Consider the following 144,179-nt stretch of genomic DNA (forward strand, 5'->3'; position numbering starts at 1 on the left):
TGTAAAAGTCTAGCTCTTTGTTAGTTGTTGCCATTTTACAACTTCTTTTTGTACGTTGGGTCAACGATCTTGGCATTTTCTAATGATTTATTTTCATTTTATTTGAAAGGCAGAAACAGAGACCTTCCGTCCACTGGTGCACTGCCCAAATGCCCCCAGCAGAGGGCTGAGCCAAGAGCTGAGACCCCAGTCCAGGTTTCCCACAATGCTGGCAGGGACCCAGCTCCTTTCACACTAGTTGTCTACTCCTTTGCTTTGCCATGGTAAAAGTGACTGTAGTTCCACTGTGTTTTGCATCTATAATTTCAGTTTTCATGGTTCATATCAATGCTGGCTTTTTTGCCCCTAATCTTTTAATAGTTTTCACATATAAGGCAAACTCGAAATCATTTTGTAGTTAAAATCCATGTATCTGTCTCCTTGCTTATGCCGTTCATGTTCTTATAACATGAGCTCAATCAGACTTGCTCCACCCTGCCAATCCTGTCTGCTTTTCACAACGTGTGTGAGCTCAGTGTCACTCCTTCTTCGCAAGGTCACACACTCACTTCTGTAATCTCTCATCTCTGTGACAAAGCACGTGAGTGTTGCGATTCGGGGACCGGGAACATCTGTGGTTCTGCATTTTTAGAAAGCAGCTGCTGTAATGGAGTAAGTCAAGCTAGATGGAGTCACTTTTCATCCTGTGAAACTCGGCCCGTGGTGTGAACTTTGATTTTATTCCTCTCCAGCTGTTCTCTGTCACATGAATCTTCCGAAAGCATGAATGAAGACAGGGATGCCGTGCAGGCTTCCTTAGATGGGAAGGCAGCACGGAGAAGACGCTGAGGGGCCCTGGCCACTTCCTTTATGCTGCACTGATGTGGCCTGGGTGTGCAGCTAAGCAGTTTCTGTTCTAGCTCCTAAACTCGTAAAACTTTGGATCAGGAATCTTCACTGTTACCTTGAGACTGATGACTTTCTGTATTTCTTTCCAGATTACTAAAGAGACATGAAAACAACCTGTCAGTACTTGCTATAAGTAACATGGAAGCTTCCTCCACCCTTGCCAAATGCCTTTATGAACTGAACTTCACAGTTCAGAGCAAAGAACAAGAACAAGACTCAGAAATGCTGCAGTGAAACAGAATTCCACTTCGAGTGGGGACTGCAAGTCAGATACATTTCACACACTGTTACTGAAGAAAGCACCAAGTCTTAATGGAACAGAGACCATGGAATGAATTATTTTATCTCCTCCCTTGATGTTGAGAGGAAGTTCGTATTCTGATCTTTGAGCGAATCCCTTTTGTTCTCTGTTTGAAAAAAATCTAAAAAGAAAAAAACTGCTGTGGGATTGTCAATCAGCTCATCTGCAGGATGCCTCTCAGACCTGAAGTCCTGATGGGAACCGGTATGATCAGAATTCAGTACCATCCACATTGGAGTAGACATGGGATCTTGTAAAATCTTCACGAGCAGATGAAATAGAAGCATTAAATATTTTTATCTATATCCAAAAAGGAGCACATTTTTATATTTACTAAACAGTTTAAGCTGGTTTGAATAATTAAAAAGTTTCAGCACACTTATACCCCCTGGTCTCAGAGGGGGCCACCAATATCTAGCTATGGATTGTGTGTTTTGTTTAGAAATCAGTAGCTTGGTTTTCTTACTTGAGCCAATATATTTTCACTTATTTATTATCATAAAAATTTACCAGTCTGAATAGATCTTGTAAATATTTGTGAATAGAAGGAACACCTTTCATGCCGCTGCAGCCACTGGAGATACATTCTGTGGTGTCCTAGAAGCATTACCGATAGGTTCTCACGTTTTCTAGACTTCTGTCAATTGTAAGTAATTGTGATATATTCTGCGCAGTGGACGAATGTTCTTCAATCTTTGTAAATACTTCTGCAAGGTACTGATGCTGTAAAGTCAGACAGTTTTGTGGGACTGTGATTTTTTTTTCTTTTTGTATTATACACCTTGTAGAACTCATTTTGCTGGCTGAAAAGAGTATGGAGTAATATATCTCATGTCATTTTTGTAGAAGAAAAACTCTTTGAAGGTATTTTTTGGTTTTTCCCTAACATGTATCCACTGTAAGCGTTTGTCATGTTTAAGCTCAGAGCTTGGACAGAAATTTTTGTATTTGTAAATTGGTTTGAATACATGGGATTTTATACAGGCGCTCTCCTGTGCTGTAAATGCATTCTGTGCAGTACACTTTCTCCACTCCTTTTCTATCTTCCTAGAGGTGGGGTTTATTGTCTAATTCTCCATTCTTAATACTGTACCACATTCCTGCTCAGATACTGCTCACTTCCCCAAATTGTCTTTCTCCCTCCCAGCGTGAAATGTACCCATTTATAACTGCCTATTGCCTGTTCTATTAGCATCCAAAAATGTGGAAGGCCTCCCAACCACGATTTCTGCTGTGTCCTTAGGATGTGCAGTTAAAAAAAATATAGACCTAACAGTTTCTGTTATAGAATGGCTTTATTTACTTTGGTGACTGTTTATAGTTTTTAAATAAAAGACTGAACATTTTCTTGAGTCCTTCATTTCTGAGTATGCTAAGCTATTTTTTAAAAACCTATAAAGAATCCTAAGTTGAGCTGAAGGCGAGGCCCAAACGGTCACCTACCTATTGTTTCTGTTGAGTGTTAGGGAGCAGAGGAGGGAGGTCCTCTACATGACACATTTGCATGAAATACATGGGAGATGGCCCTGAGGTTGATTTCTGTGTCCTGTAATGCAAAGCAAACCCAAATAATAGCCTGAGTGGTGCCGTTAGTGCTGAATATGCGCTTTTTATAAATTATTGGATACTGCACACTTGCCTGAAATCTTATTGATACTGTGTTTCTTCAGAACCACAGTATAAAACAAATCTTCAAACTGAGTATGGGGGCAGATTCTTTGAGTGAAAGGACATGCAAATTTTTAAATTTTGGATTCGATTGATATCGAATACTCTGATTTCTCCCTGAAGGGGGTTCCTGGCACTGCACCCTGCCAGTTCTAAAATGATCGCTTTGAGAAACCTCACATCAGTCAGGATTATCTCCCGGCACTGTGAGGCTTGCACTGACATCAGGTGGGGGGTGGGGTGGGGGGGCTTCCTAGTCACTTACTATCCAAAAATTCTTGATTTTTCTGAAGTAATTTTGTGTCCTATCAATGTTTGTCTCTTTATTTCCAAAATAAGAAACTGCAACCGTAGTTAAATCAGCAAAGAGCAAAGGCTCCTCCAAGCTTAGACAAAATGATTTTCATAGTCACCATCTTCCACCTCACTGAACTGCACGCTGTAGCTCCAGCTTTTGTGCTGTAATGTGTAAATTACATCTGTAGTCCCTTGAAGCGTTGGTCTCAGCAGAGAACTTTCTAAATGTATTTTGACCGAATGAAACCGATTTACGGCTTCCCTCTCGAGTGTCTCCTCTCACGGCGGAGAGAACCATCCAGAGAGAGAACGCGGACTGCCTGGGGACGGGACGGAAGTGCTCTTGCGCAGTGAGTGCGGCACGACCCTCACTCATGAAAAGGTGCTCCTCGCTACACAGAAACTTGCTGATTTCCAGTATTGTTATTTTTGTCTAAAATTCTGTAAATACACGCTTTAATGTTATCTTTGAAAAATCTATGTAAATAATATAGTCTACAACATAGAGACTGTACAATTCTGTGTTATATATGTGCCTAGTGCTCTGTTGGCACTCAATAAATTTTAAGTAACAAAATTGATAATCATATAGCAAAAGGCATATTTTTCTTCCAGGCTTGAGACAGGATGTGACTATATACTAATGAGACTCGGTGATCCAAGCCACACATGAAAATTCGTCTCATTACTTTATAGTCATGCTGTGTATGTTTTTTTAACCATAAGATGACAATAAAAATGATTTTTTAAACGAGTGTTTTGGATAATGACTTCTGTCCTGACCTCGGCCACTGTGACTGACTAAGCACTCACCACCACACGGGGAGCGCGCAAGCTGCCCAGGGCTGGGAGCAGAGCCGCGGCCCAGCCACAGGCACTGGACTCTACCAAACGCGAAGTGAAAAGCAAACATTCGGCCATCTATTCCAAGGGAATTTAGCTCATCCACGTCGTGCACAGCAGACAGGTGCCCCACCCAGTGACAGCCCGGCTAGGGCGAACGCCCTCTGCTACGCGGAGCCCTGTACCTCTCACTGTGCTGTGTCCTCTCTTGGCCCAGGCCTGCACTGCGTAGGAACACGAAGTTTGGAGGCACCGCGTCACCCGCTTAGGTAGCAGATCTGAGGTGGCACTTAAACAGTTAAGAGACGGTCACTGTTCGTTCACATCCTGGCTCCTATGGATTTACAATCCACAGTGGATGTTTATTCAAAAAAATGCCCAGCCTTTAAACTTTAGTGTGTGGTTACGACGACCTTGCTGTACTCGCCTCGTAGTCCTTACGAGGTACTCGAGGAGCTAAGCCTCCCTGGCATCTGCTGCATCTCACCCACCCCAACCCTGCGGTCACTGGTCGCTTTCTTGATTCCCCCTCCGGTGCTAGTGACAGATTTGAATATTTTCTTTTTCCGCAAGTATTTGACGTGCTACACAATTCAGGATTTTGTGCAGCTCTGGGCGTGTGGCTGTCTCAGGAGGTCCCTTACTGAGGGCCACTGGGCCATTCCCACACTTCAGATCCCATGTCCCACTGGTGGTTAGTGTCTGCCTCACTCCTCACAGTAGCAGCGCCACAGCGGACGGTCTGGCCGGCACGTGCGTCCTCACTAGAAGGGACTGGAGCGCATGCCTTCCTTGGGAGTGCACACACAGCCCTGGGGTTGAGGGCCCACATCCCTGTCCGCCACACTGCTAGTATGTGCCGCTTTTGCTTTTCGTCCTTACCAAGGTTTTCCCTAATTTCTCAGGTTTCCCAAATATTTCGTTAATTTGGCATCCCTTAAGTTCTGAGAGCACAAAAAACTTCTGGGAATCCCTTTAACAGATATGAAGAGCAGAGTTTGTTTACAGTAAGTTGCCACCAGTTGCTATCATCTGGGTGTACCGTTGGAACAAGCACCTGCCAACTGGGGCCAGTCAGAGAAGGAAGAGTGCCTTTGGTGAGAATGACACAGCGGCTAGGAACCTCTACGCCCCTACGGCCAGCAGTCCAGGCTGGAGCTGGAGTTGACCACGTGCGAGGTGAAGGCTCTGAACACTCCACTCCCACACAGCACACGGAATGCACAAAAACAAGACTTGTCAGGATTCCCAGGTGTAGAACGAGACAGATGTGGGTGGAGACGGCCCAGGCACCAGGTAAGGCAGACGTAAGACAGTGCTTCGCCCCACTGGGACTGCTGACGTGCGGACAAGGAGTGGGAGGTCTGCCTTTCACTCAGCAGTGACCGTCTGAACTAGAACGCACATACCAGAGTGCATAATGCAGAGATTATGATAGCAAAACCCCATGCTCTGCTCCAACCACAAACCAGGAGGCCCCTGGACTCTCGCCCCAGCCACCCTCCCCACATCGATGCCCGCTGTCTTGCTTTGCACAAGAGCCACCTCCTTCCCAGCTTCTCTATTTTTACCGAGGTAGCCCTCTACACACTCTAGTTCTATTACTCGGCTGTATTTTGCCTGTTACTTTTCACTTAGCTGGCCTGAAATTCACCTGCGTCGTCAGCAGGAGCAGTGTTTCCCTTGTTTTCACTGACACGTTGTTCCTCATGGAGGCTGGAGCGCGCTCGCCCTCATCTCCTAGGGCACACGGCCTTGTGCTCCTGTCAGGCACTCATGTACAGCTAAGGACAGTGTCTCACAGCCGACCGCGACAATGTGAACACCGTGACTAGTCCGTTCATGCTGGCTGCCAGGGGCACCCAGGGCAGCAGTGGGGGGCGGGCAGAGGAGTGGCTCACCTTCAGCCCGGCACAGCCGGTGATCCTGCAGCAGCTGTGTGGTCAGGACGCCGTACGTCTGCTCACAACATGGCTAGCAGGAATTGGTGCAATGCTTGGAGGAAGGTCTTAGCTGATAGCAGTTAACTTCAGTGGCCAATTCACAAGTAGTCTGAGGATGAACTAACGGAGATGGGACAGTTCGCGGCATGACTGCTACGTCTTGACAGGTGCTCACACTGCCAGAGGCTGAGTGAGTTGGGTACTTGCTGGGGCCCGGGTGCTTCCACCACACAGGGAAATCCAGAGGGGCACACCACGTGATGAGGGGGGAGAGCAGTGACGCGGCCGAGGGCCTGGCTCTGCCGCAGCCCGAGTGACCTAACTACCCCGTGCTCGTGTTTCCAGGTGTGGAAGTTAGTAAGAGGCCCTACCTCTCAGGTGGACAGAAATGTGAAGACAACAGAGTAAATTCTGGGCACAGTCCTCAGCAGAGCTGCAGAAACCACGCTGCCAGCTATCAGCTGGGACGGAAGTGGCAGTGCTGTGTGCTAGCCCATCAGGTACACCCGCCTTCCCCACAGCTGGTACCTCGAGGGCAGCAGTCAGAATCCAGACGAAGCCAGAGCAGGCAGAGCGCCCGCGTGTTCTGGGGCCAGCTGTGACGAGCCGTGTCACACACAGAGGATCTAAAACAGTCACAGCGGTTTGCTCCTTGGCTGCACATTACAGTCCACCTGGAGAGATTTAAAATATCCCACCCCCAGGGACATTATCTGGTGGGGGTAGAGGGGCTGTGCACTGCCTTTCTGACACTTCTCTGACCTTAACGAGGCAGCTAGACTGGAAACCATGCAGCTGCGTCATCCTTGTCCACGGAGACAGGAAGCAAAGCAAGTCCCTCCCTCCCCGGGGAGGGGTTCCAAAACATTCACAACTCAGAGCAGCCCGGAGCACAGGTAGCTCAAGTTCACAGGAAACATACTCAAGGTCACAAAGCTGGGCCTCTTCCAGACCCTGCTGACCACGGGAGGCCAATGATCACAGAAGGACTGGGGAGTGTGTCCAGCTCGCTGAGGTTAGGGACGCCCACTTTCTTCTCAGCCCATGAGGCCAGTGGAGAGACCAGCACCAGCACGGCAGGACAGTGCCGACAACTGCCAGGACCTGAAAGGGGCCACCAGACTCTAGCGTCAGACGAGCGCTCAGGACAACTCAGGCCTGCCCTCCCAAGCCCTTAAAAAGTTATCAGTTCAATAAAATTTAAGACATTGATGTTTAGCATGTAGGGTAACTACAAGTCAAACGCCTGCTCAGCAGCTGCTCTGCACACACACTGGAACCCCAACCCCCTCCCCTGCTTAGGGCCTTGTCCCACGAGGCACGCCCGCCTCCCCACAGGCTCTCCGCGACCATCCCCTGGTCCTGCTGACACAGCTGCGTCCTGCAGCACCTGGAGCTCTGCCCCTGTGCACTCTACAGCTCCTGGGAGGTGGAACAGCACGGCTGCTCCTCTCTGAAGAGCGTGACCCCAGCTGTGTACTCCAGAGTCTGACATGGATGTATGTGGGCAGAACTTGCCAGCTGAAACCACTGAGAGGCTAAGTGCTAACACAGCTGGGAACTGAAGGAGCCGCATCTCCCTGCAGAGCAAGACTTGGTAAAGAGGAAAGGTGAAGGTTGGAGAGAAGTGAGAACAAAGAACTCATTAAACATGTGTCACGAAAAACACAGGAAGCACCAATGAGAAGTCAAAGACGAGGGGGCCCAGTTAGACACAGTAACCAACACCCCTTCCTCATGCCACTCCTTGGCCAGAAAATCAATTTGCACATCAAACTTGAGGCACCCTGGTAAGCCAGGAGTCACCTTATGAACACGGAACCCAGCAAGGAGGCCACAACCACGCAGGGTATAGAGGCCCAGCAACCCCCAGATCTGCATTTGGACTCACTGAGTAGCTATGTAGACAGCTGTCTCCTTTATGCTCAGCTGCATCATCAGCCAAGACAATTACTAAATTCAGTTTATCAATTAAATGAGGTAATAGAAAGAAAGTCTAAGACAGTGAGACAAATGTGTTTTGAGAATTCTGAGATTAACCCGACACTCCCTGAAGACCTGAAATTCCTCACAGACAGTAGGTACGCACTGTTTGATGAACTCCATCAGAACGTCGCACAGGTGACCAGACTTACGCACAGGCAGGCAGTACACCCACGTGTTACAACAGAGAGCAATTCAGTCATAGTTATCCAACGTTAAAACACTCATATCCTGAAATTCAAAGTAACCTGATACACAAAAATGGAGGTTTAGAGACACAAAGGGCGTTCCAAAAAGCAGTGTTCCTACCACCTGCAGCCTGTATCAACAAACACAACTCAGCCTCCTCCAGAACATGGCACGCACACGGCTGCCATTCTAGCGGCCTCAGCTTCCTGCGGGCTGGAGAGGCACAGCACCTACGAGCACAAACCGCGTGACTGGGAGGACGGGCTGCTCTCCCGCAGCCGTAGACCTGCTCCCGTGAGCACAGAGCGCCTGGAAGGACACACCGGCTGCCTTTCAAGTAGTAGAACCAGCTCAAGAAAACAAAGATGTTCTATGCCACACATCAAACTTTTCAAAAGTACACACCAAATGGCTGAATAATTATTTTAGACATTTTATGATAAAATAAATGATTGACCAGGATATCCCACTTCTAGGAATTAATTCCCAAAAAACATCCTGAAATGTGTACAAAGACTTAACATGTAAAAATCTCTGTATCAGTCTTACTTGTTAGTCAAATCCAGAATTTGCCAACTTTACATTAAAAAAACGACTTAGTACCTAGTGAGCCGTAAGGAGTGGGATCCTGCACAGTCATTAAAACTGGCGCATCTAACACTCTACGAGAAGCAGAAAACGCTCAGCACGTCATTCTGTGGGAACAGGTTACCGCCCTGGAGCGTGCCCTGGGCTGGCACTAGCAGTCGCCTCCTTGGCGAGGCAGGGTGATAGCTGGTCCCCTCCTTCTGTGTTTCAGTCTCTTCTCTTCCACACGTTTTATTTACTAAGGTTTTTCTAGTTCCCTGCAATCATTATTTAATTAGGTACAGATCCTGCCGAAATACATGCTTAAAGCTCCCCTAAGCTGCTGCAGAATACAGGCATCGACGGACATGGACACCAGTGGCTCTGTCACAAATCCAAGAAATAACTTCAACATGTTTGGAAGGGGTCACTACAGAAGTGATAGTCTCCACTCCCCAGGAACCTTAACAAGAAAATGTTAAAGACACTACTTTGTTTATCAAAAGAATTTATTAGAAAATAGGACACACGACATCTGTTTAAGAGAATTGTTTCAGTAGACAGCACTCCAACCTCATCCCACGAACAAGTCTCAGAGCCCTGGGCCACCGCTGAGTGCCTAAAGCTGCAGCTCCTGGGGGTAGCGCGGTGGGACGCACTGCACTGGAAGGAAGATGACGGGCAAAGTTGGTCATGGCGACAAAAGCAAGCACAAAACTTCTGGAATGATAAGTAAGGGCAACTACTCTTAAGTCTCAAAATTCTAGGCCTCTCTCAAGCCTAAAGTATGTCAATGTGACCAAGTTAAAGGAATGAGGGTTTCGAGGATGAAGTCAATACTGAATCCTGGTAAAGAACAAGTGAAATCTGTAGGCCCACAAAATGTTTTTTGATTAATATTGTGCACATTAATTAATATTAATGTACGTTTCTGGAGGAAAAAAGAATGGCAAAGTTAAAGAAATGTAATTAACATAAAGCATGCATTTTCTACTTCATTCTTACATATGACCAGGTTTAAAAAATTTGAGTTCTAATCCAACAACATTTTTAATTATCCATTTTAGATGCATTTGAATCAATGACCAATCAGCTACAGAACACATATTTGATATTTTCAAGAATGGTGGAAATAACTGCAAGGGATGTTAGCGGAGACCTGAGGCTTTAACTAGTGACCACACCACCTAATTTTCCATCAAGACTAAAACATGCTTGCAACACTAAGTGGCATAAAGCAAATTTTAAAACATTACACAATTCTCAAATGTTTCAAATGTAAAGAAAAAGCAGCTAAGTACGCACTGTGTGACTACTCAGCCTAGGCAGAGCAGTGTGCTACAAAATCCTCAAAGTGTGAACCAGCCAAGTCTACAACTGATATGTAGAGTTCTAAACTTAAACAACTGAGGAGTGTGCACTGGTACTTGAAACAATGTCTTCATATTCTTTTAGAAGAAATATACTTCTAAACTTCTTTCCCCATCATAATCTAAACACAAACTTTTATTAAAAAATATATATGTCAGTAGAATATCTTATTATAAATGCCCAGAAACACAGGAGGACCATAAGAAACAACTTAGAAACTTGTACAGGCTTACACTGGTAACTAAGAAAGGAAATGGACACCTACAACCTCCACGGAGGCCACCATTTAAAAATATCTTGACTATCACAGCCAGCGCCAGAAATGTACCACGCAAATAAAATGGACTTCAGACAAAGCCAATCCTGCAGGGCAATGCTCCAACAGCTGGGCTGTCATGGGTCAGTCTGTCTCAGTGGGCACACCTGTGTCTGCCTGTACTTCCTCTCCCTCCAGTTACTTCCTATCTACTCAAAGTTTTATTGGAATCAGAGAGAATCTATTTTCCTTTTAAGATGCCAATCAAAAAATGGTGTTATTTTTAAACTTAACTTTTATAAAAATTAACCACATCATTACACCCTGAAAGTCTAACCAAAACTCTACAATACCCTTTCCCCCTTTGCAAAACACTCATTATATTGTCCAGAATTTTACAGTATGACTAATGGCCACTACCAGGTCACCAAACTAAGACTTTCCTCACAGTAAAGCATCTGAGGATTTCTCAACAAAACCACAATTTCATCAGTGACCACACAGATGGACAACAACTGAAACCAGGGACCTGAGTATGGAATCCACCTTAGTGCCAAGAAGGAAGGGTTACCACTCAGCAGTTCCTCAGTTGGCACAACTGATGGTCCTAATGGGCAGACGGTACTAGGAAAGAATGTAATTTCTACAAAGTCAACACTTTCCCCAAACTGGTCTTCTAAATCAACAGACTTCGAACTTCCCATGTTGTAATCTAGCAAATCAGACTGGTTCCTCTCAGACTGGGGGGAATGAAGGCACAGAAGAAAAACAAGCAGCACAGTCTTTATTTGGTGACACAGCAGGTGAGGAGCCTCTCGGAGTCCCCAACACTGAACTTCACCACTTGGGACCGATCCTCTTTTTCTGTCGCATTTATTCAGAAATGTACTTCAAAAATACACATTAGGAACCCTGCAACTGGTATGTTCTACTTCATATTCGAAATATTTCTTGTGGTAATACATTATTTAACTATCTATAATTAGAAAGGAAAATCATAAAGACCATATTTGTTTTTTAGCCTGATAGAATAAATGTATTATATATATTTCTCTTCCAAAGCCAGTGCACTTGGAAATTCCCAATTTATGAATTCCACTGTTCCAAGCAAAGAGCTGCACGTCCTCTGGCACCCACACCTCACACAGTCCTAGCAAACACACACATGGTTTTAAATTCTTGAATTCCCTGGACTTTGCCATTATACTGGAGCTGGGTGGGAGGGGGAGATAGAAACTGCAGTGCAGAACTATATTTATTTAGAACAAAACATGATCTCCTACATTTAAAAAATAATAATTTTATAAAAACCGGATTTCAGTCAGTCACATCTGCTTCTCAGTGAATGGTGCAAGTTGCAACTGCACTTGGCAGAAATCTTGACAATGTCCTCTACTGCGCTCCTCACTTCAGCCTATGTTTTTCTCGGTAGACACAGGTTCTTCCAGAGTTTTCTTTTGGCTCCCCTTCCGTGAATATTTGTATTTGTCTACATAGGCTTTTACCAGATTTGCCACTTTCGTAGAGTTTACTTCTCCACTCTTACTATGACAAACCTAGGAAAAAGGGGGGAAAACTGTTTTCATGCATAAAAGAATAAAAGCAAAATGAAAAGCTCTGGGAAAAATCACTCAGAGATCAAAAGACATATTTTCATATTTCATGTCTTTTACGAACTAACTAAAAAGGGAAAAAGCAGACAAAAGTGAGTGAGAGCTAACTTCTATTATTTTAATTAAACCCATGCATCCCTTGGTGAAGTCAGAGGTGGTTCAAAACAACACGCACTTCATGTACTAAAGCCACAACTTACTTTATCCACTGCTTTCCGCACTATCTCCTTATATTCTTCCTTGGTGATATCTTTATTTTGATAAAATGGCTTAATGGCCAATTTTACTTCCTGTGCTGCTTTCTCTTGAATTTGCAATTTCTGATGAGAAGAAAATATGTAATTATTATTTGCCAACCACATATCTTGAAAAATTTCTTTAAAAGTATCAAACTGCAAACAGTGCATAATGACATTATAAAGCCCTCTACAAATATTAGTGTGACAAATACAGTATTTCTTCATACATATCAAACATTTCTAAAAATAATTACGTACTATTACCAGTAATTCACTGGGTAGCAATTTAGACAGAATTTTTCAAATGAATATTAGAATTCAAGATTATCAACAATAAAATTCCCTTCATGACTCATACAACAGAAAGCCGACTTTTTCATCTTTACCAGATATAGAATTATGTAGGTTGCTCTCAACCTGGAACTTGCCTTGTCTGTCTTCGAGCTATCTGCGCTGGCTTCCACTGTGACACTTACTTTGCTTTCTGCCAATTTCACAGCAGCATTAGAGGCCCTGCCGTGACTTGATGACGAAGTGTTACCAGCACTTGGTCCCTGAACTGTTCCCACATTTGCAGGGGCTGCTGGCGGAGCAGGCAGGACTGGTGTGCTCATGTTATTACTTACATGAGAAGCATTGGGAATACCCTGTTTTAAAGAGTTACCATCAGTTAATGCATGGCTTATACTCCATACAAGTCTTTTAGTTACATAATTAGAAAACATTTAAAAAAAAAGTGATTTGACTCCAATGCATAAGAGACAGGCATATTCGAGGACATCTGTGTCAAAACAGCTCTTTGAAGAAATTGAGTAAAATTTAAAAAAAAATGTATGCATTTATTTGAAAGGCACACTGACAGAGAGAGAGGAAGAATGAGTGACAGAGAGAAAGATAGATCTTCAATCTGTTGGTTCATGCCCCAAATGGCTGCTATAGCAGGGGCTGTGCCAGGCTGAAGCTGGGAGCTAAGAGCTTTTTCTGGGTCTCCCATGTGGGTGAAGGGGCCCAGGTACTTGGGCCATCACCCACTGCCTTCTCGGGGGCATTAGCAGGAAGCTGGATCAGAAACAGAGCCTCAATATTGGATGCCGCCTCCACAGGCAGCTTATTAACCTGCTGTGCCACAACATTCTCAAATAGAACTTTACCTAAGTATGTTAAGACCACTTTAATATTCAATGTATAAAGTTATACTCTCAGGGCAACACTGAGGAGAACAGCATTTGGAGCACTGTATCTTCCATACAAGGCTCCTCAGGAAAATAAATTTAAGTGCCCACACTTTAAAGAATGGAGAAAACGCGGCAGTTGAAGTCAAACAGCTGCGTCTGGGATTCCAGAATTCCTGAAAGCCAGCCGCACGACAACCAGAAGAGTGTCTGCAATTCCTGAGTTACCTGATTCAGAGAACTCTCCCTGCTTTTGCAGCCGAGCAGATTCACGGAAAGGAAACCCAGTCAGTAACAGGCACTGAACAGCTTCCCCGGGAGCTGCCCCAAGAAGGCAGCACCGCTCCTGCACTGCAGCGGACCACTAGTTCCCAAAGGCCAGGATGGGAGGTGGGGGAGGACACTGAATTCTAGTTGGATTCCTTCTGCAGTGTTCTTGGACTGACAAGACCCTGTTCAACAGCTTGGATTTGATAGTATGTTGTTGTTTTCTGGAGGGGTTGGAGGACCGCGAGGTGAATGTCATCAAACAACTGCTGGATGCAAGGAAGCCCTTTCTTGAGCATTTGTCCCCCAAAGCTAAATGTTTACACTGGCTATGATGAAGAAACAGAGTTGCTAGGAACATACCTGCAGTTGCTTTCCCTCTGGCTGTGAAGCCATGTAGCTCATCTGCTGGGTGGGAGGAGGCGGGGGTGGGGGTGGGGGTGGTCCCTGAGATCCGGCTGCAGGAGCAGCCACCTGCAACAGAGGCACTCCTGTGTGGAGGTGCACAGGCAGCTGCGGGTGGATGGGGAAGGGGCTGCGCTGCACACTCATCAGAGGAGCAGGAACCCCCACTGGGTAGGGGAACATGTTCACAGGCGGGGGCTGCATGCCCATAGGAGGCTGCACCACACCCATCTGTGGCGGCATCGGTGTCTGCATCGGTGTCTGCATCGGTGGTTGCATTGTGGTCATTGACAGCTGGGAACCGTCAACTTGTTGGCCTGTTTGGTCTTTTAGGTTAGAATCTAGCAAAAGAAGAAAGGCTTGTGAAAAAATCGTATTATAAATCTCTTTAGACAGAGAAGCAAAGAACCACTGATTACATTAAATAAAACAGAAAATACTGTACTCAGTATGGTAAAACCAATCGGCAATGTTTTAGTTTATTCCTATTATTTCTAAATAATATGAAATGATTTTCTAACTAAAACATCCAACTAAAACTATTCCTAAAAATGAGCATGTATCAACATGAGTAAAGCATCAGGTGAAATGGTCACCTAACACTAATCCTGCACAGAAGCATCCAGAGCTCGTCTGCTACAACAAACACAACACGGGGCACTTAAGTTGACAAAGAGAAGGACTGGGGTTAAGAAAAATCACAAATACTGTGCGGGTGTCTGCATTTACCTACACAATACACTATGACATACTCAACAGGGGGTTAGGATTAGGTTAATTAACTTGTTTTTCTTTTTAAATTTTTATTTATTTATTTTCATTTTATTTGAAAGGCAGAGAGAGAGAGGAGAGGTAGAGAGATCTTCCATCCACTGGTTCACTCCCTAACCCCCACAACAGCCAGTGATGGACAGGATGAAGACAGGAGAGCAGGACTCAATTCAGATCTCCTAGGTGGGAGGCAAGGACCCAAGTACTTGAGCCATCATTTCCTGCCTCCCAGGGAGCACATCAGCAGGGAACTAAATCAGAAGGAACCACACTAGAACCAAGTTCTCCAAAACAGAGTGACAGCACCCCAAGCAGTGACTTAACTGCTGTGCCAAATGCCTGCCCCCTTCCAAGTTTTCTGGCTTTTTTAATTTAAGAAGCAGTGAGACAGACAGCGCTCCCATTCACTGGTTCACTCCTCAAATGCCTGCAACATCTGGGACTAGGGGGGTGGGGGCACAGCTGGGAACTGGCAACTCAATCCAGGTCTCTGATGAGGGTGGTAGGAATCCAGTTATTTAAGTCATCAAAGCTGCCTGCCAGGAAGTACAAACATGGAGTCAGGAGCCAGTCAAGAATCCAGCTCAGGTACTCTAATGAGGGACACAGGAGTCTTAACCACTGGGCCAAATGCCCACTTTTCTCCCTGGGTTCAACTTCACGTTACAAACACTACAAATAGGGATCAGCTCAATTCATACAAGGTATTAAATGCATAACCTTTTCTCTCCAACAGAAGGGCACCATAAACAGAGAATAGGTTACCCTGGTCAGGTGCTTCCTCTTCCTGTCTTATCCATGCAGACTGTGGGCCTGAAGAATTCCTGCCACGCCGTGAGTAATAGTTCTGCACATCTGCAGGCAGCGTCTTTCTCACAGCCCAGCTGGATGCGGATGTCCACCCAGACCTGTCTGCCGGCGTATCAAATGAGAACTCTTGTTCGCTTTTCCGCTTATAGGACTGCTGTTCTGCAAACTTGAAAGACTCGTTTCCTGAACTATTTGAATTCCCTGAGAGGGGTTTCCGGTTCTGCCACCTGTTTTCACTCTGATCTGCGTAAGCAAAACCACCTCGGAAAGTGCCTCTACCCCGGTGACCCCTACCACGGTTTGGCATCCAACCAGAACCAAAGTTTCTGTTCCACGAACTCCCTGAATTTTCATTTCTACTTTCTTCCCAGTGAGAATCTTTTAACTTTTCTGGATTTCTGGTCCTTGGGTCAGGCCTAGAGTTTATTTTTTCTGTTACCCAGTTTGGACAGTCGTTTCTATGTTTGTCAGTACAACTTGGATCAACAACATCTGGATTGAGGTCGTTTCTTTCCTTCCTGGTATTTTCACTCTGTTTCTCGGGGTCACTCTTCCTGTACCAACCACTTCCTCGTGGACATCTCCAACCATCATTGGTCCATCTTTCTTTCCACCGGGGAGAGTAATCATCTCTGTCATTTCTCCCAAATGATGAGCTCTTACTCTTTGTTCTAGATCTTGATGGTGACCTAGAACGAGATCTGGACCCAGACCACCTTCTGCTTCTCCTTTCTCTATCTCGGTCTCTCCTCTGCCCATCTCTATCGCTCTCTCTCTCTCTGCTTCGGGACCTTGACTTTTCTCTTGGAGAGGAATCTTTTGCTCTGGATCGAGACCGCCTGTTCTCTCTGCAAGCATCTCTCCTAGGGGACAGTGACTCAGATGTTTTGACTTCCTTGGTACTATCTCTTTTTGGAGACCGAGACTGAGACTGCCTCCTTTCTCTCGAGTTGTCCTTTTTTGGGGAATGAGACCGAGATTTCCTCCGTCCTCTGGCAGATTCTTTCTTAGGAGATGGTGACTGAGATGTTCTGTTCTCTTTTCCAGTTTCTCTCTTGGGAGAAGGAGACTGAGACCGCTTCTTTTCTTGTGCAGAGTCTTTGCTGGGAGACCAAGTTGTAGATGGGGAGTGAAACCTAGATCTTCGAGTACGAGGCTTTCTGGCCTTCTCTGTTGCATCTACTGAGCTCTCAGATGGTTGAGGTACCATGTCAACCTTTCCATCTGCAGCATCAGCAGAAGGCACGTTACTTTCAGAACTGTGTGCCAGAGAATTCTCATCCAACTGTCTGGAATCAACATTTACCGAAGGTTCAATTTCAGGTTCATTCTGGTCGCTGCAGAATGAATCACACTCCATAGGTATCATTTCGTTATTGTCCTCACTAAAATGCTTCTCAATCTTTTCTATTTGTGTGTCAGGCAACTCCACAGGTGTGGGATGTTCAACCAGAGATTCAGTTTTTTCTTTTAAAGATTTGTCCAATTCAGTGTTGAGATTATTCTGTAATAAATTATTTTCAGAGTCTTGCAGGCTACCAAAACCTTCGTTCTCTGCAGTGTCACACGCTGCAGTTCTTTCTGCATCTGCATCTCCTGTGCACTCCAGCTCACTAATGAGTGCGCTCTCAATAGACTTCTTGTCCCCTGCTGGCATTATTTCATCCACTGAAGACTCTAATGTGGGGTTCTCCATGAGCTCTTCTTGTTTTACTGGGGAATCTTTTTGATCAACAGTATCTCCGAAAGCATTCTGTATCACTTTTTCATTAACCACAGCCTCTGCATTCTTAGATAACTCACCCAGGGGACTAAACACAGGCTGGTGTACTTCAACTTTAGATCCTGAGCATTCACAGTTATCTGCACATGCACCTGCCTTGACCTCTGGTGCAGACGGTCCAGATGTCTGGTCTGGATTTTCTAATCCATCACCTCCTTTTCCAGATGTATGTTCAGAAACCTCACTTTCTACACAGAGGACATTAGCTTCTGCACCTGCATCCTCAAGTTTTTTCATTTCCTTCTCCTCCTCTCCTACCAGCACAGCAGGGTCTTGAGTACAAGACTCGGAATGTGGAGATTCCACTTTTTCCTCTGTGTCATGATCCTCAGTATGTTCCTTGTCTTCTATTTGCTCGCTGCGGCTTTCCAAGAACACAGCAGACTGGCTTTCTGTGTTTGTCTGCACAGTGCATGCACTCTTTTCCGTATCTGATTGGTGTTCCTTCTCCAACACAGGTGGTGTGTCTGATTCTGCAGCTTCTTCATCCACTGAATCACCTGAGGATGCTTTTTCAGGAGGAGGTATGGAACTCCGAAGTTTCTTTTTTGATAAAGGTGGCTTTCGTCCTCTTCTGACAGGCTTACGTTTTGGAGCCTGTCTTGTTGGCTTTTCAGGCTCAGCTGAAGAAGAAGCACTTACAGATGCATTACTGCTCCCTGGGGCATCACACCCAGAATTAACGGACACAGGAGACTTCTGAGACTGACTGACTGCGTCAACCCTTGTGTTACGCGTAGATCTCCTCGTAGGAGCTACTGCCGCAGGTTTTCGTCTTGATCCTCTGGTGTTTGATGTACCAGAAGCTTGCTTCTTTTCTTCTCCTCCCTGAGTATGTGCTAATGCATATTCCTTCCAAGAAGAACCTAATAATATGAAAAAAAAAATTTTAATGTCCTCTATATAATTTATAATTAATAGTTTGAGATTAGCTAATAGTTTTGTTAATTTTAGCATAAAATAGTGTCTGTCACAGAAAAGTGAAAGAAAATATTTATGATTCAAACTATGAAGAAATGCAGAGCTACTAGCATGTGAGTCTCAGGAAGTTTCATGAACTTTTAAAAACACTATGGAAGTAAATCATAAACAGGCTTGGATCAATGGAGCCAATTTTATAGGGGATATAAATGACAATATGTTTGATCTAATAACTGCTATCTGTTTTATGAACTGTTATTTTCAAGGCAAAAGGAAAGAGAAAACTGTAAAGTTTATCCATGAAAAAAACTTAAACTATTTGCTCGTAATTCATTAACAGATGTTACTTCTAAAAAGAGTTATGGCTTGGATCCTCAAATCTTCAACAGAAAAAAGTACAGTACAGTTAGTTTCTGAAAGCCTTACATTGTCATTTAAGACTGAAAAACAGATTTTCTAGTTGGAATGACTTTTTAATTTTTTTAATCAACACACAAAATTGTCATTTGCTGGGTACATTATGTTGTTTTGAAGTACATACAGATCATAGAATAACTAAATCTAGGTCACTGACATGTGTTACCTCACACACTTATCATTTGTATGATAAGAAATCTACCAATCACTTTCCTAGCACTGATCAAGAACACAACATGTTCTTAAGGACAGTTTCCATGCTTACAACTTACTTCTGTCTGACTGAGATTCTGTATCCTTTGACCAACATCTCCCACCGCCAGTCACCCCAGCTCCTAGGAGCTGGCAACCACCATTCTACTCTGTCGTTCTATGAGATCAAGTCTGTGATATTCCACACCAGAGAGAAAACACACTTTTTGTTTTCCTGTGCCTGGCTCGCTTCATTTAGCATGTCTTCCAGGTTCATCAGTGTTAATGCAAATGACACGATTTCCTTCTTTTGATGACTGAACAGTATTCCAGTGTGCAAATATACTTGGAACAACTTTAAAATCAAGTCATTGTACAAATATTTACAGAAATATCTAGGAGTTACTATACCTTAGTTAAAGTTGTTCTATGTCATCAATATTCACATTTTTTAGAAATCAGAAGCAATAATAATAAAATAAACATTTCATAAACTTTACCAAAATTTTCTAAACATATGGTACTTGTTGGAAAAATAGTTCTGGGCAACATGGAAGAAATGAGAGGAAGGACTTCTGTTTCAGTATTCCAAGGTATAAAACCAATTCTGAAAATTCAAAACAAAATAAAGATATTTCTGTTTAAATGGTTTAAAAATTTAAATCAGCAATTCAAAACCATCAATATCCCAAATTAGATTAAAAATATTAAAGCAGAGTGCTTAAACTTATTTTGCCCAAATATCTGAAAATGTTAATTCAGGGATGCTCATTATCCAAAGATGGCTACCAAATGGTTGCAAAAAAAAAAAACCTTTTAATAACCAAAACTATGTATTTGTTTATTTATGAGAGGCAAGGAGACAGACATATACACACACAAACACAGAAGCAGACAGAGAGAGAGCTCCCATCTGCTTTGCTCCTCAACTGGCCATAATAGCTAGGGCAAGAGCCAAGAGCAGTACACTGAATCCAGGTCTCCCACATGGTGACAGGAACTCAATTACTTAAGCAAGCCATCATCACTTCTGCCAGGTTCTGTATTAGCAGGAAACTGGAGTTGAGAGCCAAAGCTGGGAACGGAACCCAGGCACTCCAATGTGGGACATGGGTGTCAAGCTGCTATGCTAGGGACTGGCACTGTGGCATAGTGGGCTAAGCCTCCACCCGCAGTGCCAGCACCATATACAGGTGCTGGTTCTAGTCCCAGCCTCCTCTTCTGATTCAGGTCTCTGCTAATGACCTAGGAAAGCAGTATAAGATGGCCCAAGTGCTTGCACCCACGTGGGAGACCCAAAGGAAGCTCCTGAATCTTGGCTTCAGATGGGCCCAGCTCCAGCAGTTGCAGCCCTTTGGGGAGTGAACCAGCGGATGGAAGACCTTTCTCTCTCCCTCCTTCTCTAACTCTACCTCTCAAATAAACAAAATAAAAAAAATCAATCAACAGCTATGAAAAATACCAACCCTGAAAAAAAATCTTTAAAAGTATGTTTTCCTGATAAATTATTGGCAAAGAGAGATGAAGGTAACTTAACACACACAGGTGCTTCTCTTTTAAACAATTTAATGTAATTTTTGGTATTAAGAATTTCATTTTTTTTTTTAATTTAAAAGGCAGAGACAGACAGAGATCTTCCATCCCTTAGTTCACTTCGCAAATGCCCACAATAGGTAGAACTGGACTAGGCCAAAGGCAGAAGCCTAGAACTCAATCTGGGTCTGCCACATGGGTGGCAAGGACTCAAGGCCTTGAGCCATCATCTGCTGCCTCCCAGCATAACGAGGAGCTGGGATCAAAAGCAGAGCCAGGGCCTGAACACAGGCACTCTGAGGCATGTGGCCAACTCCAGCGGTATCCTAACGGCTGCACCAAACAACAGCCCCTGTTTCAGTTTTCATTCTTTCTTCAGCACTACTGAAGAAAATCAGTGTGCTTAAGGTAACAACACAGTCTGTGCGTACATTTCTGTGTAACTACAGCCCAGTCTAGAAAGTTGGCATTCTCGCCTGTCTAGAAGACACCTCACACGCTTCTACCCTACTTCCTCCTCCCCAGGCAACCAGTGAGTGCTGTACTATCAGTGTCATGGTAAAATTCCTCACTCTGAGGACAATGGCTCTTTAATGCACCCAATGTGTGGACAGACCTGTTACAACCCTCCACAACTGTCTGCATTCCAGCCCAAGGCCCTTGTCAGCTCCTGTTTGTACTCCTCCTTGTTCAGCTGAGTTCTCCTAACAACCATTACTTCATTCAGAATAGTGAGATTCTAGAGTAGAAGAGAAGCTTGAAAAACAGTGTGTAACTTGTACAAAAATATGTAACTGTAAGGAAAGTTTTGTTATGTACATACCTGGACTTCCTAATTTTATTTCTATTTAGGCTCTGTTCTTATTCTGAGAGGGTAAATGCAGAACCACATTCTAGTGACATAAAAGATAAAATACTACTGTTCTCCAGGAATGAGCTTTACAGAGCAGTCTGATTTAAGTACAAATTATGGACAGGGCATTTGGCTACGAGCTTCAGGACCTACATCCAGAAGTACCAGAGGACACACAGTCACAAATGCCAAGGCAGAGAAGACACATGACTGACTACCCATTCAGAAGGACATTTTGGAGAAGGGGACTATAGTAACAGAGCTTCAGCGCAAGGTACCAGGAAGGGCACAGAGCAGAGGAAGCGTAACGGTGGGAATGCTCGCAAGAAACAAACGTTCTGTAGATGCTCTCACACCCCACCCATCTTTTTTCTTTCTGTAAGATTTATTTTATTTATTTGAAAGACAGAGTTTCAGGGAGAGGTGGAGACAGAGAGAGAGGTCTTCCTCTCTGCTTTCCCAGGCCATCGCAGAGAGCTGGATCTGAAGAGGAGCAGCCAGGCCTAGAACCGGTGCCCACGTGGGATGTTGGCGCTTCAAGCCAGGGCGTTAACCCTCTACGCCACAGCGCCAGCCCCTCCATGTCTCTTTTTTCAAATGAAGAGACAGAGAGAGGGAGGAGACAGATCTTCCATCCTTTGGCTCACTCCTCTCTTGGCCTTTTTAAGGCTGAATAATATTTCTGGGTGTGTACATGCCACATTTTTCCTGAAAGGCAGAGTTACACACACATACACACATACACACACACACACCAGGGGTGGGGGTCTTCCATCTGATGGTTCGCTCCCCAAATGGCCACAATGGCCAGGGCTGGACCAGGCCAAAGCCAGGAGATTCACCAAGTCTCCCACCTGGGTGCAAGGGCCCAAGTACTTGGGCCATCTTCTGATGCTTTCCCAGTACCTTAGCAGGGAGAGATGGATTGGAAATAGAGGAGCCAGGACTGAAACTGGTGCCTCTTTCGGACACCAGCGCAGAAGAGGGAGGCTTAACCTGTTGTGCCACAGTATCAGGCCCAGGTGCTCTCCCTTGTAAATTACTCTAGCACAGAAATGCTTACACTAGAAAACCAACACTAAGGAGACACTTCCAAGGGCATTTGAAACACCAAAGCTTTGTAGGACAATTCCTTAGGAAGATTCTTATTGAATAATGTGCCCCTGTACCAAAGAAGTATTAATGCTATTCTGTGTTCATGACAGCATATAAACACTTTAGTAATCTTTTTTTTTTACCTTCCAATTCCAGGTAACGTATCAGGAAACCATGACAATTCCAGTTCTCGCCTCTTCTGCCTAATCAATTCACTGATTTCATTGACTTCTATAAATTCTGTACTGAAAGATAAATTTTGGAGGGTCATGGGAACGCCAAATATTTAATTTTTGATTTAAATAGGCTTACATCAAGAACAGCAGCAGTTTTCCTGCCTAATAATATGAAGCATATGTTTTTCTATTTGAACATTTTCAAAATAAACTCATTCCTAAAATAAGCAAAAATTTTATATTAACATTAATCATCCAATTTTTTTAAAAAGTTAATTCAGACTAATAGCTTCATACTTAGGATAAATTGTGGGTGTAATATTTTCCCACTCTAAGAGGAAAAGACAAAAAAAAATAAAGCACACTTACTGCAACCAAAAACTGGATCTAGTTTAACTTTTTAAAAGGCTACTTAGCTGTGATGGGTTCTTTGGTACCTTGCTAAGTTCTAACATTAAATTACACACTCTTACTCTGTCTGGTTTGTTCAACTAATTGTGATTTTTGAAACCTCAATTTAATCTTTAAATTCCACAAATATCTACCTAGTTTCCAGATGGCTGTCACTTTGAGGTGAAAGGTGACACCTGTTCTAACAGGGCTCTGCTTTATTAAGTACTACTTCTACAGCTTAACAAATTCTCTCTTTCTGTCTCATGCACAAGCTTGTTCAGAACTTACCCAACTTATGAAAAGAAAATAATAGGCAGTCACTGCATAAGAGAGATACTCACAAAACAGATGCTTCTTTGCTAGAATCTGTTTATTTTTTAAAAAATCTAAAAACAAAGTGAGACTTTTACAACTTTGAGGCCCAAATTTTATTCCCATCAAACTATAATTAAAACACTGAAAATATCATGTATAAATTGCAAAAATTAATAAAAGAAAATACTAACCAATAAGATTGACAGATAAGAGAAGATTCTCCAGTGTAACAATTAGAAGAAAAGATATTGGAGAAAAAATTTCTGAAGCACCGACTTCCATGTTGATTTGCTCGTCGAGGCTAGAAAAATAAGATACCATTAATCAAAGACAAATACCTCAATATAGGTACATAATAGTTACATGAAAACATTTTTATATACTTGAGGCACTAGAACCATGTACTAAATAAGCATGAAGTGTTATTACCTACAAATTTTTTATTTCAACAAACCTTATTTATCTTTATTACTGCATTTTTCTTTCCTCCTGTTTCTCTGTGTGAAGAGTTTCCTATATAAAGACACAGAAGGATTTGGTTACCTTGTCTTAATTTTTATTTTAAAAAGCTGTAAAGCAATACTGATAATAGCTGTAAACCAGTACTGACACTGGCAAGAGAAAGTTAATACAAAAGCTGCATTTCAAATAATTTCCATATATAAGGTTTATAAACATTATGTTTATAAAACTCTCCCATCCTATGTTGTTAAGCCAAAGATATGAGAAAATATAAAAGGCCACAACAGAGAAGACCGATGTGCAAAACTGCAATGCTCAGACACCAGAATACCAAAATTCTAGTTAACATTTTTTGCCACACCATTCAAACTTCAGCCACCTTGTCACAAAAAGTATACACAAGGAGTCAACCTAATAGTTCTTTCCTAGCTTTTCTCTTAGGAAGAGGTACTGTTAACTCATCTCAAGAAGAAGCTGAGGCTGGCGCCGCGGCTCACTAGGCTAATCCTCCACCTAGTGGCGCCGGCACACCGGGTTCTAGTCCCGGTTGCCCCTCTTCCAGGCCAGCTCTCTGCTGTGGCCAGGGAGTGCAGTGGAGGATGGCCCAGGTGCTTGGGCCCTGCACCCCATGGGAGACCAGGAAAAGCACCTGGCTCCTGGCTCCTGCCATCGGATCAGCGCGGTGCGCCGGCCGCAGTGCGCCGGCCACAGCGGCCATTGGAGGGTGAACCAACAGCAAAGGAAGACCTTTCTCTCTGTCTCTCTCTCTCACTGTCCACTCTGCCTGTCAAAAATTAAAAAAAAAAAAAAAAAAAAGAGAAGAAGAAGAAGAAGCTGACCAGGAACCTGGGGCCATCGGCACTCTCAACCATAAATTACCATTTGGCCACTGACATCCACTTCCAGCTGATCTGAAGCCAGGAGCCAGGAGCTTCTTCTGGATCTCCTATGCAGGGGACCAAGGGCTTGGGCCATCTTCCATTGCTTTCCCAGGCCATAGCAGAGAACTGGATAAGAAGTGGAGCATCCAGGACTCAAAATGGCGCCCGGAGGCCAGCACTGCAGGTGGCGGCTTTACCTGCTATGCCACAGTGCTGGCCCCCTGGATAAGTTTCTGACTTCAGCCTGGCCCAGCTCCACTTGTTGCAGTCATTTGGGGAGTTAATCAGCAGATGGAAGATCTGTGTGTGTGTGTGCGTGTGTGTGTGTGTGTGTGTGTGTGTGTAAAATTCTTTCAAATAAATAAAATAAATATTTTTAAAAATGGGCTCATCATTATTCATCAAATAAGGGACACGTTTAATAAGCTGTAAAGACAAAAAGGCAACCTAACATCAGAGGACAGAAATAGCTTACTAACTTCTCATTTTCTTTTTCTTTTGAAGATTTTATTTATTTATTTGAGAGGCACAGTTAAAGACAAAAAGAGGGAGAGACAGAGAAAGAGGTCTTCTATCTGCAGGCTCACTCCCCAGATGACAGCAATGGCCAGAGCTGGAATGACTCAAAGCCAAGAGCTTCTTCCTGGTTTCCAATGCAGGTGCACAGGCTCAAGCACTTGGGTCACCTTTCATTGCTTTCCAGGCCCTCAGCTGAGAGCTGGATTAGAAGAGGAGCAGCTGGGACATGAACTGGTGCCCATAGGGGATGCCACAGGCAGAGGCTTAGCCCACTATGCCACAGCGCCGGCTCCACTGCCTCCTCTTTTGACAGCTTTAGAAACTTTCTAAGAGGCTACCTGACTTCCCATCTTTTTGAAATGCCTGTATCACATTAGTTTTCTTAAACTGGTTTCACCACTTCATGGCACAAGAAAAAGGGGGGGGGGGGGAACAGAACAAAACAAAATTTTTTAATGTTGTCTATGAGGAGGCTTCAAAATGTTCAAAACCATAAATTAAAAATAGCATCTTTATTTCTCACCAGAAGTTCCATCAAATTCAAAACACTTTCTGAACAATGATATCAATTATTTAGTCTATGTAACTGAGGGTTCTAAGAATTTACCACACCACCATTGTGGTACAGCAGGTTAAAGCTCTGCCTGCTCCACTTCTGATCCAGGTCCCTGCTATGGCCTGGGAAAGCAGCAGAAGAGGGTCCAAGTCGTCGGGCCCCTGTACCCACGTGGGAGATCCAGAAGAAGCTCTTGGCTACCAGCTTTGGATCGGCTCAGCTCTAGCCTTTGCAGCCATTTAGGGAGTGAACCATCAGATGGAAGACTCTCTCTCTCTCTCTTTCTCTACTTCTCTTTGTAGCTCTTTCAAATTAAAAAAAAAAAAAAGACTAGGAATGTAAATCAAGGGCATTTTTTTTTCTTAGAAGAGAATTTATGGCATTGTTACTTATTTTTAAAACATTTATTTTTAATTTTTTTTGAAAGGCAGGGTGACAGAGAGAGAGAGATCATCCATCTACTTGTTCACTCCCCAAACACACAGAACAGCTGGAGCTGGGCCAGCCCAAAGCCAAGAGCCAGGAATTCTAATCAAGTCTCCCACAAAGTAGGCAGGAGCTCAAGCACTTGATCCACCATCTGCTGCCTCCCAGAAGGCATGAACAGAAAGCCATACTGGAAGAAGAGCAGCCAGGACTCGAACCAGCATTCCCACATAGTGACTTACCCTGCTGTGTCACAATGACTGCCTCTGGAGAGTTTTTAAATATTAACTAAAGGAAAATGGGTACCCTTTGATGTTTTTTAAGATTAGGAAAGAAAGAATGAAGAAGAAACCAATCAGGACTTTTAAGATGGATATAAAATGGAGATCTGATGATTTTGCATCAAGACTTTTACAAAGTTGCCCTTTACTTGATGTCAGAGTTCTATAGTGGTGAAGGATTCTCTGGGAAACTCTCTTGGGCGTTTTTCTACTGAAGTTTTGGCCACTTTTCTCAACACATTCTCAGAACAAACAAATGCTATCATTCTTTAGCCCTCCAGAATATGAACCAGCAAAATGCCTTGAGTAACACAAGAAACTGTTGCCATGACCTTTGCTCCTGACCAGTCTGCTCTGGCTTTGACTGATCCACTTCCACCACTTAGTAGCCATTGCTTTGTTTCTGGTTTACCTCCAGGATTGTACTGACAAAGCAATGTTTCATCTCCTGTTACAATTCTTGGAAGAAATGCTTTAGGATCTTTCTTAAAAAAAAAAAGAGAGAGAGAGAGATTTATTTACTTGAAAGGAAGAGTTACAGAGAGGCAGAGGCAATGGCAAAGGCAGAGAGAGAAGTATCTCATCCACTGCTTCACTCCCCAAATGGCCGCAACAGATGGAGCTGTGCCAATCCAAAGATAGGAGCCACAAGCTTCTTCTGTGTCTTCCACGAGGTGCAGGGGCCCAAGCACTTTGGGCCATCTCCTAGTGCTTTTCCAGGCAGAAAGCTGGATCAGAAGTGGAGCAGCCAAGACTCGAACCAGAGCCTATATGAGAAGCCGGCACTACAGGCGGGGTCTTTACCCACTACACTACAGCACCGGCCCCATTTGTTTAACATATCCACTGGGAGCCAGCATTGCAGCACAGTGAGTTCAGCCACTGCTTGTGATGCAGACATACTGTGTCAGAGTGCCAGTTCAAGTCCTGGATGCTCTGTTTTTATTCTATCTTCCTACTAATGAGCCTGGGAAGGCAGCAGAGATGGTCCAAGAACTTGAGCCACCCATGTGGGAAACCAGGCTACAGTTCCTGGCTGTTATAGCCATTTAAGGAGTGAACAAGCAGATGGAAGCTCTCTCTCTCTTGATCTTGATCTCTCACTTTCTCTCTCTCTCTCTCCCTCCCTCCCTCCCTCTCTGTTGCTCTGCCTCTCAAATAAATAAATAAAACTTAGCTCCACTTTTTCAGTCAGAAATATATAAACTGAGCCAACTAAAACGTCTATGTTGCTAGCTATCATTTATTGTTAACTGTTGTTCCTCTTCAGTAAGGGTGCTAGCAAGATGAATTTTTTTCCTCACAAACTAATGGTGGCTTCATCTTCAACACTCTTATCCTCTCTTAAAATAAGTTACCCGGCCGGCGCTGCAGCTCACTAGGCTAATCCTCCACCTTATAGCGCCGGCACACCGGGTTCTAGTCCCGGTCGGGGTGCCAGATTCTGTCCCAGTTGCCCTTCTTCCAGGCCAGCTCTCTGCTGTGGCCCGGGAGTGCAGTGGAGGATGGCCCAGGTGCTTGGGCCCTGCACCCCATGGGAGACCAGGAGAAGCACCTGGCTCCTGCCTTCGGATCAGCGCGGAGCGCCGGCCACAGCGGCCATTGGAGGGTGAACCAACGGCAAAGGAAGACCTTTCTCTCTGTCTCTCTCTCTCACTGTCCACTCTGCCTGTCAAAGAAAAAAAAAAAAAAGTTACCCAATTGTAAATTGCTGATTTCTTTAGATTAATATATGAAAGGTTTATGGGGATAATATAAATGATTTTATCATTCTTCTATACAATATTCATAATGTGAATGTTTGTTTTTGTTTCAATTGTAGCAAAACACATGCTGCTCTGATAGGAACTCTTTTCAAACTGACGTCTTATTCTTCTCAGTTTCTCAAATCAGAATCTGCTCATGTTCCATAAGTTAGTGAGAGTTCACTTGGGTGCAAAAATTTTCTTAGAACCCATGCATAGTTTTTCAGAGTTCACTGTCCATGAACTTTTTGAAGAACCCAAATATTTGCATAGCATTACTGCTTATGATACTGTATACATAAATTTTAGCTTTGCTGATCAAAATTCTCTATGATCTCATTCTTCTTTTCAATCATCATGGTCTTAGTCATTTTTTCCTGAACTCGAGAGTGAGGAAAGATATGATAAGCCAGAAGAAATCACCAGTTTCACATAGGAACAAAGTACAGATACACATGTATCAACAGAAACTGATCACCACTAAATAAGACAAAGGTGAATAGTTCTTATTTATACATAATATACAAACACACATATTTCTTGAGAGTATCTCTATTTGGATATATGCTAGATATTCTACATATTCAAAACATAATTTCCCCCATCTTTACCAAGGTATAATTGACAAAACTGCAAATACTTAAGGTATACTACTTAACATTCTGATACATAAACACACTGTGAATAATTACCATCACCAAGCTAATTAACATAACTACCATCTCACATTAATTTTATAGTAAGAACACTTGATATCTGCCCAGTGATCAAATCTCAACACAATACCATTACTACATTTCCACTGTTGACTTCAGGTTTTCAGAACTTACTCATCATGCATAAATAAATCTCTGGACCCCTTGACTAGCACCTCTCCATTTCCTCCTTCCCCCAGCAACTACCATTCTTCTCTCAAATGACAGTTTTTGACTTAACCCTCCCACACATTCTCTTCCCCACCTCCCTTTCTCCGTAACCTCAGAGTCAACCTTTAACTTCCTTCTTTCTTGTATCTTACAACCAATCCACCCACCTATCTGGCAGGCTCACCTTTGAAATACCACCTATACAGAACTGAAGTCTTCTCATCACGTCTACTGGCCTAAGCCACAGTAATCTGCAGCGAGGAAAGCTGTCACCTAACCAGTCAATCTTGGCTTCTACTCCTACCCTCCTGCGATTTTCTTCCCTCTGCCAGAGTGAGCCTTTAAAAATTTGTCAGATCTGGGGCCGGCGCTGTGGTGCAGAGGGTTAACACCCTGGCCTGCAGTGCCAGCATCCCATATGGACACCAGTTTGAGACCCGGCTGCTCCACTTCCAGTCCAGCTCTCTGCTATGGTCCGGGAAAGCAGTAGAAGATGGCCCAAGTCCTTGGGTCCCTGCACCCACGTGGGAGACCCGGAAGAAGCTTCTGGCTCCTGGCTTCGGATCGGCGCAGCTTCGGCTGTTGCGGCCAATTGGGGAGTGAACCATTAGATGGATGACCCCCCCCCCATGTAACTCTTTCAAATAAATAAATAAATCTTTAACAGCAACAACAACAAAAGTGTCAGATCATGATACCCTGATAATGTTTCCAATCTCACAGAGGGCCTGAATGACCTACCCCAACAATGTGACTCTTCCTCCTCCATCTGCCTCAGTCTTTCTAGCTACAATGGCCTCTCTGCTGTTCCTTGAACATACCAAGAATACTACCATAGGGCTTTTATTTACGCTTGCTAAGTTCCTCAGATGTCATTATGCTTAATTCCTTATTTCTCTAAGATCACTGCTCAAACACATCTTTACAAGGCTTTCCCTGACCCTTCATATAAAAATATCTCCACAATACCATAATCCTAAAATACTTTACTGAGTTTTTTCTTTAAAGCACCTATTACTACTAGTCTTACATCTTTTTAATGCCCACAAGAGGACACACTACTGACATTTTTTCTCTTTTGATCACTACTGCCACAGTAAGTCTTTGTTGAATGAAAAAGAGCTCTCATTTCCTTTTGCCTCCCTGAAAATAAACATCTTACTCTGGATATGTGTTAACTATGAAGCAGAATTTAAACCAAAGTAGTTTTTAAGTTAACTAATGTCTCAATATGTGAAGAAAAACCAGACCTGTCACTTACCAAATTCTCATATATCAAAGAAAAATGAACTAAATGGTTAATCAATATGTACTTAGTTCCCTTCAAATCAGTCCAGACTGGCTCATTAGTATACTTGCTCATAACTACCTAGCAGATACTCATATTATTTACTCATAAGTGTAATGTGTATTCCTGCCTATCCTAAACCAAATAAATGACTTTAGGCATTTTAAATACACAGAACATTAGGTTGCAAATCTTACACAATGTTAACCTGAGAGGAAAATTTTTTTCTAAAAATTTTAAGTTAGCTATGCAACCTTAAATTGGCTTAAGAAGTCCACTAAGATGTCTTAAACTGGATTATGATGTCCATTTACTATTCTAAACAGAAAAAGAAAATCTCAGATCAGAATGAATCTTACATTCTTATAAATGGCCTCTACTGATCTGTTGATGTTTCTAAAAACTCCAAGCAGTGGCTGGCACCGCAGCTCACTTGGCTAATCCTCTGCCTGCAGCGCCAGCATCCCATATGGGTGGCCGGTTCTAGTTCTGGTTTCCTGGTTGCTCCTCTTCCAGTCCAGCTCTCTGCTGTGGCCAGGGAGTACAGTGGAGGATGGCCCAAGTGCTTGGGCACCTGCAGCCGCGTGGGAGACCAGGAGGAGGCACCTGGTTCCTGGCTTCAGATTGGCGTAACTCCAGCCATAGTGGCCATTTGGGGACGGGGGAGGGTGAACCAACGAAGGAAGACCTTTCTCTTTCTCTCACTGTCTAACTCTACCTGTCAAATAAATTAAAAAAAAAAAAAAAAAAAAAAAAAAAAAAAACTCCAGGCAGGAGATACATATTTAAAAGAAAATTACTGTGGTGGTAAAACTCAGATTAAGATAATGAGATTAGGCCAAACTCTCCACAGAAAATTTTAAAAATCATTTCACCTTCTACAATTCAATTTTGCAACCTAAATTACCAAGCAGCTCACAGTAAGAAAAGATGTCAATCTACAGCAGTCTCACAATAAAACAAACTCATATTCATAGCCAGAGGTCAATCAACAAATGAAAAGTTCTTTTAACCACTGAAGTCCAGAGATCACAACAAACTTTTAATGCAATTTCACTTTAATAGAAAATCATCAAAGGTAGAACACTTATTAATCTACAAATCTAACCTGAGATCATGTAAATTCCAATCAGAAAAACAAAACAAACAACCAAATTTGGTATTCAAAATGCATTAAAAAGTTATTTATTTTTAAATAAAATAAGTGCATTCATTGCTTTCTACCTCACTGATTAACCAATTAGTTCTATCTATTACTTGAAAATCGCTTTAACATGCCTAGAAAGCAAACGCCCACCTCCTGGCTTACAAACAGCTCCAAGTTACAGGCTACTAAAGCAGAGCCAACAGCAGGCACTGCAAGGACGACCGCGGCATCCTTGGGGGGGCTCGTTTGCTCAGGCCTCGCTACAAAGCCTACCTGGATTAACAGAATCACACATTGCACAGGTGAAAGACAGGAATATTTATCTGCTCATGAGGTGTATGTATTAGCGGTGCTCCATTTCCAGACAAAACTTCAAACTGAACGTCTGGCTGTAGGTCAAATCACAGCTGCCTCTGGAACTGTGATTTAGTGTCTTGCTGTCACAGATTTCCTTTGCTGCTGACACAGCCACTGGCCTACAGGTATTTTAGCTCTTCTTCCCTAAGGTGGTCTGCACTACTAAGGGACGTAAAACCACAGTTCAGGATGCTAAACACCGAGCAGCTGGGAAATACTCTTTGCTATCAACACTACCCCTCCCCTGCTTCCCACACACACATACACCCTTCCTCCAAGCTGAGCAAAAAGAAAAAGTAGAAAGAGAACAGCACCAATGATCCCAGGAAAGTAAAGTTTATGTGCAACTGAATACAGTTTACAGAGCTCTATGCTCTACTATTCTCAAAACCAGTAATGAGAATTCTGGTACAACCATTAAACTAAAAAACAAGAAAAGGTAGAACACATGAACAAAACATACCATGTATGATCCTCAAATCATGAACTCTTGCACTTAGATCTTCTCTTCCAGTAATTTTTCTTCTGTAAACATCAAAAAAATTTGAAAGAATTAAACGAAAATCCTCATTCTGCTCACTTGCTTTGAACTAATTATCCATTCAAACAAAATCTAATATAAATGCATTTTATTAACTATCTTGAAAGTCTGATAAATGGCTTAAATAACACTCTCACAAACTCCTATGAGATACTGGAATGTCAGTCAGAATTTTATATGAGTTGTACCATCTCAATCTTTAGACAATAATGTCTTTATTTTTTTCCCCTGATATCTGCTAATTCTGCTTTCTTTAACTCCTTTTGCTATGCATTTTCTTTGAAACTATACATCTGTTTAAAACACCTGGGCCATCTTCTGCTGCTTTTGCAAGTACATTAGCAGGAAGTACATCAGAAATGGAGCAGCCAGGACACAAACAGGATCTCCAAACATGGGATGTAGGTATTCCAAGCGGTAGGTTAAGCCCACTGACCCACATCTGAGTCTTAAAACAACACTGGTTGGTCATGGCTGGCTGACTACTGAGCCATGCAGATCTGAAGTAAACATAAACTACTAAAAGGGCCATTAGAAAATTTCAGCCAAGAGGGCTGGGAGTTGTTGCATAGTAGGTTAAGTCGCCAGCTGTGATGTCCACATCCCAAATCAGAGTTCAATTTTGACTCCCAGCTAAACCACTTCCAATCCAGCTTCCCACTAATGTGGTGGGAAGCAGTGGGTGACGAGTGGAAGTACATGGGTCCCTGCCACCTGCTTGGGAGACTAAGATGAATTTCTGGTTTCCAACTTTGGCCTAGCCCAACCCTAGCCATTGTGGCCATCTGGGAGTAAATCAGGGATGTAGGATCTCTCTCTTTCCCTCCCTCCTTCCCTCCCTCTCTCCCTTTTTTCTCTCTGCCTTTCAACTAACTAAACAGATCTTACCCCCCCAAAAAAAAATCTAGCAAAGTCTGATTGGTTGCTACTCCATACCCAGCTGCTATTCTCCACTCCAGGTCACCACCAAGAAAAAAAACACCTCTTCAATTCCTTATTTGAAACTCGCAGGGAGTATCAGAGAGACAAGGTTGTTACGGTTTTACTTAGAAGGGAGAGATAAAACTGCATGTATCGTTTCTGTGTGGTATGCTCAGCAACAGAAGGCTAAAAGGCAGGCATGCTATAAACACCCAAAGGACTCCAAAACCTCCGAATATACTGGAAATAGCCAAACGGTGACCAAGATTTTCTCCCCGGAATAAATCATTAAGGATATGATGTGGTGAACGAAAGAAACTACTGCGTTGTATCTGTCATATCCCTACCCCAACCTCTTAGAACAAAGCTCTGAGAGAAAGCTTTTCATAAACACATTGACCACCTCAGCTGTGTTAGACCCAAATAAAAGACATGAGGCTTACACCTCACTCAGTAATGACAATCTGCACTTTCAGAAAGAACTGGGTATTTCCAAGGGAGCAAAAATTGCACAGCTGTGATGTCACAGGCAGTGATTAGAGTTGTATCAAGAACAAAGATGCCAAAAGGTTATTTCTTCACTGTAACTTAGAAAAGTGTATTAATACCTACTATGCAAAAATAAATGCAAAAATCAAAATTGACTCAAGAATACTTAAGAAAATTTGGGGCTCCTGGCCAGGCTCTTGAGATGCATATTCATTAAAACCATACATGAAGTGTTGTAGCTAAAAAGTATGTTTTTCTGGCAGAAGACATTGTATCTTTATTCACAAGAATGTAATTTCTCAAAAGTTCAGATCTTAGGAGCTACAATGTTATAAATTAGTGGTGGGCTCAATAATTCTCAGAGATTACTGCCAACTGTTTTAGTAACTAAATAAATTTATTCTCTTAAAACATTTGCATTCTAGGACAGGCATTGTGCAGGTGTGGTTCAAGTCCCAGCTCCTCTGTTTCTGATTCAGCTTCTCTGTAATGCTGCCTAGCAGATAATGGCCCAAATACATGAGTCTCTGCCACTCACATGCCAGGCTTCAAGCTGGCCCAGACCTGGCTGTTGAGGGCATTTAAGGAGTGAGACAATAAATGAAAGATCTCTCTCTCTCTCTCTCTGTTGCTTTCTCTTCCAAATAAATATTTTCAAAAAAAGAAATTGGTATGCTAAATAAACAATTATAGATTTAATTATGACAATTGTATATCTTAAAATTACAACTTTTAGACATTTCTAAATACATATAGATGAAAAAAGATAAGTTTTAAGTATATTAAATAAGTTAAGCATTAATATATCAAATTCCAGTATACTATTTGTATTCCACTCAGTTCCAAACACTATGCTAAGTACCTGTGTATTAAACACAAGTATTAAGCACTATATTCTAAACAACTGCGCTAAAGTAAGGTAAGGATTTGAACAACAGAAATTAAAGAAACCAATCCAAATACATTACCAAGTTTTTAAACATAAACACTTAACTACAGGAGGTAGCAAGAGCCTGCTACAACCCAAGTCAGAAAACTGTGAAAGGTAATAAGCAGTTCCAGTTGTAACTGCCTCGGGAAGAACACACCGCAGGATATCACCAGTTACTCCCTGCTGTTTTGTCAGGATACTTAGATCAGTGCTGCTCTAGGTATGGCCTAAGCACCAGCACCATTGTTACAGTTCTGTGGTAAGTACTAAAAACAAAGGTAAGCATTTACAATTTACAAAAGTTTTAACTTAAAACATTAGGAAAAAAAGAGATAAAAACTCTGACTTTACAAAACATAGAACAGGGCTGGCGCCGCGGCTCACTAGGCTAATCCTCCGCCTAGCAGCGCCGGCACACCGGGTTCTAGTCCCAGTTGGGGTGTCGGATTCTGTCCTGGTTGCCCCTCTTCCAGGCCAGCTCTCTGCTGTGGCCAGGGAGTGCAGTGAAGGATGGCCCAGGTGCTTGGGCCCTGCACCCCATGGGAGACCAGGAAAAGCACCTGGCTCCTGGCTCCTGCCATCGGATCAGCGCGGTGCGCTGGCCGCAGCACGCCGGCCGCAGCGGCCATTGGAGGGTGAACCAATGACAAAGGAAGACCTTTCTCTCTGTCTCTCTCTCTCTCACTGTCCACTCTGCCTGTCAAAAAAACAAACAAACAAACAAACAAAAAAACGTAGAACAGAGCTCACGTTAAAATCCAAGATTTTAGTTGATGCTACCAATTATACGCTTTCAAAGAAGCAATAAATACATTTAAGCCCATTTGGCTTTTTCTGAAGAGCTCTCTGGTGCACTAGTTAGCTCCTGGTATACCTACCTGGATTCCACTTCTAAAGGTCATCACTAACCTTACAGAGCCTTTACAACTTTCGTAACAGGAAAGCTGTTTCGTTAAAAAGCCTTCATTTTTCTTGTCTTTCGTTTCTCTCAACTGTCTTTTAACTTGAACCTATGAGGAAAACAAAATTATCGATTTAAAGCAGTTATCCAACATCAAAAATTTTCAATTTTCCTTTGAAATGCTGAAAAGAAAAACAAAGAAGAGAAACAAAATTGTCTGAATGAAAAGTATAATCAAAAAACATATGCTGGGGTTGGCGCTGTGGTGCAGTGGGTTAAAGCCCTGGCCTGAAGTGCCAGCATCCCATATGGACACCAGTTCTAATCCCACCTGCTCCTCTTTTATCCAGCTCTCTGCTATGGTCTGGGAAAGCAGCAGAAAATGGCCCAAGTCCTTGGGCCCCTGCCCCCACATGGGAAACCCAAAAGAAGTTCCTGGCTCCTGACTTCGGATTGGCTCAGCTCCGGCCGTTGCAGCCATTTCAGGAGTGAACCAGCAGATAGAAGACCTCTCTCTCTCTGTCTCTACATCTCTCTGTAACTCTGTCTTTCAAATAAATAAAATAAATCTTAAAAAACAAAAAAAACATATGCTTATTTATTCAAGCATGCCAAACCACAGGCTTAGTGTGTGCTAAGTTCTGGGGAACTGAAACAAAGAGAGAGGCTATAAAGAGATGCTCCTAACAGAGAGGAGCGTAGATTTGTGTACACAAATGGAACTGAGAAATTAACTCATCTGAGGATGTCAGAGAAAAAAATTTTTTAATTAATTTATTTATTTGAAAGGCAGAGTTACAGAGAAGCAGAAACAGAGAGAGAAGTCTTCCATCCACTGGTTCACTCCCCAAATGGCCGCAACGGCCGGAGCTGGGCCTATCCAAAACCAGGAGCCAGGAGCTTCCTCCAGGTCTCTCACATGAGTACAGGGGTCCAAGCATTTGGGCCATCTTCTACTGGTTTCCCAGGCCACAGCAAAGAGCTGGATGAGAAGTGGAGCAGCTGGGACTCGAACCAACATCCATATAGGACGCTAGCTCCGCAGGCAGAGGCTTAGCCTACTACACCACAGCGCCAGCCCCCAGAGAAGATTTTAATGAGTAAATGATTCAAGAGTTGCTCTTAAACAATGAAAGGGAATTTGTCTAAGGTAAAAATATTCAGGATGGAGAAAAGAACACAGAGTTACAAAGCATTTGAGAGGCCAGTGTGAACAGAGAAGAGAAGCAAGGCAGGATGTGAAGTTGGTCAAACTGTTAAGACCAGAATGTAACAGTCCTGGAATAAACGACTTATTCTATGAGTATCAGAGAGTAAGTGGAGTTTGTAAAGCAAGTGAATGAGATAATCAACTTATTATTTAGGAACATAACTTTGGCAGTCATGTGGACAACGAATCAGTTAAAGAGAGACTATACCCAAGAAACAAGATCCCAAAAACAAAAACAACCCTTACATAATTGTCTACATCTACACTGTCCAGGACAACAGTCACTGGCCACATGTGGCAACTAAGCACTTCTGATGTGCTTTGTCTGAATCCAAATGTGCTGTATCATACACAACAGGATTTTACAAACGGTACAACTTTAAAAAAAAAAGGAACATAAAATCTCCCAGTTGTAATTTTTAAAAAGTTTATTTACTTATTTGAAAGGCAGAGCTACAGAGACAGAAGTAGAGACAGAAAAAGATCTTCCATCTACTTGTTCACTCCCCAAATGGCCCCAATGGCTGTGGGTAGGCCAGGCCAAAGCCAGGAGCTTCTTCCAGGTTTCCTTTCCAGGTGGGTGGCAGGGGCTCAAGTACTTGGGCCGTCTTCTGCTGCTTTTCCGAGGCCATTAGTAGGGAGCTGAATCAGACATAGTGCAGCAAAAAAAAAAAAAAAAAAAAGAGAGAGAGAGAAAGGAAACAGAACAGCTTTGCACGTGAACCAGCACCCACACGGGATGAAGCAGTGCAGGAGGCAGCTTAACTCGCTGTACCAGAGTGCCAGCACCTCAGCAAAAATTCTTTAAAAGCATCACATGTTGAAATGCTGTATTAGACATGCTGGACTAGATATATCACTAAAACTCACTTCATCTGTCTCATCTCACTCTTTTAATGTGCCTACTAAACATTTTAAATCACAGCGTGGTTTGCAGCACACTTACACTGGACAACCCTGGACTAGATGACAGCACGAGGGCCTACAAAGAGACACCAGCACTGGAATGAAGACGGAACAAATTTAAGACACTGAGCAGAAGAAATCACAAAAACAAGAGAAAGCAAAGCGGAAAATTCCCAGAAATTTCTGAAGCAGATGACTGGCAACGTGACATCATTAACAGGGCTAGGGCAGGACAGGGTATGATATTGAGGTTACGGTTTGTTAAGGTTTAGATTCCTGTTGTATTCTAGATGGAGATGTACAGCAGAGGGGCTACCAACACAGAGCATGATCTCGGGGAAGATGTCTTGGCTAGTGATAAATGTTAGTAGCCATGCAAACACAGGTAGTACTTAAAGGGACCAAAGTACTTGAGAAGACTTAATGAAAGACAGAAGATCAGAGAAATCAAAAGAAGATCCTATAAGGATCCCAATGATTAAGAAAAGAATAAGAGCAGAGAGATGACAAACAAGATTATGAACAGTCAAGTTAGAAAAACAAGCATATATACACATATCAGACACACACACACACACACACACACACACACGCCACAAGAGAAGGATGTCCTAGAAATCAAAGGAAATAGAAAATAGTCAACATCGGTATGCACAGAAAACTAACCATGGTATCTAGAAGTCAGAAAATTATTCTAAACCTTAGGGAGAATAATTTAGTAAAATAAGATGATAGAGGTGAATGCTCAATGGGAACTGCAAACAGAGGTACCTTAAAGGAGTTCAAATGTAAAAGGAAAAGGTAACATGAAGATTAAAAAGACGTCCCAAGTCCCACATCAGAATGCGTGGGCTTGAGTTCCAGCTCCACTCCTGATTCTAGCTTTCTGCTAATGCAGACCCTGAGAGAAATCAGTGATGGTTAGAGTAATTGGATTCCTGCCACCCGCTAAGATTGAGGTCCTGGCTCCCAGCTTTTGCCCCAACCTCATCCCAACCTAGCACTGGCCAATGCAGGATTTTAGGGAGTGAACTAGGGAATGGGAGCTCTCTGTCCCTCTGCCTGTCAAATAAATAAATAAGGAATTTTTTAAAAGATTTGTTCATTTATTTGAAATGAAGAGTTACAGAGAAACACAGAGAAAGAATGAGAGAAGGAGAGAGATCTCCCTTCTGCTGGTTCACTCTCGAAACGACCACAACAGCCAGGGCTGGGCCAGGCAGAAGCCAAGAACCCAGATCTCCTTCTTGGTCTCCCATGCAGGCGCAGGGGCTCAAACAGCTGGGCCACCTTCCACTGCTTTCATGCACATTAGCAGGGGCCTGGACTGGAAATGGAGCAGCCAACACTCAAACAGGCACTCATACAGGATGTCAGCATCACCAGCAGTGGCTTAATTCACTGTGCCACAATGCTGACTTCAATAAATAATTTTTAAAAAGAAAATGTAGAAGATATTTCATGACAACAAATATCTAAGACAAAACTGGATTAGCACTGTATCAAACCTTTAAGTAAAATACAAACTCTATTAAGTAAAAGCAAATTCTTATTCCAAGTGACAGAACAAAATTTCACATAGAAGTATCTTTGAAGATAGTTCATGCTAATGAATCTGTAGAAACACAATTAGAAGATTCGGAGGTGGAGGAATAGAGAATCTGTCTTCCAGAGAAGCCATAATATATTTTTTTATTATCTTACACATATATCTTTTCTCCAAGATACATACTAATTTGTACAAATAACAGTTACACACCTACAACAAGCAAATTTTTTATACATGTCAGTTTATTTGAATTGCAATCTTGTTTGTACCTTACATAAAGACTCAACTAGTAAAAATGTGTCAAAAGAAACTATAAATACCTACACTGACAACAACTAATGCTTCAATAACATGTGTTACTTACACCCTCTTTCCTACTTATACAGACAGAATCAAGCTGTCACTGACTAACAACAGTGCTATCTGGAAGCAGTTTGTTTTTCCTTTTGACAGCATCACATATGTGTATATTGAGTATTCTCATTTTTAGGCATTTATCAGTCAGGATTTACAGTGATATGTCAAGAAATTCCTTCCTCACACATTTTAATTAACTTCTATTCTCCTTTATTCTACATTTACTCATTAACTCAGAAATAACACTATTTTTTTTCTTGTAAGTCAACAATGTTAATATAATTCAAAATCATAACAGGCAATATCAATGAGGTAATTATAGTACATAAAAATAAAGACACTATTTTATATATAATTTCATTGGCTCATCTCCTCAAAATTATAGTATTTTTCATGAAAAAATAATTTTGGGGAGATGCCTTTAGATCTATTATTCTAACATTTTTTACAATGGAAAAAATGTGATCAAAGTGCTATGCAATTATTAAAAATTTGTGAAATACAGGAATTCTTAGACTTAAGATTAAGTGCTGGGTAATTAGTCTGAAACGTCTTTTAGAGCAGTCTCAGAGATCTAAAACACTGTGATGAATACCTTACTGACCACTGAGTCTATGCTCTCTCTAGGGAGTAAAGAAAAAGAGGTTCAGAATTTCAGTATCTTTCAAGTCTAGACTTGTCACCCTGGGTAATGATACCACATTATTAGACCTACAGTGTAACCATCTTCAAATATACACAAACTAGAAAATCTATCCAAACAAAACAGCCTTAATTAACTTTATATCATGCTACAAAATAAAATCTAAGACTTACCTTAACACAACCTTCCAATGCACTGAATTTTAACACTGCCTGAAAAGGTTTTCGGTCAATAGGACACGAAGCCAAAGTCTGAAAAAATGAATGACAAATTATATCTTTATAAAAGTTTATTTAGAATAAATCAAAATTAAACTATACTACATATATTTCTAAGATTTCCAGTGTAACCAGAATCAACAGAAAAATATTTTTCTTCTTTCGAAGACAAAGTAAAATACTCTCAGCCTATATTACACTGTAGAGCAGTAAAAACCTCAGATCTGTTTCATTCTTGCAAACACCTATTGAGTACCTACTGTATGGTAACTGGAATACACTGATGAGCAAAAATGCTAAAATCTCCATTAATCAGATCCCATTAAGTATCTACTGGTGTTACGAAAGGTGGGAGGGCACCAGCAGCTCTGTGATATGCAGCTGCCCACTACGCAGAACTTGAGCAAATCTGCCAGATAAAAAGGTAATGTCCCTTGCAGACAGTAACAATTAGTCTTTATCTCAAATTAATTATTTTGAATAGGCAGCTTTGCCACCACTAGACGTATGTAAAAGAAGAAAATGAAGTGTCTTCCTCCACCTCAGTTTCATACAATGTATGTTTTTGTAGACATACACACAAGTCTTTTTAATATACAGGATAAATTCATATCAACTGAATTTTGCCTTTTTTCTCTTAATGATATATCGCAGATTGGTTCATATTAAGTCAAAGTTGCCCTGTCCTTATCAGCATGGTATGCCATAATATATTAGATTATATTTCCTTTTATGTGAGTAAGGTTGAATATATTATCATATTTTTAAGGGCTAGCCAAAACTCTTTTTTCTTAAACTGTCTATTCATGTTCTTTGCCTAACATGTGACTAGGTTGCTGGTCTTTTTCAAAGCGAATTGTAAGTGTTCTCTATTTATTAAGGAAATTGGTCCTTTAGTTACTTTATGACTAAAAGTCAATTTTATTTAATTTGATGTAAATACTTTCAAAATTCATGTACATCAACCATAATTAAGATTTGCTCTGATAATACCATTAAGTATTATATAAGAATGAGCTTATCTCATTCAAATAACTTAGGACAGAGCAAGTTTTCTACTAGGGCAGGCAGCCTATGAACAAAATAACAAAAGGTAACATTATTAATAGCTATAGTTAAAAAAGTAAAGCGGCAGTTTAGCTTAATATCAAAGACAATAGAATCTAGATAAACTATATTTTTCCTTGGTGAGAAATATAATCTTTGCCTTTCTGGGCTTTTGCACTTATCAAGATATGCAGACACAGTACAGGAAGAAAGAGAAGTGTGGGGTCCCTGATCTTAGAACCCATCTTCACAAAGTTCCTGAGTCACTTGGGTTAGCTAAAATACAAACTGAGGCACTTTCTACCACTCCATATAAGTGATTTTTTCTTCCCAGTTAAGTGGGTGCACTTTGAAAAGAAAATGCTTCACTACATCTGAATTAAGAAATGAACCCTAACTTACATGAAGTGTTTCAAAAAATCCGTAGAAAATTATTTTTTTATTTTGGTGCAAAAAAATTCTGAAAGCCATGGATATGAAAGCTCATCAGAAAGTTCACAGAAAATACTTATTATCAAAAAACTATGTGCATATCAAATTTTTACACCAAAACTGTTCATTTTTAATTACATTTTCTATGAACTTTTTGCAGTAGCCTCATTTTAAGTCAGCTCACATTTGCTTAAGCCAGCCCAGCTTATCTTCAAGTACTATGACGAACATAAAATACTACTCCTTCCCCTTCAGAAACTCTGGTCTTAAGAAGCTTTGCCGGGCCGGCGCCGCGGCTCACTAGGCTAATCCTCCGCCTAGCGGCGCCGGCACACCGGGTTCTAGTCCCGGTCGGGGCGCCGGATTCTGTCCCGGTTGCCCCTCTTCCAGGCCAGCCCTCTGCTGTGGCCAGGGAGTGCAGTGGAGGATGGCCCAGGTGCTTGGGCCCTGCACCCCATGGGAGACCAGGAAAAGCACCTGGCTCCTGGCTCCTGCCATCGGATCAGCGCGGTGCGCTGGCCGCAGCGCGCCTGCCGCGGCGGCCATTGGAGGGTGAACCAACGGCAAAAGGAAGACCTTTCTCTCTGTCTCTCTCTCTCACTGTCCACTCTGCCTGTCAAAAAAAAAAAAAAAAAAAAAAAAAAGAAGCTTTGCCACAAGCAGCAACAAAGCGGTCTGTATCTTTTCAGCAGGGAACTGCTAACAGTAATTCTAGTTCAAAGAATTTAATACCCTAATTGCAATGTTTAGCACATTGGCATATACTATATGCAAGTTTTTAGGTTAGAAGTTACCGTAATACTACATCTATAATTTAAAAGAATATTTAAAAGTAAAATCTGTCAAATGCTTTCTACTTTTACCAAAGTTTCAAAATGTAGTTCTTTTTATCTCTATTTTAAAGACAAAATTAGATATATATCCATAAAAATAAACAACAATCAATGAAAATTTATTTCCTTACTTTTTTAAAAATCTATTTAAGATATTTGTGTAGTGGTTCTACCTACTTTCCTATTTTCTGTGTAAACTGGAGCCAGTGACTCAGCGTCTCTGTGCCACAGCTACCCTAGCATGTGCAAATCGGAGTAACAGAATTCACTTCTAAGATGGTTATGGGAAGTTACTGAACTCTCAGAAGAACACATGGAATACACTAAATATCATGTAAGGGTCTGTAAACTCCAAGTAGCTTAACTACCCTAATGGAAGTCTTAGTTCATTAGCAAAAAGACAACCTACAATATGATGGGACCTTCATGACTTCTTATTGGAATTTTCAACCTTCATGGCAGGCACAGAAATTAAAGCATGTAACTATTTAGATATTTCAATGTTGTCATTGCTAAGATACAAAGAAAGCCACTGTTCTAGAATTTACTCTGTATCAGATGCATCAGGCTTTCAAAGACTGAAATTACATAATCTCATTTCTTTCTTTATTCTCTGTTGACACCAGCAAAATTATACATTCATCTTTAAAATTTTCAGTCTGACATACTTTTAATGTAAGCACTTTATTTTGATACAGAGTTCTGGGTAAAGTTTTCATTCCTTTTTCCATAAGCATATTTGCCTTGGATTTGTCTATGGCTTCATTTCAAGCAAGGGTTCAAAAGAAAACAGAAAGCAAAGTGGTAGAGCTGAAAAACTGCTATGGATTATCACAATCTGTAAATACTTAAAATTTCCAAAAGATAATTTCATGAACACTAGAAAACAAAATAACTTACTGTGGGTCAGGCTGAGTAATCAAAATCTTTTAAAGGCGAGTTACCTCTCACAGTCTCTCTCCTCATAAGGAGAAAATAAGTCAGAAAACTAGTCACCTAGGGTACACAGTTAAGATACAATGCCACCTATTCTGACCCTAGGAAGAACACTGTGGCAAATTATTTACAAGAGCAAACAGAAGAGAAACTCAGTTATTCTGAATTAAGTCCTCACAGCACACTTGAATAAATTAAGAATAACTAAAAAAGAAGTGAATGAGAAATCAAAACAGGTTTAAAAAACGTAAGCGTATTTTTTTCTTAACATATACTACAAGGAAATTATAAGGCTACTTTAACATATAGCAAATTTCACTAACAGATACAAAGCATTAAATTATCTACAATGTGATAATCAAACAGCTTTAACAGGAAAATGTTACAAGTAAGTTTTTATAGAAATCATTTGGATTCATCTAATTTTAAAGCACTCCCATGAGAACCCTAACCTCATATCCAATAGAGTATCTATCCAGAAAATTCCAAAGATATTTTGAGCTTTCAAAGTCAAGCTTTTATCACTAGAATAACTGATTAAATTTTGAAGGTGTGAGGTTTTTAGAGTTCACATTTAAAATTAATGTAGAAAATTTTTAATGTGTTCATTGATTTAAAACCACGATTAATTTCAAGAAAATTAATACAACTTTTTTCGTTGTACACCAACAAAAATATTCGATTACTCATCATTGTGATTCCTTAAATATAGCAAAATATCTTTCATTCTTTACCAGCTTGAATCATTATAAATTTCATTCCAATAGCTTCTAAAGTATATAATTATTTCCAAAATCAAAGCAGTTTAAAAACACCATTCAACTTGATGATACAGCTACAAAATTAGTAGAATTTACCCACTGCTTTACAGTGCAGTATGTATTACACAGAACACGCACTTCTACCATGAATGCTCTGTAGTTAAGTTTTTATCAATTAAAGAGGCAATTGTGATAGAAAAAAAAATCTTCCTAATGATTTCAGTAAAAACATACCCTAGTGTTCTGAAGCGTTGTAAATTCCCAGCTCAGACAAACCCACATTTAAATGTAAGAACAGGAAACCTTCCTTATTTGGATTTCAGGATTCTTGATTTCTAATATTTCTTGCTTCCTGCTGCTGCTCTATCCTCAATCACATAGGCTACCTATAGATAGCCCCTCCTAGAGAGAGAGAAGCAAGTGTTAAAGGTAAGTGCTTATCGGTAGGTTTGCCTGCTGATGGGACTCTCTGGAGCATTTATCTCTCCTACTAACAATTAGAGTATATTCTATAAAATTGCAGTTTAAAATCAAATAAATATGATTTAGAAATACATACCATTAAAGGCTGATGGTTATTTTAAAGCTGTTCACCAAGACCTATCTTTCTCACTGATGGTTTCAAGACACAGCGCCTGGCCCTTCCATGTAGGTGCTCACTTGAGTCGGCCTACACCTTCCCTGTGGCACTGTTACCATTCTTGCCAGACACTGCCTTTTTACTCTGTTATTAGTAAAACGGGTTCTTTACACCAGCTTTCAGAAATGTGCTCCTAAAGTACAAGTGGCTGTCAGTGATGACAAGAACAGCAAGTAACGATGCATTTCATCTTGCCACTCAAAGGAAGCCTCATGTCCTGCTGGATGTGTAAGAGCTGGCAGAATTACTTTTTTTTTCAATTTCCAGGGCTGGCACTGTGGTGTGGTGGGTTAAGCCATTAAGCCACCACCAGTAATGCCAGCTTCACTTCTGTTTTTTTTCTTTCTTTCTTTCTTTTTAAGATTTATTTATTTATTTGAAACTCAGAGTTACACCAAGAGAGCGGTCTTCCACCCAGCGGTTCACTCCCCAGTTGGTTGCGACAGCCGGAACTGTGCTGATCCAAAGCTAGGAGCCAGGAGCTTCCTCTGAGTCTGAGTCTCCCACATGGGGACAGGGTCCCGAGGACTTGGGCCATCTTCTGCTTACCCAGACCATGCTGGATCAGAAGCGAGCAGCAGAGACTTGAATCCATGCCCACGTGGGATGCTGCCACTGCAGATGGCAGCCTTCCCAACTACGCCACAGCGCCAGCCCCCAGAATTACAAGTAATCTTAATTTTCTCTGACATTTAACACTTATGACTTCTTTTTCTAGTATAAAAATAGAAAATTCAGTAAACTATCTGTATAAATAAGTTTATATATTCTGAACACTTAAAAAGAATCTACAAAATATATATGAATCTGTAAGAGTAGTAAAGCAGTATTAAACCAAAATCTTTACACATACACTCTATGTAATAAGTGTTCACAATGTAAACCATGTTTTGTCCTATCAAAGAATTTTCCAAAGGTCTCGTTCACAGAGTATACACAGCAGTGGATCTGGAAAAATTGGCTTCAAGTTTTGAAAGAGTCAGAACCAGCAATCTCTCTAAACCACTCTAAGAATGAAGGTAGACAGCAAGCCCTTCTGCCTCCCACAAGGGTGTCAATAATCAAATGAAATAATATATGACAATATTTTGTAAAAAGCTATTATTAATGGTATCCCATATATATATTTAAATCCTTGTTCACAGAGAACTATGTACAGGTCTAGGTTAGTTAAGGAACAGAAAAGAAAGGAAATTAAAAGTTGAGGAAAAACTAAGAGAAAAACTCCACATACTGAAGCTTTGCTGAATCACTATATTACTGAAAAGTTCACTACTCAGTAGAATGATGTGAGAATTTCTGTTTACTTTACAAAACAACATGTACATATAAATTACACCAACATGTTTTTTCCTATTATTATTCAAAAACACATGCCTCACCTGTCTGCACTAACACTGTGGCCTGACTTCTTCCAGAAGTCTAAGTCCATATTTAAAAAAAAAAAAAACTATAGGCTGTTTTCATTCACAGTATGGGTAAAACAGTATACCAATCAAATGTCTGATAAATGTTAAATTATTTTCTTTATAAATATTTTATCACTTAATAGGCCTTCTTTTGTTCAATTACAAATTCTCAGCTCAAACAGTGATGGTTTAAATTCTAAAATTTCACCTTTCCTTAAATATCAGTTACACGTTGTCTCTTTGCTCAATATTCAACAGGGTTTACCATTTATGAACTCCTTCCAACTAAATACAGTCATACTAGACACACTTAATTTAAATTTATTTTAGTAGACCAAAGGCCATTTAGGCTATGGGCCTCGGTTCCACAGGTTCCATTACCCTGGATCTTTTCACTCTAAATAAAGTGAATTCTCTGATAAGCTTAGAGACTACAAAAGGTCAGTTACTCACTCACTTTAGACTACCCCCAGCTCTTGTTTAAACAACCACAGAATCAAAATTTTAGAGCTTAAAACTAACTTTGATTTTGGAGACAGATATTTTAAGAGCAGGGAAGATCTCAGGGCTGTGTCTGAAATAAATACACTAAATATACACATGAATTTTTCTAAATGCTGGTTTTGTACAAAGCAGAATTTCTTCAATGTCTAAAACAGGAAGTTCAAAGTAAATGAGTCTTTTTCTGGTGACTGCTATCCCACTCTATTAAGTTTTTTTTGTTTGTTTTTTGTTTTTTTTTTTAAACTGAAAGGTTGACTGAGAGGGGCAGACAGAGACAGAAGATGGTGAGAGAAAGGTCTTCAATCTCCAGTTCACATCCCATATGTCCACACAGCAGGGGCTGGGCAAGGCCAAAGCCAGGAGCCAGGAACTCTGTGGACTCTTCCATTTGTGGGAAACCAAGCATTTGGGCCATCAGCTGCTGCCTTCCTGGATGTACCGGCAGGAACGCTGGATCAGAAGCAGAGGAGCCAGGACTAGAACCAACAAACTCATATGGAATGGAGGAATCCCAAGCCAGACTTAAACTCACTGTGCCCCTAAGTCTGCCTCTGATATTCACTTTTTTTTAAAAAAAAAGATTTTATTTATTTGAGAGGTAAAATTACAGACAGAGAGAGGGAGAGACAGAAAGAAAGGTCTTCCACCCGCTGGTTCACCCTAGATGGCCACAACTGCCAGGCTGCAAGGCCAAATCGAAGCCAGGAGCCAGATGCTACTTCTGGGTCTCCCACACAAGTGCAGTGACCCAATTACCTGGGCCATCTTCCAATGCTTTCCTAGGCCATTAGCAGAGAGATGATTCAAAGTGGAGCAGTTGAGACACAAATTGGTACCCATGTGGGATGCTGGCATTGCAGGTAGCAGCTTTATCTACTATACCACAATGCCGGCCCCTGAAAAATGATTTTAACTTTGGGCTCTTCCTTGAGGTATTTGAAGTAGATTATTACTCGAGCTCTGAATCCTTCCCTTGTATAGCAAATAAGCACTAACAAAGTGAACTAAATGAAATTAAACAGAAGAACATGTAAGAAAGTCTTCACATACAGCATTAGGAGACTGAACACAGACATTTATTCCTACTCCCGAAATCTGAGTAAATTTCCAATCTCCCTTTTAAACAGAAAGAGGCTGAAGAATAAAATGAGAGAGCTCAATTAATGAAAATGAAAAAACAAACAAAAAAACCACTGGTGAATTTGAAATGTAATTCAAATAATTATATAAGTGTCAAAGCACTTATATAATTCAAAACACATCTAATTTTTATCACAGCAATAAAAGATCCAACCTGAAATTTTAAAGACTAAGTGATTTTCTCAACCAGCATTCATTTATAATTTCTAATGAGCAATTTATTAGTAAATCATTAGCTTATTACTGTTCAACTTAATGGTCCGTAACTGATGGCTGCTAGCCCAATAGTACAATGGCATAATTGGTACTATTCTGCTTATTCTCCCCTATATAGGTAAATTACTTTGTTTAAACAATGTCACAACGTTTCCCCATCCTGCCCTGTCCAGCATCACAACTTATAATCAGGACTTTCTTGGGAAAAGCAATTTCTCTTCAATGAAGCTTTATATGCATAGGAATAACACAACAGAAGGAAAATACTACATGTAAGAAAGGTACTGGGGGCAGGCATCGGTTTGGGTGCTAGACCACAAGTTAGGGTACCACATCCCATCTCACAGTGCCTTAATTCTGAGTCCCAGCTTCACTCCCAATTCCTGCTTCCTGACAAGGCACACCCTGGGAGGCAGCAGTGATGGCTCAAGTGACTGGGCCTCTGCCATCCATGTGGGAGACTTGGACTGAGTTCCCCAGTCCTGGCTCCTACCCAAGCCCAGCTCTGGCTGCTGTGGGTGTCTGGGGAATGAACCAGCAGATTGGAAGTGTCTTTCAAATAAATGAAATGCTTAATGTTTAAAAATGTTTACTGCAAACACTATGTTGTCAAATTATCTGCAACTTAAAAGGTCAACAAGGGTTAAAAATATAGATCTAAGCTTACCAACATCTAGAAGTGAACATGTGCGTAGTCTACAATCTAGCAATTCCTCTTCTAGATATATACCCCAGAGAAATAGACTATGATGAAAAGCTTCTGGTTGTGTGAAAGATGCACTATGGAGGAGTACGGAGAGATGGGAACTGTGTCTATGTTATACATATTATTGTGTGTAATAGTATTATTATATGTCTGTAATTTTCTTAGACAATGTTATTGAAGTTCAGAATTACGTGGTCACTGAAGAGAATACTGTAAGTACTAAACTGAAATCTTCCACCCATCCATCAAAACTACTCTCTGCCTGAAGCAAAAATCCCTTTTTTAAAAAAAATTCAAATGAAGGTATACTAAATTCAACACATATGAACTCTTTAACTGGGTGAAAAATTTTTTCTTATTTCATTAATCAATGTTCCTGCAAACATACAGATATCTAACCTACTATATTAACTCAGCAAAAGTCAAAACACTTTTCCCAAAAATACATTTTCATCTACCCTTAATCCCTCCTTACCCAAGACCACTTTAAGTTGAAACAAATCTTTTCCTCCCTATTGCAGAAAATTGGCCAGAGTCATTACAGAAACCTATAGTCACCCTTCCACACTGTTAAGGAAAATTAAGTAAAACATGGAAATATGAAGATGACAATTATGTAATAAACAATTAATTTCAATGCACTAGGGAAAACAGATCATTTGAAAGCACCTAACGTCAAAATATTTTTGAGATTTATCTCCTTTACTAATTTTCACACACTGACAAAATACTAACTTGGAAAACATACCACGATTAATATTAAGAACAACAACTTTCGGCCAGCGCCGCAGCTCACTGGGCTAATCCTCCGCCTGCGGCGCTGGCACCCCAGGTTCTAGTCCTGGTTGGGGCGCCGGATTCTGTCCCGGTTGCTCCTCTTCCATTCCAGCTCTCTGCTGTGGCCCGGGAAGGCAGTGGAGGATGGCCCAAGTGCTTGGGCCCTGTACCTGCATGGGAACCCAGGAGGAAGCACCTGGCTCCTGGCTTCGGATCGGCGCAGTGCGCCGGCCGTAGCAGCCATTTGGGAGGGGAACCAACAGAAATGAAGACCTTTCTCTCTGTCTCTCTCTGTCTCTCTCTCTCTCTAACTCTGCCTGTCAAAAAAAAAAAAAAAAAAAAAAAGGAACTTTCATTAAAAATTTATAATAATGGGATTATACATTAAAATTTAGTCAAAGTATTTGGCTTCAAACTGGTCAACACAATATATTAAATGTCCAAAATGTCCTATTTCTTAATCATTTACTATCTATGAACAATCAGTAGAAATTAGTTCATCCTAAATTAAAAATAGGAGTTACAAACTAGAGTTGTAAATTCATTTTTGCCACGTAAGCTATGAGATCCTCGCCAAGTCACGGAACATAAAACCCAAGTTTCCTCATCTGTAAAACCACAGGACACTACTACATCTGCTCTGGTGTTATTCCACAAGGCTGATATAAAGAAGAAATCAAATAACCTGTGTAAAAATTCTCTGAAAAATATAAAACAAACAGCAGACAGAAGACGTTATTAGTAGTGAATAGACATCCTACGAGGGTCAAGTACACTGAAGACACTGAATTAATACAAACTACCAGGAAAAAAATAGTTGGATCAGTTCTTCCTGTATGGTTTAGTTGTTTTAAAGATGGTGTGCAATGCATTATGAGAATAAATGGTTGAATAAAAGAAAATAAGAAGGAAATAATGTGATAGCATTTGAATAATACCTGTCCACTAAAACCTGTCCAAAGTAGGGGAGAATTACACTGTAATGTGAAATAATTTATGAAAGGCAGTATCAACTCTAAATTCAGATGAGATGGCATGAAATTATGCTAGGTATTTAAAATACAGTATTATTTGTGGTTCATACTTACCTCTGCCCATTTAAGAATACAGGCCATACAGAAGACATGATTACAGCTTTCTGGAAAACCAACCTCCTTCTCTAATAGGCAATTAAGACATATTGGACATCTTTCAGTCTCATCATACAATAGACTGGTGGTGGCAGTGTTATCTCCATTTTCTTCACCTGTAAAGGAAAACAGCCACGTATGCTTTCAAGGCTCCCAGAATCAAACTTGACTTACATTTCTAGCGTTGTGGTAGACTACATTTTGTCTAAAGGGTCTACTGCTACAAACCAAGTATATCTCAAATTATAGCAAACACACCAATATCCCCTACATTCAATTCTCTACATTTTTAATGAGGACGTAAAATGAGCTTTTCATTTGTTTAATTTTAAAACATTAATATAGTTCAAAATGTAAAAGAAAAAAAGGCTGTAGTAACAAATGATATACTCAACTTGACCCCATTCGTCCAGTACCACTCAATCCAACAAGTAACAACTGAAGTCTTTTCTGTGTTTTTGCAAAGATTTTGTTATTTAGTACACATAAGAGCAAATGCTCTTACACATTCTTCCACATCTCCTTCTTCATACAAATGCTAGCACACGGAACACATTAATTAGTCTGCCCTTTTTTTTCCTGTATTTTCTATTCAATTGATGGACACTCATTTTCAACCTTGGCTGTAGCAGTTAATATTGCAATGAAAATCTTTTTGTTATGACATTTTTAGAAGTGTATCTATGGAACAAATTCCTAAAATGGAATTGGTTAGATCACCAGGTAGGCACATTTGTAAAAGGAATAGATATTGCCAAACTCTCCTCCTTAGGATCTGCATTAATTTCAACACCCAACTCATAAAAAATGCTAACTTGTAAGCAAATAAATAAACTCTAAACCTCAACAAAAAAATAAAAATAAAGGAACAGTTAGAATGTGAACAGTACACAGCAAGCAATGGAAAGCTGGGACTGTCCTGAGTGCAAGTGTCCATACTACGAATCATTTCTGGAGACTTAGCTTCATCCAGAAACGCTTTGTGAAGTCAAAGCTCTCAAACAGAGTTAAAGTGTTCCCAGGATGAGTTCAGAGAGAAGCAAAAATAAATCCTCTAGAGGAAAGAATCTCTAAATTAGGCCTTCAGGATTCCACAGATCAAATTTATCAAATTTGAGCTCTCATTCAGACATCACCAAATCTAAGGAAATACACTGACTTGAGTGAAAATCAGTAGCAATCAATTTAGAAACCCACTGGCTTCAAGTATGACACAGAACCATTAATAACAGATTAATTAGACCCGGAACAAAGAGTACCGGTAAACCAAAAGAAAAATTTGAGGAAATTACCTAGCTTCCAGAAGACAAAAAAGTCAGATATAACCTGTGAAAGAGAGGCTCCACCATGAGGTCAGAGTAAGAGCTAGCATACTACCTGAAATTCAGAAGAGAATAAAGCAGATGCAGTAAAGAGGTAATGACTGGGATACAAATAAGAAACAAGAACCAGCCAGTTAAAGGACACAAAATACATGCTAATCCAGGGAAGTGAAAATAATCCATGTCTGGAGACAATGGACCAAAATCATACTACACCAAAGATGAAAAAAATAAGGGAAAAAGATCATCTACAAGAAAATGTTAACTAGACCAGTAAAGAATTTATGGATAAGAAGAAAAAAAACAACAATACGGCTAAGCAGTATCTTCAAAATGTTAACACAGAAAAAAAATCTTTCAACCCAGATTTATTTCTGTTTCCCTGCAGGAGTAAAAAAAAAAAAAAAAAAACTTTCCTTTGAAAGTAAAACTATCTTTGAATAGGTTTGAGAAGGTTAAACAGAAAAATTTAGAGTTTACCACCAACAGACTGTCATTAAGGAAATTTCTTAAGGTCTTTTTAAGGAAGAAGAAAAGAAATGGGGAGGAAGAATACCCAATCAAACAACGTTTCAAACAGAATCTAATTTGTGGTGCTTGATAAAACAGCCAAAAAAAACCCAAATGAATATTGCCTATATATAAATTGAGGGTAGGACAATAAGAGCTAAAGTGCTCCAAGGTTTCTCTTCTATGGGCAATGACCATCAGCTTTTTAGAAGCAGAGGAAAATATCAGCACTAACTTTTTCTTAAGACAACAACAATAACAACAAAAAATTAAGTCTTAAACCACTAGAGAGCAAAACTTTAAGAAAAATAAAAGTTCCATCAACAAAAATTCTTGATCAATCAAAAATAAGAAAAAAATATGTATATACTTCTCAGGCAGCTTATTTTGGAATTCAAGAACACAAGTAAGTAAAATAAAAATAAGCAAAAAAAAAAAAAAACCCTTGTGTATTATAAAAGCTATACAGTTGAACAGTTTGGAAACACTTAGTTGTTTTCAACACACAAGCTTTATAAAAATTCAAAGTTACCTTCCATATCTTCATATTCCTGATCTCCCGCATTTAGGGTATACGCAGTTTTCTTCTTCATTTCTCCTTGGCGTAGGGTTTCCTATAGGATGAATCAAAACAGAGAAATTTTATGATTGCCTTTTCCCAGTAATATAAAAATTCAAAAAGAACTCTTGAATTGTAAAAAATTATTTTATATAATACAAGCCAAGCCAATCACTTTGTGGATAATCCAGTACTTGTATTTGCTGCCACCAAGAAGCCTTATATAACTAAAATGAAAAGCCTTATGTAACTATTAACTAGTAAAGACCAAATGGGAAATCTTTGTGGCACAGTCCCAACCCCAATCTGAGCATAGGGAAAACAGATCTGAGTCTTCCCAGAAGGCTGTGCATGCTGAGAATCTTAAGGCTCTCAGGAACACAGATGAACAGATGCAAAATGCCATTTGGTTAGGCCAACCTGACTAGAACAAGAGTGAGCAAAAGCATGTGCAAGTATGGATGTGTGAGTGTGTATGCAAGCCATGAACTTCATCTCAAAGATCACAGTGCAGAGCAGTAAGTGAAATAAGCAGAGCAACGCAATTCCAGTAGGACTCATTACAGATCTCTAGTGATGAGAAAATCTGACTCAATGTTACCAATTCCTCTGAAGAGTGACAAGATAAAACACTGTACTTTTTTTAAAGATGTATTTTATCTATTTGAAAGACAGAGTTACAGAGAGAAGTGAAAACAGAGAGAGAGAGAGAGTCTTCCATCTGCTGGTTCACTCTCCAAATGGCTACAACAGCCAGAGCTGAGCCGATCCAAAGCCAGGAGCCAGGAGCTTCTACCAGGTCTTCCACAAGAGTGTAGGGGCCCAAGCACTTGGGGCATCCTCCACTGCTTTCCCAGGCCCATCAGCAGGAAGCTGGATCAGAAGTGGAGCAGCAGGACTCAAACCAGCACCCATATGGGATGCCAGTGCTGCAGGCCAGGGCTTTAACCAAACCCTGTGCCACAGTGCCAGACCCTGTAAGTATTTTTTTAAAGACTGGTATGCCAGCAAAGTACAGAACGGACTGCAGAGAGGAGAGTTCTGCATAGCCGAGGAACAAGCCATGAAGTTAACCAGAAAATTAAGAATGTAAAGAGCTAAAGAATTTCTAAGAATTGGTGAGCAAATACAGAAAAGGAGTCAAAGATTTTTCTGGCTTAAAGGTCCAGTAAAATGGTGATATAAGGAAAAAATGAACTATGGGAATGGAAGTTAATTTGGAAGTCAGGGAAAATAAAATTATTTTTTCAATCAATTCTTAATATTCCATTTTTTAAAAAAGAATTTGTAGCCATTTTTAAAAACTTGTTTATTGGCCGGCGCCGTGGCTCACCAGGCTAACCTTCCACCTTGCGGCGCTGGCACACCGGGTTCTAGTCCCGGTCAGGGTGCCGGATTCTGTTCCGGTTGCCCCTCTTCCAGGCCAGCTCTCTGATATGGCCCGGGAGTGCAGTGGAGGATGGCCCAAGTCCTTGGGCCCTGCACCCGCATGGCAGACCAGGAGAAGCACCTGGCTCCCGGCTTCGGACCAGCGTGATGCGCCGGCCGCGGCAGTGGCCATTGGAGGGTGAACCAACGGCAAAAGGAAGACCTTTCTCTCTGTCTCTCTCACTGTCCACTCTGCCCAAAAAAAAAAAACAAAAACAAAACAAAACAAAACAAAAAAAACAAAAACAAAAAACCTTGTTTATTATTTATTTGAGAGCGAGCGAGCAAGATCTTCCATCCACTGGTTCACTCCCAGATGGCCCCAATAGCCGGGGTTGGGCCAGGACAAAACCAGGAATTTCTTCCTATTCTCTCTTGTGGGTGCAGGGGCACAAGCACTTGGGCCATCTTCTGCTGCTTTCCCAGGCGCATTGACAGGGAGCTGGATGATGTGAAGGAGTGGGGTCTTGAACTGGAGTACATATGGGATACTGGCATCGCAGGCGGCAACTTTACCTACTATGCCACAACACTAGCCCCTTAGTAACCCTTCCTGAAGAGATGCAAGCACGTAACTTCAGTGAAACGTCCAGACACACTTACGGAGATCAAGACACACTCAAGTCCCAACTTCCTCAGCTGTGATCCTCATACATATAAAGTAATGTTTCTTTTTCTTAGTTTTTAATATAACTTACACATACTAGTTTCTACATTAAAGGTATGAATCTCCCAAGAAAACTCCTTCTTTGGTAAAATAAGGAGAAATGCAAAGTCCCAAATTTTGGTTCAAAAAACAGAGCAAAATCAGAAGATAAGAATCTTAGGAACACACAGAAGAATGATTTAAGGTTGTAGTGGACTAAAGCTCAGTGCCAGTCACTCCTAAAATTTTACACTGAATCAACAAACCTTCATAAACACAGGATGTCAAAACAAGAAGAAAATTTTCCACTCAGTCTACACTTGCAACATTTGTTTTAGTTCTGGTGTTTTTTTGTTTTGTTTTTGTTTTGTTTTGTTTTGTTTTGTTTTTAAGACTTATTTATTTATTTGAAAGGCAGAGGCAGAGAGAGAGAGAGAAAGATAGGTCTTTCATTTGCTGGTTCACTCCCTAAATGGTCACAATGGCCAAAGCTGGTCCGATCCAAAGCCAGTAACCTGGAGCTTCTTCTGGGTCTCCCACGTGGGTGCAGGGACCTAAGCACTTGGGCCATCTTCTACTGCTTTCCCAGCCCATAGCAGAGAGCTGGATCAAAAGTAGAGCAGCTGGGACTCAAACCAGTGTCCATATGGAATGCCAGCACTGCAGGCAGCAGCTTTATCAGCTACGCCACAGCTCCAGCCTCTGGACACACAATATAATGATAAAACAGTGACAGCCCTGGAAACCAAACCACATGCAGAAAGGTAAAGTGGGAAAAAAATGTTTAGCCTGGAAGAACAGAAAACTTAAGATGAATGTTAGCAGCTATCTTCAGATGAATGGACTGTTCTAAAAGAGGCAGAACAATCTACCAATTAAGTATTCAAAGGCCCAATGACTTCTGAATCTTTTTTTATTTTAAGGCAAAGGTCTATTTAATGCTACAGGTAGTTAATCATTAGGCAATTCCTTAAGTACAACACTGAACAAGACAAATCCCTGGTGGGAAGACAAAATAAATGAGTAAACTATGTTAGACGTTGAGAAATGCCCTAGAAACAAATTAAACAGTATGGCTAATAGAGTGAGAAAATGGAAGCTGTTACTTCACACAGAGTGGTTATGGAAAACCTCTCTGACAGAGCAGCATTTGAATCAGCATCCACAAGGCAAGAGAAGGCAATGTGGACACCCAGCACTCCAGGCCTAAGCACTATAGGCAAAGGGAGTAGCAAATACCAAAGTCCCAAGGGAGAGCAGCACATCTGGTAGAGTGCAATCAAGGAAAAACTGTAGATAAGGACAGAATAGAAAACAAAATCACACAGCACCTCTGGCTTCTCTTGAGTGAGATGGGCCACTCGCAGCAATCTACGGTGGACACAGTGGTGGCTTGTCCACAGTGGTAGCAAAGGTGATGGGAAGCACTCAGACTTGAGATGTGGTTTGAAAACACAGCCATCAGATCTGCTAGTGGATGGAATGTGCAGTATTGTCAGAGAGCAAGAAGGCAGCACACCTCAAACTGCACTGAGCAACCAGGGGGCAGAGTCGGCTTAGAAGATTACTGCTGGAGAGTAAATACATCAAGCTACGCAGAGGTTCCGCTCCTTGCTACCCATGCAGAAAGGCAGCATCAGTGTCACCTGGGAACGTGCGACCCACACAGGGCACCTCATGGGCTATCCCACACCAGTCAGTCAGAATCTAGATCTGATTAAATCTGCACGCAATGAACGAGAGAGGTGCTGCTGTCAAATACCCTCCCAACCTAGTTGATTTCAGTCATACTGTGCTCCTCTATGACCCAACTAGGATTTTTCACTTGAATAAAATCATACCTTGGTATCTCTCCCATGATCCTAAACACCTGATAATACAAAGATATTTCAGTTAGAGTTAATTCAATGGGGGAAGTCAATTTAAAAATTAACACGGAGTGGGCATCTGGCTTAGCACTGAAGATGCGCACCAGGCTGTCCACATCCCATACTGGCGTGTCTGAATTTAATACCTGATTCTGGTTCCTGAGTCCAGCTTCCTGCTAACGCGTATTCTGGAAGGCAGAGGTGATGGCTCAATTACTTGGGTCTCTACCACCCACGTGGGAGACCTGGGCTGCGTGTCTGCCTACTGCACGTATCTGGGGACTAAATTACCAGACAGGAGCTCCTGCTTGCTTACTACCTGTCCATCTCTTTCTGCCTTTCACCAAAATAAATAAATAAATAAATAAATAAAAATCAAAACACAGCATTTTTAAATCCTAGGCTTTCAGGTATAATATACTTACACAGTATACTCAATCCCTTTACACAGCTCAATAATTTATTTCTCCTACTTGAGAGTCTAATCTATGTTACTTGAACAGTTATCTGCCACTCCCCAGGGTGTGCATTACCAGGAAGCTATAACTGGAAGTGAATCCAGGACAAAAACTCCAGGCACTCCAATATGGGATGCAGACGTCTTAACTGCTGCGTGAAATGCTTACCCCCAGCTGCCTGGTTTTGCTGAAGGGCAGCTATGCTCGTTTCTTCTCACATTTTGATGTCTAGAAACTGTTTCAATTTTACCCCAACCTTATAACTACGAACCACAATTAGTAAAACTGAGGTGGATATAAAACTCAGAAAACTTTTAATCAGTGTTTGTTTTAATGGATTCGTTTACATGCTTTCAGTTACTAGTTCAAATCAATTCCTGATAATACTTCCTAACTCAGTTCCTGAAAAGATTCTCAGTGATTGGGTTGCAATTCCTAGGACTCTTACATTCGATTCCTCTATTCTGGATCTATCTTCAGCAAAGGGCATGTTGTCTGAGCACCATTCACCGATTAACAAACAATCCTATATGCTGTTGTTTATCAGATAAACTGGAAATGAAGAAGTTCAAGTCAACGACACTTACAAGTCTCACAATGAAATGAGTTTCATGTTCAATCCAGGATATGAAGCTATGCTTCATAAAGACTCCAAAATTCTTACACAGTCTGCAATAGCAGTTGAGAGTCAAAATATGAAGCACATCATCTCACACTGTGGTTTGTGACGACCAATAACATAATTACTGAAGCAAGCCATCTTCAGAAGATTAAAATGAATAAACAATAAAACATTTTCAAAGTGAAAAGCAAGCCAAAAAATCTCAGGCAGAAGACAGACTGACTTGAAAACAGAACAAGTGTTTATTAAAAATGAGAGTTCGTGACAATTATTCTAAAAGACTAATTCTCTACATCTTTCTTCACTTAATGTAACATCATCTCCTCAAGAGGTGAGACAGGCACTGTTGCACACTGCAGGATCACACATATATTACAAATATTATATATTTTTGTTATACAATAAAAGATAAAACATAATTGACAAATGGTATTTAACTATAAGCATAAGGAGATTCAAGCTGCCGTTACACACTGAAGTACATAAAAAGGGAGATCAGGAAGTACCGGTTCCAGGTGAAATGGAATAAATCCATGCTGCCTTGTTAATTTCACTGAATTAAAACTACTGAAGAACAGAGCAATTATCTGAAGACACAGAAGCAAATAAGGTCAAGAGGACTGGGGAAGAAACTAGAACCAGAGTCTCCGTGTAAGTTTACAACTTTTCCTCATGCATAATGTCCTGACCTGGGCTTGAGGAACTCTGAACCCTAGCCAGTAAACATTGGTAGCAACAGAGAAGGCTCAATCAGTCTCTCCAGTTCTGTCTGAGGACTGAGATGGGCCTCCTAGTGCTCACAAAGAGGGAGGGAAATTGCTGCCTCCTCTCTGCCTGCCCCTTATTCCTAGTCACAGCTCTCAAGCAATCCTGTGTCAGTGGTGGCTGCAACAGTTGCAGAAGAGGAACCCAAAACTGAGAGGCACCATCCTCAGCGACAGCACAAACTGTAGCCAGTTCCTGGATTTCTCCTCTGCCTTCCTGTCCTTGGATACAGAAAACAACATGGGAAGAAAGGAAGGACCCAGAAGTCTAAAAATATCACAGATATAACAGAAATGAAAAAGCTTGAGAACGTCAGAGTATTGTTCTTGAATTCCTAGTTCACCCCTGAGCTGCACATATATAGAGCTGACCCAAAGGAGCATTCCATAGACTCTGAAAACTAAAATACCAGCTAATCCCCAGGCAGATCTGAGTAGCAGTGGCTGGTGTACACAATGCAAACTACAAATAGTACTGTGAAAGTTTTGAAAACAGAACTGAAATTAAAACTACAATCTAAAAAAAAACTGGTTGGAACTTGTTATCTGAACTCAACAGGTTCAACATCCAGTCAAAAAGAGAAAAAATAAAAATTTTACAACATAGTATTGAAACAAGATACAAACTTTGTAATATAATGTTCAAAATGCTCAGGGGGTGGCTCTGTGGCACAGTAGGTTAATCCTCCACCTGCAGTGCTGGCATCCCATATGGGTGCTGGTTCTAGTCCGGGCTCCTCCTCTTCCAATCTAGCTCTCTGCTGTGGCCTGGGGAAGCAGTGGAGGATGGCCCAAGTGCTGGGGCCCCTGTATCCACGTGGGAGACTGGGAGGAAGTTCCTGGCTCCTGGCTTCAGATCAGCGCAACTCCGCCGGCTATTTGGAGAGTGAACCAACGGAATAAAGACCTTTCTCTCTGTCTCTCTGTCTATAACTCTCTCTCAAATAAATAAATAAAATCTTTAAAAAAAAAAATGCTCAGGGACCGGTGCCATGGCTCACTAGGCTAATCCTCCACCTGCGGCACTGGCACCCCGGGTTCTAGTCCCAGTTGGGGTGCCGGGTACTAGTCCCGGTTGCTCCTCTTCCAGTCCAGCTCTCTCCTGTGGCTCAGGAGGACAGTGGAGGATGGCCCAAGTGTTTCGGTCCCTGAACCCACATGGGAGACCGGGAAGAAGTGCCCGGCTCCTAGCTTCGGATTGGCACAGCACCGGCCGTAGTAGCCATTAGGGGAGTGAACCAACAGAAGGAAGACCTTTTTCTCTGTCTCTCTCTCTCTCACTGTCTATAATTCTCTCTCTCTCTCTCTCTCTCTCTCTCACTAACTCTGCCTGGCAAAAAATGAAAAAAATAATTTAAAGAATGCTCAGAACACAATCCAAAATAACCTGGCATACGGAGAACCAGAGTAACTTCAAACACTCATGGGAAAAGACAATCAACCGAAGCAAACACCAAGAAAATGGAAATGCCAGAAGTATATACTTGAATTACCTAAAGGCAGTACAAAAACACTTAAAAGCAAGCACTCCTAAAGCAAATAGAAAGCTAAAATCACAGCAAAGAAATAGATGATATAAAGAGCCACCAAATGTAAATTTTAGAAGAAACGTCACTAACTGAAAATTAAAAATATACTAGATTCAATAGAACAGAAACAAAAGAATAGTCAGCAAACTTGAAAGCAGACCAACAGAAACCATCCAATCTGGAAAACAGAGATACAATATTGAAAAGTAATCACTAGAGCCACAGAAATGTATAAGGCAATACTACAACTCTGAGATTCATGTCAAGAGGCTAAGGAGAGGAAACCAAATGCAGTGAGAGAGGAGAGGACAACACAAAAGGACAGGAAGAGGAAATATGACTGGACACTGCAAAACGTAGTGAAAAACACAAACATCTACCTTAAGAAGCTCACAAACTCCAGACAGCAGTTTCAATGATATCCATGACTGGACATATCATAGTCAAACTGCTAAATAGTATGAATGAAGAGGAGTGAAAGCAGCCAGATAAAAACAATGTAATATTATTACTTATGAGAGAAAGAAGAGTTAATGATTTGCACAACTGGTGGTTTCTCATCAGAACCCAGACAGACCAGAGGACGTAAAAAAAAGAAAACACATGTAAACCTAAAATCCTATCTCTAGTGAAAATATCCTTCAGGAAACGATGTGAATCAAAGCACATTATCAATCTGCCAGTTCTGAAAGAGCAGTTAAACACGGTCTTCAGTAACAGGAAGCAGATCATGAGGAATAATGGAAGAGCAACAGAAATGGTAACTCTCTCAGTAAATATGATTAAATGTTCTGATTTTGAACTCTTAAAAAATATGTGACAATTGAAAGCAAATATTTATTATACTTTCTGGTAAGATTTCCAATACATTTTGAAGTAATACAGACAAAAAAATGTAAAGAGAGGGATGTGCATTTTCAAAAAAAATTTATTAAAATGCAGCATACATACAAAGAAATGCACTTGTACAGATCAGTGAATTTTTTGTCATCCAGTATCAAGAAGGATGTGCATCTGGTCTACTGGTTAAGATGACCATGTCATACATCAGAGTGCTTGGATTTGATACCTGGCTCCAGCTCCTGACTCCAAATTCCTACTAAATGCAGACCCCAAGAGGCAGCAAGAGTGACTCAAGTAGGTGAGTCACTGTCACCCTGGATAGACTTCCAGGCTCCTGGTTTGGGTCCAGGTTGGGGACTGCTGCAGGCACTTGGGGTGGGGGACAGCAGATGAGAGGTCTTTCTCTTTCTCTGTATCTATTTAGAGTCACTGGGCCTCTGAAATAAATCAACCTTTAAAAAAACAACATACATAAAAAGTGAGAAGGGTAAAGAGACATACATAGTGCTAAGATTTCTTCTACATTTCATCTGAAGTGATAAAACACTCGCTGGCATTGTGGTATAGCCACCACCTGTGACACAGCATCCAAAATGGGCACCAATTTGTCCCAGCTGCTCCACTTCCCATCCAACTCCCTGTTAATGGCCTGGGAAAAAGAGTAGAAGATGGCTCAAGCACTTGGGCCTCTGCCATCCACTTGGGAGACCTTGAAAAAGCTCCTGGTTCCTGGTTTTACCCTGGATCAGCTCAAGACATTGTGGACACCTAAGGAGTGAACCAGAGGATGGAAGGTATCTTTCTCTCTCCCCTTCTCCCTCTCTTTCTGTGACCTTTCTCTCTCTCTCTCTCACTGTCCACTCTGTCAAAAAAAAATTTTTTTTTTAAATTAAAAATAAATAAATAAATACTGGGGCTGGCGCTGTGGCATAGCAGGTAAAGCTGTGCCTGCAGTGCTGGCAACCTATATGGGTGCTACTTCAAGTCCCGACTGTTCTATTTCCAATCCAGCTCCCTGCAAATGCACCTGGGAAAGCAGCAGATGGTCCAAGTCCTTGTGCCCTGCAACCACATGGGAGACAGCGAAGAAGCTTCTAGATACTGGCTTCGGCTTGGCCTAGCTCCAACCACTGTAGCCATCTGAGGAGTGAACCAGCTGATGGAAAATCTCTCTCTGTGCCTCTGCCTCTTTGTAACTCTGCCTTTCAAATAAATAAATAAATCTTTAAAAAATAAGTGGAATGAAACCTAAATGTGTACATTATAATCCCTATAGATGTATTTTTAAAAATTAGTAAAAAGCACAATAAATTAAAATGGAATACTAAAAAGTGTTTAAAAACTCAAAAGAGGCTACAGAGGAACAAAAGCAGATGAAACAAGCAAAACAAAATGGCACACCTAATCTAGACACATCGACAAAACAGTGAGATGGGGCCAGCAACGCGGCATAGCAGGTAAAGCTGCCGACTACAGTGCAGCATCCCATATGGGCACTGGTTCAAATCCCGGCTGCTCCACTTCAGATCCCACTCTCTTGCTATGGCCTGGGAAAGCAGAAGAAGATGCCCCAAGTCCTTGGGACCCTGCACTCACGTGGGAAACCCAAAAGAAGCTCCTGGCTCCTGGCTTCAGATTGGCCCAGCTCTGGCCAATGCGGCCATGTGTGGAGTGAATCAGCGGAAGGAAGACCTCTCTCTCTCTGCCTCTGTCTCTGCCTCTCTGTAACCCTGCCTTTCAAATAAATAAATATTTTAAAAATAAGATAAAAGCAGAATAGAAAAATCAATGACAACAAAAGCTCATTCTTAGAAAAAATAAAAATTAAACCTGCAGCACAACTGATAAAGTAGATAACCTGAGTAGCCCTAGATTTACTTTTTAAAATACTGAATCTGTAGTCAAACCTTCCAAAAAAGAAACCTCCTGACCCAGATAATTTCCCTAGTGAATTCTACTAAGAAATAAATCCAAATCAATACATTCTCTTTCAGAAAATGGAAGATGAGCATTTCCCAACTCATTTTTTTACTTTAGCATCACTATACTTCAAAAACCAAAGGAAATAACAAATTTATACACAGGACTTCATCAAAATAAACAAACTATGGTACATTCAACCAGGCAGTGGAAAACTACTCGGCAATATAAAGGAATGGACTACTATTTCATTCAACAACTTACATGAACCTTAAAAGTAGTATACTGGTGGCTGGCACTGTAACATAGTGGGTAAAGCCACTGCCTGTAGTGCCAGCATCCATATGGGCAACAGTTCAAATCCTGGCTGCTCCACTTCTATCCAGCTCTCTGCTATAGCCTGGGAAAGCAGTAAAAGAAGGCCCAAGTCCTTGGCCCCTGCACCTGCATGGGAGAGCCAGAAGAAGCTCCAAGCTCTTGGCTTCAGATCAGCCCAGGTCCAGCTGTTACAGCCATTTGGGGAATGAACCAGCGGATGGAAGACTTCTCTCTCTCTGCCTCTGCCTCTGGGTAATTCTGCCTTTGAAATAAAGTTAAAAATTTTTTTAAAAAAAGTATTATACTGAGTGAAATAAGCCATTCTCAAAAGGTTACATACAACTACATTTATTCATTTTTTAGAATATGAAAATTTTTAATAATATATTTCTGCCATCAGTTTATGACATTGCTCTGTCTGTCTTGCCTTTGTATAAGGCCAAAAGAGATACACTAGCTACTATGACAACCTTAAAGCAGACTCCAGAATGTCACCAACAGCATGACCCTTTCAACCAAATCCAGCAACCAGAACTTCATCGTTTTCCTCAATGAAGTTCAAGCACCCATCATTGGGAACAAAGGCTGTTTCTTGCCATTCTTGATCAGCTGGATCCTGACACAATTCCTGATGGCAGAGTTTGGCTGTTTGGCCCCAACCCCTACTTTCTCCAGCACAATTCCCTTGGCGTGAAAAGCACCTTGAAAAGGGGGTTGGCCTTCAGAGCCATGCGCAGGTGGGCTTTCTTGTACTGCTTGTCATGCACTCTGGTCCTGTCAGTAACTGTGGAGCTTCCTGGCAGTGTGAAGACCACGGCTGGCACTTGCCCATCTTGCTGGCATGAGGGCCTGAGCAAATAGAGAGGCCGCTCCAGGAACCCACAAGCCACCTATAGGACATTCTTGAAAGGTCCAAATTATAGTGATTTAAAATTTGTTTGGGGTTCTTTTCCTACCTCAGGGAAGGTATGACTACAAAGATAGCACAAGGAGAAATTTTGGGGTGACAGCACCATTCTGAATCCTGTAGTAGTGGTAATAAAAATTTACATATGTGTTACAATTCACAGAACTATGGAGAAGACTGCTGTGGCACGGCAGGTCAAGATGGCTCTTGGGACGACCACATTCCCAACTAGAGCGCCAGTTCAAGTCCTGACTACTCATTTCCAATCCAGCTCCCTGATAATGTGCTTGGGGGACAGCAGGTGATGGCTCAAGTACTTAAATTCCTGCCATCTATGTGGAGGACTTGGATAAAATTACTCCTGGCTTCAGGCTGGCCCAGCTCCAGCTGTTATAGCCATCAGAAGAGTAAACGAGTGGACAGAAGATTCTCTCTCTTTCCCCCACCACAGGTCTTTCAAATAAATACATCTTTTTAAAAATCTACAGAACTCTATACCCAAAAAATGTCAATTTTCCTATATATTAGTAATATTTAAAAATTTTTAAAGTAAGCTAACATGAAGGAGCAACTACAGATTGGAATTTAAATTGTTAACATTTTCAATAAGGTACTTTCTCATTGACAGCTTCACAGTCTATCTTTCCAACTGGTTTACCACCAATGAGGGCCACCCAAATCACACTATCACTTGAAATGAGTTGTCTGAATTTTCTACCTCTGGTTCCCACATTTTTTAACAGTTCTGAAAAGTCAGAGAAACAACATATATCTATAACTGTAGAGATACATACATTAAAATAACAGGCACAATTTAACAATCCCACTAAATTCTAAGACAGAGTTAATGAGATAAGTCAGCACCAGGCCTCCATCGATAATGTGCCAAGGCCAGTTTCTCCACTACCTGGGGAAAGGTGTCCACTGCAGCTGGCTCATAGGTAGGTCACACTCACACGTGACAACTGGCCTCTCAATAGGAAGAATACATCTACAATGCAGTACTTTATTTAAAGAAAGAAAATGGATACCTTTCATTTGCCTGGATAGATTACCATAAAAGATTTTGATAACGAACTTACAACAGGCTTCCATTACAACTACAAATGATAAGCAATTGAAGTATAGCATGTTCCGTGCCCTTCAATAATTTTAATATATTTATGCAATTCTTCTCTAATTCCCCCGTTAAGAGATGGAGGAGTAAAACAGAGCTGATTACTTAACCCCCACTTACCTTGAGATTTCCATCCCCAATCCTAAAGAACAATGACACAACTCAAGTGGTGAAGTAAACCTGCAGCTCTTACAGTTTTTGATTTTGTTCCATCAGCAGTTACTCAATGCCTATTGTGGGTTCTTTGAAGAAGAGTTTTATGTGAAGGAAAGTAGGGTTTATATTTAGAAGAATAAGTCTCATGTTTATCTAGCAAGTCAGACTCATTTTACAACCAAATCCCCCAAGAACACCATAAAAGCATTAGGGTCAGTAAGACAGCACTTTCAGATCTGACCAGCAGAACAGCAAAGAGAAGAAAACATCCTCGAAGCAAGGATGGAATGGCAGGAATGGGAAATGTCCAGCCCATGAGCCACGTAAGACCCACAAAATCACTTGGTCTGGCCCTGCCAATGGAACAAGAGGCAGGACTCAAAATTCAGTAAATCTATAGCAGGCTAATTTTTAATTTGGTAATTTTGCACAGCCCATGAATGATAAATATACACAAATGGGGCCGGCACTGTAGCGTAGAAGATTAAGGTTCTGCCTGTGACACCAGCATTCCCTATGGGCACCAGTTCGGCTCCATTTCTGATCCAGCTCTCTGCTAATGTGTCTGGGAAAGTAGTGGAAGATGGCCCAAGTGCGTGGGCCCCTGCACCCACATGGGAAACCCAGAAGAAACTCTTGGCTTTGACCTTGCCTTGCCCTGGCTGTTGTGGCCATTTCGATAGTGAACCAACAGATAGAAGGTATCCCTAGCTCTGTTTCTCTCTTTCTCTCTATCTCTGCCTTTCAAGTAAATAAACAAACCTTTTTTAAAAAGTAAAAACTAAGAAAACATACCCAATGGCCCTTGGCAGAAATAAGACTCTCCCCAGTGCAATAAAGAAAAGGTGAATTTATATCCTCTTCTTCTACCCAAAACCGGAAAAGTGTCAACTATAATATAACCCGTAGTCTACCCTGGAGACACTTTCTAAGTCAAAATGGTTATCCCTGTGCATCCATCCACCTCCCCAAACAGAAAACACCCATAAACAAACAAATTTGTCTTCCTTTGTGCTGCTGTAACAAAGTATCCGTGACTGGGTAATCCATAAGTTACAGAATTTGTTTCTCACAGTTCTGGTGGCTGAGTACCAGGTTTGGTGTGTAGTGTTCAGTCTCTGCTTCCACGATGGCATCTTGCTGCGTCCTCCCTCGCATGCCACAGATTCAGAAAGGGGGAAAGGCCCAGCTAGCTCCCTCTAGCCCATTTAGAAGTAACTAATCCCAACCATGAGGGTAAGGGCCCTCATGACCTAACCACCTCCTAAAGATCCCACCTGTTAATACTGTTGCATTGGGGATTAAAATGCAACATGTGGGCAAGTGCTGTGGCGTAGCAGGTAAAGCTGCCACCTGCAGTGCCAGCATCCCATGTGGGCACGGGTTCGAGTCTTGGCTGCTCCACTTCTGATCCAGCTCTCTGCTGTGGTCTGGGAAAGCAGTAGAGGATAGCCCAGGTCCTTAGGACCCTGCACCCACGTGGGAGACCTGGAGGAGGCTACTGGCTCCTGGCTTTGGATCGCTTTGGATCGCCGCAGTTCCAGTCATTACAGCCAGTTGGGGAGTGAACTAGCAGATGGAAGACCTTTCTCTCTCTCTCTCGCTCACTCTCCCCCCCCAACCTCTCCTCTCTGTGTAACTCTTTCAAATAAATCTTTTTTAAAAATGCAACATGGGCCAGCGCCGTGGCTCACTAGGCTAATCCTCCGCCTAGCGGCGCCGGCACACCGGGTTCTAGTCCCGGTAGGGGCGCCGGATTCTGTCCCGGTTGCCCCTCTTCCAGGCCAGCTCTCTGCTGTGGCCAGGGAGTGCAGTGGAGGATGGCCCAGGTGCTTGGGCCCTGCACCCCATGGGAGACCAGGAAAAGCACCTGGCTCCTGGCTCCTGCCACCGGATCAGTGCGGTGCGCCGGCCGCAGCGCGCCGGCCGCGGCGGCCATTGGAGGGTGAACCAACGGCAAAGGAAGACCTTTCTCTCTGTCTCTCTCTCTCACTGTCCACTCTGCCTGTCAAAAAAAAAAAAAAAAAAAAATTGCAACATGAATTTTGGAGAAGAATTAATTAAAATAAATGACACATGCAAATACTATCACAGAGGAATGGGACTGGATTTCATCTATAACGATAAGGAAAAAAGGGACAATGCTCAAAACATTGCTTCTGAAATTTTACTCTGTTCTATTCAAACAAGATTTTTTTAAATCTTAGAATAGTTTCAACTCTAAAAAAGTCTGCTGCTTTTGCACAAATGCTAACTGTTACTGATACTGGTTCCTTAAGAAATTCCCATTTTCACACTAATTCCTTAAAAATGGATACAATGTTCTATAATGAAACTGAGATTGAAAAAGAACAATTATTTTCCATAGTTTAAAAAAGGCTCTTAATTCCAGCTAAGCTTATAATCTAAATTTCTTAAACACAGAATCATTCTCCTATGTAATGACCTTAAAGACAGATATTTTATTGTCACATAAGTTTGTGTGTGCATAGATATCACTGTGTCCCTCAATTCTACTTCTATGAAATATTACTATCCTAACCCAAATACATACATTATATACTATACATACAACCTTTAAAAAGTTCTCGCCTGTGTTAGCATCAGACATGGAAAGACACTGGGATTCACTCCTAAATGTAATTTTTTTCAAAGATTTATTTATTTGAAAGCCAGAACAACAAAGAGAGGAAGAGACAGAGAGAGATGTCTTCCATCTGCTGGTTCACTCCCCAAATGGCCACAACCACCAGGTCTCAGGCCAAACTCAAGAGCCAAGAAGGCTGTCCTGCCCTCCCACATGGGTGGCACGAGCCCAGGTACTTAGACCAACTTCTACTGCCTTCTCAGGAGCACTAGCTAGGAGCTAGACTGGAAGCTTAAGAGCTAGGACTCAAAACCAGCACTCCAATATGGGATCCTGGCATCACACACAGCAACTTAATCCACTGTGGTACAACACCAGCTCCCTAAATGTAATCTTATGACAAATGCTACAATAATCCATGACTGGGACTTTGGGATAACATTTTCATACTAATTTTAACTACTGCTTTCTGACAGGTCATAAATTAGCTCATTTATCTCTTATAGTAAACACATGAAACAGATACCTCCATTTATATATACAATGAAGTTAAGTAACTTGCCCAAGGTCACAAAGACAAGGTAAATAGGATTGAGACCCACCAAGCTTTTTACTGGAAATAACACAAATATTAACCCAAGTCACTAGAAACAGAAGTAGTCAAGCAACAGGAAGTGGTAATATTCCTGATGATTCATATGACTGCAAAACTGTTGTTCACCACTCCATCAGCAGGATTCAACAGCACACCTCCAAGAGAGTGCCCAATAAACAACTTCAAGTCAATTATTTATGTACATGTTTAATGAGCACGGCACAAATCAAGTTCTAAGTTCTCCCTCTCTCTCTTCATATATATATACATATATATAAAAATATACGTACACACACATCACATATACGGAAGAGATTAACTTTAGTTCACAGTGATACTTTCATTATCTTCATTTTTATAGTAGATGCTCGATTTATAGTGGAGCCAGGAATGACATCCAGGCAATCTAGCTCTACTGTACATTATTATTATCATTTATTTATTTGAAAAGTGGAATTACAGAGGGGCAGAGGCAGAGAGAAAAAGAGGTCTTCCATCTGCTGGTTCATTCCCCAAATGGCTGCAATAGCCAAAGCACTGGATGATCCAAAGCCAGGAGCCTAGAGTTTCCTCTGGGTCTCCCATGTGGGTGCAGGGGCCCAAGAACTTGGGCCATCTTCCACTGCTTTCCCAGGATATAGCAGAGAGCTGGATCGAAAGTGGAGCAGCCGGACTTGAACTGGCACCTCTATGGGATGCCGGTGCTGCAGGTGGCGGCTTTACCGGCGGCCCTTTTGCTGTGCTCTTAACTGTGTAACTAAACCATCCAATACAGACACAAAAACCTCTGTTTCAGGTTATAAGTCATCCAGTATCTCAGCTGAACACCAAATCCTTATGGTATTTAAGTGACACTGACCTAAGTACAATAGTAATTGTGGCTAATTCCATCTCTATGGTTCATTCCCTTAAATTAATTTATTTAGTGAGTGTTTTTTCCAAGACCTTTTAGGGCAAAGAACATGGAAGTAGAGTAAGTCACTGCATCAGGAAGTCCTGTTCCACCAGCTTTTAACGTACTACCAATATTCTCTTTCCGCAAAGTACTCTAAATAGGAGAAACTACACTGATAGTGAGCAAATATTGTTGCGAGGGTAGGCATATGGTGCAGTGGTTATGATGCCTGGGATGCCTGCATCCCAAATATTAATACCTGGGTTCAAGAGCTGGTGCCATGGCCCACTCCAGGTGCAAATGTGTACCCTGGGAGGAAGCAAATGAGGGCTTAAGTACTTGAGTCCCTGCCACCCATGCAGGAGACCCATACTGAAATCTCAGCTTCTAACCCTGGATGTTGCTGGAATTTGGAAAGTGAACTAGCAGAAGAAAGATCTGTTTCTGTCCATTTGTCTCTTCTATCTTTCAACTAAATGAAAATAATTAATAAAAGCTGTCAATGTCTTTGATTTAAAAATATATGATTTATAATTATTGAAATAAAGAAATATTGTCAGACTATCCAAAGATATTTCAAAAAAGTTTGTGGAAAATGAAATTAAAAGATGTTTATTTTGCAAAAAAAATTGAAATCCATGCATGCTTTTTTTAATAATATACATTTTCTATGAACTTCTTGAAGACTTCTCATATACCCATAGATAATTTTTGGAAAAGACCAACTCAGACCATAAAGATTTTAGAGTTGAAGTGATAGTGCAATTTTCTCCAAAAAAATAATCTTACTACAGAAGGTTACAAACTGCAAACTACCTTTTCAAGTGAAATACCTAGCTGGTTAGTTGAACGTGATTATTTTCAATATGACTATGATGCCACAAGCAGACATTTCTGCACATGACCTCATGTGATGGGTTGCAGTCAAAACCTCAGTGCACTAAAAATACTTTGTAAAATTACTTGTGGGCTACGTACATAAGGTACACATAACACACAAATGATTTTCATCTTAAGACTTAGATCCCATCCTCCAAGACATTTCATTGCAGACCTCTCAAATATTACAAAATCAAAAACAGGAATAAAATCTGAAATCTGAAAACACCTCTGGGCCCAAGTATTTTGGGAAATGGAGGCTCAATCTAGCATAATTGTGTTCCATGGACAGGAAAATGAATGCTTCCAGGGCCAGCACTAGTTAAGCAGCTACAAACAATGCCAGCATCCCACACCAGAGCATGAGTTCAAGCACCAGGTGCTCTGCTTCCAATCCAGCTTCCTGCTAATGCTCCTGGAAAAACAGCATTAGACGGCTCAGGCACTTGGGTCCTGCCATCCATGTAGGAGACCACGATGGAGTTCCAGGCTAACGGCTCTGACCTGGCCCATACCCCACTGTTATAGCCACTTGGGAAGTGAACCAACGATGGAAGACCTCTTTTTTCTGTTTTTCCCTCTCTCTGTTGCCATTTTTTTTTTTTAAGATTGATTTATTTATTCAAAAGTCAGAGTTACACAGAGAGAGGAGAGGCAGAGAAAGAGAGTTCTTCCATCCGATGGCTCCTTCCCCAATTGGCCGCAACGGCCAGAGCTGTGCTGATCTGAAGCCATAAGCCAGGAGCCAGGAGCTTCTTCTAGGTCTCCCACACCAGTGCAGGGGCTCAAGCACTTGGGCCATCCTCCACTGCTTTCTCAGGCCACAACAGAGAGCTGGATCACAAGAGGAGCAGCTGAGACTAGAACCGGCGCTCATATGGGATGCCGGTGCCTCAAGCCAGGGCATTAACCCGCTGTGCCACAAAGCCGGCCCCATGTTCTTTCTTTCAAATAAATAAGTCTTTAAAAAAAAAGAAAAAGAAATGACTTCTGAAATGAAGTCAGAAGTTATCATCAGAGAAATAATAACTATAAAAAAGAAACAAAAATTTTAGAATTGAAATAAGGGCACAATAGAAATGAAATGCAAAGGAATTGATTAGTAACTTAAAATTGAATCACCAGAAATAACCTAATCTGAAGGACACAGAAATAAAAGACTGAAAATACGATGAAGAGAGAGTTTCAAGGTCCTGTGGACAACAGCAAAATATACTTATGTCACTGAGTTTCAGAAACAGGGAAAAGAAACTGGTATAGGAAAACATTTGATGAAATAATGTCCAGGGGTGGGTGTTATGGTGCAAGTGTCCCATATGGACACCAATTAACATCCCACCTGTCCCAATTCCAATCCAGCTCCGTGTTAATGGCCTGGAAAAAGCAGTAGAGGATGTCCCACATACTCAGGCCCCTGCCACCAACACGGGAGACCCAGGGGAAGCTCCTGGCTCTGGTCTGGCCCATTCCTCCCCAATGCAGCCATCTGAGGAGTAAACCAATGGATATTAGATCGATTGATCTCTCTCTAACTCTGACTTTGAAACACATAAGAATCGTTAACCCATAATTCTAAGTCCAGGGAAGGATTTCACCAGAAATCCAAGTGTTTTAAAAAGACATTTCCAGCCAAGAAGCACTAAGGATTTATTACCATATGGCTTGCTTTAAAAGATGTGCAAAAGGGGGCTAGCACTGTGGCAAAGCGGGTTAAAGCCCTGGCCTGAAGCACTAGCATCCCATATGGGGGCTGGTTCTAGTCCCGGCTGCTCCTCTTCAACCCAGCACTCTGCTATGGCCTGGGAAAGCAGTGGAGGATGGCCCAAGTCCTTGGGCCCCTGTACCCACGTGGGAGACCAGGAAGAAGCTCCTGGCTTCGGATCGGCACAGCTCTGGCCGTTGTGGCCATCTGGGGAGCAAGCCAGAGGATGGAAGACCTCTCTCTCTGTCTCTACCTCTCTCTGTAACTTTCAAATAAATAAAATAAATCTTAAAAGGGGGGGGGGGGGGCGGCGCCATGGCACAGTAGGTTAACCCTCTGCCTGCAGCGCCAGCATCTCATATGGGCGCCAGTTCTAGTCCCAGCTGCTCCTCTTCTAATGCAACTCTCTGCTGTGGCCTGCGAAAGCAGCAGAAGATGGCCCAAGTCCTTGGGCCCCTGCACCCGCATGGGAGACCAGGAAGAAGCTCATGGCTCCTGGCTTCAGATCAGCACAGCTCCAGCTGTTGTGGCCATTTGGGGAGTGAACCAACAGAAGGAAGATCTTTCTGTCTCTCCCTCTCATTGTCTGTAACTCTACCTCTCAAATAAATACATAAAATCTTAAAAAAAAAAAATGTGCAAAAGGAAATTCCTTGAGCTTAAAGGAAATGATACCAGAATTAAACTTGGAATTTTATTAATACAAAACAATATAAAATATTTGTGTATAAAAGTCTAGTTTTCTCCCCTTAAGTTCCTTCGATGTGTATGACTACTGAATTCAAGAATCTCATTGCTGGGAAGGCTTTGTGGCACAACTTGGGTTAACTTGCCTCCTGGGAAGCCTGTCTCCCATATCAGAGTGCCCAGTTCAGGTCCTAGTTACTCTGCTTCTAATCCAGCTTCTTTCCCATGTGCCTGGGAAGGAGCAAATGATGGTTCATGTTTTTGAGTCCCTGCATCCATGCAGGAGACAGAGAAGTTATTCCTGACTCCTGGCTTTAGCCTGGCCCAGTCCCAGCTGTTATAAGCATTTGGGGAATATACCAGCAGAAGAGAGACCCTCTCTCTGTCCCTATGCCTTTGAATAAATAATTACAAAAAAAAAATCTCAGCAACACACACACACATATATATATACACATATATATATATGTAATACGCATGACAACTATTCCATAATGGTTATCACTGCACACAGATATAACAAATGTGACAATTACTCCACAACAGACATTAGGGGAGCTGTGGGGTTGCTAGATTAAGTAGTAAAGCATTAACCCTAATGAGACTGTTAACATAGGAAATACATTAGAACACCCAGAGTAGGACTGTCTAACAGAAATACAATGCAAACTACATATGTAATTATGTAATTAAAGGGAATAAATGATAAACAATGAAAATAAAAGGGAAAATGTAAGGGAACTTAAAATCTAACCTAGAATTTAAACTGTATTTTATAAGAAACAGAGAATCATGAAAGAAAAATCTACCTCTCCCCATACTTTTTTTAAAGTAGTTTCTGAGATGTTTAGATTGGGTGCTCTAAGGTTAATGAGACAGCAGAAAGGGGGGAGAGTGAGGGAAATGCGGAAATTAGTTAGAAGAAAGCTGGTAGGATCAACCTCCTCAAGGACATCAGCCATGATCTGGGCCCAGACCCCACGGACAAGCCAGCTATCAACAAACGTGGAACACAGCCTTGTAGGCAGGGAATGGGTCTACTCTACCCCAGGCAGCCAACCCAGGACCACAGCAAGTCTTCACAATGAAGAGTACCCCCACGGCACATTTAAAAAGCAACACTACCATACAGGACACCAGAACACTAAGGACTGAAAACCACTCACTACAAAGGGCTAACTCAAAGGTATGGAGTGCAGCGACAGAATCAGCTGTTTGTTCTCAATGGACTTACATAAATATTATGTAAAAATTGAAACAGGTGAGGAAACTAAGATACTTTAAAAAAAAATCAATTTACAGAACCATTAAAATTCTAAGCCAGGTCTGACTCCTAAATTTATACATAAAATAGAATGAATCACTGATTTGCTTTACTGCCAAAAATACAATAAGACATATCTTTTTTTTAAAGATTTATTGATTTATTTGAAAGTCAGAGTTACACAGAGAGAGGAGAAGCAGAGAGAGAGAGAGAGAGAGAGGCCTTCCATCAGATGGTTCACTCCCCAATTGGCCGCAACTGCGTCGATCCGAAGCCAGGAGCCAGGAACTTCCTCCGGGTCTCCCACGCGGGTGCTGGGGCCCAAGGACTTGGGCCATCTTCTTACTGCTTTCCCAGGCCATAGCAGAGAGCCGGATCGGATGCCGGCACTTTAGGCCAGGGTGTTAACCCGCTGCACCACAGCTCCGGCCCCAATAAAAGACAATCTTAAAAGTAGGTCTGAGAACTCAAGGGTAAAAAGGGAAATAATGAGGAAATTTAGTCTCAACAGGTATAAATTAAAAAGCTGAAAATATATCTGATTATTATTTTCCACTAAAATTTTTGTTGTAGTAAACTTTTTTTTTTTTTTTTTTTTTTTTTGACAGGCAGAGTGGACAGTGAGAGAGAGAGACAGAGAGAAAGGTCTTCCTTTTGCCGTTGGTTCACCCTCCAATGGCCGCCGCGGCCAGCGCGCTGCAGCCGGCGCACCGCGCTGATCCGATGGCAGGAGCCAGGAGCCAGGTGTTTTTCCTGGTCTCCCATGGGGTGCAGGGCCTAAGCACCTGGGCCATCCTCCACTGCACTCCCTGGCCACAAAAAAGGGCTGGCCTGGAAGAGGGGCAACCGGGACAGAATCCGGTGCCCCGACCGGGACTAGAACCCGGTGTGCCGGCGCCGCTAGGCGGAGGATTAGCCTAGTGAGCCGCGGCACCGGCTGTAGTAAACTTTTATAAAAAGGAATAAACTGGGGTTGGTGCTGTTGCACAGCAGGTTAGGCTGCCACTTGCATCACCAGCATCCCATATGGGCACCAGTTCGAGTCCCAGCTACTCCACTTCCAATTCAGCTCCCTGCTAATGGACCTGGAAAAGCAGGGGAGGATGGGTCAAAACCTTGGGACCCTACTACCCACATGAGAGACCCAGAAGAAACTTCTGGCTCCTGGTTTCAGCCTGGCCCAGTCCTGGCTGTTGTGATCATTTGGAGAGTGAATGAACAGACGGAAGCTCACTCAGTTCCTCTCTCCCTCTCTCTCTCCCTCCCTCAGTCTCAGTCTCAGTCTCAGTCTCTCTCTCTCTCTCTCTCTCTCTCTGTTCCTGCCTTGCCCCCTCTCTAACTCTGCCTTTTAAAAAAAATAAATAAATCTTTAATCTTTAAAAAGGAATAAACAGAGGAGTGTCTCTACACTGCAACTTTGGTTGGAAGAATCAGAGCCCAGGTCAGTGATCAAGATGTACACATCAGGGATATTAAGAGCCCACAGTGAGGTCCTAGAGCTTAAACTGAATGGTAACATCTGGGGTACCTGAGAATTGTGCTCAGGATATTATCGTCTATACAGAGTAAAAAGGGAATCCAACATGGGAAAGAGCAGCACTGGGAAGACAGCTGAGAAGAAGAGCTGATCAACATAAAGACAGTAATAAAAGATTCTCCTTCTAAGACAAGAGTTATAAATTCCAAAAGGGAGAAAATCAGAAAAAACCTTGTCAATTACACTTAGAAAAATTTTAGTTTTCCATATATGGATACAGAAATAAATACAATGCTCAAATCTTGATTTCAAAACACATTTCTCCACTAAAAGAAATCAGTCTTTGGAATAACTGATTCCAGGACTGTGGTAGAGAAAATAAAAGGTAAGTTTGGGAGCCAGCACCATGGCACAGTGGGTTAATCCTCTGCCTGCAGCGCCAGCATCCCATATGGGCGCCAGTTCTAGTCCCAGCTGCTCCACTTCCAATCCAGCTCTCTGCTGTGGCCCGGGAGGGCAGTGGAAGATGGCCCAAGTCATTGGGCCCCTGCACCCGCATGGGAGACCAGGAAGAAGCTCCTGGCTCCAGATCAGCGCAGCCCAGCCGTTGCGGCCATTTGGGGAGTGAACCAACAGAAGGAAGACCTTCTCTCTCTCTCTCTCTGTCTGCAACTCTACCTTTCAAATAAATAATAAAAATTTAAAAAAAAAAGGTAAGTTTGGTATACTGTGTCAAAAAGAATGGAATTTTTCAAACCAAGTGAAAAGAAATATAAGCTAGCTTGAAAAAAGCTTTCACTGATCAAAGCTAGGATAGCTTAACAATAAGAGCAAGTTTGATAAGGAATGGGCTATTTTTAGAGTTTAAAAATACCTACCCCAAAATTACATATTAATTTTTAAGGGACGGGGCCTGCGGCACCAGCACCCTGGGTTCTAGTCCCGGTTGGGGCGCCAGATTCTGTCCCAGTTGCTCCTCTTCCAGGCCAGCTCTCTGCTGTGGCCCGGGAGTGCAGTGGAGGATGGCCCAAGTGCTTGGGCCCTGCACCCGCATGGGAGACCAGGAGGAAGCACCTGGCTCCTGGCTTCAGATCAGCGCAGCTCACTGGGTGCAGCATGCCGCCGTAGCAGCCATTTGGGGGGTGAACCAACAGAAAAAGGAAGACCTTTCTGTCTCTCTCTCTCACTGTCTAACTCTGCCTGTCAAAAAAAAAATTATTAAGGGAGGGAAAAGTCACTTTGCAATGAAGAAGCTTGGAAGAAATCCCCTTAGGCAAGTGATCTCAGTGCATATAACAGTAACGCAGCAAATCCTATGCCAGGGGCTGGCGCTGTGGCATAGCAGGTAAAGCCACTGCCTGTATTGCCAGCATCTCATATAGGTGCCGTGTCAAGTCACGGCTGCTCCACTTCCAATCCAGCTCTCTGCTAACAGCCTGGGAAAGCAGCAGAAAAAATGGCCCAAGTCCTTGGGCTCCTGGACCTACATGGGAAACCAGGAAGAAGCTCCTGGCTTCAGATGGGCTCAGCTCTGGCTGTTGCAGCCATCTGGGGAGTGAACTAGTGGATAGAAGACCTCTCTCTCTCTGCTTCTGCCTCTCTGTAACTCTGCCTTTCAAATAAACAAATTAAATAAATAAATAAATCCTATGCCAGGTGATAGGGCAAACTGAGAACACATTACTACTGTCAAATACTGCACCATAAGGAAATATTTTACAAAGAGACATTTTACAATAAAACTAACCTTCAATCTTAAAAAAAAAAAAGTATCAAGGTTATGAAGGTAAGACCGAGGGATTGAAGATATTACACTTAAATGTAACACAGAATTCTTTAGTTTACAAAGGAAACTACTGTGGAAACCAGCAAACTTGATTGACAGCTGCCACTAGATAGCTAACTTCCTGACTTGGATGGTTACATACTTGTATAACAGAAATTCCTTAGAAGTGTATTTAAGGTGATGACATTGTATCTGCTACTTACTCTCAAATGGTTCAGGGGGAAAAGTTCCTTGTACTGTACCTGAAACCTGGCTGATAGTCTTAAAAAAAGAGTTACCTACAAAATTCATTTACAGCAACCAAGATTAGCAAATAAGCAAAGCAGGACTCCTTTCAAATGAAGAACAATATGTGTTTCCACCTCTTTTCATAAGACTACGCTTTATTAACATGAGATTCTCAGTGGCTTGTGAGCCATACTGCACCATCCAATACAGTAACTCCTATTCAGTGTCTCAGCCAAATTGGCCACATTTTAAGTGCTCACTAGCCACACGTCACCTTCAGCTACTATACTGGAGAGTGTAGATACACAGCATTTTCATCGAAGCAGAAATGCCTACTGGAGAGAACTGACTTATAGTTTGGGAGGCCAACTGATGTGTAATGAGTAACTAAAGGTCAAAGGGTCAAATGGACTTGGGAATAGATACTCAATAAGTGCTCTACAACTTAAGTTATTTACCTTCTCTAGATCTTCAGACCAACTTCTATAAAGTGGGCAAATACATCCAATATTGCAAGACTACTAAAAACAACAAATTAAAATTCTGTAAAATGTCTAAAACACAGTGCCTGACAGTACATATCTGATGAACATTAGTTTTCTTCTGAATGTGGGTACATAACTTTTTAAATGTTCATCTCAGTATTTGCGGATCTAGTTTAGACCTAGTTAAGGACCAATCTGAAAGTAAGGTTACTGTCCCACTTGCTCCAAAGACCAATCAGCTCTCCTCATTTTATAGTTCTCACCTTATTTAACTCTCATCAACACTTGGCCATACACAATTGTCCTCTGAAACACTCTTCCTCTGGTTTCTGTGAGACCATGCTCACTTCCTCATTCTCTGATTGGTACAGTATTCTCTGGCACCTCACATTCTCCCAGCAAACTTTCTTTCATGTTGGGAACCATTATGGTTCTCTTTTCTTGCAAGTAACACCTCATCCCCAAGGTAATTTCACTCACAACCACAATTTCAATTACCTACAAAGGTGATGCCAATTCCCTATTTTCAACCCATATCCTTTATCTATGTTTGAAAATCACTCGGGGGCCAGCATTGTGGCATAGAAAGTAAAGCCTCCACTTGCAATGCTGACATTCCATATGGGCACTAGCTCATGTCCAGGCTGCTCCATTTCCAATCCAGCTCCCTGCTAATGGCCTGGGAAAAGATCTACGTGGGAGACCCAGGTGAAGCTCCTGGCTCCTGGCTTCAGGCTGGCCTAGCACTGACCATTGCAGCTATTTGGGGAGTGAACAAGTGGATGGAAGATCTCTCCCTCTCTCTTTATCTGTAACTGACCTTCAAGATGAACAAACAAATCTTAAAAAAAAAAAAAATCATTCATGAGTACTTTAAAAATTGTGGAAAATGGAACTAAAAATAAGCTTATTTTGGTGTAGCTTAGAAATCTATGCATCGCTGTTTCATGTCACACATTTTCCACAAACTTTCTGAAGTAGCCTATCTCTAACTGCCTGTAGAAACTTCCACCTGAGCCTTCCAGAGGTCCTCCAAACCTAGCATGTCAAAGACAACACGGCTTTTGTCCTCTCTGGGCCCCACCACCAACAGGAATCATCACCAAAATGCCTCCCTCTGCTTTAACCTACCACAGGAGGCCTACGGATCTCAAATCCCATCCATTCAGCCCATCTCCATGGTCCTCATCCTAACTCAAACTACGATCATCTCTCCCAGATCAGGCAAAAGCCCAACTTCTCCCCCAGATCACTCCTGCTGCCCATCCTCCCTCTCAATACATATCTTCACAACCCCAGTTCTGCCCTCTGGAGCTACCAAAAGTCAGTCTAATGTGGCTTCTAAATGACAACAGTTTTAACAATAATCACATCACTGTACTCTTAGCTCCCTCTATATTCTGACAAATCACTGTTTGAAGGTCACAAATTGTTACTCTCCTTTATACATGTGGACTCCTGAACTGAACCATGGTCTGCACATAGATATAAGTAACTTGGCAGTTTTTGGAACAGTCTGAGACATACATGGTCTAAACTTTCAAACCACAATTACTATTTTTAATGTTTACAGCTGAAAGCATGTTAAACTACTAAACATTAAGTACCTACTGCATATCAAGCATTGTTCAGGTGTTTAGGGACAAAACAGTGACCAACTGTCAAACTGTTTTCTCATGGGAGTTGCATTAGAGTGAAGAAAAAAATGTAACAAACTTAAATTAGTAAAATACACAGTAATATGTTGGAAAGTAATAAAAACAATGAAGAAAAAAATGGCAGAAAAAGAGATAGGAAATGGGGGGGTGATGTTTTACAGAGTAGTCAGAAAAGATCTTGGTAGCACAGTAGCAAACGTGGTTGGAGAAAGGGTAAACACTAAGAGAAAAAGAGACCCAAATCTCCCACAACCTGTGCAGCCTACCGTAAGGACTACAAGTGACATGCTCTGACATATGCATCATACCAAAGGACACAGCCTGTTGAATGTTCAAGACTGTGTATCAGTAACAGTCACTGCAACTTTTTACAAAGCTAGTTTGCAAGCCAGAGATGAATGTGGTGTCTTCATATTTTATACTGAATTTTTATTTATCTAAGTAGCAACAATTCATAAAGCTAAAACTTAAAGAAAAAAAAAAAAGAGTCCTGTGAATAGCAACAGGACATTCATTGCTGGATATTTTAACTCTGACCTCTCTCTTACCAGTGATGTTAACAATTGGCATTGCTCAGATGCAAGACAAAGCACAAGGCTAATAAACTTCTCCTGGGGACAGAAGATATAAATAAGAACCTGCATTTTAAGTTTCTCTGTTTCACTGAACAAGGTTACAACTCAATTTACATGGTTAGGGGCCAGTGTTGTGGTGCAGGTGAAGCTAGCAGTTGCAACACCAGCAACTGGCATCCTGTACCAGAGTGCTGGCTGAAGTACTAGCTAGTCTGATTCCAAACCAGTTCCCTGTTAACCTGCCTAGGAAGGCAGCAGAAGATGGCCAAGTACTCGGGTCCCTGCCACCCATTTGGGAGACCAGCATGGCGTTCCAGGCTCCTGGCTGCTGCAGCCATTGGGGCATGAACTATCAAATGGAAGATACACCCCCTCCCATGACACACAAAGACACACTCACACACACATTCTGCTTTTCAAATAAGTAAATCTTTAGATAAGAGCAGATGATGGCAGAGCTTGAAAAAGTTACAATGAACATTCAATAACTATTATTTGTATGCCTGCTACTCTCTTTAGTTAAGTTTTTACAACTTTTGCTTCCTGATGTTGCTAAAAAGTTCAGTATTAAGCTAATGACATATGTAATATTGGATTTTCTGCATACTGAAAGATGTTACTGATGATGAATCAATGGCAGCCTGAAACTGCACTGATTCAACCGACAGCACATGTCTTCAAGAAAAGCTGAACAACCCACAGAGTTTCCATCTTAGCCACGGCCCCACTCCCAAAAGAAGATTTTACAGGGGAGGGAAAACTCCTTGAGATTTTCACGTCTTCGAGCAGCGTATTTGGAAACAATGTACACTTTCCACAGTTTCCTGCCCCCTTGCCATACTCAAACTCTACCACGGTGAGATCCTAAACACGTATCAAAGTCTCAAGGTCCTGCCCGCCCCAATCGCTATCCGAATGCGAAACTGAACGATTGCCAAAACATTCGCAAGCTCCAAAACACATGACCGCTAAAGTGCAGCTAACTAGAACAAGAATTACCAACTTTTTAAAAACTCACATTGCAAAGACGAGACAGAAATCCAACCAGGTTCTCTGACAGGACCGCATAAAACAAAAGAAAACCCGAAGACAGCTCTCTACTCCGTTTCCTCCTGCCCCCCAGTTAACAACACCACCGCCCAAAGACCCAGCAACTTTTCTCCTGCGGGCTCTCACCAAGGGCGAGCCGGAGGGGCGACTCCGCCGCCGCCTGGCTGGAGGCGCCCGCAGGCCGGAGACGCGGCCGCGGCGGCGGTCAGCGGCGGCCTCCCGGGCGGGCGGGCGGCCGGCGGCACCGAGGTCGCCGCGCAGTAAAGTTTGGCTTCGCAGCGGCCGCGCGCCGGCGACAAAAGCCAAGTCCCCAGCGTCGCCGGCGCGGCGGGGCGGGTGTCGGCGGCGAGAGCGGGGCCTGCCCGCGGGGACGGGGCCGGGCCGAGGCCGAGGACCGGACGGAGGAGGGACCGGGACGGGGCCGGCGAGGCGCGGGGCCCGGCCGCAGCCTCAACTTTCCGCCGCGCGAGACTCCCAACTCGGGCCGCCCGGGCCGCTCCCAGCCCGCGCCGGCCCTCCCCACCCCGGGCCGCCCGCGTTTACCTCAGGCCGAGGTCGAGGCCCCGCCGCGGGGACCGAGGCCCGTCCCTGCGCCGCCGAGCTCCCGAACGCGGGGGGCCACGGCGCCGGCTCGCGGGCCGCCGAGGGAGGCGCGAGGCGGGAGCGGGCCGCGCTGCGCTGCTCCCTCCCCCGCCGCGTGGGCCTCCTCTTCGCTCCCGCCTCCCTCCCTCCGCGCCGCCTCAGGCCGGCGCGCCGCGGTGACGACGGCGGCGACCGGCCCAGCCTTCTTCCCGCCCGCCCGGGCCCACAGCCCGCAGCGCTCGGCGCGGCCGCCGGGGGGCGCCGACAACCCGCCGCGGGCTGCGGGGCGCGGTGGGCGGGGCCACGCCGTGCGTCTGCGAGCGGGAGGGAGCCGGCGGCGAGGGCTTCTGGGAAATGCGCTCCCAGCCCGCCGCCCCGCCGCGCGCCGAGCCTGGCTGTGCGCGTGCGCTCTGCGGGACCGGGCCTGCCCTGCCCGGTGGTCTCGGGCAGGCGGCTCTGCGGCGGCGGCCCGCCGGCTCTGCCCTCTGTGGGGGTCACGGGGTGTGAGGAGTGTGTACGGGCGGCCACCGGAGGCGCTGGCCGATGGCGCCCGCGTCCCCAGTGGGCCGGGCCTTGTGCGGGGCCCCGCACCGAGACGCGGCCGGGGGCGTCGTGAGGCGAGCCGGCCAGGGCCCAGGGCCGAGCGCCAGGCCGCGTCCGTGGGAGCGGCGAGGGACCGCGCTGGCCCTCAGGCGTCGTGAGGAGAGCCGGCCAGGGCCCAGGGCCGAGCGCCAGGCCGCGTCCGTGGGAGCGGCGAGTGACCGCGCTGGCCCTCAGGCATCGTGAGGCGAGCCGGCCAGGGCCGAGCGCCAGGCCGCGTCCGTGGGAGCGGGCTCGCCCGCGGCGAGGGACCGCGCTGGCCCCTCAGCTTCCGGCAGGTCGTGTTCACGCCGGCCGGCCTCCGAGGCGTTCTGCGAGCGCGGGGCGGCAAAGTGCTCTCCGAAAATGACGGCTTCCGCTTCTGGCTGGCGGTAGTGACTGGAGCGCAGTGTGAGGTTTCGAACACGTGCACGCCGTAGGTGGACACAGAGGGGCCAGACGTCGCTGCTGCTCGCTCGTGACCGTGCCGCGAGGTGGCCAGGACTGTCCCTCCTCGGCCTGTCCCAAGCAGGAAGCCGCGGCTGGGGACGGCCTCTCGTCTCCCAGGGAAGACCACGACCTGGGCACGAGCATTTCCATGGCTGCACCCTGACAGTTCAGGAGGGTAAAATTCACAGTACGCTAGTGGTACATACGCAAAAGATGGACTGTAAGCAGGCGAGTGAGGCTGATGTGCCCACCATCGTTGTCGATTGGATTATAACCACAGAACATGACGCACGAGACTCAGGAGAAAAACACATGGAGAGGAAGCTCTGGTACACAGACAGCGACCTAGTGGCGAATGTTCCAAAACCGACCTGTCACTTAAGACTTATGGAGGTCTTTAGAAATCAGCAAGTTGTTGCTGATTTTTCTTTTTTCTTTTCTTTTCTTTTTTTTTTTTTTTTTTTTGTGCATAACAAGAAGTTCTGATTTTAATGAAATGTCTGGCATTTCTTAAAGCATTGAAAGTGTTTGAATTCACAGAGTGTACAGTGTAAGACTCAAGCAAAACGTGGCCAAATAGACAATACTCATGTAGGGAATGAAACATTAATGCTATAAGGAAAAGTTGGTTAACAAGAATTTTTTAAAGCCAGTTTTTTTCTTGTTTTTGTTTTTGTTTTTGTTTTTTTTTTAGATTTATTTACTTATTTGAAAGGCTGAGAGAGAGTCTTCCATGCACTGGTTCACTTCCCAAATGGACACAATGGTCAGGGCTAATCTAGTCTGAAGCCAGGAGCCAGAAGCTTCTTCCATATCTCCCAAGCAGGTGCAGGACCCCAAGGACTTGGGACATCTTCTACTGCTTTCCCAGGTCATAGCAGAGATTTAGATTGGAAGAGGAGCATCCAGGGCTTGAACTGGTGTCCAAATGGAATGCTGGCACCACAGGCTTTACCCACTACACCACAACACCAGCCCTGCCAGCAGTTTATTTGATCTTCACACTGTGAAGTATGTTTTAATCCGGGTAATACTGTCCAGCTGTTATCTCTGTAGAATTAAATTTATTTCTGTGGGGCCAACGCTGTTGCACAGTAGGCTGTCTCTGCCTGCAGTGCCTGCATCCCATATGGGCACTGGTTCATGTCCCAGCTGCTCTTCTTCCAATCCAGCTCTTTGGTATAGCCTAGGAAAGCAGTAGATGGCCTGACTCTTAGGGCCCTTGCACTGATATGGGAGACCTCGAAGAATCTCCTGGCTCCTGGCTTCAGATCTGCTCAGCTCTGGCCATTGCAGCCATTTGGGGAGTGACCCAGCGGATGGAAGACCTCTCTGTCTCCCTCTCTCTCTGTAACTCTACCTCTCAAATAAATAAATAAAATATTTTAAAAAATTTTTCTGCATCAGGGGCCGGCGCTGTGGTGTAGTGAGTTAAAGCCCCAGCCTGCAATGCCGGCATCCCATATGGGTGCTGGTTCGAGTCCCAGCTGCTCCACTTCTGATCCAGCTCTCTGCTATGGCCTGGGAAAGCAGAAGATGGCCCAGGTCCTTGGGTCCCTGCACCCACGTGGAAGACCCAGAAGAAACTCCTGGCTTCAGATCAGCTCAGCTCTGGTTGTTGTGCCAATTGGGGAGTGAACCAGCAGATGAAGACCTCTGTTCTCTCTCTGCCCCTCCTCTCTCTCTGTAACTCTGACTTTCACATAAACAAATAAATCTTTAAAAATTTTTTTTCTGCATCAATCAGTTGGACATTTGGGAAGCACTTCGGGTGTACACAGATGCACAGTACCTCGAGATAGTGTAGCAGGTTCTGATAATGCAAAAACAAAAGAAGGAAATACCATGAAAGGAATAAAACCAGAGGAGTAATCTCAAAACAGGAGACCAGGGACACTTTCATGAAAGAGGTGGCAGACAGGTTTGACTGCAAATCTGAAGGCCACCACACTCTAAGGATGTCTTCCATTCCACACTGCTACCACTCCTCCCAAGTTCTACATCACAGTCACTGCTGCCCTCAGCCCTGAACCCAGCAAAGACCTCTCCACAGTCCTCCCAGGAGAAGCTGTTCAACTCCTTTCCCCGAGCCTGGCTGCCTGTATCCGTGCACACATCACCCTTGGTCACAGAGGAACAACTGTCTGCTCACTTGTTTCAGGCATAGCATCAGCCTTGTGCCATAGCGGCTGCTTCCAGACACTGGGGTGTCTAGGTCATCAGTATTTCTAACAGTTCAGTAACTGATACAAGGCTGCTAACTTTGGACAAGCAACAATATGTATTGGCAAAATCCATCTCCCGTCACCGTGATTTCCTATAAAACACATTTTTCACACCCAAAAACCCACTAAATTTTGTGAAGAACCACCCTGCTTATTGGCATTCCCCATGCAGCAGGGACACCAGCACAGCACTTGCACACGGGAGACGTCCCTGAAGCTGCCCCTGCCTCAGGGTCCTGCCCCGTGAGTTCCGTCTCCAGCACTGTCAGACTCCTTTCCTGGACACTGCCATCTGCTCCAGAGTTAAGCGTTCACATTCTGAGACGATGTCTTCATTTCAGTTTCTAGCCACCCTTTTTTGAAGGAAATAGCATTCATTTCAGCAGAAGTGAGTAACAGAGGAACACAAAGAAAATGGTTTCTCATTCCAGTTCTAGATAAAACTGAGGGTAAAAGATTGATGTTTCTTTCAGTACTTTTTCCAGTGATTTTTAGAAACATATACATATAGTGGTCTTGATTTTTTTTTTTACAAATGATCACTGTATATATTTTTTCTTGGACTTGGTTTTTCTTACCAGATTATTCTAGACACTCCTTTATTTTTTTAAAAACTGTTTCTTTTATTTATTTGAAAGAGTTACAGAGAGAGGTAGAGACACAGACAGAGAGGTCTTCCATCTGCTGGTTTACTCCCCAAGTAGCCGCAGCAGCCAGAGCTGAGCCGATCCGAAGCCAGGAACCAGGAGCTTCTTCTGAGACTCCCAAGCAGGTACAGGAGGCCAAGCACTTGGGCCATCCTCTGCTGCTTTCCCAGTCGCGTTAGTAGGGAGCTGGATTGGAAGTAGAGCAGCCAGGACTCGTACCTGCTCATATGGGATACTAGTGCTGCAGGCCAGGGCTTTAACCCACTGAGCCACAGCACCGGTCCTTGACACTCCTTTTTCTAGTCGATTCTTTTAATAGCTGCTTAATGTGTATGGTATTAATGTGCCATAAATTTTAAGCCATTTCTATATTGATAGATAATGCAAGTTTATCTAAATTTTGTGCCATTATAAACAGTACTAGAATAGTTATTCTTTCATAGATATGTTTTTTAAATTGTGCAATTTTTTGCCTTTGGAATTGGTTCCCAAAAAGTTGAGACAAAAAATAGAAGCATATTTTACTTTAATAAGTACAGCCTATAGAGGGTATTATTTCTGGCTACTTAGCATCTATTCTCCTTTTTCTGGTAATAGCACTCAGTCATCCCCTTGCCCTCTTAATCTGTGAGGCTTCCACTCTGGACTCTGAGTCAGGGCTGGCTATCGAGAAGAGAAGAACCCACTAGTTGAAGTAGTCTGTAGTTCAACGATGGGAAGACCTCCAGTCAAGCCAATCAGATTAGGATCAAGGATTTTTGTTCCCGGTGGGACTTGCTGTAAGGACGTAAATTCTCTTTCTGAAAAGAGATCCTTGCCTGGAATGACTGCCACTCAGAGGTGGATAGAATTAAGACATGAAGAGAGCCTAGCTTGGAATGAAAACACTTGGGTGGCCTTGATCCAGACACGTCTAGGGACTCAGCAATGTGATTCAACAAGTAATTCTTTGAGTTCAGGTTTCTGTCAGCTGCGACCAAAGTTGCCCTGATGAATATTCTACCAGACTGTAGATGTAGGATGACTGCAACCCACACTCCCGCACCTTTGCCCAGGCAAAAGCATGAATCGCAAATATTTGTCATTCTGTTCAGCACTAAATACTACTCACTGTTCTTTCAGCTACCATTTCCCTAATTACTAGTGAGGTCGAATACTCTATAAAAACTATATAAATGTTTTAGACAATTCGTACCTGGCATGTTTTTTTTAATTGAGTTGTTTTTGTTGTTCTTTCCCCCATCTTTTCTATCAGAGCTCTTAGTTCTTGGTGTTTCATGAGTAGATACTATTACTATTATTATTATTTTCATAATCATCCTTTGGCTTTGTTCATATTAGCTTTTGTCATGAGGGTTTGATTTTCCTATTGTCAAATCTGTCCATTCACTGTTAAATCCACTGCAATGTTGCTTATTTCACTACCACACCAACACTCCATGGAAACCACTCCTGAAAAAAGTCACCAGTGACACTGTCACACTTCTCAGATCCAATAAACTCTGTACAGCCTTCCACAGCAGTTATTTTATATTGAGTGCCTACTATGTACCAGGCAGTGTCCTGTCTACCCTGCTGCCTTTTTTTTTTAAGATTTATTTACGTATTTGAAAGGCAGAGTTATGCAGAGGCAGAGAGAGAGAGAGAGAGAGAGAGGTCTTCCATCCACTGGTTCACTCCCTAGATGGCCCCAATGGCTGCAGCTACACCAATCTGAAGCCAGGAGACAGGAGCTTCTTCCGGGTCTCCCATGTGGGTGCAAGGGTCCAAGGACTTGGGACATCTGCTGCTTTCCCAGGCCATAGCAGAGCGCTGGATCAGAAGTGGGGCAGCCGGGACTCGAACCAGCACCCATATGGGATGCCAGCACTGCAGGTGGCAGCTTTACCCGCTATGCCACAGTGCCAGCCCCTACCTTGCTTCTGATCCAACTCCCTGCTAACTAGCCTAGGAAGCAGTAGATGATGGCTGAAATACTTGATTTCCTGCCACCCAGGTAGGAGACAGAGATGGAGTTCCTGGCTCTGGCTCTGGCTTGGCCTAGCCCCAAGTGTCCTGGCCAGTTGGGTAAAAACCAGCAGATGGGTGATCTCTTTCAGGCTGCTTTTCAAATAAATAAATCTTAAAACACAGAATTTATAATTTAGTGTAACTGTTTAGCAGGTGAACTTAATGTCAGTATATGACTGGCGCTGATGTTGGGTTTGTGTTATGGGTCTCACTGCATCCCCTCCCCACTCATGTGTTGGGATCCTAACACCAAGCACCTCAGAATGCAACCATATTTGCCAATACAGTCTTTAAAGGTGTGATTAAGTTCCAATGAGCTCTTCAAGGTGAGCCCTAATCCAACATACAGAAAGAGAGGATGAAGAATTCATAGACAAACTCACAGGGAAGGCAGGTGGGGACGCAGGGAGAAGACGGCCTCCTACGGTGCTTAGAGGCTGCAGAAGCGTCCCTGCTGACATCTTGAGCCCGGGATTTTAGTCTCCAGAACTGTGAGAAAATAAATTTCTGCTGTTTAAGCCTTCCTGTCTGTGGCACTTGGTGACAGCCACCCTGGTAAACGAACAGAATCTGCCTCCATCCCTGAGAATTAAAACACACTGCCAACTCCAGGAATGAACCTTGACTGGGAACCCTGGAATTCCTGCCACCGCGGGTGATGCAGGAAACCTGGACACCTTCTGGCCTGAAGAACAGTGGACTGTGGGAAGGACTTGCTGTCTTCAGCTAGGTCTACTAAAAGTTTGCTGTTTCTCTAGCTGGGGAGAGATGAGATTACGTATCTTGCAGTTTCTCAGTAAAGCGCAAAGCTAGCTTTGGAATAACACTGCCTCTGTGGAAGGCAGAACAGAGAGATGGAGCAAAACTGGGTTTTTCTTGATAATAAGCCATTGAATCAAATAAATCCAAATGCCTATCTATGTGAACCAAAAAATTCCCTTCATCATTTAAGCAATGTTGGTTTCTATCTCACAATATTAAGGGTCTTAGCAGCTACAGAATTCAGGAGGAAAGGAACCATTCACAGACAGAGTTCCCTGGGAAAGAAAGATGATTACAGCACACCTGCGGGGCAGAGGACAAGAAGGATTAGCAGGGGAAGAAGGGGAAGCGCAGTGAAGTCCAGGAAAGCCCTGAGCCATTCCCACAGGAGTTCCAAAGACTGCATGCCATCTCACTGGCCAGTCATTCCGGCCACACCCAGAAAGGGAGGCTGCTCTCATCAGCAAAGGGTGAACCTCGGTGAGGGATAAAGTGGAGAAGGGCCAGGCTCCAGCACTTTCTGCACCTGCTGGAATGACTGTGCCAGGCCTGGACTGGAGAAATCCACAGTGCACCCCTTTGCATTGAAGAGAGTCCAGGAGCAGCTCTCCCTGCTGCTGCTGGGCCTCCAGGCCACGGCAGAAACCTAGGAGGAGACGGGTGAATGCTCTGGGCCTGGACTCTGCTCTTGGGCCATCCTGGATCTGACCACCTACCACCCACTTTAGACACGCCTCACTTTCCGCTGACGTGAACGTATTCCCCACATTTATATGTTGAAACCTAAACGCCAATACGGTGTTAAGGAAGTGGGTGGGTGGGAGGTTATCAGGTCATGAGGTTAGTGCTCTTGGGATAGAAAAGGCTGCAGAGGCCTGCTTACCTATTCCCCCACAAAGACACCACAGTAAGGTGCCAGGAAGTGGGCCCTCACTGACACCAGACGAGCTGGCGCAGCGGCCGTGCGCTTCCCAGTCTCCAGAGCTGGGAGTGCAACTTCTGGCATCGTGGGTTCCCAGCAGATGGCGTTTGTTAGTCTGAAGGGACCAAGCCTCGGCCTGCCAGGCAGAACAACCCAGATGCCCTTGCACGGGAGCCTGGGTGCTTCCTCACCGGGCCAGTCTCAGGTTGTGCCTGCTGCCTTTATTAGAGAGAGAGAGAGACAGAGACAGAGAGAGAGAGAGACAGAGAGAGAGAGAGAATCTTCCACCTTGCTGGTTCACTCCCCAAATGGCTGTAACTGCTGGGGCTGGACCAGGCCAGTCAGGAGCTTTATTTGGGTCCTCACAGGGATGGCAAGGGCCCAGCACTTGGGCCACTTTCTGCTGCTTTTCCCAGGCTATTAGCAGGGATCTGGATCTGAAGTGGAGCCGCCAGCACTGGTACTGCTGCCCTTAGGGCACACTGGCTTCACAGTCTAGGCCACAACGCTGGCCCCTGCTGCCCTTGTTCATGCACCACGTACACCAAGAGACACCAGATGGGTCACCTTTCTATACCCATCGTGCAGCAGCTGCCCCGCCGAAGGTCAGGAGGCTCACTCCTCTCCTTGCCTGCTGCTTCCTTGAAGTGAGGACACTGAACTGACCAGGTGGCTGCAGGAGCTCGGCAACGTTTTCTGTACCCTAGGGACTCCCTTCCAGAAGAGAAGGTGCAAGCTCCCCAGCTGAGTCACCAGGAATCAGTGCTCAGACACACTTCTGCTCTCCAGTCTCTGCTGGGACGCAGTGCCACATAACGGGTACGGATGGCGGCACACAGAGTCCTGCAGGATGGTGCTTCTTCAGAGGCTCCTTTACAGACTAACACCTGACTCATCCCAGGGCTCTGTCTAGAGGTTTCTAGATGGGTACGCCCCGCTGCACCAAGGCCCAGGTCATGATTCAAACACTTTAAGCCCTGAGTGGTACTAGTGAGACTCTTGAGGCAGAAAATATATTTGCATTCCTGCAGACAAATTGATGCCACTGCCAGGGTGAAGCAGATCCTGTGTAGGCAACATATCACCAAGTAGCTGGAGGGTCTGCATGGGTAGCGCCATACTGGGGGCCAAACGTCAGTGCTGCTTGCTTGCAGAAGCTGGCTCAACCTTGTTAACTGGGAGCCCATGCTACTGGGCCCATGAACAACCTGCATTCCAGCCCCCACGGCTACTCTTACCCTGTGCCTGTTGGCCCAACACCAGTGTAGCCCATGGCAGACTCTGGCGTATGTCATCCAGCCCTGTCCTTGCTCCTGTGGCTTTTGGTGTTCTCTGCTGGGCAGTAACAAGTAAAACAAAGATCTTCACGTCTCATGCCCACTCTGACAGGACTGCGCACAAGCCTCGTCCTTCTCCTTCCAGAACCGCAACAAGTCCACTTATGAGCATACTCTAGACTCTAGCCATTTATCAACCACACAGCTGCACGAGCCGAGGATCTGCCCACGTAGCAATACCCCCTCACTGCTCTCAGGGTCCCTCCTAAATGACTGCCGGTGCCACCTGGACACCAGGTCTGCCTCTGAGTCCTCCGCTATCCAGGGCGGTGATGGAAGAAGGGTAGGCCAGACCAAGCCTGAGACCAGAAGCCCTTGGCTCTGGAGGACCCCTGTGGACTTGCCAGTTTTCTCCACATTCTTCTCCTCCTGTTTCCCACACATCACCAATAAGTACTGCTCCTCCCACCCGCTCTGCTCCCCACCTCTGTCTCCTCCTCCAAGTCAGCTGTCACCACTGAGTACGTGCACATGATGGGCAGGCTTCAGATGATAACCCTGAGGACCGTGGACACCACCATCCTGCTGGGGGACAGGCCAACAGAGGCAGAGGGTCCCATCACACACCTTGAGGCCTCGAGAGAGGCCAGGCCCCTCCAGGTCTGTGGTGTGCGTGGGTCCACTTGGCACTGCCACAAGAGGCATCCTGGAGCTCAGAAGTGCGCAGGGCCACACGTGGGAGACGGTGGATGTGGCATGGTGCCAAAGGCTCAGGTGTCCAGAAGTCCTGGGTGACTGGGTGGTGCACAAATTGATGAGGAGCTGGGAAGTAGGATGAGATCCGCAGCAGCTGTGTTCACAGGTGTGCAGGAGGAGGCTTGTTTCTGTGGTGGGTGACAGAAATGCCGAAGCCCTTCCAGTGTGACTCCCTTCCAGTGTGACTCCCCCCTGCCTGCCCAGCATTGGCTGCTGGGACCCCCGGCAGTCAGGAGACGGCTCTGACATCCAGCGCCTGAACCTGCCCCTGGCTGCCTTGCGTGGCCTCCTGAGAAGGCCAGGAACTGTTTTACAGAGGCACTAGGTCTCCAGAACCCTCGGAGTGTATGTGGTGATGCTCCTGCAGCTCGCCACAGACTTTTCTGCTCACAAAGCCAACAAAATTCAGATGCAGATAGTTGACTTACAACGGTGCAAACTAATATGTATTTAGTATACACTTAACCTCAGATAAGCATCTGATCCTGTCCTGCAAAGCTGGGTGACAGCAGGGGGCTCAGTTCCCACTGAACCTGGACATTTTAAGCAGAACAATGTTACTCTACAGTGGCTGGTGCTGCTAAAATATGGTGCTGCGTAGGGCAGATGTCGTCACCTACAATATCTTCAACGTACAATAGGCTTCTCAGGATGTAACCCCATTGTAAGTTGAAGAGCAGCTGTACGGAAATGCATAAGGCCCTTAAGGCATTCAGATCTGGCTGAGAAGCCCATGAGAGCATTTCAGGCTTGGAAAGCCAAGACACTGTGGCAAAAAAATGACCTACATGAATGATCTCTCTGAGTGAGATCCCAGTGGAAAGAAGGGGCCATCAAAGACGGAGGTACTTTTCTCTGAAGGGAGGAGAGAACTTCCACTTTGCTTACATCCTTGTGTAAATACTGACAGAGTTTATGGTCTAAAAGGCTTCCATAGCCTTGGCAGCTCATGACAAGAGCCTTGGGAGATCACTGATGTCATAAATAAGAACGTAAGTATTAAATCAACGACAGGAATCACTGTGCACTTACTCCCCATGTAGGACCTCTGTACTTAGTAAGTTGTACTATGAGGATTAACAGTAAAACTTGTCTTCAAACAATACTTTATACTTGTGTATCTGTGTGGGTGCAAACTGTTGAAATCTTTACTTAGCATAGAGCTGGTCTTCTGTTTATAAAGGTAATTAAAAATGAATCAATTAAGAATGGGATGGGAGAGGGAGTAGGAGGTGGGAGGGTGGGTATGGGGAGGAGAACCACTATATTCCCAAAGCTGTACCTATGAAACTTGTATTTATTAAATAAAAGCTTTCTAAGGAAAGAAATCCATAAGGAAAATGGCAAAATTCTGTATCTCCTCACAAAGAGAGTTCTTGTCAATTCATTAACATTCAATTCAGAATCGTTTTAGACCTTTTTCTATATATTCACGGAAGTAGAACTACTGATTGCTGTTTGCAACTTGCTATCTGATTCAGCAGTACAGAGGCTGGATCGATGTACCCCATCCCTTCGGCTACATCATAAACTAATTTGCTGTCTGAGGAATGTTGCCCTACAGAGGCATTTGTGGCTTCCCTGCTTGCTTGAAGAGGGAGGGAGGGAGGGAGGGAGGAGCAGAGAGAGAGAGCAGTAATGAATAAGTCATTCACCCCGGTCCATTCCTCGGATGCCCACAATGGTGGGAGTGGGCCAGGTGGAAGCTGGGACCCTGGAAGTCATTCTGGCTCTCCCAGGTAGGTGGCAGGGACTCCCTTGGGCCACCACCCGCTGCCTCCCAGGATGCCCACAATGGTGGGAGTGGGCCAGGTGGAAGCTGGGACCCTGGAAGTCATTCTGGCTCTCCCAGGTAGGTGGCAGGGATTCCCTTGGGCCACCACCTGCTGCCTCCCAGGATGCACACGAGCAGGAAGCTGGATAGAAAAGGGAGCTGGATTAGACCCAGCCACTCTGTCAGGGGTGTGGGAGTCTCAGCGAGTCCCAGGCAGCACCCAGCCACTCTGTCAGGGTGTGGGAGTCTCAGCGAGTCCCAAGCAGCACCCAGCCACACTGTCAGGGTGTGGGAGTCTCAGCGAGTCCCAGGCAGCACCCTAAGTGCACACCAAGTGTCTGCTCCCGAGAATATTTACAGGAGAAATGATCTTCTGGTGTAAATTACTGACGTTTTATTTCTCTTTCCTATTACAACTGGGTATATAGTACTGTGGGTAGCTACGACTTTCATTTCAGAACATAAAGCAAGGGGTTCTTACGAAAAATTTATTTTAAAAGGGGGACGAAGTCAACCAAGATTGAGAAGTGCTATTGCTGGTGCACACAGAGTGTTTTCAATTTCTGCTATCATTAAAATTTTCCTGATGACTCTGCCTTTCAAATAAATAAATAAATCTTTAAAAAAAAAAAAAAAAAAAAGGAAGGAAGGATTACAGAGAGAGAAAGAGAGGGAGGTCTTCCACCTGCTGGTTCACTCCTCAGATGGCCGCAACAGCCAGAGCTGTGCTGACCCGAAGGCAGGAGCCAGAAGCTTCTTCCGGGTCTCCCGCGTGGGGGCAGGGCCGAGCACTCGGGCCATCCTCCACTGCTCTCCCAGGGCACAGCAGAGAGCTGGACTGGAAGAGGAGCAGCCGGGACTCTAACCGGCACCCATATGGGATGCCAGCACTGCAGGCGGCGGCTTTACCTGCTACACCAGGGCGTAGGCCCTCCCCGCTCTCTGTTAATGCAGCTGGGAAAGCAGCAGAAGATGGTCCAAATGCCTGGGCCCCTACACCCACATAGGAGACCTAGAAGCAGCTCCAGGCTTCTGGCTGCAGACTGGCTCAGCTCCAGCCGTTGCAGACACTTGGGGAGTGAACCAGAGGACAGAAGACCTCTGCGTGTCTCCCTCTCTTTCTCTGTCACTCTGCCTCTCAAATAAATAAAAATAAACCTTTTTTCAAAAGAAGCATTAACAACTATATTGAGATACATAGTACACATCACACAGTTCACTCATTTTATGAGCACAACAAAATGATGTTTAATATCTTCACAGGTATGAAGCTATCACCACAGTTTCAGAATATTCATCAACTCCCACAACCTCATCCCTGCTAGCAGTCTTACCCATTTCTCCTTAAACGGCCAGCCCTGGGCAACCACTAAACAACTTTTTGGATAGATTCACCTATTCTGAACATTTCATAAAAAAGAACCATAATAATACGGACTTCTGTCATTGGCTTCTTTCATTTAGTATCATGTTTGCAAGATTCATCTTAGACAAACAGCACTACTTCACTTATTCTTCTTTTTGAATAATATCCTGTTGTATGCATATACCATGTTTTAGTTGTCTGTCCATGTATCACTGATGGAAACTGGAGTTGTAGCCACCTTTTGGCTATTACGAATGATGCTACTGTAAGCAGTCACACGCCAGCTCTGTGTGGACATGTCTCACTGCCCCTGAGAACAGGCCTAGCTGTGGAACTTGTGGGGTTGGAGCCCGCGCTGTGGCACAGTAGGTTAATCCTCCGCCTACGGTGCCGGCATCCCATATGGACACTGGTTCTAGTCCTGGCTGCTCCACTTCCAGTCCGGCTCTCTGCTGTGGCCTGGGAAAGCGGTGGAGGATGGCGCAAGTCCTTGGGCCCCTGCACCCACATGGGGACCAGGAAGAGGCGCCTGGCTCCCAGCTTCAGATCAGCGCAGCTCCAGCCATTGTGGCCATTTGGGGAGTGAACCAATGGAAGGAAGACCTTTCTCTCTGTCTCTCCCTCTCACTGTCTGTAACTCTAACTCTCAAAATAAAATAAATAAAATCTTAAAAAAAAAAAAAAAAAAAAAAGAACTGCTGGGCTGCATGACAACTCTTTATCTAACGTTTCCAGAAGCTGCCAAACCACTTTTCCAGCAAAACACGAAGGCTCCAATTTTCCACGTCCTCCACAACTTTTCTATTTGTGTGTGTTTCTGATTGAGACCATTCTGTTGAGAATAAATTGATATCTCACTTTGGTTTAAATTTGCCTTTCTTGAGAAATAAGAATGTTGAACATATTTTCATGTGCTTATTTATTGGTCATTCATATATCTTATTTGGAAAAATGTCTACTTAGATTATTTGACCAATCTTAATTGAACTGCTTGTATTTTTATTGAGTTGTAGTAATTATCAATATATTCTGTATATGCTTTGCCAATATTTTCTCCCATTCTATGAACCATCTTTATTTTTTACCATTTTATTTGTTATTAACATGTAGTTTTTAAAAGATTTATTTTTTTGAAAGTTAGAGTTCAGAGAGAGAGAGATCATCCATCTGCTGGTTCACTCCCCACATGGCCGCACCAGCCAGAGCTGGGCCCACTGAAGCCAGGTCTCCCACATGGGTGCAGGGGCCCAAGCACTTGGGTCATCTGCTGCTGCTTTTTCCAGGCCATTGTCAGGAAGCTGGATTGGAAGTGGAGCAGCCAGGACAGGAACCAGTGCCCATGCAGGATGCCTGCATTGCAGGCAGTGGCATAACACACTATGCCACAACGCTGGCCCCAGCATGTAATTTCTGATTAACACGTAATACTTGTACGCCTTTACGACATGCAGTCTGATATTTACAGATTCATCAAAATGCCAATGCTATTCTTTGAAGAACCAGAAAAAAGCAATCCTAAAATTCATATGGAAGTATAAAAACCCACAAATAGTCAAAACAATCTTGTGAAAAAGAACACAGCTGGAGATATCACAATACCTGATTTCAAGATCTCTACAGCACGAGAGTAACCAGAACAGCACGGTACTGGCACAGAAACCAACACCTAGGCCGATCGGTCAGACCAAAGATCCTAGGAATTAACTTGAGCATCTGTAGCCAACTGATGCTTGACCAAGGTGCCAGAGCATGGACTGGAGAAAGGCAGTCTCCCCAATACATGGTACTGGGACAACTGCATATCCGTACGCGGAACACTGAAACTTGACCCTGCCGTTCATCCTACACAGAAGTGGACTAAACATGGATCAAAGACCAGAATGTAAGACCTGGAACTAGAAGAAATAATGAGGAGATACTTCAAGAAATTAGTGTAGAAACAACTTTTTGGATACAGGCAACAAAAGGAAAACTAGATAAATGGGATTATATCAAACTAAGACGCTTCTGCGCAGCAACAGAAACAATAGAGTGAAGAGACCATTAACAGAGCAAGAGGAAATATTTGGAAATGATGCATCTGACAAAAGATTAAAGCCAGAACAGATAAGGAACTGAACAATTCAACAACAAAAACCGAAGTGTCCAGTTAAGAAATGAGCAAAGGATCCGAACAGACATTTCCCAAGACAAGAAATACAAATGATCAACAAACATATGACAGACACTCGATGTCTTTAGCCACCAGGGAAATGCAAATCAAAACCACAATAAGACATCATTTCACTCCAGTTAGCAAGGCTGTTATCAGCAAGACAAAGAGTGACAAATGTTAGCAAGGAAATAGAGAAAGAAATCTTTATATACTCTTGTTGGGAGTGCAAGTTATTACACCTATAGCGGAGAACAATACAGAAGTTTCTCAAAAAACTAAAAATAGGTCTACCACGTGACCCAGCTCGGGGTATATCTAGTGGACGTGAAATGAGCACATGAAAGCGACACTTGCACTCTCACGTTCACTGCTGTGGTATTTACAATAGCCAAGACGTGGGATTAACCTAGGTGGTCGTCAGTGGATGAACAGATAAGGATATTCTTTTGCCATAATGGAACAAAATCTTGACAACTGCAGCTACAGAGATGTTACTGTAGATCATCATGTAAGCCAGACACAGAAAGACAAATACTGGGGCCAGTGCTGTGGCAAAGCAAGTGCAACTGCCACCTGCATTGCTGGCATCCCATATGGACGCTGGTTCAAGTCCCAGCTGCTTCATTTCCGATCCAGCTCTCTGCTAAGGCCTGGGAAAGCAGTGGAGGATGGCCCAAGTGCTTGGGCCCCTGCACCCACATGGGAGACTCAGAGGAAGCTCCTGGCTCCTGGCTTCAGACTGGCCAGCTCCGGCCACTGTGGCCATTTGGGGAGTGAACCAGTGGATGGAAGGCTTCTCTCTGCATCTTCATCTGCCTCTCTGTAACTCTGCCTTTCAAATACATAAATAAATATTTTTTTAGAAAGAAAGAAAGAGAGTGAGAGGGAGGGGGAGAGAGAGAGAGAGAGAGAGAGAAAGAAAGGAAGGAAGGAAGGAAGGAAGGAAGGAAGGAAGGAAGGAAGGAAGGAAGGAAGGAAGGAAGGAAGGAAAGAAGAGTAAGGTACATGTTCCCATGTTCCACAGCACAGCGGGCGACTGTCTAGGCCACACCACCTCACTGTGTGCTGTGCAACAAGCTGAGGGAGAGGAGCCGGGAGGAGCTGCAAGCACGCAGCCAGGCTGCGGAGGCTGACTGCCTGACTTGGACAGTTCATGCTGTATCATGTGGTGAAGTACTGTGGTTGACTGCATGTCATCAAGGCGTACAAGTATTACGTGTTAATCAGAAATTACACACTGTAACTCTCTCTCTCAAATAAATAAATAAAAATCTTTAAAAAAAAAAGGGGGGGGGTCTATTTCTAGGCTCTCCATTTTATTCTGTGGAACTGTAATCAGTGCTTACCCCAGGACCCCGGGTAGCTATGGTTTTGTTGGAAATTTTGAAATAAGGAAGCATGAGTCCTTCAACTTTGTTCTTTTTCATGATTATTTTGGTTATTCTGTGTCCCCTGAATTTCAATACGAATTTTAGGATCAGCTTGTGAATTTCTGCAAAGAATCCAAATGAGATTGTGACAGTGGTCAGATTCGACCTGCGGATCAGTTGCTGTATTACGTCTTTCAGAGCGAGGCCATCACTGTAGTGTAGTGCTGTGTTAAGTCCTCCAGCATGGGGCCATCACTTTGGTGTAGTGCTGTATTACATCTTCCAGTGCAGGGCCATCACTGTAGTCTAGTGCTGTGTTAAGTCCTCCAGCACGGGGCCATCACTTTGGTGTAGTGCTGTGTTAAGTCCTCCAGCACAGGGCCATCACTGTAGTGTAGTGCTGTGTTAAGTCCTCCAGCGTGGGGCCATCACTTTGGTGTAGTGCTGTATTACATCTTCCAGTGTGGGGCCATCACTGTAGTGTAGTGCTGTGTTAAGTCCTCCAGCATGGGGCCATCACTTTGGTGTAGTGCTGTATTACGTCTTCCAGTGCGGGGCCATCACTGTAGTGTAGTGCTGTGTTAAGTCCTCCAGCACGGGGCCATCACTTTGGTGTAGTGCTGTGTTAAGTCCTCCAGCACAGGGCCATCACTGTAGTGTAGTGCTGTGTTAAGTCCTCCAGCGTGGGGCCATCACTTTGGTGTAGTGCTGTATTACGTCTTCCAGTGCGGGGCCATCACTGTAGTGTAGTGCTGTGTTAAGTTCTCCAGCACAGGGCCAGCACTGTGGTGTAGGTTAAGCATCTTCCTGCAGTCACAGCATCCCGTAAGGGCGCCAGTTCAAGTCCTGGCTGTTCCACTTCTGATCCAACTCCCTGCTAACGCTCCTGGGAAAGCAGTGGAAAGCAGCCCAAGTACCTGGGCCACTGCACCCATGTGGGAGACCTGGAAGAAGCTCCTGGCTCCTGGCTTTGGCCTGGCCCAGCCATCTGGGGAGTGAACCAGCAGATGCAAGATATCACTCTCTCCCCCCTTCTCTGTTTTCTGCCTTTCAAATAAATAAACCTTAAAAAAAGAAAAAGGAAAAAAGACTCTCCCATGCAGCACAAGAGCTCTTTTCCATGTATTCGGGTCGCCTTTACTCTCTTTAAACACGTTTTTATAGCTTCCATGGATGTGCTTGTAGTGTTTTGGTTTAATTCGTTCTTTTTTGAGGGGGAGGCAAAGGGAAAAGCCAACTTTAGTCAAAGATTTGAAGGAGAGGCTGGTAACAGACAAAACAGTGCAAACTTTGTTTCCTTGCTACTAAAAAAAAAAAGGTACCAGAGCAGAACTGGAACCAAGGCAAAAAATGAGTGACCCCTCCAGCCCACTTTCCACACTATCTCATTAAACAGTGCCTTTAAACACGAACCTTTGCTGACTCGGCCAAGAATCCAAACACTGCTTACGCTTCTGCAGGAGAACTCAGGGAAACACGGCACGTACTAATATTACCCAAAAGGCCAGCAACACAGAGAAGTTCCCAGTTTGAACATACTGACTACGAATGGCAATGCTGTTCTTACAGGTTAGGGAATCCTGCCTCCCCTAAGTATCGCCCCGCTGTGTAACTCCTCGCCAGGCTGGGAACAGGGGGGAAGGCTATGCAGGCCCAGGCAGGCAGCTGGCTGGAGACAGGACCCAGTCCCCAGGGCAGATCTGAGGGTGCACAGGCACACGGAGAGCTGACTTTAAGCAGGGAGCTTAGAGCTTCTTGGCTTTTCTTTTTTAAAAGATTTATTTATTTATTTGAAAGTCAGAGTTACATAGAGAAAGAAGAGGGAGGGAGGGAGGGAGAGAGAGAGAGAGGAGAGAGAGGGGAGAGAGAGGAGAGAGAGGAGAGAAAGAGAGGTCTGCCATCTGCTGGTTCATTCCCCAGTTGGCCACAACGGCCAGAGCTGCGCCCATGCGAAGCCAGGAGCCAGAAGCTTCCTCTGGGTCTCCCATGTGGGTACAGGGCCATCTTCCACTGCTTTCCCAGGCCATAGCAGAGAGCTGGATTGGAAGTGGAGCAGTTGGGACTTAAACCGGTGCCCACATGGGATGCTAGCGCTGCAGGCCGTGGCTTTACCTGCTACGCCACAGCGCTGGTCCCTCTTGTCTTTCTTAGCTTCATTTTTCATTCTCTGTCGCCTGTTTTAGAGATGTTCAGACCCCTGGAACACTGTGGTAGCAGAACTACGGGCCCTTACCAACCTCAACATGAAAACTGTAACTTCACTGACAAAGTCTTGGCAAGAACGTCTCCAGCTTGTGGAAAATAGAGCCAGAGTTGGGGAAAACAGCTTAGCACGCATCTGCCTTTGGTGAGAACCTAGTATACATCCCAGAGCTAGAGTCAAAGTTCGCTCGCTGACCCTTGCCCCTTGAAAACCCCCTCCCTCCCTTACCTGGGGTGGGGGAAGGGAGCCATGGTGGGCGAAACAGTTCTAAGAAAGGCGACCAGAAAGGGGAGTGTATGCAGGAAAAAGAGGTGGCAGGTGCAGAGGTGACAAGGACGGACAGTGGGCGGACCGAGAGGTGACAGCAGGACAGGGCAGGGCTGAGGACGGTGTGCCAGGGCAGCAAAGAGGAAGCTCAGGAGTAAACGGGTGAAAGTCCCAGGGGCACCCAGCCCAGGGGAGGTACAGGGTGGGGAAGGAGGAAACTAGGCGCTGGTGGGAGGGGAACGCAGGGCTGGCGAGGAAGGGGTCTGGGCAAGAAGTCAGTCCCGCCCAAGGATGGCCCAGAGTGGACGGAGAGCTCCGCGGTCCCTCGGTGCCGCCCTCACTGGCCTGCAGGCCCCGGGCGCGCACTGCCACCGCCACCACCACCAGTGCCATGGTTCTCGGCCGCCTCGTCTGTGCTCCCCGAGCCTCCACGGCCCCAGCTCGCCAGAAACACTCGGTTTAGGTCATTCTTAGCTGCCGTGTTCCCTTTCATGTGACTGCCAATGGGATTGTTTCATCACTTTGATTTTCAAACTGATCATGTCAGATGAGTAGAAATATTACTGGGGTTTTTGTGTATTTATCTTCTATCCTGCAACACTGCTGAATTCATTTGTTAGTTTTCAAGAGGGGCTCGGCACTGTGGCGCAGTAGGTTAATCCTCTGCCTGCAGCACCAGCATCCCATATGGACGCCGATTCTAGTCCCAGCTGCTCCTCTTCCTATCCAGCTCTCTGCTGTGGCCTGGGAAGAGAGATGGCCCAAGTGCTCCAGCCCCTGCACCGGTGTGGGAGAGCAGGAGGAAGCTCCCTCTGGGGCTTCGGCCTGGCCTAGCCCTGGCCATTGAGTCCACCTGGGGAGCGAACCAGCAGATGCAAGACCTTTCTCTGTCTCTCCCTCTCACTGTCTGTAATGCTGTCAAATAAATAAATAAAATCTTAAAGAATAGTTTTCATGAATTTCTTAGAATTTGCTATATGCAAGATCATAGTTGCTATAAATAGAAAGTTTACTTCTTCCTTTCTTGTTCTTGCTTAACTGCGCTTGCCACCACCTCCAGCGCAATGTCAAGTAAAAGTGCTGAGAGCAGACATCCTTGCCTTGTTGTTATCTCAGAGGGAAATCAATCTTCCACCACTGAGCATGATGTTAGCAGAGGTGTTCATAGATGGCGTATCAGGATGAAGAAGATCTCTTCTGTGTTTGTTTATCGAATATCTTCATCCTGAACACCTGCTGTATACGCTCTTCTGCCGTATATTGATCCAATCACGTCGGTTTTCCTTTCTTCTAGTGATAGGTATATGATAGTCATTGATTTTTCTGGTATTAGCCGCCTTGCATTTATGGGCTAAGCCCTATTTGGGCACGGTGTACAGTGCTTTTCCTGCGTTGCTGTGTTCTGTTCACTGGCTACCCTCTGTATTTTGCGATCGATTCTTCCTCAATGCCCAAGTATTACAGCACATGTGGGGCATGACTACTTCTCCCTTATTTTTCTCCATAAACCCCTGTAGTAGTCGTTCCTCGTTCAGCTATTTGTATACAAACTATAATGGATTATTCTCCAAAGTAAATCTTTTCTTAAGTGGTTTTAGTCTCAAACTCATTTAGTCTTCATGTTTTCTATAGCAAGATAAAATTTTAAAATACAATTTTTTAAAATTGTTATTTGAAAAGCAGAGGACACAGAGAGAGAAACAGAAAGAGTTCCTATTCACTCCCCAGATGTCCACACCAGGCGAGGCTAGAACAGTCCTGTCTGCCTCATAGATGAAAGGGAGCCAATTATTTGAGCTGTCATCTGCCCCCTCCCAGGGCATGCATTAGCAGGAAGCTGGAATGGAGAGCAGAATTGGGACCCAAATCTAGGCACACTGACATGGGATGCGAGTGTCTCAAATGATATCTAACCCTCAAGCCAAATGAGTGTCCTCAAAATACAGCTAGTTTTTTTTTTCTCTTTTTTTTAAAGATGTATTTATTTACTTGAAAGTCAGAGTTACACACACAAACACACACACACACACACACACACAGAGAGAGAGAGAGAGAGAGAGAGAGGTCTTCCATCTAATGGTTCACTCCCCAATTGGCCGCAACAGCTGGAGCTGTGCCAATCCGAAGCCAGGAGCCAGGAGCTTCTTCCAGGTCTCTCACAAGAGGGCAGGGGCCCAAGGACTTGGGCTATCTTGTACTGTTTTCCCAGGCCATAGCATAGAGCTGGATTGTAAGTGGAGCAGCCAGGACTCGTACCGGCACCCATATGTGATGCCAGCACTTCAGGCCGATGCGTTAACCCATTGCACCATATGGCTGGCCCCTTCTCTCTTTTTTTAAATTTTAATTTAATTTTATTTATTTCAAAGATAGATTTACAGAGAGAGGTAGAGACAGAGAGAGAAGTCTTCCATCCGGTGGTTCACTCCCCAGATGGCTGCAATGGCCAGAGCTGTGCTGATCCAAAGCCAGGAGCCTGGAGCTTCTTCTGGGTCTTCTGCATGGTTGCAGGGGCCCAAGGGCTTGGGACATCTTCTACTGCTCTCCCAGGCCACAGCAGAGAGCTGGATTGGAAGTGGAGCAGCCGGGACTAGAACTGGCACCCATGTGGGATGCCGGCACTTCAGGTCAGGGCTTTAACCTGCTGCACCACAGTGCCGGCCCCTCAAAATACAGTTTTGAGTAAGTACTAACATTCAAGAAACACATTCAGAGACTCTTTAGAATACATGTGCATTTTTCAATAAATGTGCAATGAGCTGTGTTCCTAGTTTCTTCCTAGTAATTACTGTGAACAATAAGCAGCAATAAATCAACTCTAGAACACAGAGCAGGAAAATGATAAGCACCATCACACTGATGAACTTCTCCACTTACACAGACTTTCCTTCAGTATTTCTTCATGGAACACACACAGCACATAGTTACAATTCTTGAGTTCATATGTTTTGTATTTTTATTTTCCTGCTAACGTATGTCAGAAATATTGCCATTTGGGGCTGGCACTGCGGCATAATGGGTAAAGCCGCCACTTGTTTGTGTCCTGGCTGCTCCATCTCTGATCCAGCTCCCTGTTAGTGGTCTGGGAAAGGCAGCAGAAGATGCGTGGGCCCCTGCCACTCACATGGGAGACCTGGACAAACCTCCTGGCTTCAACTCGATCCAATCCTGGCTGTTGTGGCCATCTAGGGAGTGAACCAGGGGATGGAAGATATTTCTCTCTCTGTCTCTCCCTCCTTCTCTCTCTCTAATTCTGACTTCTATATATATATAAATTTTTTTTTAAAAAATGCCATTCGAATGACATGAATTGAATTACCACAACATCCTTATGTGAATGTTTCACAATTTAATTCTTATAATTGTTATTTTTTCCAACTACTAGAATATTTCAATTCTTTATTTGTTGTTTATATTCACATCCTTTAAAAAACTAAGATTACTTGGGGCTGGTGCTGTGGTGCAGTAGGTTAATGCCCTGGTCTGAAGCACTGGCATCCCATATGGGCATTGGTTCTAGTCCCAGCTGCTCCTCTTCAATCCCGCTCTCTGCTATGGCCTGGTAAGGCAGTACTAAATGGCCCAAAGTCCTTAGGCCCCTGCACCCGCGTGGGAGACCCGGAAGAGGCTCCTGGCTCCTGGCTTCAGATCAGCACAGCTCTGGCTGTTGCGGCCATCTGGTGAGTGAACTATCGGATGGAAGACCTCTCTTTTTCTCTGTTTTTCCTTCTCTCTCTGTGTAACTCTCTCAAATAAATAAATAAATCTTTAAAAAAAAAAAACTAAGATTACTGACATAAAAAACAAGGTTTCTGACATGTCTAGAAATAGAATTTTGTACACAGTTTAATTAATAGATATGTTAGCCACCCAAAAGTATGATTCCAGGGGCTGGTGTTGTGGTATAGCAAGTAAAGCTACTACCTGCAGCACCAGCATCCCACATGGGTTCCAATTTGTGTTCCAGCTGTTCCGCTTCTGATCCAGCTCCCTGCTGATGGAGCGGCAGCAGATGGCCCAAGAGTCTGGGCCCCTGCCACTCACGTGGGTGACCCGATGAAGCTCCTGGTTCCAGGCTTTAGCCTGGCTCAGCCCCAGCCATTGAAGCCATCTGGAGAGTGAACCAGACAACAGAAGATATCTCTCTCATTCTCTCTCTCATTCTCTCTCATTCTCTCTCCCTCCCTCCCTCCCTCCCTCTCTCTCTGTAACTCTTTCAAAATAGATTTTTTCTTTTTTTTTATTTTTATTTTTATTTTTTATTTTTTGACAGGCAGAGTGGACAGTGAGAGAGAGAGACAGAGAGAAAGGTCTTCCTTTGCCGTTGGTTCACCCTCCAATGGCCGCCGCGGCTGGCGCGCTGCAGCCGGCGCACTGCGCTGATCCGATGGCAGGATCCAGGTACGTCTCCTGGTCTCCCATGGGGTGCAGGGCCCAAGCACTTGGGCCATCCTCCACTGCACTCCTGGGCCACAGCAGAGAGCTGGCCTGGAAGAGGGGCAACCGGGACAGAATCCGGCACCCCGACCAGGACTAGAACCCAGTGTGCCGGCGCTGCAAGGCGGAGGATTAGCCTAGTGAGCCGTGGCGCCAGCCTCAAAATAGATTTTTTAAAAGTAAAAAAAATTAAATATGCTACATATGCTTTAAACATCACTGTTAATTAATGAAATAGCTCTAAGCTTCATTCTAGAATGCACTTTCATACAGCAGTGTCTATGCTGAGACAACCAGGCACAGAAATCTGAGCCTGCAGGTCTATCAACGTGAGTCAGCTCAGGTGGGCACTTCTACGTGCAGCTGCGTGGGCATTTCTTTACAGAAATGTCTTCTATCTCCTTCAAAAATGATGCTTCCTCTTTTGTTTAATAATTGTCTTGGCCAGATTTTTATTTGGGTAATTGCTGGCCTCATGAAATGAATTGGAAAGTGTTTCCTTAATTTCTGAAAAATTTCTGTAATACTGATATTGCTTCTTCCATAAATATTTGATAGAATTCACGAGTGCCCCTACATGAGCCTAGAGTTCATTTTGAAGGAAGTTCTTAGATAACAGATACATTTCTTTCTCTATTATGTCAAATTTGATAAGTTGGATTTATTTTATTCAAGTTTCATTTATGTATTTGCAAGGCAGAGTTAGAGAGAGAGGAGAGAGAGAAGTCCTCAGTCTGCTGGTTGACAATGGCCAGGGCTGGGCCAGGCCGAAGCCAGGAGCTTCATCTGGGTCTCCCACGTGGGCACAGGGACCCAGCACCTGGGCCATCTTCCACTGCTTTCTGGACTGGAAGGGAAGCGGCCAGGACTTAAACTGGCACTCCAGTGGCTGAACCCACCGAGGCACAGTGCTGGCCCCGGAAAGCTGGATTTCTCAGGCAATCTGCCCATTTATTTAAGTCGCCAAATTGTTGATACAGTAACTTTAAAGCTGCTTCCCATTTCCTTTCAACATCTGTAGTGAGAATCCCTCTTTCCTGCCTGGTATCAGTAATTTGGGAACTGTGTCTTTATCAGTCCAGGTAAAAGTTTATCAATTCATTTGTTCTCCTCAAAGAAACAGCGATTGTGTCTGAATGTTCTCTATTTGTGTTTTGTTGACTTCTACTCGTACTGTTATCCCCCCATTTACTTTAGGCTTAATTTGTTCTTTTTTTATTTTTTTCTTTAAGATTTATTTATCCATTTGAAAGGCAGAGCTACATAGAGAGGGAGAGGCAGAGATCTTCCATCTCACCCCATTCACTCCTCAAAATGCCACAATGGCCAGCCTGGTCCATCCTGGTCTCCCACGTGGCTGTGGGGGCCCAAGGGCTTGGATCATCACCCACTGCTCTCCCAGGCACATCAGCAGGGAGCTCGATGGGAAGCGAATCAGCCAGGCCTGGAAATGGCCTCACATGGGATGTTGGTGTTGCAGGTGGTGCTGTAATCACTGTGCCACAACCCAGGTCCCTGTGATTTCTTACGATGGATTCTTGGGACCAGCGCTGTGGTGCAGCAGGTTAACACGCTGGCCCGAAGCGCCCGCATCCCATATGGGCACCAGCTTGAAGCTCAGCTGCTCCACTTCCAGTCCAGCTCTATGCTACGGCCTGTGAAAGAAGTGGAAGATGGTCCAAGTCCTTGGGCCCCTGCACCTGTGTGGGAGACCTGGAAGAAGCTCCAGGCTCCTGGCTTCGGATTGGCACAGCTCCAGCCATTGCAGCCATCTGGGGAGTGAACCAGTGGATGGAAGACCTCTCTTTCTTTCTCTCACTCTCCTTCTCTCTCTCTCTCTGCCTCTCCTCTCTCTGTGTAACTCTTTCAAATAAAATAATAAATAAATCTTTAAAAAAAAAAGATGGATTCACAGGTCAGTGATTTTTAGGTTCTTCTTTTCTAACATGAGCACTTCATTTGATAAACCTCAGTCTAAGTACCCCTGTAGCTACATTCCTCACATTTTGATTTGTAGTGTTCCAAATACACACTGTATTTTAATTCGGTCATATGTCATAGCACCGCCCCTCTCTTAGTCCAGGGTGAGACACAGGGGCATCCTGGGAAGGTGGGCATTTTTGACTGACAGATAAAGAGGTAACACGCAGGGCTGTGAGGATTCCAGATCACCTGGGCTCAACCAGCTGCCTGCCCATCCAGCTTCTCTGGAAGGCAGGCCCTGTTCAGAAGAACAGATGTTCTGGCAGGTTTCAGGTTTCTTCTCCTCCTCCACCGTTGGAAGCATGGACACCCTTCTGGAGGTCAGCTCACACAGCTACAGCCATGCCTGTGACTGGGGTGCTCGCCCACCCTGGTGCACACTCAGCCCCGCCGTCTGGGACAGCGTGGGCTCCACGACCCAAGCACTGGTGCCCAAGGTTTATCCTGAGGCTCCTGCCCCAGCAGGCTGTGAGTCGCTATTTCCCCTGTGGCCCTACGTCTCTGATTAATCTAAGCAGAGTCACTGATTGTTCTGTGATAAAAATGAAAGGAATGGGGCTGCCATCTGTAACACAAACATCCCATGTGGGCACCGGGTCAAGTACCAGCTGCTGTTCTTCCAATCCTGCTCCCTGCTATGGCCTGGGAAAGCAGTGGAAGATGGCCCAAATGCTTGGCCCCTCTACCCACATGGGAGACCTGGAAGAAGCTCCTGGCTCCTGGCTTCAGTCTGGCCCAGCCCTTGCAGTTGTGGTCATTTGGGGAGTGAACCAGCAGATGGAACACCTCTCTCTCTCTCTCTCTCTCTCTCTCTGCCTTTGCCTTTCTCTCTCTGTAACTCTACCTTTTGAGTAAGTAAATCTTTAAAAAAAAAGTTTTTAGAAATGGAAGTAGTAACAAAATACTGAATGAAAATAAAACAGCTAAAAGTTCAAATATTATCCCAGTGTGCAATCTATCTTTAAATATAAAAAAATGCAACCTGTTGAAATTTCTCTTACTGAGTATAGAAGATCCTCACCTTGAAACTGGGCTACGCTTTCTTCTGGGAGAATAAGGACTCTAAGTGCAGCTTGGTTATTATTCAATCTGTCCTCAGTCCAGCCTCTTGGATAAATTTCTAGGTTGAAATGTCTTTAAGCAAAATCCAAAGTGTCTTTAACTCATGGTTCCCCAAAGGCTTGGCTTTGCACCCACAGAGTAAGTTACGCAGCCGAGGGACGCGCCTGCTCAGCTGCTCTGTGCGTGATGCTGCTGTCTGTGCACCTTGCAGGTGAAGTTTGGTGTCTCGGGGGAGCCCGGGGGTGGGGGCCTGTCTTGAATACAGGGGAGCAGCAAGGGGTGCTGTTAGGCTCTCATCAGCGGTTGGCAGAGCAGCAGCGGTCATCAGTAAGGAACTGCTTTGCTCACGGGACAGTAGGAGACTTTTTGTCGTAGTCTAAAAGAATAAATACGGTGGGAATTTAGGACAAAGGGGGTATCTCAGGAACACAAGTACTCTGAGGATACTTTGCAACTTCAGCAGGAAGTAACAGGGTGGGGGGCCGAATGCAGGCCTTAATAAGAGTGTGAGATGATTGGTGATGCCGAGTGAAACTGAACCCGCCGTGTATCAATATCCACTCAGTACTGGCATGAGCCCTTCCCATCCTTGTCACTTCCAGTGAGCAGCAGATTTCTCTCAGCCTGAAGCGGTGATCATGGCATCAGTGAGGGAAAGCAGGTTGAAGAACCTCTGCTAAAACCACACGGACTCAGCGGCGGACAGGACAAAGGCCCGCGGGTGCTGACTCACACACAGGGTCCCGGGCTGGGGGCAGCCAGACAAGGCTTATTCCCCATCATGTGCAGTGTGACGCTCTCAAAACAAAACAAGACTCCATTCTTCTGTATTGAAGATGAGACTCACCTAACTTTTTTTTTTTTTTTTTTTTTTTTTTTTTTTTTTTGACAGGCAGAATGGACAGTGAGAGAGAGAGACAAAGAGAAAGGTCTTCCTTTTGCCGTTGGTTCACCCTCCAATGGCCGCCACAGCCGGTGCACCGCGCTGATCGGAAGGCAGGAGCCAGGTGCTTTTCCTGGTCTCCCAGGGGGTGCAGGGCCCAAGCACCTGGGCCATCCTCCACTGCCTTCCCAGGCCACAGCAGAGAGCTGGCCTGGAAGAGGGGCAACCAGGACAGAATCCGCCGCCCCGACCGGGACTAGAACCCGGTGTGCTGGGGCCGCAAGGCGGAGGATTAGCCTAATGAGCCACGGCGCCGGCCTCGAGTGGGGACTTCACGCTGGGAGAGGCAAGGACAGAACGGATGCTGTGGACCAACGTTCACTCTCTCTTTACCTTCTGTTCATGCAGCCTTCCTACCTCTTGTGGGGCTAGCATTGTGGCACAGTGGGTTGGGCCACCACCTACAACATGGCATCTCATATGAGCACCAGATTGAGTTCTGGCTGCTCCACTTCCAACCCAGCTCCCCGCTAATGCACGTGGGAAGGCAGCTTGGGCCCCTGCACCCATGTGGGAGGCTTGGATGGAGTTCCGGGCTCTTAGCTTCATTCTGGCTCAGCCTTGACCATCACAGCCATTTGAGAAGTGAACCAGCAGACTGAAGATCTTTTTTCTCTTTCTCTGACCCCCCCGCAGGACTCACCCTTCTGTGTGTGTGTGTGTGTGTGTGTCTCCCTCTCTATTGTTGTAACTACTTAGAACAAATAAAGTTTTTAAAAAGTGGTGTAAGAAATTTGAGGATGATAAGAGAAAATTAAACACAAACAAAAATCTTAGGACTTATCCCCAAACTCATGCTGCACAACTATCTTGCAAAACAAATTATATTTTTTAAAAATTCATCTATATATTTTAAAAAGATCTATACTTCTCACAGGAACATTTCTCCACTCTAAAATGGAAACATAAGAGGTAAAAATTGGCAGTTCTCTCCATCGGCATCCACTTACTGAAGTCGTACACCCGCCGTCTGATTGGCCCTGACGAGTGCTAATACACTTGGAAGCAAGGGTGGGTCCTTTCTGCCCGCTTCTTGAGCTTCCAGCATGGCTTTGCTCCACACTCCGTAACCCTGTGGTCACGGGCCTCTCCGCCCTGTGTGTTCCTCACCCTCGAGAACTAAAGGGCGGCTCCCTCACGGCCCTGTGACTTTGTGCCCTCATGGAGTTTCCCTTTAGCGTTAGTTCACTGAAGGGAGAATGAGGATAATTCTCTCCACCCGCTCGGCAGAGCATAGAGCACAGAGCCCGTAACGGTAGCTGGCAGCTACCCGTGAGACAAGGTCCGTGCCGAGATGTCTACCCAGCCTCCTCTCTTCTTGCAGGAGCAGAAAACGGGCTTCCCCATGCCAGCTGCCACTCCGGCACACGGGGCCATTCAGGACACACTGCCGGATGGCGGCGATGAGCACATCAGTGCTACGGTAACAACAGCAGTGTTGGCCACGACAGAAGACACCCTGGAACTGCAGCAAGTCAAGGCAAGTGGCCCAGGAAAATACCACAGTGAGTCACGGGCCTAGCAGATCAGCACTGGACACTGACGGCGTATGCCGGGACAGTGCGGCTGGAGACTTGAGTGGTCTGAGCTCGGGATAAATTCCATGCAGCCTCCAGAGAAAACCAGACAGACACATGGTGGTGGCCGTCAAAATGTTTGGTGTCTCGGGGTGCGTGTGCGGGAAAACTGCAGAGCAGCCTTGGCTTTAGGTGGTTCCTGTACGCGTTCCTGTGTCCTGTCGCATTCCAACAGGGAGGCCAGCCGGAATCTCCGTGCTCTGACCTGAGCGCCACCACAAGACGCCGAGAGCACCAAAATGGAAACATCTAAAGGCTAAGGAAAGGGCAGTTTGGAACAAGCCATGGGTTCCATGAAAGAGTCGCTTCTGGCAAAGCCAACTGCAGTTCTGGTGGAATTACGAAATCACTTCCTTACAGGGTGGCATTTACATTTGAACATTATAAAATCACTTGCCAGTTCCTCATGCGACTTTGTAATTCAGAATGACCTTACACACGAGCAACCACAGGATGAGACGAGGCACGGAACACGGGTAGAGGAAGAAGTTAGGGTAATGGCAGCAAGGCTCCGAGTGGGGCCCCAGTGGGATGGGTTAGCAGAGCAGGGGACAAGCTCCAGTGTAGAGTGCTGTGTTAGGTCTCTTCATACAGAGAAAAGGCAGTACATACTGCAGCAGGAAATGCAGATCTGCTTTTCATGTTGTAAAACTCGATGTAGGGACTGGCGTTGTGGCACAGTGGCTTAAGCCACCACCTGCAATGCTGGAATCCCACATGAGCACCAGTTCAAGTCCTGGTGTTTCAGTTTTGACCCCCCTCCCTGGTAACACAGTAGAAGATGGCTTAAGTGCTTAGGCCCCTGCCATCACGTAGTAGACCCAGACGGAGTTCCAGGCTCCTGCCTTTGGTCTGGCCCAGCCTCCGCCATTGAGGCCGTCTGAGGAGTGAACCAGGAGATGGAGGCTCGCTCTCTCTCCTACTCAACCTCTCTCCCTTTCTATAACCCTGCCTTCTAAATAATCAAATAAATCTATTTTTTAAAACTCATGTAAATTATGTTGTGTAAAGTATTCTGATTCATAGGGTTTATTTTTAAAGACTAATTAATTAATTAATTTGAAAGAGAGAGAACTCTTCTAGCTGGGAGCCAGAAATGCAATCAAAGTATCCCACATGGGTGGTGGGAACCCACCCTACTTGAGCCACTACTGCTGCCTGTCAGGGTCTGCATTAGCAGGAACCCAGAGGCAGGAATGGGAGGCAGGAATTGAGTCCAGGTACTCCAATATGGAATGTGGCAATCTTTAATGCTAAAGAGAGGGACAGACAGAGAGAGGTCTCCCATCGCTGGTCCACTCCCCAAATGGCAACAATGACTAGGGTTGGGCCAGGCCTAAGCCAGGAGCCAGGAGCCTTTTCTGGGTCTCCCATGAGGGTGCAGGGGCCCAACCACTTGGGCCATCTTCTACTGCTTTCCCAGCTCATTAGCAGGGAGCTGGATCAGAAGTGGAGCAGCCAGGACCCTATGGGATGCCAGTGTGCAGGTTGCGACTTTACCCACTACACCACAGCATCAGCCCTGCATATAACCTTTTAATAATGTCATTCCATTTACTTATCCCTGCAGTTTAGGAAAAAATAAGAGCCACACAGTACCCTTAGCTGATGCCTGAGCAAGCTACAGCACAAAATAGCACAGCTGAGGTTCTAACTGCTTGTAACCGACTAACACCCTCCAAAGAGTTTGCAAGCTTTCTTAGGGAAGGAAAGTAAATCACTGCATTTGAAAAAAAATTACCATGGAGAATTTCAAACATTTATGATAATTTAATCTTTTTACTTCTGGTTAAAATTTTTTATATAAAATTATACATATTTATGGAGTATTATGTGATGTTTTGCTGCATGTATACACATTTTGTAACATCTTATTAGGGTAAATACAGTTATTTCTTCAAACCTGCAAACCTTTGGGATAACTGAATGAAGTCCCTGTCCTCAGCTGAGGGGAAAAGCTTACCGACTTGAGACCAAAGTGGTCTAACCTGTGCACTTCGCCAGCACACACCTGGGCTGTGAACATTTCCTCCCAGCCCACGCGCTGCCACCAGCATCCACAGCTTGGCATTTGTCACGGTGGGAGGAATGACACCATGACAACTAACAGCTGGTGCAAATACTCAAATCGGACCCCACCCTACCCCCACAGATACTGTCAGCACTGCCCCTCTTGATCTCTCCCTCCCACAGTATTTTGAAACAGAATCCAGAAATATTTCACTTGTAAAAATTTCAGTACACAGCCCCAGAGGAAAAGAGCTTTGAAGAATTTAAGCACCAATGTCAGTGCTGTGGCGTAGCGGGTAAAGCCTCTGCCTGCAGTGCCGGCATCCCATATGGGTACAAGTTCCAGTCCTGGCTGCTCCACTTCCGATCCAGCTCTGCTGTGGCCTGGGAAAGCAGTAGAAGATGGCCCAAGTGCTTGGGCCCCTGCACCCGCTTGGGAGACCTGGAGGAAGCTCCGGGCTCCTGGCTTCAGGTTGGCCCAGCTGTGGCCGTTGAGACCGTATGAGAAGTGAGCCAGAGGATTGAAGACCTCTCTCTGCATTTTCCCTCTCTAACTCTGCATCGCAAATAAATAAAATAATTGTTTTAGAAAAGAATGTAAGCAACACTGTATCCACAGGTGACTGTGAAGTACGAATCAGAGAGCACTGAGGTGCTCCCCCTTCTCGACCCCACACCTGGGAGCGAGGGCAGCTCCCTCACTCTGCAGGCTCCCCGTCCGCCTGCTGCCTGCCGTCCCTTCTTGCTGTGCTCCCCACAGTGTGGGTTCCGCTGGCTGCTTCCCCGGGTGGTGTGAGACACGTTCCTCCCACCTCGTGCTGCCCGTACGGGCGCTGCCGGGCAGCCCTGGTCCAGGCTTCTTTGCTGGCACTGCTTTGCCCTGCTGTTCAGAGCACGTGGACTTGGTTATCTCTGGTCTGCTGTTATTTTTATTAGAGTTTACAACGTGGTAAACCTAACTCGAATTTCTTATACACGATTTCTACAAGGAGACATCTTCTACTTTATAACCCAGTGACAGTGCTTATACGGGAAGGGCAAGATCAGGGGTTCAATTCCCTCTACCTGACAGTTTCCAGAATGGCGAGTTGGTTCTCTGGCACGTTGTAAACGCTCTCAGCCCTCTTTACTTCCTCTTCGGCACAGTCACACACTGGTGCCTTGAAACGTACTCGCTGAGTTCCGCTCAGTGCAGTCATTGCTCCCCTGGAGCCTGCAGGCGGCAGCCCATCCTTGGTGCTGGGGGTCGGCGCCTGAGCACCGGCTGGGTCACGGCGGTTCACTCTGAGGTTTCCTGCAGTCTTGTACGTCGCCTGCCTCGACATGGGATCAACACTTTTTTCCAAGGAGCCTTGTTTCCTTTTAATGAGAAGCAGTATTTATTTTTTAAGAGATTTTTTTTTTCTAAATTTGAAATTCAGAGACAGAGAGGAGAGCTCTTTCATCCACTGGCTCACTCCCCAAATAGCCACAGCAGCCAGAGCTGGGGCCGGCGGACTCCAGGAGCCAGGACTCTGTCCGGGTCTCCCCTGTGGGTGGCAGCGACAGGCCCAAGTACTTGAGCTGTGTTCCTCTGCCTTCCCAGGCCCATGAACAGGCAGGTGGATTGGCAACGGAGCAGCCGGGACTCCAACTGGTGCTTGGATAAGGGCTGCCGGCATCACAGACAGAAGCTTAGCCCGCTGAGCCATAACCTCAGCCCTTTCCACGGGGTTCTCAACCTGGGGCACTGCAAACAGCGGGAACAGCGTCTCCAAACGCAAATCCCCAAGCCCAAACAACAAGGACTGAAGGAGACTGTAAATCTGTGAGAACTACCAGCAGGCACTCCCGTCTCCCCGCCTGTCCAGCAGGTGGCTCTGTCCAGCGTCTGCGGCCTAAGGATGTAGCCCATTTTCTGTAGGGTTCAGGAAACCTTTCTTCCCTAGTTTTAGAGTCTCTACAAATGAGCAACTTAAATTTCTGTGTGAGATGAGGGATCTTCAAAAAGTTCATGGAAAATGCTTACTGTGACAAAACTACTCACAAATTCCAATTTTTCTGCCCCCAAGTCAACTTATATTTTAATTCGATTTTCCCGCAACCTTTTTTTTTTTTTTTTAAATAATTTCTTTTTATTTGAAAGAGTTACAGAGAGTGAGGGAGAGACAAGGAGAGGGGCAGCAGGGGCTCAAATAACTTGGGCCATCTTCCACTGCTGTCCCAGGGCATCAGCAGGGAGCTGGATTGAAAGTGGGGCACCTGGGACTTGAACCAGTGCTCACAGGGGATTGCAGGCAGTGGGTTTACCCGCTGGGCCACAACGCCGGCCCCTCAATTTGTCCTTTTTACTTTCCTTAGAGCGCTTCTCTCCAACCTCAACTGGTAGTGTCAACTGTGGAGCCTGGTTACTTTTCAATTAGGGCCCAGCCTACGACCCAGGCGTCCTATGGGGAGGGGTGAGCTTCGTCCTGGAGAATCCTTCGTTGGGAAAGTTTAGCCACGGAGCCTGCAGCGCTGCATGCCTGGTCCCCAGTCTATGGCAAGCTCATGCCCGCTAGCAGGTGTTCAGTGGTAACTGCTGGCTCCCTGACATCTCTGGCTGCTGTCATACTCTCTTCCTGGCTTCTGAACAAACTGATGCATACATGCAGTTTCTAGAAGGCACTGGAGCTTCACACTGCTTATCTGTAAGACAATCCATGTACCAGAAGCAGACTCCCGACGTGCTGGAGACGGGGAGCATGCGTTACATCACTCCCCTGGGGGGCTCATTAAGAGAACGCGGTAGACGCGGTAGAAATCCGCAGCCAGCTCAGATACTCTGCTTTCATTTCCTGTGTCTACAGGTGCAAGCGTCACGTGACCGGCAGAGCTCACTTGCTCATTCCCCAGCTCAGTCTCCGGGGAGAGCTCTGCCGGTTCAGGGTGGTTTCCTCCTACGCACAATCTGAGCGTGGACTCAGGCGGAGGAGAGATTTGATTCATTGTCAGCAGTGTTAGAGACATGAACACTGATGCTGCCATCTTGGATTCCTCTTAAGCTGTCCATTCTCGCAGAGCATTTACAGACCAGCGCTCTTAACTGACCTCGCCATTACTGCACAGGCGGCTGGGCTTGATTTCCAGGTGTCACACGGACGCTAGCTCGGAACTTCACAAGAACCCACCCGGCGGCACCAGCTGGACACAGCGACAGGGTTCTTTGTAGTCGGCTCATCTCTGCTGGAGTTCAGGATACCGAAATGTGACCCTCGCTGGCTTTTTGCGTCCTCACCCTGACTAGAGAGGTAAAGAAAGCGGCTCCTATCCCACCGAGTCACACAGTGGAGACAGCAGCATGAGAGACTCTCGGCAGCTCTTGGGTCAGTGACGGTTCTGCGCGTGACTGCAGTCGCCTCGTGGTTGTCCCAGCAGCCAGCTCTGCGGGTGGAGGGGAAGCAGGGGTGTGTGGTCCAGGAGAAGCGCTGAGGCCCACCACAAGGGCAGTGGGGAGCTCCGTGGTTGTCACAGAGGAGGTCTTTTCACAGGCGAGAACATTTTCTAAGCCACCAGCATTGCCCACTTAGCATGCGCCTGCGGGTGCAGGGGCTTCTCAGTCAGGGCGAGCTGTGTGAGCAGACCCCAGGCACCAGGCTGATGTGAAGGGCCCGGCCCTGACCTCCAGGGAGGCAAATGAGCACCAACAGAACAGCACAGCCGGCCCAAAGCACAGCCCCTGTCCTGGAAACTGGGCCCTTGGGGCACGGAAAGCAGTGACTCGGGGGTCATCATGAAGACCCCAGATTGTGGATAGGCCACAGAGGAGACGTCAGAAACAAGAAATGCAGATGTCAGAACATACTGCTTCCTCTGTCCCTGGGCTGCAGGTGCAGGGCCCGCAAGGCACCAATCAGATGTCTCCCTGGGAGACTCGGTCTGGGGAGGAGCGGTAACAGGGCTGATTTCTGCGAGGCACGTCCCTGTGGCTGGCGTGGCAGCGGCAGCAGCTGCGGTTTAGGTGAGGTGAGCTCCTAGCATTCACTGCAGGTGGGGGCAGCCACAGTGGTGGGTGTGTACTGCACCTGGCATGAAGGGGCTCTGGCGCTGTTTTTACAAGTGCAGTCTCAAATCTACCTCTGCTTCCCTGCTCTCTTTTTCTGATTAAACCCATCAGAGGGGACGCTGTTGTCTGCCACTAAGAAACGGGGCCTTGGGGCTGGTGCTGCGGCATGCCAGGTAGAGCTGTTCCCTGCAGCACCAGCATCCTATACAGGCACCAGTTCAAGTCCCGGTCGCTCCACTTCTGATCCAGTTCTCTGCTAATGCTCCTGGGAAATCAGCAGAGGATGGCCCAAGTACTTGGGCCTCTGCACCCACATGGGACACCTGGAAGAAGCTCCTGGGGCCTAGCTTCAGCCAGGCCCAGCCCTGGCCACTGTGGCCATTTGGGGAGTGAATCAGTAAATGGAAGAGCGTTCTCTCTCTGTCTCTCTCTCTCTACTCTGCCTCTCCCTCTCTGTAACTCTTCCTTTCAAATAAATAAATAAATAAATCTGAAAAAAAAAAAAAAAGAACGTGGGCCTTTGTCTCTGAGTTGTCTCTGAGTTGGTGCCTACCTCTGGGCTGAGCCAGGGGTAATACAGGGAGAGGGCAGAGCCTGGGAGCACGGTGTTGACAGTCAAATACGCACAGGAGTTTCTCTAAAGGGCCGCAGTTAGAAATGAGTGGTAGCTCTTTTGCTAAAATGCTCTCGAGTGAAATGGAAAAGTCAGAAGTGCATTATATCCTGGAGTTCAATCCTCAGTATGTCATGTGGCTGGGAAAATCATCAGCATTTATAGGATAGGGCAGTTCCTTGATTGGAAAGTTAACCTGATTTCAAAACTTACTACGGGGGCCGGCGCCGCGGCTCACTAGGCTAATCCTCCGCCTAGCAGCACCAGCACACCGGGTTCTAGTCCCAGTCGGGGCGCCAGATTCTGTTCTGGTTGCCCCTCTTCCAGCCCAGCCCTCTGCTGTGGCCAGGGAGTGCAGTGGAGGATGGCCCAAGTGCTTGGGCCCTGCACCCATGGGAGACCAGGATAAGTACCTTGCTCCTGCCTTCGGATCAGTGCAGTGCACTGTCCGCAGCGGGCCGGCTTCGGCAGCCATTGGAGGGTGAACCAACGGCAAAGGAAGACCTTTCTCTCTGTCTCTCTCTCACTGTCTACTCTACCTGTAAAAAAAAAAAAAAAAAAAAAAAAAAAAAAAAAAACTTACTACGGAGAGACTGTAAGCAAAATAATACAGCACTGGTGGGAAAAGAGACACTAGGAGCAACAGAACAGAGAGGAACCCAGAAATGAACCCACATCTATGACCAGCTGAGCTTTGGCAAAGCCACCATATACAGGCCTTGGACAAGGGACAGCTGCTTAGTAAATGGTATGGGGACAGATGCCCAAAACAGGACCCTGCCTCTCACCCTGTACAATCAGCCTACGCGCCAGCGATCGAAACGCGGCTCCTGAGACCTACAAGGAAACACAGGAGGACTCGTAAGACACTGGCAAGGCAGCAATGTTGTGGATAAGACTGCTAGGGCACAGGCAACAGCAGCAAAACAGACAGATGGGGTGATGCCAAACTCAGACGCTCTGGCACAGCAAAGGGAGTAGTCACCGGCGTGAAGAGACGACCTACAGAATGGGAGGCAATATCTGCAAATTCTTCATCTGACAAAGGATTAGTATCCAGCATCTACCAGGAACTCAAAAAACTCAACAACAAAACAATCTGATTAAGAAATAGGACCTGGGCCGACCGGTCTGGAAGGTCCCTGGGAGGCAGGACCCCCGAGAGGCTCAGTGCCGAGCCTGGGGAGGGTCAGGTGGCTACCCTTCCACCCGCAGCTGCCCCGCGCTCCTTGGCTCCTCTCCGCCCACGAGAGGAATGCAGCTCCCAGAAAGTAAGGCCGGCACGGTGTGGCCGTGTTTTCTGTGTCTGTCCTAGATGCCCGAGTCCATCTCTGCCTTCACGCCCTCCTGTCCCATCTGGGATGAGAGAGGCAGGATTGCTGTGCCCTGGCCTGGAGCAGCGACTGACGAGCTCAGCCTGGCTCCTGGCTTATTGCAGCCTGACTTTGGACGAATGTCTGAGCTCAGGACCGGTGTGTGGGGTGGTGGTGGATGGGCTCAGGATAGTCCTGAACGTCTTCTGCCTCTGACATCTAATTTCAGGAAACAGGCATCGTTGGTGACAGTTACCTGCTTTTCAAAGGAGGTGAGTCAGATTTTGTTGCAGTACAGATTGTATACTACAGATGGCAACTTAAGATTTATGATGTCTGAAAAATGTTATCAGTTAAAAAAAAACATTTATGATGTCAAACACTTTTCTTAGACCAAAGGTCTCTTCCACAAAGGTAACAGACTGGATAGACCCATCATTCGAGGATTGTTTGGAGAGTACAGGCATCTCCACTATTACTGCCACATCATTAGGTGTAAATAACTCAACACGTAGAAGAAAAATGTGCCTTCCATATTATAAAGTAGCAAATTTCCTGCTAGAAAAAAAGGAAAGCTGTCTTCCTAGAACCAATTTATGATCTAGAAAATTCAAAGGAATATCTGTCTGAAGATGAGTCATGGGTGGACAAACACAAACCAGAAACTCAGCATGAACTTGCTGTGCATAAAGAGAAAATTAAAGAAGTTGAAACCTGGTGAAGAGCTCAAGTTTTAGAAAGGCAATCAAAACAGGGTGGATCTATTTTATTAATAACAGGTCCTCCTGGATGTGGAAAGACAAGTACTATAAAAATACCGTCAAAGGAGCATGATATTCATGTGCAAGAGTGGATTAATCCAGTTTTATCAGACTTCCAAAAAGATCATTCCAAAGAGAAGTTTAATCCTGCATCAAGCTCCCCTCTGTTTCCACACCAATCTCAGTTGGCAGTTTTCAGAGTTTCTATTGAGCGCAACAAAGTGTAACAAACTACAAATGCTTGGAGATGATTTAAGAACTAATAAGAAGATAATTCTGGGAGAAGATTTACCTAACCAATTTTATCGAGAATCTCCTAGTTCACATGAAGTTCTAAGGACAAATGTGCAGACTGTCTGATGTCCTCTTGGGTTTATAATCTCTGACAGCGTCAAAGGCAATGATAATCACAGGTTACTGTTTTCCAAAGCAGTTCAAGAGGAGTGTTCTATGTCAAAGATCAACTTTAACCCTGTGGCACCAACGATGGTGCCGAAGCTCCTTCATCGGGTAGTGACTATGGAAGCTAATAAGAGTGGAAGAAAGATTGTTGTCCTGACAGAAGCTCTTTAGAGCCGCTCTGTGAGGATGTTCCGGTGGCATCAGAAGTGCAACAGACAGCCTCCAGGGTTCTTCTTCTAAAGGAGAGAGCCACTTACGGCCAAGGAAAAGAGGAGCGTCGTTAGAATCACATGCTGCGCCACCAAAAGCGAGAGGAAGGAGAAACCTGATAGGGTTTTTGAAAATCAAGAGGCCCAAGCTATTGGTGGCAAAGACGGTTCTCTTTCTCTTCAGAGCTTTGGGGGAAATTCTCCATTGTAAAAGAGCACCTTCAACAGAATCAGTCTCAGCCCAGCTGCCGTCTCATGCATCAGAGCGTGAACGGGATCCATTACTTGGTCCCCTGAGGAAGTAGTGGAACTGTCGCAGGTGCCAGCAGAGCTGCTCGATGTGTAGATCATGTACAAATGTAGATTTCATCCTGGAAGCAGATGACCTGCGAGAGCCAGTGAATTTCTCAGTTTTGCAGATATCCTCGGTGGTCGCTGGAACACACGCTCTCTACCCAGGGAATACAGTCCATCCACAGCTACGGGAGGTGCGATGCGTTCCAACAGAGCCCGAGGATTTGCACATTGCCAAGGAGGAGGTTCAAGTTGTCCACCTTTGCACAAACCCCAGTGGTTTCTATAAGTCAAAAGGATCAGGAGAACTGCCTGGCAGCAAGAGCACTTTTTCTGACTTCTACATGTCAGCTTTACGCCTCCAGACTCACGGCTGCCACACCCTGCTCTGTTGCCCATTCCACTGAGAAATCAGCTCCGGTTTCCCTTATCCCAGACACTGGAAGGCTTCCTCTGAGGGTTGAAGATGGAAGCCCTGGCCGACAGGCAGCAAGGAATGATGGACGCTGAGAGCGGAGGAGAGGTGCAGCTTAGTGGAGGGCAGTCGGCTGAGGAGGCGCCAGGTGAACCCACTCGGACCGCCCAAGCCGAAACCTGGCCTCTTCCTCTGAGTCAGAGCCCGCCGGCCAGCCGCAGCCCTCTCACCTGCAGCAGACATGGAAGAAGACAGCTGGGTGGTAGGGGACTGTGAGAGTGATGGCCCGCGGACAGCAGCCTGCATGGTGATCCCTTCAGCTGTACTCAGTGGTCCTTGAGCAGGGTTAAGATGCTTTGCTGGTGAATTTCAAAGAGTTTGTTAATTCTTCACTCTTGAACTTACGCACACCAAACTGACTCTTCTGTCCTCAGCAAAGATCAAGCCTGCTAGTGATCTCGTAATTTTCCTTCTAGCATTTATTTAGTTCTGCGAGTGGTTTCGGGAGAGGAGGTCAGTGTGTATGAAGTGTGTTTGAACCAGAAAATGTGAAGGGTGATCCAGGACACGGAACTCTAAGGGGGTTGTAAGTATGAACAGAAGGCAGTTCAGGATGCAGTTACGAATGTAAATAAAACTCGATGCCTAAAAAAATTAAAAAACAGGACCTGAACAGACATTTCTCAAAAGAAGAAATCCAAATGGCCAAAAAAGACATGAAAAAAAAAATGCCCAATATCACTTGCCATCAGGGAAATGCAAACCAAGGCCACAAGCAGGTCTCATCTGACATTAGCTAGAAAGGCTATTATCAAAGACATGCTGGTGAGAATATGGAGCAGAGAGAGTCCTTACACACCACTGGCAGGATCGCAAATCAGTGCACCTGTCACGGAGAGCAGTATGGCAGTTCCTCACCACACTGAGGACCCACTGCCCCCACTTCTGAATATGTACCTGATGGAACTGAAATCAGCACATGGAGGAGATACTGGGGCCCCGTGCTCATTGCACCACTGCTCACAACAGCCAGGACAGGGACCCCAGCAGCACCCATCAATGTACAGAGCACACGGCCTAAATACACAATGCAATATTATCTGGCCATAAAAAGGAATGAAATCCTGACATTGGCCACTGAATAACAAAACTAGAGATCGTTACACTCAGTGAAACAGCCCAGACACAGACAAACACCGTATGTCTTCCCTCGTATGTGGGAGTGAAAACACAGTTGCTGTGGACTTCGATGCTGATCACTCCCGGCTGGGCAGGGCGGGGGGCGGGGGTGTTGGAGGACAGCACCTGAGTACAGTCAGGAGGAAGCAGCAGGATCCACTGGCTGTGCAGTGGGTCACTGCGGTTCCTGTCAAGGCGTGCGCACCTGTCGGCAACTGAAGCAGGGGACTGGCTGACTCCGGCCACAAGGAGAGGGCGGGAGGAGGAAGGGCTGTGACTGCATGTTGGGGTGTTGCCCCATGCCCCTGGAAATGTACAGGTATTGAATGTGGATCAGAAATGCTGACCAGTAAGGCCAAAGAAGAATCTAAGAGGGAAGGCATCTGAAAGCTGAGCAGTGTGTGTCCACATTTTGCACACACACAAGCCTAACACTGTGATGACAACACGGACTACACAACGGAGACGGCCGTTGGGCCAGCAGTCACTCCCGGGTGACACCGCAGCAGGTGTGCGTCCAGCTGTGCAGGGCAGTCCCAGGTGCTCGCCTCATCTCCCAGCATTCCTGCTCATGATGTGCACTGGGAAGGTGGCTTCTAAGGGGAGATAAAGGATTCGAACCTACAAAGCGACCCCAGCATTGGCAGCAGAGGCAGAGGAAGGCAGTGTTGCTGGCAGCACTCTCTATCCTGTTGATAACTGTCTTTTCCTATCACTGTGTTTTGAGATATATCTGTATCTGTACATTGACCTGAACAGTATTGCCACGTATGAATAAACCATCACGCAGACACTCTCTCTCTCTAAGGAATGTTGCAGCCCACTCCTTGTGTGCCTCTTCTTGTATACGAGGAGGAGGATTCTTTTTTAGGTTCACTGAGGGGCCGACACTGTGGCGCAGCTGGCAAAGCCGCCGCCTGCAGTGCCAGCATCCCATATGGGCCCTAGTTTGAGTCTCGGCTGCTCCACTTCTGATCCAGCTCTCTGCTGTGGCCTGGGAAAGCAGCAGAAGATGGCCCAAGTCCTTGGGCCCCTGAACCCACGTGGGAGACCCAGAAAAAACTCCTGGCTTCGGATCGGCCCAGCTCCGGCTGTTGTTGCCATCTGAGGAGGGAACCAGCGAATGGAAGACCTCTCTCTGCCTCTGCCTCTCTCTAACTCTGCTTTTCAAATAAGTAAAAAAACTTAAAAAAAAAAAGATGTTTTTGAAGAAGATTCATTGATTTACTTGAAAGGCAGTTACAGAGAGAGAGGGAGAGAGAGAGAGAAAGAGGGGGAGAGGGAGAGGGGAAGAGGGAGAGAGAGAGAAAGAGGGGGAGGGGGAGAGGGAGAGAGGGAGAGAGAGATCTCCCAACTGCTGGTTCACTCCCCAAATGGCCACAAGTGACCAGGACTGGGCCAGGATGAAGCCAGGAGCTTCCTCCAAGTCTCCCAAATGGGTGCAGGTTCCCAAGCACTTGCGGTCTTCCCCTACTTTCCCAGGCCATTGGCAGGGAGTTGGTTTGGAAGTGAAGTAGCCAGGACATGAACAAGCACCCACAGAGGATGCCAGCATCAAAGGCAGCAGCTTAACCTCTGCACCCCAGTGCCAGCTGCAGGTAGGGGATTTCTCTAGGACTCTGTTCAGCAGGGGCACTGTCAGTTGCACGCAGCTGCTGAGACACGGTTAGTGTAATTGTAACATACATACCAGATCTGGGGGACTGTTAAAAATACATAACATGGCTCATTGTTTTTCATTTTGATTATATACTGAAATGATATTTTGAATATGAGTTAAGTAAAAACAACATAGTCACTGGAAAATTAAAAGTCACTGTATATAGGCAGCTCAGGTGACACTTCTTGGTATCTGACTGAGAGTCCTCCTCAGCTCTGCTAGACGTTGTCGACTGCACTCCTAGGTGGGCGCCCAGTGTACCTCTCCCCAGCCGGGTGTCAGCAGTCTGCATTTCCTACACTCACTCCAACTCGCACAGTCAGACATCAGCCGTAGCCACTTGCACGATGTGCAACGGCACCTGTCAACGCCCCAGTTCCCGGTGAAGTGAAGCACTCCTCACACCCTTTTTTTTTTTATCTTTTATTTAATGAATATAAATTTCCAAAGTACGACTCATGGGTTACAATGGCTTCCCCCCCCCATACCGTCCCTCCCACCCACAACCCTCCCCTTTCCCACTCCCTCTCCCCTTCCACTCACATCAAGATTCATTTTCGATTATCTTAATATACAGAAGATCAGCTTAGTATACCTTAAGTAAGGATTTCAACAGTTTGCTCCCACACAGAAACATAAAGTGAAAAATAATAGATGATTTTTTTTTAAATGATGATGAAATCAGATCAGACCTATTGTCATGTTTAATCCCAGTGAGAGTCAAGTTGGGAATTGATAATTTCTTTTTTTTTTTTTTTACAGAAGATCAGTTTAGTGTACATTAAGTAAAGATTTCAATCGTTTGCACCCCCATAGAAACACAAAGTGAAATATACTGTTTGAGTACTCGTTATAGCATTAAGCCTCAATGTACAGCACATTAAGGACAGAGATCCTACATGAGGAGTAAGTGCACAGTGACTCCTGTTGTTGACTTTACAAATTGACACTCCTGTTTATGGCATCAGTAATCTCCCTATGCACCAGTCATGAGTTTCCAAGGCTATGGAAGCCCCTTGAGTTCTCCGACTCTTATCTTGTTTAGACACGGTCATAGTCAAAGTGGAGGTTCTCTCCTCCCTTCAGAGAAAGGCACCTCCCTCTTTGAAGACCTGTTCTTTCCACTGGGATCTCACTCACAGAGATCTTTTTGCCAGAGTGCCTTGGCTTTCCATGCCTGAAATACTCTCATGGGCTTTTCAGCCAGATCCGAGTGCCTTTAGGGCTGATTCTGAGGCCAGAGTGCTGTTTAGGACATCCGCCATTCTATGAGTCTGCTGAGTATCTCACTTCCCATGTTGGATCACTCTCCCCTTTATTTATTCTATCGGTTAGTGTTAGCAGGTACTAGACTTGTTTATGTGCTCCCTTTGACTCTTAGTCCTTTCATTATGATCAATTGTGAACTGAAATTGATCACTTGGAATAGTGAGATGGCATTGGTACATGCCACCTTGATGGGATTGAATTGGAATCCCCTGGTATGTTTCCAACTCTACCAATTGGGGCAAGTCAGCCCGAGCATGCCCCAAATTATACATCTCTTCCCTCTCTTATTCCCACTCTTATGTTTAACAGGGATCACATTTCAGTTAATTTTTCAACACTTAAGAATAACTGTGTGATAATTACAGAATTAAACCAGTCATATTAAGTAGAACAGACAAAAAAAAATACTAAGAGGGATAATGTATTAAGTTGTCCATTAACAGTCAGGGCTATGCTGATCAAGTCACCATTTCTCATAGTGTCCATTTCACTTCAGGAGGTTTCCTTTTTGGTGTTCAGTCAGTTGTCACCGATCAGGGAGAACATATGGTATTTGTCCCTTTGGGACTGGCTTACTTCACTCAGCATGATGTGTTCCAGATTCCTCCATTTTGTTGCAAATGACTGGATTTCGTTGTTTCTTACTGCGGTATAGTATTCTAAAGAATACATATCCCATAATTTCTTTATCCAGTCTACCGTTGATGGGCATTTAGGTTGGTTCCAGGTCTTGGCTATTGTGAATTGTGCTGCAATAAACATTAGGGTGCAGACCGCTTTTTTGTTTGTCAATTTAAACTCCTTTGGGTAAATTCCAAGGAGTGGGATGGCTGGGTCGAACGGTAGGGTTATATTCAGGTTTCTGAGGAATCTCCAGACTGATTTCCATAGTGGCTTGACCAGTTTGCATTCCCACCAACAGTGGGTTAGTGTCCCTTTTTCCCCACATCCTCGCCAGCATCTGTTGTTGGTAGATTTCTGTATGTGAGCCATTCTAACCGGGGGAACTCCTCACACCCTTCATGACCATCTTCCTGCTGACAGTTTTGCCTTGGAGTCCGTGTTACCGAGTCAGATGTATCACACTGCTTCCTGTTGCAACTAAACCCCTGAGAGAGGAAAAGGGTTGCTTTGGGGCGCCATTTTGGAGGTTCTCAGCCCGAGATCGGGTGGCCCTGTGGGTATGCCGCCTGTGGGGGGTATGGATGGTGGGAGGCATGCAGAGGGAGGAGCAGAGGAGGGTGAGCCAGCAATGGGAGGGAGGCAGGAGCACCCTCTCCACACGTCTGCCCGGACAGAGCCACCAGGGTCCAATCACGGGCTCCAGCCCAGCTGCTGCAGCCAATCTGGTCACAAAGGGCCTCCCTGCAGACCCCGAAACTGGTTGAGGGTTCCATCCTCTCGGTACCACCCACATGAGGCGTGAGGGCTCACACGTCTGCTGAGCTGTTCTAACTGCAGCCTGTTCTACATTTCTGTGAGTAACCGCCAGATTTACTGCTCTCTTCACAGTCCTACATGGTTTTTACAATTATGTGTTTATTCATTTGGGGGGGGAGAGGAGAGAGAGAGAGAGAGATAACACATGCACTAGCTCCCATTTATAGGTTCACTCTCCAAACGTCTGTAACAGCTGAGACTGACCCAGGCCAAAGACAGGAGCTGAGAACCCAACCCCGGTTTCATCTGTGCACGACAGGGACTCAGTCCCTTGAGGCATAACCTGCTTCCCAGGGCCTGCATCAGCAGGAATTTGCAACCAGGAGTCAGGCTCCTGAAATGGGACCTTGGTGTGGGACACAGATGTTTTAACCACTAGGCTGAACACCTGTTACACTTGCATTTTAAGTGTGTACCTTAGTTTATTTTTAAAAATTTATTCATTTATTCGAAAGAAGAGACAGAGATCTTCCATCCACTGGTTCACTCCCTGGATGGCTGAAACCAGAAGCCTGGAACTCCATCTGGGTCTCAAACACGGGTGGCAGATGCCCAAGTACCCGGGTCACCTTGCGCTGCTTCTCCAGGAACGTTGGCAGGAGCTGGATGAGAAGCAGAGTAGCTGGGGCTCGAACTGGCGCTCCAACATGGGATGCCGGCATGCAAGCAGCACTCAGCCTGCTGTGCCACGCCAGCCACTTGCGTGTGCATCTTGTAAACACTCTGGAGTTTATCCATCTATAACCCAATCTTATAATGTATCGTATATACACTAAAAATTTAATCAATCTGTCCTTATTTTGACTAGAAAATCATACAGATTTAATTTCTATCTTGGATTTTGTTTGTTTGTTTGTTTCCACCATCCTGTCTTCATTCTGTTGAAATGATTCTTCTGCGTCTGCTCCACTACCACCTTTATTTCTCCTCCACTGATTTGGAAATTATATATCAGCGCCAAGTGATTTATTCATCACTCTGAGATTTCCAACATGCACACTTGACTTAATGTCTGATATAATCATTATCTCGACTCAGTTTCTCAAAAGACACAAGGACCCCCATTACTGTGTATTTTATTAAATCCCCACAAAGCAGCCATTTTCGTTATTCTACGCAGGCTGTAATTACTTTGATTCATGTGCATCAGGCACACTTCGCTCCTGAGAAGTGTTCCCGTGAGCCAAGCAGAAGGTGCTGGATTTGTAGACAGGAAAAGGCTGAAGGAAGGAGGACGAGGAAAGAAAGTGACCGGTCATTGCAAAGTGACCGCTCCCGTGAGGCAGAGCACAGAGAGCAGGACACCGGAGTCTAAGTGACTGGTCAACGCCAAGCTATGTCAGGGGACCTCTGTGTCAGGATTCGGGCCGAGGAAACTCCATCGTGCCCTTGAAAGTGTCACGCCTGGGAGAATGGCTGCCGTCTCTCTGGTCCTGACCTCCCAAGATAAGCAGCGTGGCTTCACGCTGATGAAGGACTGACTCCACCGCGCCGGGGCCCGGCTCGGTGCCCCGTCACTCCCCTCCGCCTTCCCCCCCACAAAGGTCCCCTGTGACGCTGGCTCCTCCGTCCTCTACCTGCCTCTCAGCAGAGGACGCTGACAACCTGCGGCATTCCTAAGTGAGAAGAGCGGCTGAGGCGAGGGTAGGGGCACTGCTTTGTTATTAACAAGAAGACCCCCGAGCGCCCAGTCGATGGCAGGAGGAGACTCCGGAAGGTGATCACAGGGATGCACCTTTCCCCCCAGGTGCTGGGGTTTTCATCCGGGCACCAGCAGCGGGCAGTGATGTCATCCCTCCAGCCTGTGTTGGGTTGTGGAGTCCCCATGCAGACACTGAAGCAGAGTTTTGGGGAGCTTCCGGGCTGCTGAGCACAAGGAAGAGCCGGGGAGGGGGGGGTGATGGCCCCAGAGAGGCCTGTGAGCTTCTCGCCTGCAGTGCAGACCCTTGATGTCTGTGTGTGACTCACCCACAGCCACTGTAGCCTGTGGGACTCCTGTGGCCCTTACAGCTAGGGGAGTCCCGGACTGTGAGTTAACTCACATTGCTCTCCACAGCTTCTTACGTGCTATGTTTCTCCAAGTTCCTGCTCTCTCATTCTTGACTATTTTACTGCTCTTTGCAACAAACCCTGTAGCAGGTCCTGTGGGTAGGTCCTTGTTCCTGTGTCTGAAGCACCCCATCACAGACACAGCACAGGGCTGAACCAGGGCTCTGATGCCGCAGCTCCCAACCATGACAGACACGTGATCCACACTGAAGCTGGAGTGAGGACCCAGGCTTCCACGGGTTCTGGGTCCACTACATCACACTGACCGTGCTAAACACAGAGCAGGCAAGGCTTAGCAGTAAGGGACTGGCTCTTCGGGAAGAAAGTAAGTCCATCAGGTGGCAAGGAACACCTGTTCAACGAACGAGTGGGCCGGGAGACCAAGACACACCCTGCAAAAGGGTCTGACACCATGGGTCACCTTGCTGAAAGACACCCATGTCTGTCTGTAGCAACTTATGGTGACCTTGAAGGTGTCCATGGAGCTGACCTGCGTGTAGCAATAATGTGCCTTGAGGAGGTCCCGGGCCCACTCGAGGTGAGATCCAGCAGAATAAAAGCATGCTTGCCTAGAATTTGTTCCACAGGATGAGGAAGAGAACGGATGAAGGTGCTTGTAAGGCCATTCCTGGGGTCTCCAGTGACCACAGCACAGGGAAGTCTGCTCTGAGACTGGGAGCAGCTCTTTCCTCTGCCGACAAATAATCCTTTTGGTGTGTGTGTGTGTGTACATGCATGTGTGATATGTGCATGGTATGTGAATGGGTGCGTGTGCACACATGTGTGGGGGGCAGGGATGCTGACCTTATGGAGGGTGAAGGTTAACTGACAGGCACTAGTTATCTCAGGACTGACAGAGACAAGTTATGACCCTGGGATGGGAATCTTTTTGGAAGACAAAATTGCTGTCCCCTCGACCTGATGGCCACTTTTTGGACTGAAGATCAGGCTCATGGTAACTGAAACACAGACATTTTTGGTGCCAAGAAACGTTGTTTGTCATCTTTTCTCTCCACCAGGCTCCAAAATGGTAAAGGTGAGGACCAGGATCCCTCCACCAGACGGGCTGGCTCCTCCCTGACCCACAGGTCTCCCGAAGTTGCGAGCACGTGTTCAGTTCATCTTGGGCGGCTGGTTGAATCCTCTTCTCTTCTAAGGTACGGGCTGTTTTCTTGCTCGTTGTGAAGTGCTTGGAAGGTGACCATGGCCCTGGGGTGAGTCTGGCGGGGGAGGGGTGCAGCAAGGGGACCAGGAGACTGCTGAGGCAGGGCCAGTGGTCCGGACACTGCTTAGCCCCTGCTCCGCTCCTCCCTGGCTTCGGCAGGCTCAGTCCAGTCTGGCAGACCAGCAGAGTGGAAGTGCCTCCCCAGACAAGCTCACTGCTCTCAGAGCCCTGCCCAGCTTCCCGCCTCGAGTTGGCCGTGGGCTTATCGCTGACTGTTAACCTCCGGCACTGAGCTGAGTTTTACGCTCCAGTTCACAGCGTATGGAAAACATAACGGATGAATGACACTGACCGTGCTGGAAACTCGGGGCAGCATCTTAGCAACCCAAGCCCAGGGTGGTCTTTCACCAGAGACACACAAATACTCAAACACAAGGGGAGGCACCGGGTCCGGAGGTGCTGGGCTTCTGACCCTCGAGGTTTGTGAGGAGCAACTGGGAGCAACTCGGACTAGACTAAGTTACTGGAATTAAGACTTATTCTATGCATCTGCTCTCCCACAATATGGCGCTGGGAGAGGAGGAAACAGCTTCTACGCAGCTGCCTCTTGCCAACTTGAGTGATGACCTCCAGGAGCTGATCCTGCTCCTGATTGGAGGAGAGCAGCGTACTCGGCGTGTGGGCAGCCGAGTTGGGATTGGCGGAGGAGGACTATAAAGGAGGAGAGAGACAACATGCACCAGGAACATCTAAGGGGAACACCTGAGGAACATCTGAGCAGCCCCCGAGAGAGCCGGTCGACGGTGTGCCGCTCCCCCGCGGAAGTGGGGAATGTGGCAGGGGGAACCGCCCTTCCACGGAGGTGGAGGGACGGCAGCCAACCCGGGAAGAACCAGCAGCAAACCCGGGGAGGGCCGAGCAGACGAAAGAACAGCGTAGGGTCCTGTGTTGTTCCTCCACGAAGAGGGGCAGCGACATAATGGGGCCGTGACTCGGATATGAAGCCTAGGCAGGGTTTAGTGTCGTTCCTCCATGAAGAGGGGGAGCGACAAGGTTCAAAGAAGAGGAGTGGACAGTGCCTCTGCCCCTCTGTCCCCTCGAGTCACCCCAGGGAGCAGGTCACACATGGGGGCCCCTGCTCCCCTAGGCTTGCTTCCTCCACTGTGTCCACACTGAGCTTTCAAGAAAGGCTTGGACCCATTGGGAGGGGGTTGAGGGGGTTGAAGGGTCCCTGAGGGGAAACAGACTCTGGAGAGTGTCCTGGGGCCAGCAGCAGTGACCTTGGTCCTCCCCGTGTGTGGTAATTCACACATGCCCTGGCGTGTCAATTACCTTGCCTAAGACAAGACCATCTGCTGAAGTTCTTAGCGGCTTTTCAGACATTGATTTAGCGTGTCCTAGGCTGCCCTTTTGCTCTGTTTTCGGTAGGTGGCAGCACGTCTTTGTTTACTGTTGAGAGGAAGCAGCTTTTTTCAACCAACTGTATTTCGGACAGTCCCAGTTAGAACACAGACAGCTACTGTCCGTCTCTAATCCTCGTGATCTCATGAGGCTATTCCTGTAATCCTGTGCATCACTTTGTATTTGTGGTGCCTTTAACTTGAATTCCAGAAACACGATCTCATCATCAACATGTCCTTTTATGTATCAAATTACTTTTATTTAGGTTTTGAGCAGCATAGCTCCAGCCTAGCTTTGTGTGATTAAAGAGCCTAGTTGCAGGGGCCAGTGCTGTGGCGCAGCGGGTAAAGCTGCCATCTGTGAAGACAGGACCCCATGTGGGCACTGGTTTGAGACCCAGCTGCTCCACTTCAGATCCAGCTCCCTGCTAATGCACCTGGGAAGGCAGCGTAGGATGGCCCAAGCATTTGGGTCCCTGCCACCCACGTGGAGACCTGGAAGAAGCTCCTTGCTTCGGGCTGGTTCAGCACTGGCTGTTGTGGCCATCTAGGGAGTGAACCAATGGATGGAAAATTTCTAACTCTGACTTTGAAATAAATAAATCTTTGGGGGGAAAAAGAGCCTAGCCATGAAACACAAGTTCTGAATAACAGGCTCGTTCTGGAAAGCTGTGTCTGAGCAGCCCTAGACATTGGAGCTGGGGGCTGAGGGGAAGCCACACTTCCCATGTCGCCCTCCGCAGCCGTTGTATGCCCTCAGCACGAAACAGGTGGAGGTAAAGCTCACCACCCACCGAGTAGCTGTCTGGACCTTGTGCCTCTCCAGGGATTTGGATCCAGGCCAGTGTTTTCCAAGAAAGGAGGCATATTTGCTCCTTAGGAGAACTCACGTTTAAAGAGTATTCTTTATCTAACTGCCCACCGAGCATCTGACTGTCAGCTCCCACCATAGCAGCATGCTTCTTGCACCCACAGGAAGACACATGTGCGGAGACGGTGTGGGGTGTCCTGAGACAGCTGGGAAAATGTGCCGTGGGGTTTCAAAGAAGGAAACCAGGAAGACAGGTGGGCAACTGACATGGTGGCGCCTCACGTGGTCATCCGACGTGTGATGTGGCATCTGACAGGGTTCTGGAAGAGGTGCGACTGCGGGCCAGTGTGGAGGCAGGCTGACCAGGAGGCTGGAGCACCAGGAACCAAAGCATGCTGGGCAAGGGCAGGGGTCAGCTTGGCAGCAGCGTGGCTCAGGTATTTGCAGTGGGGACAGTGGCACTGTGAACCGTGCCCCTCCCCAGGGGAGAATCCGGGATGCAGAACCCACCCCTCCCTAGGCATAGCCAAGCCCTTTGTTCTTCCTTGTCAGCCAATACCAATGTCTATTTATTTAGAAAAATGGCTTTTTAAAAAATAATGCCTCTCTAAAAATTCAATAAGTTCTGAGAAATGCAAACTTTAAAAATACCCCAAAGCTCATGACCTGGGAAATGGTCACAGCCAACATTAAGTATCCATCACTGCAGGCCTCTTTCTTTGCAACTGGACAGTGGAGGGCTGGCTGGCTTGCTGGGGACAGTTCCTGAGACCTTGCTGTGTATACGCTGACGTCTGCTCACGGCGCGCTGTCCGCTGGTGTCTCTTCTGGTCCAACGCTGTCCACCCCACTCAGTGACTAGAGCGTCTCAGATTGAGTGCTGGCTTTCCAGCCAGACCTGGGCCCAGGCCCAGCTGCTACAGACATTTGGGGAATGAACCAGAGGATGGGGGCTCACTCTGTCTGCCCCCTCTGTTGCTCTCAGATAATCTTTCTAAACTTCAATTTAAAAATAATGAGAAAAAACATTGTCCTAATCTGTCTCCCTCAAAATCAGTATTTTTCTCTACTTCTCAGATTTCAATAGATTCTTGGGCAGAGAATTCCACTGCAATCTGTCGAGGGCAGATGGAAGTGTGGGGGTACAGCTGCCAGGCCATCCCTGCACATACTATTTACACAGCACTGACACTGTGCTGGGCAGAGCTTGGAAGGGGCCAGGGTGGTCAGCATCCAGTAGTGTCCAGGGCACAAGTGAATGTAATTGTCAACGGTGAGAAGAGGGAGAGACAAGAGGAAGGGGGGAGGGGGTTGCTGTGGGCTCCATCACACAGAAACCAGTAGAGAAGGCAGAACCAGCCAAAAACCTGAGGAAAGGGATCGATGAGGGGGTAGATTTTGGGGGAGGCTCCAGGGGGCCGAGATCACGCGTGTGTGGCTCTCAGCTGGGCTGACGGTCAGCATCACACAGAAGCCTCTGGAAGGCGCGGACGCTCTTGCTTCCGAAGGCTCCTGCGATCTCTCCCCTCGCCTCCTGCTGCTCCGATTGGTTCCGAGGCCAGTCTGTCTGAGCCCTTGAGTACTGCAGTCCTGCTCAGTCTTCCAGGAGACAGCTCTGTAACAGAGAGTGCTCTCTGTGGGACTGTTTAGGCAGTGCCGGGCCAGGCTGGAAGCGCCACGTAGAGTCTTCTTCACCCCTGTGCTCCCAGGGCCGTAGACAGAGCTGGCCTGTTGCAGTGCTGGTAAGTGCTTAGACCTTTACGGAATGTTTGACTGTTATGGAACCACCTAAGTCCTCAGAACATTTCAGTTGTGCCAAAAGCATTTTAATTCAGAAATCTTCCACTTAATTTTTACAAGTTTTTATACCTGTTGATATGCTTCAGGGTTTTTTCTTTAGACAATGGGAAAAGTGTGTTTACAGTCAACACTCCATCAGTTTCTAATTTTGCTGGGAGAGAGTATGCAAAACAGTGCTGACCTACCCCATGGATGTGCACAACTGCCCTCCGTCTCTCCCCTCCTTGAGATGTTTTATTAATGAAGTAAATGGATCCTGGGGGCTTGGACACTTGGCATGGCATCCCATTAGTAAGGCGTCAGAGTGGAGGACACAGCGGCTGTCACTGTGCTTTGCCCTGTGCTAGGTGCTCTTCGTCCAATCTGGTTTATTTTCTCGGTGGTTTCGGGGGATAAGCATTGCCATCAGCATTTTACACATGAGGAATGATGTAAATGATCAGAGCATTAGCAGATTTGTTGAGGGCATGTGAAAATACAAAGGGCCAGCTACCTGCGAGACGCATGTGGACAGGGACCTTACACAGAGGAACCCTCAGCTCCTGGTTTCCACGACACACCACTTTGAGATGGCGGTGAAACCAGAACTCTGGGACCACGACATCACCTCCCTCAGGTGGGATCCTGCCACGCTGGAATGCGTTCTGGCCCTAACAAACAGGGTCTCTAAGCGAAGTGTGCAGTCCCACCACTTACTCAGAAAACACCTCCCGATATTACACAGTTACCTGGGTTAGATGGCACTTCAGAGGGAGACAGATTCCATAAATCAAATCCCAGATCTGATTCCCAGTCAGTGAGCAGGTCCCTTCTGCTGCAAGCATTCCGCAGGCAGGCTCCCTCTACAGACAGAACCGTGTTTGGCTGGAGCCCATGTTCAAAAGGAGGCTGCCCAGCTTCCAACCCCTTCCCTTCCCAGGGGCGTCTCTGGGAAAGGGGCACACGTGTCACGGTCCTGCCGCTGAGCAGCTCCTTCCAGGGTGGCTCAGCCGACTAACATCAGAGCAAGGGCCCCAACCCCAAGCACCAGACTCTCCAAGCCACTAAGTTCACAGCTCGACCTCACGGTACGCACGCCTCTGAATGCACGTTGTGACCATCACGGCTGACCACTGTCCATCTGCCTTGAACAGCCCTGCACAGCGTGGTTTCTGCTGCTCCCGCTGACGTGTAGAAGAGAACGCAGTGAGAAGATGTGCGAAGGGAACTCGGCTGAATTATCTGAACGGTGCCGTACAGGGGGTGAGGATTCAACAGGCGGCTGGATAACAGGTACAGCATTCACTTACGAGCTTCCAGAGGATAAGCCAGCAGTTGACAGAAGCGGCACTGTGCTATGGTCTGAATGTGAGCCCCAGCACAACAGTGTCAGGAGCCTGGGCAGAGGGCCCTGCCTTCCTGCGGGGACTGATGTCTTTATCAGAAGAGCTGGTGCAGTGGGCTGTCACAGCACGTGGGGCACGCCCTGTATGCTCTCACCATGTGAGGGCGCAGCAAGAAGGTCCCCAGCAGGAGCTGGCACCGCGACGCCTGCCGCCCCAGCCTGCAGTTCATGCTACCCCATGACAGCAGCACACCGCGGACCACCACCTGCCGTCACCCTCGGGGTTTGCAGGAAGCAGCAGCAACGCAGCACGCCTGACCCACAGTGGTGCCCCACGCTGGTCAGCACCAGCCAGGCAGAGCCGGCGGAGGGCCCCTCTGCCTCTCCTTGCCACCAGCGACCGCCCACGGGCGGCCTGCCGCCGCGCCTGGGCCTATTTGCCCCTCACAATGGTCCAAGACTAGGAGCCAGGGCTTTTCCTCGCAGGATGCGGACACATACACAAGACCTCCCTCCTGTGTTCGGACGAAGCTGGTGTCACAGGGACACAACCCAACGAAAAGCCAACACACTAAACGGAACAGCCCACTGAGGTCCACAGGGACTGGATTTCCCGGAGGAGCAGTCAGTCAGGCCCCCTTCGCTCCCTCCCGAGCTGGAACCAAGGCCGGACGACCAGTACCACGGCCCAGCTGCCCACAGCCCCGGCAGAGGTCGCGGGTCCTGCCTGGCCCCTGACCACACACCCGACCCAAGCGGGCGCTGTCCCACAGAGCCCCTTCCTCGGCGCCCGTCCCGCAGCAGGCCGACCCCGCCCTTGCTCCTCCTGCCTCAGGGAGCGGCTCTGCGGCCCTCGGAACCCTAAAACTGACGGAACTGCCGGGAGGCGCCGGCGACCCGCCGCCCGAGGCCGGGCCGCTCTCCGCGGCACAGCTGGACGGGCGGGCGGACGGACACACAGGGCGGCCCTTCGGCCTGGAACCCGGAAACCCCCGAGAGGAGTCCACTCCTTCTCCAGAGGCTGCCCCAGCCTCAGGCATTGACGGCGGACCCGGCCCGCACCCCCAGGCCGCCGCTGACCCGGGCGGGGCGGCGCCGAGCGCGGCCGCGCGTGCGCGGAGGGAAGCCCGCCCGCTGCTCGCAGGCCCCGCCCCCGAGCGGACACGGAAGTCACCGAGCCCTTCCGGGGCGGAGTGCGTGGCGCGGTGCCCGCGCGCGCGGTCCGACGGGCGAGGTCGAGGCAGGTCCTGCGCCGTGTGGGCCCGCGGCACTGCGGCGCTCCCCCGTCCTCGCGGCCGCCCCGCGCGGACCGAGTGGAAGCCGGCGCGGGATCGTGTGCCTGGGGCCACCTGCTGACAGCGTGCCCGATCCTGTGAAGCCGCCTCCAGTATCTGGCCGTTTCGACGTCTCTTTCTCCTGTTAAAAAAGAGTAAATCGCCGATGAAGACAGACTTGATTCTAGCGAAGTCAACGCGTCAGACCCCCCGGGGCCGTGTTTCACGAGTTCAAAGCCGCACGCGCGGCCCCTTGCCCCGGAAGTTGTGTTTTCTTTGGGGCTGAAGATGACCAGGCTCTTCCCTATCACCTGGCCTTCTCTCCATAGGCAGCCGGTCGGACGCCAAACGTTGACCTTAGCAGATCTTCGCCTTGGGCTTGGCTGGTGGGCGCGACCGTCAGAGTGGCTGGCTTCCGGAGGTCTCTAGAGTATGTCTGAAGCCAGCCTAGGCTGTTGGTGACTTGACCCTGGACATCTGCAGGCCATTTTCGCCCCTACAGGAAATGCAGTCGTGCCTGCTCACGCCTCAGGGCTCCACAGCTGGTACCAACTGGCACCCCTGTTGGCCGGCCCAGCAGGAGGCCGGGGACAGGGCGGTCCTCGCTCTGCTCCCCTCTGCGCCTGAGTGAGGGGACACTGGCTCAGCATTGTGAGGCGGCTTGTCCTGGGCACGTGGCCCCAAAAGAGCAGGGCCAGGTCAGCTCCGCTCAGCAGGCCTGGCGCACTCACAAGCTGCATCCCCACAGCGCCTAGGAACACGGATGCATCTTGCTGTTCATTTGGTGCACTTCATTTTAGAGAAAGTCCTGTTCCCCAAATCCCACTGAGACACCGCCGTATGGGCTACAGTGCTGGCAGGGGTTATGACTGCTATTATTCTACCGCAAAATTCCCAGCGTAGACAGCAGCTGCGTGGTTGTTTACTGGAAGTAACAGACTCGGGCTTGCAGATGACTTGCATCAAATCTGCATGCTGCTCACCTGCAGTCAGCAGCCACAGCTGCCTCCTCACACTGAGCACCCCCACCCCCACCCCGCACTTGCCAGCACCTCTGACCCAAATCCTTATTTGACTCTCAGACTTCTTGGCTTAAAAAAAAACTGCAGGAGGGACTCTGCGTCCATGTATAAGACAGACATTGAGCAGATGACACAGATGGACAGACTGCTTTAACCCTGCGTGTGGAGAGGTCATCACCTGTCGCATGCTTATTAGTGTCATCTCATGAAGAAATTCTTAAATGGTGACATGCTGGAAAACAGACTCTTGACAGTTATCTAAATGACTGAAGTGCTCCTGTTATTTATAGATGTATAGCATCATTTTGAAATCTCCTTTGCCAGTTATTCCACAAATAATTTGCAGACACCTGCTCTGTGCCGGAGAGCATGCTGGCCACATGGTACTGGTGACCGTGGCCTGCTTCAGAGCGGTCACAGCCTGGATGTGAAGATGGACAGTGCAGGAGGAGCTGTGATACAGACTGGGAAGAGTGCAACAGGGCGACTGACCATCCAGGTGGACCAAAGCTCAGATTTGGCTTCACTGAAAGTGAAAAACATTTCTCTCCTTAAGAATCTATTCCATGCAAGACAGTGGAGCACTTGGAAGTGTGTTTGAAATTGGAAGTAGCCACATTCAAAGCTAGAGGAAGTGTGTGTGTGTGTGTGTGTGTGTGTGTGTTGTGTGTGCCCGCTACTCTTGGGATATGCTGGGGACATGGTGGGTGCTGTATTTCCAGAAGGCCGGAGTGCGGTATGAAGAGCCTGGTTTAGCAAGACAGCACAGAGCTGGAAGAATTTGCTGATGTAAAGTTTATCAGTAGGCTTTGAGCTCATCCAACCTTCCAGCATGTCTGAACTTCTATTTGTGGATGAAAATTCCTTTTTGTTGTGTAAAATAAAACACTTCTGTTTTTACAGGTTGCTTAAATTAAACAATATCTAACATATTAATCATGAAACTGATTCTCCAGTCCAGAAAAAGGACTCTGGGATTCAACCCAGTGATGAAAGTAGGAATTAAATCCAAGCTTTCAGGCCAGCGCCGTGGCTCACTAGGCTAATCCTCCACCTTGCGGCGCCGGCACACTGGGTTCTAGTCCTGGTCGGGGTGCCGGATTCTGTCCCGGTTGCCCCTCTTCCAGGCCAGCTCTCTGCTGTGGCCAAGGAGTGCAGGGGAGGATGGCCCAAGTGCTTGGGCCCTGCACCCCATGGGAGACCAGGAGAAGCACCTGGCTCCTGCCATCGGATCAGCGCAGTGTGCCAGCCGCAGTGCGCCAGCCGTGGTGGCCATTGGAGGGTGAACCAACGGCAAAGGAAGACCTTTCTCTCTGTCTCTCTCTCTCACTGTCCACTCTGTCAAAAAATAAAAAATAAATAAATAAAAAATAAAAAAAAAATCCGAGCTTTCAAATGCTTCTCCACAGTTACATGGTGTGTATCTTCCTTTTCAGGATACTGAAAGGGAAAGAAAGCACAAATATGCACTCAAAAGAATCAGCCTGTGTTTGCCAAATACCTGAACAAAGAAAACACTAACCGTGAGATGCTAATGCAGCGACGTTATTACCTCATTGCTCCTTATTTGAAAAGGAGCTAACATTTTCCAATAGTCAGCACATGCAAATAGACTGGTGCTGGGAGGCTTTGCAAAGTCTCTGCCAGGTAGGACTGCTACCCCTTTCCTACAACGAAACGTCTGTAGAGGTCTCTGGACCTGGGAGCTGAGGCACCCAGAGCAAGCATGCCTGTGCCACTGTGTGCTCCTTCTTCAGTGCCCACCTTGCCCTGGTGTGGTGGAATGAGAAGGCCATGCCAAGATGGCTGCTGGCAAACAAGTGTCACTTACTCAGGAATGGCTTTGAAACCCAACTGGCAATGGAGCCTGCCTGGCAACAGGCTGTGATTGGTTGGCTTTGGAAACTGCCTGGCAACAGGCTGTGATTGGTTGGGGCATAGACTGCCCCTTGACCGGATTGGCTGGTCTTGACTTTATAAGCTGCTGTACCAACTGAAATAAAGGAGTCTGTGGGCTGCTTGCCTCAAGCCTGCTTTCACCCAACTCCCGGGGTCTGTGTGGTGATTCCGTGCCTCTTGCCCCCACCACGCTGTTCCTCTCAGAACGGAATCCACTGCAACATTGTTGAGAAATCAACTGCAACATCTGGCACGCCAACACGCCAACGTGACTGAGAAAGAGACAGCATGTCAGACTTGGCGAGGTCCCCCCGGGTTTCGGCAAGAAGGCCCCTCAGTGTTTTGTGTGCTGTTCGGTTCTGTGAGGGTGAGCACAGAACCCCCCCCCTACACCCCTTTGCTTGTCCTTGTCCTCGGTCTAAGTGACCCCAGGTTAGGCACACACCGTCCTGAAGTGTATATTGCTTCTCGGCTCCTCCTTTTACTTTCGGTTCTCCCGGCAAATTCACATAAGGGACTGATCATCCCAGAATTCGGAACCAAGTCATCTTCCCTCACTCGAGAGAGGTGACGCTCCGGAGACACCGTGTGGGCATACGGCCTTGACCTAACAAGTCAAGGAAGTCCCCCACTAAGCACAGGACATACTTACAATCTGATACACCACTATCTGTCTAACGCAGGGAAACCTCCTGCAAAATGCCATCAACAGCTGAGGTGCTAGGAATTTGCTTTGTTATGGCAGCAGTGCTGTGCGTGTCTTTCCTTTGGCTAGAGTTGGCGTGTCATGCCACTCTGAAGCACTCAGACATGGGAAAGATACCCCCCTCTCAGAATCCTGTGCAGATTATCAAACATAGTGAATCTGTGAGTGATAAGAGCCTGACACTCCAGGTCCCTTTCTCACAGACAACAGTTGATCACTTAGGGAGAGAGAGTTCTGACAGTGAAAATGACAATGTAGCAAACAAGGTAGCAGACAATGTAGCAATGCCGAGTCGCCACCCCCCACATACCCTTGGGATGAACTTAGAGGACCTTGAGACAATAACTCATGCGAGGTCATCCCATCCGCGCTCAGTGAGGCTCCCCACACTTGTGGCAGTCCTTAGGCACTCCAGGCTCTCAGGCAGCCGCTAGACCCCATGCCACCTGCATGTTTGCCGTTAATGTCGAATTGTACGCAAAATTCAGGTCCTGGATCCTGGATTCCAACGCCTGTAAAAAGGCTTCTGCTAACCAAGGGTCGAGGATATGCTTGTGTCTTTCCAGAGAATGCGGAACAGCCCATTTGCATACCAGACAGAAACATCAAGCCTGCAACTGACAGCCAACCAGAACCAGCTGAACAAGACTGAGAATCCACCTTGTTAGCAGACACACCTGCCCTATCATCCAACCCTGAGAAACTGCCCATAGCCATATCTGTTACTGTTTTGTACCCCCTAGCTCTGGTCAGCCACTCAAATGGCCCACAGCCTGTGTGCGGTCATGCCATTCCTGATAACCATTATTCCTCATTCCTACCCCTATCTGAGCAAGCAATCCTGTGGTCTCTCGATTTGAGCGCTGGTTAGTCAACGACGGGTAAGATCCCCTGGGAGATAACCTAAGACAGGCACAGCTGCGTAGGAAGACCACATGGAAATGGGGTCAACAATGGTATGGCCAAGAATCATGCCTCCCGTTGCTCAAAAATAAACGAAAACGGGGAAATGTGGTGGAATGAGAAGGCCATGCCAAGATGGCCACTGGCAAACAAGCCTCACTTACTCAGGAATGGCTTTGAAACCCACCTGGCAACGGAGCCTGCCTGGCAACAGGCTGTGATTGGATGGCTTTGGAAACTGCCTGGCAACAGGCTGTGATTGGATGGCTTTGGAAACTGCCTGGCAACAGGCTGTGATTGGTTGGGGCATAGACTGCCCCTTGACTGGATTGGCTGGTCTTGACTTTATAAGCTGCTGTACCAACTGAAATAAAGGAGTCTGCGGGCTGCTTGCCTCAAGCCCGCTTTCACCGGACTCCCAGGGTCTGTGTGGTGACTCCACGCCTCTTGCCCCCACCACGCTGTTCCTCTCAGAAACGAATCCACTGCAACATTGTTGAGAAATCAACTACATTATCCGCAGTCTCAGACAGCCCACAAATTCTTTGACTCACCTGTGCCCCCCACTTTGAGTCTGTTGAGATCTGTGAACCCTCCACCAACAGAGCAGGGGTATCCGTGAGGCTGCTGAGGCTCCCATCCTGTCTGCTGGAGGCCTAGGCTGCCACATGAGAAGCCCAACAGCCCTGGAGCCATGGTGTGGAAGAGGCAGCACAGAGGGGCATTGGCGACAGAGCCTGCTGAACCTGGCCTTGTGGACCTGGAGTCAAGGTGCCAGGCATGGGAATGAGCTGTCTGGGCCCCTTTCAGCCACCATGCAGCTGACCACTGAGTGGCCTCCATCAGCACCATGTGAAACAGGGGAAGCACTCACACCCTATTTCCGTCACTACAGCTCATTTGTTTAGGAGCTCATTTGCAGTGGGCAGTTTCCAACTAGGAACTCTGAGGGGAGACAGTTTCTCCTTCAGATCTGCTCAGACCTCTGCCCCTTAACACCTGGGGTAGAAACAGTGCTCTTGTTCTTCGTGGTGTCTCAGGATAGCTTCTTCCTCTGTGCCGACAGCCACTCCCATGACAGCCACTTCTGGGGAAGCGGGCTGTGTTCTGTAGTTCTGTGTCTATGTTTTGGATATTTGGAGTTTTGTCCCACATTCTACGTAGGGGTTACAGGATGTCAGAGCCGTCACTCTGATGCTGTCTGATTTACCCTCTGGCCTTTAGTGGCTGACCTGACGACCTCATCGCCAATCAGGCATCACAGGTGAGTTCTGAGTACCTGACACCTAACCACAAAGGCATTTCTGGAGTCAGCAGCTGCTGACCACAGGCCCTGTCCCTGGGAATGTTCTCAGCCCCAGGCTGAGCCCTGTATGCTGGGTGGATCTGGCTGTAGACAGGCGGGTGGGGTGGGACTGCCATCACTAGTTGAGTGCCCCTGCCCCTCTGCTGGGGGAGCCCCCAGCAGCCCTCAGATGCTCAGTGGCCTCCTGGCTGTTTCTTCCACGGTGCTTGCCACACTCTGCCTGGGCTTCAATTCATTTCCACACATTTGTTTTCCTCTCTTCTGAACTGTGAGCTCCTTGACAGCAGGCTTGCATGTCATGAACGTCCTACTGTTTGGACGGGGTACACCATCTTCCAGGACACGTCCACACGTGCTGATCTCCCCTGAAATGCCTGCAGTGGCCGTGGAAGGCACTCTGGCCCCACTCGCAGCCTGTGGGGCTTCTCTCCTGTGCATTCATGATGAAGCCAAGAGCAGGGTCCACACACAGATGGAGGAACAGAGACGGCCACGGTGAGTGTGAGCAGGTGAGTGCTTGGCCAGGACTCCATCCTGGCGCTGGGCACTGTGCACTGCCAGGCAGCTGCTCCACAGAACTCTCGCACAGCCATGCACCTCTGACCACTGTCGAAGGCCCCTCTGTTGCTTCTGCATCCCGTCTCAGTCCTTGTGGTCGCAGGGCTCTAACGACTGATTTTCACGGGTTGATTTTCACATGGGTACCTGATAGGGCGAGGTTTCCTTCCTGGAAGCAAATTTCCCTCTGGCAAGAGCCTGTGCGGCTGCTTTCGCTCCCACCTCGCTGTGGTTGACTCCCCTGTGGTATGCTCCAGGGGATCTTACGTTTTCACTTCACTCAAAACGTCCACTGTTGCTTGGATGCGCTCACCGCTCAGTCACTCATTCATCTGTTGAGCACCGTCTGTTGGCCCCAGTTCTGCCTGTGCTGGGAGCTGAGGATGGGTGCAGGTGTGGGCAGGCATGTGCTTGTCTTCAGAGACAGCAGGTCAGCGTTTATCTCGGCCATCCTCATCCTACATTTCCTGTTGCCTCATCTTTTCCGTCCCATCCCACCCTGCCTTATGGCCAGGGCCAGGCCCAGCTTCTGCTTATGGTCACTCCTGCTGGCCCGGTCCCAGCACTCACACACAGTGCTTGTTCGTATTTCTGTCTTCATGCAAGGCCGTCCCACCCTCCTGTCAGAACACCATCAGTCCTCCAAGGCCCAGCCCAGATGGCCCTTCCTCATGATGCTGGGCATTCTCCAACCCCACTGGCTGACTTGTGGGGGCTCACTAGCACCCATCTCCTATAGTCTGTAGTGCATGTGAGTATGTTTGAATGCTCTTCAAGTCAGAATACCAAGGACTTCTAAAACAGAGAACTTGGAAGAGTTTTAAAGTATACATGTGAAACTCCAGGCTGGTGCCGCGGCTTAATAGGCTAATCCTCCGCCTTGTGGCGCCGGCACCCCGGGTTCTAGTCCCGGTCAGGGCACCGGATTCTGTCCCGGTTGCCCCTCTTCCAGGCCAGCTCTCTGCTATGGCCCGGGAGTGCAGTGGAGGATGGCCCAAGTCCTTGGGCCCTGCACCCCATGGGAGATCAGGAAAAGCACCTGGCTCCCAGCTTCGGATCAGCACAGTGCGCCGGCCGCAGCACATGGGCCGCAATGGCCATTGGAGGGTGAACCAGCGGTAAGGGAAGACCTTTCTCTCTCTCTCTCTCTCACTGTCCACTCTGCCTGTCAAAAAAAAAAAAAAAATCCAAACTGTTCCCCTCCA

At 45.7% G+C, this 144,179-nt stretch overlaps 2 protein-coding genes and 2 pseudogenes across 10 annotated transcripts in view; 2 read left to right on the forward strand and 2 right to left on the reverse strand.

The window, feature by feature from the left end:
• Nucleotides 1-3,909, forward strand: part of ARID2 (AT-rich interaction domain 2) — a 148,235-nt gene extending 144,326 nt beyond the window's left edge. For 3 of the 4 annotated variants that reach the window (XR_016213678.1, XM_051850994.3, XM_089304801.1), the window contains one exon: nt 978-3,909. Coding sequence is in view for 3 of the 4 variants with exons in the window: in XM_051850994.3 (XP_051706954.1) it covers nt 978-1,122 (145 nt within the window). In the remaining variant the exon portion in view is untranslated. The remainder of the gene's footprint in view (nt 1-977) is intronic. The other variant, XM_089304802.1, reaches the window with a different exon arrangement.
• Nucleotides 3,910-9,170: 5,261 nt separating this feature from the next.
• SCAF11 (SR-related CTD associated factor 11) lies at nt 9,171-82,634 on the reverse strand. Of its 6 annotated transcripts, XM_089304804.1 has the most exons (16): nt 82,365-82,486; nt 63,900-64,035; nt 53,351-53,432; nt 50,945-51,102; nt 40,411-40,488; nt 35,581-35,681; nt 32,253-32,314; nt 23,716-23,774; nt 23,453-23,562; nt 22,521-22,622; nt 19,397-19,503; nt 15,539-18,232; nt 13,961-14,343; nt 12,587-12,805; nt 12,120-12,239; nt 9,171-11,862 (listed from the first exon to the last, which is right to left on the reverse strand). In XM_089304804.1, exons 2-16 carry the CDS (start codon nt 63,903-63,905, stop codon nt 11,716-11,718), a joined length of 4,428 nt encoding a protein of 1,475 aa, XP_089160930.1. In that variant the 5' UTR covers nt 63,906-64,035; nt 82,365-82,486; the 3' UTR covers nt 9,171-11,715. The 6 variants fall into 6 exon arrangements, with proteins under 6 accessions (XP_089160930.1, XP_089160929.1, XP_008257581.3 ...); XM_089304803.1 differs by lacking the exon at nt 63,900-64,035 and having other exon boundaries at nt 12,635-12,805; nt 82,365-82,634; XM_008259359.5 differs by lacking the exon at nt 63,900-64,035 and having other exon boundaries at nt 82,365-82,634.
• LOC138843911 (small ribosomal subunit protein uS12 pseudogene) lies at nt 64,042-64,616 on the reverse strand (annotated as a pseudogene).
• A 37,347-nt stretch (nt 82,635-119,981) lies between the features above and the next one.
• Nucleotides 119,982-121,966, forward strand: LOC100357901 (cell cycle checkpoint protein RAD17 pseudogene; annotated as a pseudogene).
• The last annotated feature ends 22,213 nt before the right edge of the window (nt 121,967-144,179 follow it).

Source organism: Oryctolagus cuniculus, chromosome 9, assembly GCF_051225735.1.
Source record: "Oryctolagus cuniculus isolate XC-2025 breed Fujian yellow rabbit chromosome 9, ASM5122573v1, whole genome shotgun sequence".
In the NCBI taxonomy this organism is placed as follows: domain Eukaryota; kingdom Metazoa; phylum Chordata; class Mammalia; order Lagomorpha; family Leporidae; genus Oryctolagus; species Oryctolagus cuniculus.

What these genes read in the sequence shown, in the direction of transcription:
- SCAF11 (XM_089304804.1), bottom strand. An exon ending in TGATTTGAGGATCATACATG is followed by an intron (nt 23,775 to 32,252) that starts GTATGTTTTGTT and finishes GTCTTTATATAG; the next exon opens with GAAACTCTTCACACAGAGAA. An exon ending in CATATGTTTAGAAAATTTTG is followed by an intron (nt 18,233 to 19,396) that starts GTAAAGTTTATG and finishes TCATATTATTAG; the next exon opens with GTTCTTCTTGGAAGGAATAT.